Here is a 111,940-nt window from a genome sequence, read left to right as displayed (position 1 = left end):
ATTTTCTCCATTTTACAAGTGAGGCAACTGAGGTGCAGATGCATAACTTATAGAACAAGGATGGGGACCCAGGCAGCCTGAGCACAGAGGTCACTCCCTTCATCACTCTGCTCCCCAATCTCACTTCCAAAAGAGAGCCAAGCTCCAGCTCAGGCCCATCCAGCTGCAAGACCTTAAGCTAATGGCCCTTCTGTGCCTCAGAGGCGTGTGAAGCAAGGCTGATCACAGACACCTGGTCTGCTGTCCACAGGGCAGCCGCTAGTCTCACGTGGCTATGGAACACTTGAGACACCGCTGGTGTGACCAAGAACCTGCTTTGTACGTTGTACTTCATTTTAGTAACCCACTCCAGTATTCTTGCCTGGAGAGTTCCATGGATAGAGGAGCCTGACGGGCTATATAGTCCATGGGGTCACAAAGAGTTGAACACGAATAAGTGACTAGCTTTTAGTTAATTTCAACTTATAGAGTCACATGTGGCTAGTGGCTGCCAGATTGGAAAATCCAACTCTGGCCTCTAAATTCTAGGATACCGGGTGCCATTTCTTTTTGGTCACTGCTATAGTCACAGAGACCAGCAGAGACCCTAGCACAGCCCGTAGTCGGAGCTCAGTAACTATCTGTTGAACAAATCAAAAGCCAAGGGCTTTTCAGGTGCCATAACTTCAGTGCCACACAAGCATCAATTGTTCAGGTTCCCTGCCCACTGGACATCTAGCCTCAGCTTGACCAGGAGCTTGGGCCTCCCAAAGCAGATCAGGAGGGAGAGGCTCTCAAGATGAAAAACTATAGAGGCAAGTCTTCTAAAGGTTCAACAGAAATAAATCTACCTCCCTGAAATTTCCACTTACTCATCCTGGCACTTCAGCTCACAGGTCTGGGAAAACCAAAATAAGTTATGAGACAGCACTTAAACATTTTTAAACACTATATGGGGAGGGAGGTGGGAGGGGGGTTCATGTTTGGGAACGCATGTAAGAATTAAAGATTTTAAAATTTAAAAAATAAAAAAAATAAATAAAATTTTAAAAAAAACATTTTTAAACACTATAAATACAGTATAATACCTCTAATTCATTTTCTTAATTAGTATGAATACAAATCTTAGTTCACTGTGAGGCTGGTTAAACAACTACATGATTGAGATCTGCCTGGGGGAACAATCCCCTGCTGTCAGGGCTATGGCCCAGGACTGTTGTCTCCGCTGACTTAATGCATCCACATCCCCCCTCTCCATGAGCGAGCCAGGGCGTATACAGCTAAACTCCCAACCAGTGAGGCCTCGTTCTGCAAACAAGGTTTGGGGATCCTGGCAGAGCAACTCACATTTTCATATCTCCTTGCTGTACTCTTTCTAAGTGGAAAAATCTAAGTCTGCACACATCTCCTATGAGCTGAGGACTGTAGCAGACACAGGAGGTATTATTACAGCTCCACGCAGCCCGCACCAAGAGCCCACATCTAGAAAGAGTAAGAGGTGAACTCTGTAGACTACTTTCCCCATGCAAGTCACTGAACCAGATCAGGAAAAAGACATATAAACCAAACGTGATCAATTCAGTGTGACACACGCTGTAACAGACACATGTACAAAACACTGAACTAAAGAGATACCCGGAGGGACCCTGCACCGTGGCTCACACACAGCAGGCACTCAGGGCAGTGAACTGAATCAAATTTTGACCAACAGCTCAATTGAAGGCTGAGGAAACCACAATCCAGACAGGTTAAGTGACTGCTCAAGGTGACCCAGGTAGCTAGTGACAGGGCTGGACATGACAGGTGGGCCTCGTCACTTACCCGCCCAACAGTCTATAATCCATCTTACGGTGCTTCTCGTCTGATCCCTCACGGGGAGGGAGGCAGGATCTGGCCACTACTTGTTATCACACCCATCTCAGGATAAACAATGGATACATTTTTGTAAGATGGTATGTTGGGGACTCTCTTGAAATCTGAGGAGTTACTGTGTGCAGGCCATCCTAGAAACATGCATTCAATCACCTAACAAACACTTCTTGGGAATATACTATGTATCAGGCGCCTGTTCAGAGGCTTGGATAAAGAGATGAAACAAACTCTAGTCAGATCAGAACACCCACATTTACCTCTGCTCTCTCCCAGAATCCCATGAAAAGGACAGCAGAGGAATCTGCTTTTTAATGGAAAGGAGACAATGGCTGATGAGATATGTTAACAGAATTCTGAAAGACAGACAGCCAATTGCCAGGCAGTCACTGATTCAGGTTTCTGCTTCATCTGCTCTGCTGAGTACAAGCAGGGTAGAAAACCACTGAACCAATGGTGCTTAGGCCACAAAAACAGGAGAAGGCTCAGGAAGGGAGGGGGGCACCAAGGACTGTGAGGGGAGAAGGGGAGCGGACTAGGAAGAGGGGAGCCTGCTGCAAGTTGGCGCGCGGAGCAATCAGACTCCAGGGTCCCTCTTTCAATCTGCTCAGTCTGGCGACCTCCCTCCCTAGGCCAGCAGGACATGGAGGATCACAGTTTAGGCAAATTACACCAGACACTCTGATTCAGATTCAGACACAGCTGAGGCAGGTAGGGAAAGCAGGGAGCAACTTTCAGAAAACGGACAGAGTGAACGTCTACACACCAACCAGGGCACCCTACCTCCTTCCCCATCAAGGCTCCTAGAAGGAACAACACACAGCCTGTTACACCCCCCAGACACACTCCTCTCCAGGAACACCCAACATTCCCTGGGAAAAGATCTACAGACACCAATATCTAGGCGTCTCCAGTGAAAAAAGGCGAGGCTCTCTACTGAATGACCCTACAGTGAGGTTCACAAGCCCCCTTCCTTGTCCCACAGATCCCCAATCAGCATCTTGGTGGCCACTCTTAAAATATAAACCATCAGGGATCAGCCTGCATGGAAAGATGGTTCCAATGGGAAATACAGTAACCAAAAGAAGCAGGAAAAGGGACTGGACAGAAACAAAGACAACACAGGAGAGGCAGAAAAGCAGCAAAACAAACAAAATACAACGTATATAAGTGAGTTCATTGCACCCATGAAGCAAGAACAAGATGCTATTTCGAAAAAAAGAAAAATGAGTCTTCAGAGAACTAGGAAATTGTAGAAAGTAAAACGTGCAAAAATGTTCCAAGCAAAACCATGAAAGCATAAATTAAAAATTCAAAAGGATTATTAAAGCTGAAGATGTCTCTCAAGAGGTAAAACAAAAGTAAAATGGAAAACAATCAAAGATTTTAAAGTTACAAACTTGACCCAGGATGTCCAACATCTAAGTGATGGGAGTTCCAAAGACAAAACACGAAAAAGGACAAAAGGAAATTAACAGAGAAAAATATAAGAAAATGTCCCCAAAATGAAGAGTGTGAGTCTTCAGATCAAAAGAGCACAACAAGGACCCAGCATAGTAATTTTCAAAACAAGAACAATCCAAATACAGGGAAAGGAAAAGGATTCTAAAACTTTCAGCAAAAATAAAAGGTTATCCATAAATGATCAAGAAACAAAATAGCATCCAAATTTTGACATTAATATTGGAACCTAGGAGACAGTGGAGCCATGCCTTCAAAATTCTAAGGGAAAAGAGCTTTCAACTTAAAGTGACCCCATGGACTGTAGCCCACCAGGCTCCTCCATCCATGGAATTTTCCAGACAAGAGTACTGGAGTGGGTTGCCATTTCCTTCTCCAGGGGATCTTCCTAACCCAGGGATCGAACCCGGGTCTCCCGCATTGCAGGCAGACACTTTACCGTCTGAGCTACCAGGAAAGCCCCAAACAAATCAAACCACCAATCAAATGTGAACGCAGAATAAGAATAGTTCAGACAAGCAAGTTTAAGGCAACTGATTTGTACAGACCCTCTCTCAGAAACTCCTGAGGAATAAATCAAGAAACAGGAAACGGAGGCTCCCACCAGAGTAAAGTGAGGGAATCCCCAGGACGAGTCATGCCCTAGGCCTAGAAGTCAGTCAGCTTGGAATAAAGGGGAGGAACTGAGGCCTCTGGGAGTGAGACCTCCAGCTGAAAACAGACTGCAGTAAAAGGAAAAGGAACACGTGTATAAAACAGAGAGGTTTTCAAAAGCCGCCCAGAAACTCTGGGAATCAGTAATAACCACAAAGGAAACGAAATAAATAGGGAAAAAGCAATTATTAACTCAAAAAAATGTACAAGAAATTTCATTACAGTACAACTATAAGGCTCAGCCAGGAAGTCTATTTACACAGTCAAAATAATGTAAGTATTGACTATCAGTGTAACAAAAAACTGTGATAGACCACACTGGGAGGACATGTAGGAAACCAAGCATGTGGGGAGAAGAGAGAAGAGGGGAATAAGGGCTCCTCTAATCCACAGCAGGACAATAGTACTATCAGCAGAAACAGCTAAAAGGCCTGGAAGTGACTATGGTAGGCAGAGTAATGGCCCCTCCAGGATGAAGATGCCCATATCCTAATCCCCAAACCCACAAACATGGTATCAATACCTGGCAAAAGGGAATTAAGGCTGCAAATGGAAGTAAGGCTGCTAATCAAATGAACTTCAAACGGGGAGATCATCCTAGATTATCCAGGTGAGCCCAAAGTAACCACAGGGTCCTGAAAAGTGGAAAAGGGAAGGGGAAGGCAGTCAGGAAGCTGTGACTATGTTAGAAGGTCAGTGGTGGACGGAAGTACTCAACTGGCCATTGCTGGCTTTGAAGATGCTGAAAGGGGGCCATGAGCCAAGGAATGCAGGTGGCTTCCAGAAAGTGGAAGACACAGCCCTGGCACCATCTTGACTTTCACCCAGTGAGACCCTTTTTGGACTTCTAAGCCAGAGAGCTGTAATTTAAATTTGTGTTGCTTTAAAGCCACTACGTTGGTGGTCATTTGTTCCTGCAGCAACAGAAAATCATGTTCCGTGACTAGCCCTGGGGAGTGGATCATCAGGATGAGGACTGACACAGCCTTCTTCCTAAGCCTTGCAGTGTTATTTGACTTTTAAAGTCACATATATGACTCTGATACAAATTAAATTTTAATTTTAAAAGAGCTGGGACACAAATTCTCTCTTGCCAGAGCTCATAATCCAGTAGAGAAAAACAGGGCCCCGGCTACTGCTGATAGGCAAACACGGGAAGAAAGCACCTCTTTGAGATGTGAGGACATCTGAAAGGAGTAGGCGTTCACCAGGCAAAGGAGAAACAGGCCTGCTGGAGAGGGATCAAAGACCAGGGGGAACATGAAACAGTTCTGAATGATGGCACATCAGTGGGTCTCGCAGAGTCAGCAGGAAAGGCTGGGTGGACAGTTCCCAACACCACAGGTGTGACACCTGCCCCACTGCTGGCTTCTCTGACTGGGGTCTGGGGCTTGCTGCGCATATTTAGGGCTGGTATGGACAAAAGAAGACCCCAAACACAACGTTTTTCTGGAACATCAATTGCACCCAACAGTGAAGTGTTTTAAATGCTTTACACTAAAAATTAGCACAGATGTATTACAGAAGACAAAACTCATGTGAATTTTTAACATAAAAATTGGTGACTTCTTGCTTGAGAGGCCCACTGTAGACACTAAGCTATCTGCTGACCTCTGAGCATCAAGATTCAACCATCTCTATAATTATTACAAGAGTCAGAAGAAAGGTTAAAGGGCCATCTCATGCATCCATCAGAGCACCTGGGACTTCACACCAGCAACCTCTCAAGGGCTGCCTACCCTCCCTGTGTTGGGTCCCAACATGAATGGGAAAGTTGAGAAGCATCTCATTCTTTTCCAAAGTGGTCTGGGTCCTGCTATTGCAGGGTAACTTAGCTCTGCCTGGGGAAACAAACAAAAACTACCACACTGAATGTTTCCTGCATATCTTCTCTTGGTCATAAGCCTGTCCATCTTTCTCCCATCCCCCCTCTAAAGATTACCAGGATCACTGAAAAAACCCCAGCTCGACCATCAGCACCTCCGACCCCTTACAGCACAGGCCTCTGTTAAAAAATACATTGCAGACACTCTTTCCATGGAAGGAAGTCAAGAAATAGGGCACATCTCTTGGGAGAGGGTGTCCCTTGTGTCCACAAACAAGGGTGGAAACTTTTTCTATTGTTGTGGCTGTTTTTGTTATAAAAACAATAATATCCACGTAACAGTGAACTGGGAAATTTTTTTTTCTGTAAAGACCCACTACTGACCACAGAGGAGGATTAGAGAGGGGAAAAAAAAAAAACCATATATAGATCTCAGTGGAAGACCACACAGAATTAAAAAGCAATTTAATTGGGTTTGGTTTGTTTTTTCGTGTGTAAAACCCATACACACATTCAAAACAAGTGAACTCAACTGATTTCAAACAGAGAGGATGAGATGTTAATAACACCTTAAATATATTACACTTAGTTATGTCATTGACAGAAGATAAAAGATGGGAGAGGAGATCAAAGAAAAAGATACAATAGGAAGAGAGAAAAAGAAATGGATAGAGGTGGGTATGGGAGAAAAAGCACGGGAAGACAGCAAGACACAGGGACGGACAGACATGAGTAACCACACACAAAAAGAACAACTAAAGCATTCACAGAGACACTTTCTAGGCCAAAATAAATGACACTGCATATGCCAGGGTAGGCTTGGGCTATAGACTTCAAAGGAGTATCACCTTTTATCCTTGCCTTCGAATGGTTACTAATCTGGCTAACCACTGTTCACAGCTCTTTAATTGCTCATTTAAACATTCTGAGGCTTAGCTCAGGTCAAGGGCTAGAAGCTCCCTTCAGATGAGCCACAGTCAAGCAAATCATTTACCTCCAAGTATCTGCTCTACAAAGGGAGTACGTGAAACACTCTTACACAAATCACATCTCAGAAAATGTACAAAGCACCAATGACAGACAGGACAAAATGCTGTTTGCATTGAAAAGAAACTCCATAGAAAACTTTTTAGTTTTGCATTTAAAAAGCAAAAACAACAACAACAACAAAAACAACCCAGAACTGGTACTTCAGCAGAACGGGTTCCCACCTCAGCATTTTCCAGCATCACTCCCAGCACATTTGACTTTCCACGTGTTCAAGTTCTGCCTGCCCCACTGGCTTCAAAGGCTTGAGTTGGCTCTGAAACCAAACACTGCAAGCTGAGGGTCAACAGAGAGATCTCAGGGGACTGACTCCCAAGTCAGTCTCAGCCCTGCCTGGACTTTCTATCCATCCTCTCCAACGATTATCTAAAGCAATCCCTTACTTCACTCTAAGGGCTGCAGAAACCTGCTATTTCGCAGCTGATAGAGCCTCCCCCTTTCAGCTCCATCTCTTTTTCCTCCAAGTCAGGTGTCTATGTTTTCCCCTTCCTTACCTGACCAGCCCCCAACCTCCTACCTGGTCTATTTCCCCAACCTCTCCCTTCTGCCCCTAATCTCGCCTTGCTCTTCTCTACCCTGTCTTAGTATCATTGCTCTCAGAGGAAAAGGGGGCATAGGAGGTATATTTAGAACACAAAACCTAGAGTCAATCCACCTGAGTTTCTGCCCAGCTCTGTATCTTGCTAGCTGTTTGACCTTGAACAAACAGCCAAGCCACCCAACCCCTCAAATTCCCCAGTGAGGGGGATGAACCTGGCAACCACAGAGGTCTTGTCCAACTCTCAGGTCCCAAATATTCAAACACCCACCTGTATAACCATAAATAAAGCAGTGAATTAAACATACACAGGCAGAGAGAATGAATAGAAATTCCCTTTCCTCAGCATTCTGTCACCCCAGCTAGTGTCCCCAGTCAACCCCCCACACTGAGGGGCTGTACCTCATTCTGAGCTGTTCAAGCTCTAAATTACTTAGATACAGCAAAGCCTCCCCCAATCACACTAATCAAGGAAGATGAATCTGAATATCCAACAGAAGTCTGAGTCCTGGAATGTTTCTTTCATGCCATAGAGCAATACTGTGAATTTAACATCAGCTTAGCAAACAGAAAAGAATCTAGAAATGCCATCAAAAACTGTCTTGTGAATCTAAGAACAGTTATGTGTCGGGAACCCTGGAAAATAATCCACTCCTAAGTCCTCCACTTTCCCAACAAGGGCAGAGGCCCAGAGAGCAGAAGCCACAAACCCAAAGCCCAGCGCAGATCCATGACCGGATCAAAGCCAGAGGTCCTGCTTCTGGCCCAGAGGACTTTCACCAAAGTTTTTGAGACCATCCATTTCCTTTTTCAAAGAGACAGATTAAACCCCAAATTACCAGTGAGTTCTCTCTACAACAAATCTATTTCCAAATCCAGGGAAGCAGACCAGAGCTAAGTTTGGATGGCCAGATGATTACTAATACTGCCTAACAAGCTTTCTTCCCTGAACCCTGCCCATTCATTCTCTGCAGAGAAAACCCCAGACTCTGCTATCTATATGGAACTCTATTTTGGAGAAGTGGGAAGCGAAGACCCGTACAGTTCTTTGTTCTGACACTAAGAAGCATCTGCTTCCCGATAACTCCTACCTCACCTTCCAACATTCCAAGTACCTTCAGAAAAGTTCTTAGAAACTCTCCAACTAGAATAAAAGAAAGCAGGAGGTAACAGGAGGAAAGGTCCAACTGAGGGTGGGTGTGTAACAGACGATGATAATACCCTCCCAGCTCTTCACCCTAGGGGTAGAAAGCATCTCTTTTCAGCTGCTAATACCCTGCACCAGAGACAGTCACCAGAGACAGTGCCACTCAGCGCCCTCCAGCAGAGAAATGAGCTCTCTGCAACCCCCTGAAGAACTAACCCTTTCCTAACCATCCATTCTAACAGTGCCCAGGACAGAGGTACCAATAGACCAATCCTCCCCAGCCCTCCCCTCCCACCAAGAGCCTGAAACATCAGAGCTCTGATGGCAAGGAGCTATTTAAGGCAGCATCAAGAGGGTGGGGCAGAAAATTGCTGGCAATATCCTCCTCCTCCACCCCTCCCTCCCTCACAGCCAACAGACACAGACACAGACACACACAGAGACACACACACACACACACACACACACACACACCCACACCCCCTGTGGCTCCATAGACAGCCATTAACCTCCCCTATGTCTCTAAGGTCTGGACATCTGGAGTCCCCAAACGTTCAGCATGTTTTCTCTCATTGAGGCTGCTCCACCCCTTCTCTTCCACCACCACCAAGCCACCTTTCCAATCAAAAACACAAAATTTAATCTAGAGTTCAACAACCAAGGGGCTTGGAGATAGACAAGCCCTCCCTGGCCTGCACTTAGGAAAGAAAAAGGGCACCCGGGGTAGCGGGGGAGGGGTGGTGTCAGAGGCCTGATAAGCTAGATAGGCTCCATGCTATCTCTAAATGAACCTCCCTCCTATTGATGGTGAAATCAATTCGGGCAATTTCGACAGGTCGGCCCTGTGACAAGAGGGGCATCCCAGCGCTCAGTTTACAACAAAAATCCAAAGGCTCAGCCAGAACATGCTGGGAAAATCCAGGGTCTGGATAAAACGAGCTACACTCAATGGGATCCTTTCTGCTTTTATGTAGCAATGTAATAGCGTAATAAATTCTGTCTGCCAGAGGAAAGCATGCACTGGTGAATTTCAAAGCCATTTTAAGACAGCGGACGCACCGGGATGCAGAATTCAACAGCACATTCCCTCGTGGAAAAGAAAAAAAAAAAAAACGTAATGATTTCAAGCTTGTTTGCCCCTCTATCTTGAATGGCGCTAGCGCTTATCAAGGAAGCCACCTCGGAAAGCAGCCAGAGGAGAGCCGGGGATGCCCGGGGAATCCGGAGAAAGGAGTCGCTTTCTGTTCATCTCGGTGAGGAGCTGGCTAGCACGAAGCTGCCAGTCACTCTGAGGGACGAAGGATGAAGAAGCATGGCCGGATGGGCAGGCTCCGGCGTCCCCGGACACACATACACACGCACCCACTCATTCTGGCGGGTCCTAGGCCAGGCCGATAGTCCTTGCTCTCCTCCCGCCGCCCTCTCCTCCAGAGGGATGCTAATGAATGAACACACCTGAGAAGCCTCCATCCTGCCGCTCGCTCCCTCCTTCTTCCTCTGGCTGCTGCAAAGGAGCCTCTCCTCGGTAGTTTCACTTTGCAGCGTAAACCCACTCGGGCTTTGATGTCTCCTCCACCCACCCATATTGCAGCCAGCCTGAAGCAGGCGGACGTTCTCCTTGCAGAGGCCATGATCGCACGTACCCCCACCCACCAAAAAAAAAAAAAAAAAATCTGGAATATCCCAAACCCCGGCACACTGGGAAACTTTCCCTTAAAAACTGAGGATCCACCAAGCAGGCAGGAAGGAGGGATCGACCGAGGGGGGTCACGGTTTCCCCCGCGACCACGGAGGATGCTCTGGGGGGAGGGGGTCCCCCAAGTCCTTCCAACAGCTGGCCCTTTAAACGCACCTCCTCCGAGCGTGAGACAAAGGCGCCGCCCGCGGGGGCCGGGCTGGCGCACGCCCCCAGCGCCGGTGCTGGCGATCAAGCAAGCGCTGGCCGAGAGGCGGCTGGCGCGGGCTTACCTTGCGGGTCTCCGGGCTGGCGGGCCGGCAGCGCGCGTCCTGCCCCACTCGCACTACACGCTGCAGTTGGCCCCGCTCTGTTTTTCTGGGACTCGGCGCTGACTTCACCGACACTCCGCGGCCGGCCAATGGGCTGCTGCGGCCGCCCCCTTATTAGCATGCGTCTGGAACCGTCCACTCCGGCGGCGCCTGGGAGGCGGGCGGTGCTAGGGGGCGGTGCCGGGCTCCGCAGTGACAGGAAGGGGCGTGTGCGCCAATGGGAGGCGATGAAGCGCCTCCCCGCCCCGCCTCGCTGCATTGTGAGCCGGGCGCGCGGGCCCGCGGATCTCCGGCCGAGAACGTGCCCGCAGTCCCAGTAACCCTTTTTTGTCCTGGGAAGCCTCGGGCTGGGCTGGAAGGTGGCCCGGCGCGCCCTCTGATTCTTCTGAGAGACCATCCCAGGGGAGCTGGAAGGAATCTTAGGCATTAAAAAATAAAAAAATGCTAACCTGTCTTGAGTGCATATAACTTAACCCCTGTACCCCAGTTTGCTCATCTTTAAATGGTCTAATAACCAGTACCTATTTCGTAGGACATAGAGAAGATGAATATAATTAATGTATGTAAAGCTCTTCCCAGGTGGACTCTAGTGGTAAAGAATCTGCCTGCCAATGCAAGAGACAAAAGAGACACAGGTTCAACCCCTGAGCCCGGAAGTTCCCCTGGAGGAACTTCAGTACTGGCAACCCACTCCAGTATTCTTGCCTGGAGACTCTCATGGACAGAGGAACCTGGCGGGCTACACAGTCCATTGGGTCGCAGAGTCCGACACGACTGAAGCAATTTAGCACACACACACTCATTCATGTAAAGCGCTTAGATGGGTGCCTGGCCGTTCGGCCGCATGTTTCTACTATCAATACACCTGACCAGTCAATATGCTTAATACTTCCTAGTTTTTCTCTGTTTTGATCCTCATAGTCTTAGAGGAGAGTCGCTATTACCAATCCATATTTTTCAAGTGAGAAATCTGAAGTGGTTTAAGTGGCTTGGTCAGGGTCACACTGGTGCAATCAGGATTTGAAGCCAGGCTCTGAGACTTCATTCATGTAATATATTATTCAGCTAGGCCCTGGGGTTACTGCCGAAAATAAAACAGACAAGCCTCCTCTGCTCATGAAGCTTCCATTTTAGTGAGGAGAACAGGCAAATAAACAAGTGAATAAATAAACAAGATTGGAGGCAATGTGTCAAGTAGTGTGAATAAAACAAAACAGGGTCATATGCAAGTGGAGAGACAAGGTCTTTGCTAGATGGGTTCAGAGATAACCTCTGTGATATCCTGACCTCTTCCAAGCCTTCTCAGTGTTACAGAAAGAAAACAGGGAATTCAAAGAGGAGAAACCCTCCTGCCCAAGGTCATTGCCGGCAAGTAACCAGCCTGGAAGTTGCTCCTGCCACACCTAGCTTCCTGAATCCCTGGGGCATCCTTGAAGGTGGGGCAACCATCCCTTAGGCTAAACACCACTGATTTTTGTCACTGCCCTTGGCAAGAATCTTCAGTCAAAGCATGTTCCCAGTTAGCAGACTGTGTGTGCACAGGAAGGAAAGACTTTGATGACTGCACAGTCTCATGGGAAACACATCTGCTAAGGTGCTTGGATATCAAGGAACAGTGACAATTGTTTGCTGAGCACCTGCTGTCCTAGGCTGTATAAAGAAAAAAAATTTTTTTGAAGTCTCCTAGCTGCCCGGGAGTTTATTCTACAGTTGAATAAACAAGAAACCACTAGAAAACTTATTAATCTAAGGAGCCCCCAGTCCAAACCTCTCCCAGCTTGCACCTCATCCTGTTGTTGTGCAAAGAACATTAGGCTAGAAGTCCAGCTTCCTAGGCTCTGCTATGAACTTCCTCCACGATCTAGGCGAGACAGTTCCTCCTGGGCCAGTAAAGTAATGAATGAAATAGCTAATACGCTTGTCCCTCTGTATCTCTGGGGGATTTGCTCCAGGATCCCTCTCAGATACCAAAAGCTGCAGATGCCTCAATTCCCTTATCTAAAACGGAGTAATACAAGGAATGTGATTCCCTGGTGGCTCCAGTGGTAAAGAATGCAGGAGATGTGGTTTGGATTCCTGGGTTGGTAAGATCTCTGAAGAAGGAAATTGTAACCCACTCCAGTATTCTTGCCTGGGAAATGCAGTGGACAGAAGAGCCTGGCGGACCACAGTCCGTGGTGTCACAAAGAGTTGGACAGGACTTAGTGACCAAACAACAACAACAAACAATACAAGGAATACAGCTGACCCCCCAGGATCAGTGCGTTTCACATCTGAGGATTCAACCAGCTGTGAAGCAAATTTCATCACATTTGATTTAGCTGAATCTGCAGGCACAAAATCACTGATACCACACTGCAACCCCAGGAGGAACTGTTACTATTATCTTTAGTTTATCCACAGAGGAAAAGAATGACAACCGGAGAAACTAAGTTAATTGCCTACCCAGCAAATTCATGGTAACACTATCTAAAACAGCTTAAAAAAAAAAAAAACAAAGATTCAGTTTGAGAGGTTAAGAAAATTACAGTACAACCAAATGACAGAGTATCACACTGCCATGAAAAATGAAAAAATATAATGATTCATTAACATACAAAGATGCTCATAATATATCACTGAATAGAAAAGTAAGTTGAAAACTCATTTTGTGCTGCAATCTCACTAGAACTATTTCTTATGGGTTATGAATATCTTCTCCTCATCTATATTTTTTCTTTTTTTTTTTCATCACGAACATCTATCAAACCGTTCAATGAAAATAAAACAAAAGCATCTTACAATAAAAGACAAGACTCTACCCATGGAGATCTGATCTCTAGGCAAAGCCTTCCCCTGTAAGTGGGAAACTGCCTGGAGAAATCTTTAATGAGGCCTCAGTCCTTGAGTCATCCCTCAAGTGTTACACTCCTCTGCTAGTTCCAGTATGTAAGTCATTAGGGTTTATGAGATAAATGAGAACATACTGGAAGGACAGATAGGAAGGGGAAAGGGTAGACAAAAAGAAGGAAAAATCTTACTATTCTGCAACACTCATCTAAAATGTCTCCTCCAAAAAGTGTTCAGGTAATGGCGTATATGGGAAAAGAATCTAAAAAAGAGGGGATATGTGTATGTGTGTAATTGATTCCCTCTGCTGCACACCTGAAACTAAGCCAACACTGTGAATCAAATATACCCCAACAAGCTTTTTTTAAAATAACAAGTGTTTAGAATTGTGATCTAATAACATTTTGACACTGAAAGTGACCCAAGAAGTCGTCATGTAAATTTGCTGTTGTCTGCAGTCTTTCACTGATTCTTCTAAGTAACAGGCCCTGTGCTCAATGCTGGTGAGACCTGTCTCCCCACCTACCAAAGGTAACCCCTGAGCAAGCAGAGGCCCAAGGAAGTCTAGCTTCACTGGGGTGCTGAGAAGGTTCCCACACTTGGTTCTTTACTCTCGCCATCCTGAAATTCTCCATTTGTAAACAAGAGACCAGATGTTTTCATTTTGTATTGAGTCCTATAAACTATGTGGCCAGTCCTGGGGAAGAGAAATACCCAGACCTTATTAGTAGCCTATCAGTGATGAAGCCTGGAGTAAGGCTCAAGGCTTTCTACTCTCATCCCAGCCATTCTCATATCATACAGTCTCATTCCTTGGTCCCAAGAGAAATGTGAGCACTCCCTGCTTTCCAGTCCTACAGCACTTCATTTCTTCCTTTCTCATGAAATTTACCATATTTGGCATGAACTTATGTATATATGTGCGTAGTCTTATTCCTCACCCTCTCTTCCCACCAGATTGTAAATGCCATGAGGACCGTAACGTCCTGGCTTGTGTCCGCTCATCTCAGACAGTGCTTAGCACTGTGCTTTACACACTGGTAAAAATGTGCTTACATTTAATTTAATCTTATTAGTAACTCCTCATTTTCTCTTCATGTACATCAGATTATTCCCAGCAGTCATTCTGCTGTTGGAGAGAAATTAAAATATCAGGCAGAAGGGTCGAACACGTAAATCAGGATCATAAATGCGTTGTAGGAAGTATCATTCAAGCAGACCATAGGGTGAGGAATTGGGAGAGGAGCTAACAGGATTTTGAGGAGGGCAGCCCAGAGATGTCAGTCTTTTCTCCATCTTCAGGGTCACACATCCTGGGAGAGGGGGATAGGAAAAAAGTGATCCAGAGATACCAGAAAGCATAGTAAAGCCTGTGGGCAGAATCCCTGCTCCAGTGCCTAATGTGGAACTCTTATGCAAGTTCTTAGGTCCCTCATCTGAAACAGGAGGGAGACATAACCCTCCTAAGATTTACTTGTGAGCTGTAGATGACAGCACGTGTGTAAAATGCTCGGCATATAAGCACTCACTAAGCAGATATTATTACCAATATTACTAGGAGACCAAGTTGAGAAAGATGCTTCTTAAAACATGTTGATTTGGGTAACTTGTTTCTCCAGTTACCTGGAAGATTGATCATAGTCATTTTCAGACATATCAGCTGGAAAACACCAGGAGGGAAGAAGAAAATCAAGTGAGAGAAAAGGAATTATGAATCAAAGAGCTTAGCTGTTAAATCACTAAAATCGCTGGTGGTTGTTGGTACCTAATTTCTTCTGTATCACCTTGAAGAAAATGAAGCAAGTAGTAGAAAGAGTAAAACTTCCTTAAAGAATGGATTTTCTTGCTTCTTCCTAATGAGTTACTAAGAAAAAGCAAATCTACACAGTCATGCCTGAGGGCACAAAACTGATTTGAGTATCATGGCATGCTAGATCCAAGAATTCCACATATTTTGGAGGTCAGGGCTGGCAGATGCTGCATTTGGGGATTTCGGAGAGATGAGTGGAGGCTGGTCAGGAATGGGGCCACGTAGAGAATGAGAGGAGGCAGGGACCAAGGACATCACTGTGGTTAGGAAGCAAGGTCAAGATGAGAATGAATCAGTCACCCCAATGGTCTAGCCACCAGGCCTCTGTTTATCGATCTAAAAACGCTTGCTCCAACATGTCTTATTGTTTGCTGTAGTTGTTCAGTCGCTAAGTTGTGCCTGACTCTTTTCGACCTCATGAACACCATGCCAGGCTTCCCTGTTCGTACTCCACTGTCACCCGGAGTTTGCTCAAACCCATGTCCATTGAGTCGGTGATATCATACAACCATCTCACCCTCTGTCTCTCCCTTCTCCTGCCCTCAATCTTTCCCAGCATCAGGGTCTTTTCCAAAGAGTTGGTTCTTCTAAATGAGGTGGCCAAAGTATTGGAGCTTCAGCTTCAGCATGGGTATATCCAGTGAATATTCAGGGTCGACTTCCTTTAGGATTGACTGGTTTGGTCTCCTCGCTGTCCAGTGTAGAGGGGGTGGGGATGGGGGCAGTGCAATTCCTGCCCTCCAGAAACTCACATGGGTGGAGAAAGAAAGTAACAAAAAAACTGCATTAAATGGTTCAAAGAATGAGATGATTGCCAGGGAGTTTTACGTCACAGGACGGAGGAGCTGAGAGCCACTTTCAGATCCTAGAGTCTTAATGATTAATCTACAGATGGGGAAATAGAGGGATAAAGAAGGAAATTGATTTGATCGTGTGTTGTTGCTTAGATGAAAATATGTGTACATAATAGAATCCCAGTTCTATACACTTGTGTTTTTTTATTTCCAGGGGCATAAAGTTTGAGACTGCTTCATAAGAGGCTTCCCTGGTGGTGCAGAGGCTAAAGCTTCTGCCTGCAATGTGGGAGACCTGGGTTCAATCCCTGGGTTGGGAAGATCCCCTGGAGAAGAAAATGGCAACCCACTCCAGTATTCTTGCCTGGAGAATCCCATGGACGGAAGAGCTTGGTGGGCTACAGTCCACGGGTCGCAAAGAGTCGGACACGACTGAGCGACTTCACTTCATACTATTAGATAGTGGAAATGAGACATTTCAGTGTTGACCTGGGTGGACCTTTGGGAGTAACCAGACGCACAGCACGCACTTCTGACCACTTCCACTGTATTAATGGAAGGGTCTGTCCTAGGTTGGGGGTTTGGACCTGGAACAAGAAGAATAGGCAGTCTGAAGGAAGCTGCTAGGAGATAATTTTTTCCTGACTAGGCAGGGGATTCACTGAATACAATATGCTGTGTTTACTTGAGAAAGACTCACTATTCTAAAGCAATTCAGTTAGTGAAGCGTTTACTTGCGAAAACCATTTTTATAGCTGGTGGATAGAGCTGACCATTCTGAGAGGTGCATTCTGGCTGAGGTTGGAGAGATCGAAAGGGGGAAGCCAGAAAGAGGGAAAAGAAGGTGGCACAGGAGAAGTAGGGGAGAACAAGAGAACCTGAGAGAGATGGCAAGAGAGAGAAATACAGACTGTTTTAAATGGCCTGGGGGAAAATATACAGCGATTGCAGAAATGGGGCAACAAGCCTCAGTAAACTAATGTAGCCTTAACAAGGTTAAAAAATCAACAGCAATGGTGTTAAGGGAATAACTGACATTCTGGAAGCTGTTGGAAGCTTGTCAGAGGTGATTGGAAGAGTTCACTGAGAGAACTCATTACACAAGACCAGATTGAGTCACCTGGGTGCCCCGGGCAGGTTAGCAACATTTTGTCAGCATTCACCAAGAGGAGACACCGAGCCCTGGGGAAAGGGCAGTCGGGAAGATGGCGGGCGTGCCTATCAGGTATCAGCCATTCTCCATTACCTCAGCAAGTCTGACCTGTCTCCAGACTCGCTTGCCCTGTCTCTTAAACCTGTCTTCTAAATCTTCGGTTACCTCGACCCACTTTTGTGAATGGTATTTTAGTGACCATCTCTAGTTACTGGGCCATGCCTCTAAGGGATCTTTCCACCTTGCTGCTCCAACTGGCTAAACTAGGCAACTCTCTCAGATGTGTGTGCCTCTCTGTGAGAGGCGGTCTCAGAGAATTACCCATTTCCAGGGATGTTTGCAACCCTCTTTCAATGGGCAATCTAAGCTGTGCTTGCTTGGGCTACCTGTTTATCTGACTGTGTCTGTAGAAAGGAGATAATCTGAAAGAATCATGTCCTTTGGCTCAGGAAGTGAGGGCAACTGGACTTTATACAAGAAGTGGACAGAGATACATATCTCCTCCCTTAGGCCAAAAGAACCAAGGGCTTCTGCATTTGACATTTATTAGAAATAGGGAAGTCCTAGAAATAGAACCAGAAAGCATGCTAGACTCAGTTTCTCAGGGTCTTTTGCAGCCCATTCTGCCACCTCCAAAGATGGAAAGCACTCTAACAAAAAGGAAGTGAGGACCCCAAGGGGTCAGTAGCAGCCCCTCTGTCTGACCCAGTGTGACCCCTGGACTAGGTTCAATGGGGTTAAACAATGTGATTCCACCAGTTAGTATTTCAACTGTAGGCTGAGGGACTTCCCTGATGGTCCAGTGGCTAAGACCCCCACACTCCCAGTGCAGGGGGCCCAGCTTCCATCCCTCATCAGGGAACTAGATTCCACATCTCACAACTGAAAATTCTACATGCTGCAAGAATCTCAAAGATCCCAGGTGCCACAACTAAGACCTGACACAGCCAAATCAATAAATAGTTTAAAAATAAACTGTAGGCTGCTCCAGTCTTGGGTTCCAGAGAATACTATACCTGGACTAGGGCTTCTAACACTCAGACAGTTCATTGAAGGGGAGAAGAGCCAGCTAGGCAGCCCTGGGATCGTGGGGAGAGAACCCTCAAATCATTCAATTAACAAATCATGTGTCCACTCTGTCCCAGGTCCTCTACTCAGGGCTGGAAAACCAGAGAACAAGGATAGGCCCTCATCTTCTAGATGCTCACAGTGAAGTGAGAGAGACTGATAAAGACATGGATGATTACAAGACGGTGTGATAGACACACTTTTTTTTTTCTAAATTGAGATAAATTCACATATCAGAACATTTACACTTTAAAAGTATACAGTTCAGTGGTTTTTAGTGTATTTGTGAGGTTGTGCAACCATTGCCACAAACTAATCCAGAACATTTTCATCACTGCAGAAAGAAACTTGTATCTATTAGCAGTCACCACCCCTGGTCCCCTGCTTCCCTCTTCCCCTAATCCCTGGTAATTACCAATGTACTTTCTGTCTCTATAGGTTTAGCTGTTCTGGACATCTCATATAAATGGAGTCATACAACACGTGGCCCTTTGTGTCTGGCTTCTCTCACTTATAATAATGTGAAAAAGGTTCATCCTTACTGTAGCATGATCAATACTTTGTTCTTTTTTATGATTAAATAACATTCCACTATGCACATATACTACAATTTGTTTATCCTATCATCAGTTGATAGACATTTGGTTTGTTTCCACTTTTTGGTTATTATGAACAATTCTGTTATGAACATTCACGTACAAATTTTTGTATGAACATGTTTTCAATTCCCTGGGATATATACCTAGAAGTGGAATTGCTGGGTCTTACGGTAACTTTCTATTTAACTTTTTGAGGAACTGCCAAACTAGCTTGAGTTAGTTTTCTGTTATTTTAACTGGCAGAACCAGTACACCTTGCTGAATGAAGAGCATGGGCCAATTTATTATTTTATGTATGTATTATTACTGTATATATTTCAATAAAATTTTTCTGAGGATAAATATATTTGCAACTAATCATTTTAGGCAAGAAGGCATCCATATCCCCAAAGTCCAAAGCTACCACTATCCCCATTTGGCTTGCATTTTTCCTTTTAATCTTTTTTTTCTATGCATATATATTTTGTATATTCTTTACAAAATAATGTCACATTGTATATTCAGTTTTATATTCTGCTTTTCTCTCTAATCATTATATTGTAAGTAGCTTGGCACTCACTGTTTTATAAACTGGTCTTCAGTTTTATTTATTTTGTGTTTTTCTTTTGAAAATGTTATCTTTATTTTCCTTACTTTTGAAGAGGGGGCTAAGATTGAGGATGGGGAGACTTAGGGGAAAGAGGAGAGAGAAGACATGGAGAGCATGTACTTGAGACAGAATGCCAACAGAGTGGAGATGGCCCGAGTTTGCTTTCTTTAGGTGCCTATTTCATCCTACCTGGTTCCGGGAAAGGCCCAAGGCAATGCTGTCCTCCTGGCCGTGGCTCAGCTCCCCAGGCTCTTGCTGGTGGCAGTAGTGCAGGGGCTGCTGCTGCGCCCTGTGCCTGTGCCCTGAGGCTGAGCCAGAGCTGGCTCCTGCAGGCTGCAGTGTAAGACGGCCAATTCGCAATCCTAGCAGAATCAATCTATTGGAAACTAATGAGGCACAAATAGTTCATGCACTTTGAGGCTGATCTGCCAAATGAGATAAACAGGGCTCAATCAGCAGGGAGAATCAATGATGCAAACATGCATTTCAATCTAGCATTATCCCCCCCGAGTTGCCCACGACATCACATTCTATTGTTTTGGTGCTTCTGTGGCAATTCTTGTCTAAGCTCCTGTGGGCCAGGCCAGGATAACTCCCTTACCCAGGGTTTCATGTGCCCAGGGGTTGGTACATGCCAAGATTTGGCAACTGTGACTAAGAGGCCTGGACAGCCAACATGTGTGAGAAGTGGGGACTTTCAGTTGTGCAAGAAAATGCTAAATTCTATGTTTTAAAACCACCCTCTGTAATAGGTGATATAATTAGCAAGGAACAGCATTCTGAACTTTCCAAGAGAACAAATCTCAAAAGCATTGTTCTATTAATTCATTTATAAATGAATTTATATAATTCATTTATAAAACACAATATATAGTGATCTGTTTTAAAGTTCTATTATTTCTTGTGCCACTAAGCTCATTTTCCCTTAAATAATCTACTAGGAAGATGTGATCATTGTGGAAAAAATTGAAAATAATTGATAAGCGAGAAGAAAAAATTTAAATCATCTCTATTAAATTTCATCTTGCAAAATTTTCTCACCATGCAGAATTATTTTGAAAATAATCCATGTAATCCATGTTGTTTTATAGCTTAGTTTTTATTCCAGTCAGGCCTTTTCCACAGTCACAACATTGCTTGGGAAGGTCTGATGACCTTTCTGTTTGGTAACCTACTTGGCCCGTGGGAGGCCTAACTGGAATGGTTTGGCTCAGGTAAGTGTGGAAGGAACTGGTTAACATAAAATCTAACCACTGATGGGAGGTGGGTGTCCTGCAGGAATTGGGGCCCAGGCAAAAGGTGAGCCCCACAGGCCTGGCTAGTCTGCTAGCTCCAAGGCAACCATTAGGAAAAAACAATGGCCAGTGTCTCCTGTTGGAGAAGGGAGTGGCAACCCATTCCAGTATTCTTGCCTGGAGAATTCCAAGGACAGAGGAGCCTGGTGGGCTACAGTCCATGGAATCTCAAAGAGCTGGACATGACTGAGCAACTAACACACACACAATATCTCCTGTGAAGTCAGCAGATTAAACCTAAGAATGGCCAGAAAACCAAGAAGGCCCAGACTGAAGGCCCAGTCTGACCAAGAAGGTCCAGGGTGAGAGCATCCCAAGGTCCTGGAGGGATGGCCTGAAATGGTGAGTCTCACCCTCAGAGGAAGGTGCTGGCCCAGCACCCAGAAGGGTGGAAATTTAGTAAATATTTGTTAAATAGAGGAATGGGGCTTCCCTGGTGGTCCAATGATTAGGACTTCACCTTCCACCGCAGGAGGTGCGAGTTGTTTCCCTGGCCAAGGAACTAAGATCCCACGTGCTGTGTGCAGCATGGGGGAAAAAAAATTTTTTTTTAATTAAAAAAAATTTAAACAGAAGAATAATGGTTTTACTTCATCCTAGTCACACTTCTAGTTTTAGCTCAGATATTACGTACCCTGGAGAACAGATCGAAGTGGGAACATCCCCATTTCCCATAGGGAAATGGCCTGAGGATGGTCTTGGAGATGGTCAAGGGCAAGATGCATGAGAAGAGTAGGGTTTAGAAGTGTGAGTAGTTTCAGGTAAATGGTTAGAGATGTTAATTGAAGCTAGAATGTAGTGGCCTTGAAGCCTAAGATCATGAGTTTGAATTCTATCTGGTAGCCAGTGAGGAGTCACCAAAAGCTTTTCAACAGGGGAGTCGTGTGATGTAAATGGCAGGTGAGCATGACTTGCCTGGTGGCAACAACAGGATGAACTGAAGCCTAGAAAGATGGGAGGCAGAACAATCAGTTGAGAGGTTATAGCAATAGTCCTGGTGTGAGGCAACAAGGGCTGGGAGGTAACCATGGGCGATGGAAAGGAAGAAGTATTTCATTCATCTTTTTGTTCATCGTTTCAAAAAAATACTTAGTAACCATCCAGAGCCAGGAACTGTGCTAGATCCAGGAACTGAATTCATAAAGGAATTCAATGCACGACTTGCCTTCTACTGAGATACAGAGTCCTAAGTAAAAGGAGATAAAAGATGGTTCCTCCCCCTCGCCCCCGCCCCGCTCAGATGGCTAGGATCATAGTGTTGCCATTAAGAGAAATAGAAAAGTCAGGGGGAAGATCTAGTTTGAGCTGTTGAGAAGAAATCGTTCTGAATTTAGTTTGATGAGACAGCAGGACAGGAAGAGGGAGCCATTCAGCAGACAGGTGGAAATGTAGGACTTGAGGTCAGGGCAGAGACCAAGGCAGAAGGTGGGGAGCGTGGGTACCTCTCTGAGGAGGGGGCCTTCAGGTCCACAGGAGTCCTGTGACTTAGGAAGTTCTGAGCAAGCCTGATCAAATTCCGTTCCAAGCTCAGAGCACAGAAGGAAAAACACAGACCTGGTAAAACCTGCTGCCTCTCTCCTGTGATTCCTGACATTCTGGCCCTGTCACACATGTTGAGATGATTTTTTGGATTATTCAAAGCCTCCAATCTGACTCCCATTTCACCTCTGGCTTTGATAGTGCTCTTCCCCCTCTCAGCTAGGAAAGGGTGTACTGCAGCCAGATGGCAAACTGTGAACAGAAATAAACTCTTTTCACATGTAGCAAGTATATTTATATCCGATCCTATAATATCACTGCGAGCATAATTATAACCAATCCCGTAATTGCGTTGCGGGTATCAGGCATCAAAAACCAGCTCAATGTTGGTGATCAGGAAGATGTGACTACTGGAACAGGAGCCGCAGGGCCAGTTGCTGCCTCTCTGTGAGACAACAGGAGTTCATAGGGCAGGGCTGTTTACAGAGTGTCTGGGGACTCTGCCAACAGAGGTGGGGAATAAGGTGACAATTTCATGGGATACATAGCTCAAATTCCTGTGTTAGTAGGGCTGCATGCTTTTAGCCTTACTTTTTAAAAAATTATTAAATGAAGGCTTATTTGCTGTATAAGTTTAGGAAATATGAGAAACTATCTCTAATCCCACATTCCAAAAGTAATATTGTTTATGTTTGTAACATTTTTGTTTGCCATTGCAGCATTTTATTGTGTACCCATGTGCTTTGTGTCATTGTTATTGTTTAGTCACTAAGTTGACTCCGATGTTTTTGAGAGCCCATGGCCTGTAGCCCGCCAGGCTCCTCTGTCCATGGGATTTCCCAGGCAAGAATACTGGAGTGGGTTATCATTTCCTTCTCCTGTGGATATTCTCTGACCCAGGGATCAAACTCGCATCTCCTGCATTAGCAGGTGAAATCTTTACAACTGAGTCACCAGGGAAGTCCCTTTTGTGTCATACTGTAAGTAAGATTTTATATCTCTTTTTTCTCTCAATATCTTGAGCACTTCCCTATATCATCAACATATGTATGTGTGTGTGCTAAATCGCTTCAGTTGTTTCCAACTCTTTGCCACCCTAGACTGTAGCCCATCAGTCTCCTCTATCCATGGGATTCCCCAGGCGTGAATAATAGAGTGTTGCCAGGCCCTTCTCCATGGGATCTTCTTAACCCAGGGATCGCCCCTGCATCTCGTATGTCTCCTGTATTGGCAAGCTGGTTCTTTACCACTAGTGCCACCTAGGAAGCCCCTATCATTAACGTATATCCCCAAACATTATTTTAAACCTTGTCATTATTTTGGTATATTGTGGAATATTATACAGTAGTTAAAGTGAATGAATTGGAGCTTCATGTATCAACACATAATTCTTATGACAAGATTAATAAAAAGGTAAATTTCAAAGTCAAGTATATAATCCCATTTTTGAGAAGTAAAATATAAAATATATATATATTATTAATGTTGACAAGCATGCAAAAAAAAAGGAAAATGGATGGAAGGAATTTTCTCTGGTGAGGGAAGAAAGAAGTTGAAACTAAATGGAAGTGATGTAAAGAGGCTTTGTTTCTGTAATTTCTTTAAAAATTAATCTAAAACAAATATGCCAAAATCTTAAGGCTTATTAAATCTATGTGGTAAATAAATCTGTGTTCACTATATTCTCTGTATTGTTCTGCACATTTGAAATATAGAATAGATTGCTATTTTTTAAAATAATAGACTGAACTTCCCTGGCAGTCCAGTGATTAAGACTCCCCATTTCCACTAGCCAGAGTGGGGATTTGATTCCTGGTCAGGAAACTAAGATACCACAAGCTCCACATGCTGCCAAAAAAAGAAAAGAAATTAATAGACTATTTTTCAGAGCAGTTTTAAGTTTACAGAAAAATTAAGCAGAAAGTACATGAGGTTTCCATATACCTTCTTACCCTCATCCCCAACACTTACATACAGTTTTCCCTAATATTAATATCTTGTCTTAGTATGGTCCATTTGTTACAATGGAGTCAATATTGGTATATTGCTGTTAACTAAAGTCCATAGTTTACATGAGGGTTCATTCTTTGTGTTGTATATTCTATGAATGAATGAGTGAGTGAAGTCGTTCAGTCGTGTCCGACTCTTTGCGACCCCGTGGACTGTAGCCTATCAGGCTCCTCTGTCCATGGGATTTTTCCAGGCAATAGTACTAGAGTGGATTGCCATTTCCTTCTCCAGTGGATCTTCCCAACCCAGGGATCAAACCTGGGTCTCCAGAATTGTAGACAGACGCTTTCCTGTCTGAGCCACCAGGGAAGGTTTTGACAAATGTATAGTGACAGGTATCCATCATTACAATATCACACAGAGTAGTTCCACTGCCCTAAAAATCCCCTGTGCTCCACCTATTCCTCCTTCATTCCTCCCTACCTCCACCCAAACTCCTAGCAACCATTGATCTTTTAGCTATCTCCACAGATTTGCCTTTTCCAGAATGTCATGTAGTCGGGATGGTACAGTATGTAGTCTTTAGTCTTCTAAATACATTATTTTAAAATCAAATCTTTCAAGCCAATCATAAGATGAAAACAAAATCCACCAAAAGTTTCACTATTTCGAGATAATCACTATTAACCATGCATGATATGCTTAGTCACTTCAGTTGTGTCCAACTCTTTGCAACCCCGTGGACCACAGCCCGCCAATCTTCTGTCCGTGGGATTCTCCAGGCAAGAACACTGGAGTGGGTTGCCATCTATTATTCCACCAGAGGATCTTCCCAACCCAAAAATCGAACCTGTGTCTTCTGTGTCTCCTGCATTGCAGGCAGATTCTTTACCCTTGAGTCACCAGTGAAGCCTGGTCACTTAACTATGCATACAATGTATCTTTTTTCCCATGTAAATGGCATCACAATTTGCAAAATGTTATACTACCCCCCTCTACCCCTGCACTTCTCAAAAATATATTATGAAACCCAGGTGATTCAGAATTCTTCTTAAGGACTTTGAGAATGTCTTGTGGTGTGGAGAAGTACAACGTATCAGTGAGTTAACTAATCCTTTATTATCGGACATTTATTATCTTGCCACACATTCTTGTGTGGCAAGAATCTTTTCCGGCTGTCGGTAAAGAATCTGTCTGCATTGCAGGGGACCCGAGATTCGATTCCTGGGTTGGGAAAATCTCCTGGGGAAGGAAATGGCAACCCACTCCAGTATTCTTGCCTGGAGAATCCCATGGACAGAGGCTACAGTCCATGGGGTCACAAGAGTCGGACATAATATAGCGACTCAACCACCACCACCTCCCTTTTTAAACTAGAAAAGGCCCTTCAGGTCTCTACAAAATTGGGAGTATTCAGCCTTCTAGACCTGTGTCACTTGGATGACGTGCTTGACACTTGATTTACTTCCCAAAGACACAGATTGCGTATTTCTTTTCCTACTCTCATTCCCAGCCGCAGAGCCTAGCACAGAGCAGTTACTGGGAATCGTGAGTTGAATGGATCTCAAGGTCCCTAAGCAAGCTATGCTGGGGTCAACTCTAATGAAACTCCTGAAGCCCAGAAGGATGGACTTTTTCAAGAGCGTGTGTTGCTCACTAGAAACCCAAGGAAGAAATCAGAGAAGCCTGTTTTGTAGAGCAGAGCTAGCTGGGCTCCCTGAAGAACTGGGACGATGGGATTGGGCAGGAACAGAGGGCAGTTGGCATGGATGCTGAGTGGCTCTGGTGTGTGGGACAGTGAGAATCAGCTCCAATGCCCTGGGATGACTGAAGTTTTGTGTAGGCAGAGGAAGTGCTCAAGTTTCCCCTAAGAGCATTTTCTTTTCCTCTGTCAGTTTAATCATCATAACTTAACAATTAGAACTTGGGGTGTGGAACAGGGCTTCTGGTTCAGATCCCAACTCAGCCACTCTCAGCTATTTGACTTTGGGCATGTGGCTAAGCCGTGATGGCTTCAGCCCCCAAAGGAGAATCAAATACAAAAGCACCACCTGAAAGAGTCATTGTAAAGGGTAAATGAACCGCTAAGCATAGCGTCATCGATTCAGTGGAGACGCGTTTGAGCAAACTCCGGATAGTGAAGCATAGAGGAGCCTGGGATGCTGTGGTCCATGGGGTTGCAAAGAGTCAGACCTGACTTAGCGACTGGATTCCAGTAGGAACAGGAAATGCAAACCCCTTACATTAGATAATTCAAAAGAAATTTGTTATAATACTTTAATGATTTTTGCAAGCTACCTGCCAGTCTATGTATACTCCCTTTGTTTTTTATGTTTATTCTCAGGTGTTGCCATCTTTAGCTCCCATCTCATTTGGTTGCTAAATCCAGCCATTGCAAATGGATTTTCCAGTGGATACATGGTTTGAATTCATCCAGTTCTACTTCCCACTCAGCGAGGGGGTTTCTATCTGTGTTATCAACACATGGCCTCATTTGATCTAGGAGACATTTTTGATTCCTTTTTTTCCTTCAGTCATTTCCAAGCAAACCTTGTCAATTCTTGTTGAGATCCTAAATCTCTCCTCTTCCCAGTATCACCCCTGGCATCCACCTAGAGCAAGCCTCCCTCATCCCTCGCCTGGATTGCTAGGAGTCTAACTGGTCCCCTCACTTTCAAACTTCCAGTCTCACAGTCTGTTCTCCCCCAGGAACCAAGTTATCTTTTAAAATGTCAATCAGATCATAACTGTGTCCTCAACTTGGGTCAAGTCCCTCAGAAGCAGATCCCAAGACAAGGATTCATAAGCAAGTGTTTTGTTTTAAAAGTGCCCCCAGGAGAAACTGGTTAGGGAGTAGGGGGAGCTGCACAGGTGAACAGAAGACCCCACGGGAAGAAGCCTAGGAGGATATCGTTCCTGGGCTTCCACACTCCACTCTCCCACACTTCACTCTCCACCGAGTCCTGGGCTAAGAGCAGTTCGAAGTCGCTCTCTGCACATACAGGCAAAAAGCTCCAGTGGCCCAAGGGCTTTCCTTGGAACTAAGTACCAAGAGCCGAATCTTACAGCAAAAGTGCACAGAAAAAGCGCCAGGGGACTGGCATGCAGGAACCAGGACGGGATCCGGGAGCACCCACTGAACCGCTGCAGCTTCCTCCCTTATCGCCTGTCTCAGGCCCTGTTTATTTCCTTCATAACACATGTTGTGATTTATAAGCAGTTCATATAATCGTTCATCTCTATATTTTATTTGCTGCCTTTTTTCCCCACTGAAATGCAATCTCCAGGAAAGGAGTGAACCGATTTGCCTCCCTAGAATAGAGATGGCACGTTGTGGATCCCCTGCAGGAATCAAAATGATTGGATGAATGAACAGTGGGCACCCTCAGTATCAGGGAGCTTCCACAGCCTAAAGCAGCTCATCCCGCTTTCAGAAAGTCTTGACCAAAAGTCTGACCCAAGACTGAATTGTAATCCACTTCCCATCATACTCACGGTCTTCTCTCTTGAATGACTCAGGAGACGATTGCCTCTTCCAAGTCAGTCCCTCAAATATCCAGTGTCTCACCTTTCTATCCTCCAGACTAATCAACCAAGCCTCTCCAAAGACTCTTTGATGTGAATATTAGAACACTGGCATCTGTGATTTCACTGGTCTGAGAAAATTCTTCTTAACTGCCTACATGGTGCATAGCAACCCCTCCCATCCTACCCTTTGAATATACCCAATCTTGGGTGGCAAACTAGGTCAAGTCAGATAAGAATTTGGAGAAGCAAAGCTGAACATCACTCAGCCAAGGCTCTGGAATTAGCAGTCTTGGGTTGAATCCCAACCTACTTTTTCTTAAATGACTGATCTTGGGCAAATGACTTAATTTCTCTGAACCCCAGTTTCTTCACCTGTACAAAGGGAAAAACTAAGAGCACCTACCTAACAGAAGTTGGGTAAGGGTTAAATTGAATGACCCAGTGGATGTAAACCACTTAGCAGAGTACCTGGCATATCTCTAAGGACTTGGAGCTTCCACAATCTATACTTAGGATGTAATAGCGCTCTACTTTGCCAACAAAGGTCTGTCTAGTCAAGGCTATGGTTTTCCCAGTGGTCATGTATGGATGTGAGTTGGACTATGAAGAGGCTGAGCACCAAACAATTGATGCTTTTGAAATATGGTGTTGGAAAAGACTCTTGAGAGTCCCTTGGACTGCAAGGAGATCCAACCAGTCCATCCTAAAGATCAGTCCTGAATATTCATTGGAAGGATTGATGTTGAAGCTGAAACTCCAATACTTTGGCCACCTGATGCAAAGAACTGACTCATTTGAAAAGACCCTGATGCTGGGAAAGATTGAATTCAGGAGAAGGGGACGACACAGGATGAGATGGTTGGATGGCATCACTGACTCAATGCACATGAGTTTGAGTAAACTCCAGGAGTTGGTGACGGACATGGAGGCCTGACGTGCTGCAGTCCATGGGGTTGCAAAGAGTCAGACATGACTGAGCAACTGAACTAACAAATAGCACTTTATGCCTCTGCAAGCTACTTTTGTCCCAGTCAAATCTTCCTGCTAACCCAGCTCCAAATCAGACACCGCCAAACTCCTTCAGTCAAGATAACACATTAAGTCCTGCATCCAGGTGTTTTGCTGGCTTTTATTTCTTCCCATTTTCTCCAGCTCAGGCTTCTAGCCCTCTGTCCTACCCCTGGCTACTCATCCATCATCCACGTGTTGATTCGTCTTCTCTTTTTCTTGTCCTTCTTGCTCAATTCTTGCTTTTTGTTTCTCCTCCCAGCTTTATGGTATCTTGGAAACTAACCAGTAAAGTCATTTTTTTCTTTCTCTTTTTAATTTTCCTTTTCTATTTTGTTTCCTCCCTTGGCTCCAGACAGCCAAGAGGAAATGATCAACCTAGTAACAGTAAAGTCAGGAAGTGCTACTAATTGCCTTACCACACAGGCATCTTAAACTATGGGCTGTTTTCCATCTGCTCCTTGCCACAGACTGAGCGGTAAAATCAAGACTGGAGAGGAAGCCATCAGCAGTGAGGAAGGAGGGGAAACAGGAAGCTCTCTTTCCCTCTCTGCTCTGTGTGTGCTTCCTGTTCCTTTCCTTGTCCATTGCATTACTGCACCACAGTGAGTTGCCTGTCTTGTTCCTGACTTTAATGGAAATCCTTCAAATATTTTGCTATTAATTATGATTTTTTTCTAACTCTTGTACCAAATAACTTTTATCCAGTGGAGATAATGGGCTCTTTGATGTCCAGTTTGATAAACTTGTACCATAGGCAGTTGTGAATTTCTAGATTGGAAGTAAAGCAGGAATATCAGGGAGGCAGGGTGTAGGCAAGTAGGTTGACCTGCAAGGTGTCCTGGGAACATCAGAAGGCAGAATTGAAGCCAAGCGTGCAGGCTGTGGGGTGATGGAGCATCCTGTCCTGAGGGATTTTTCCTGGTGCTGATAGTTACTCCTCATATTCAGCTCTTAAACTGTGGTGTTGGGGTTCAAAGACTCTCCTGGACCCTTGAGTGTATGAGGTATAAAACTTGGCTCTACTTATAGCTTGTGTTTCTTCTTTCATTAATTTAAATAAGAAATTCTGGATTTTCGAGAAGCTTTTGGACCCTCTCAAATTGGAGCAGATAACTGAAACTTCATCCCTTTTCACGTGAGAGCTTTTTGGAGGAGGATCTGATCCTGGTTTTCCATTCCAATCAGCTGCTGTGAAAGCCACTTCTTGTTCTGGCTGGGGGCAGATCAAGCCTCTTTTTCTCCTTGATAGAAATTCAGGAAGGAAACCAAGTAATTCCCAGAAGAGACAAGGGCTGACCACAGTACCATCCAAAAGGGCTTTTAAAGATTTCAATCTTGAATATGAGAACATTGGCACTCAAGGTTGATTATTGGCTCTACAGAGTAAGCTACATGGAGGCTTGGGAGGAGGTGTGTGGTCCTGCCATTTTGAGAGGAAAATCTTCAGTGGAGAAGAGGTTGCAACTGAAGCATTGCTAAGGTGCCCTTTAACACCAGAAAACTTCAGTAAAAGTGTTTGTGACAAGCATTCAAAATAAAATACTGAATTCTCATATACAGACATTTCTCAGTATACCAACCTGTACACAGTGGGACTGGTGAAAGGACATTCTAATATTAAAGTTAATCCATGTGGCATCTAGTGATTGCCGTTCTATGCCTATTGTATGGTAGCTCTGGGAGTTTTTTGCTTTGTTTTTACCATGATTGACAGAAAATTGGCCAACCTGCCCCCAGATAACCATGGCTGTGCTTGACATTTTCACTTAGTTCCACTCTTAACTGAAGAGGGGTGAGGAAAATAAGTGCTAAGAAACCTGCCATGGAGGAAAATTTTAAACAAAGTGGCAATGTGTCAGACAGCCTGAAATAGTATGAGAAGGTGGTGAGTAAATAAAATCTACGAAGAAAAGTTGAAAAAACTGGCATAGCTGAGCCTTAAAAAAAAAAAAAAAAAAAAGTGACAGGCTCATATATGACTGTTTCCAGTACAGTAAACTAGATAATATACACACTCCAAAAATACCTCTGATGGTACACTGGAAAAAACAATGGACTTAGGAGCACTAGGCCCCAGTCCCGCTTCTGCCGATCTATGGCCTTAGCAGCCTCTTCGTCTACCTCATTTCCATCTCCTTAAAATTTTAAAGCTGGACAACTTTGTGGTTCCCAGCCAAGGCTTCCTTTCAGGCGCCGTAAGAGCAGAATGTTTGAACATTTCAAGCCATTCAAGACCTACAGTATTTTTATTATTTATTCACTTATTGAAGTAGAGTTGGTTTACAATGTGGTTCTTATCATTTATTTTATACTTAGTAGTGTGTATATTTTAATCCCAAACTCCTAATTTATTCCCCCTTCCCCCTTTGGTAACCATAAGTCTGCTTTCTATGTCTGTGGTCTACTTTTGTTTTGTAAATAAATTCTTTTGTTCATTCATTTGTCATATTTTAGATTCAACATATAAACAATATCATGATATTTGTCTGTATCTGACTTACCTCACTTAGTATGATAATCTCCAGGTCCATCCACCATACAGAGATACAGTAATTTTAAATTATTACATGATAAATAGCTTTATTTACTGATCAGAATCATTTGAACATGGGGCTTGCCAGGATAAAGAATAACAGAAAAGGTGCTTGGTGATAAGAGTTTGGGAACCAGGCTGTAAGATGCTCTAGAGGAGGGATGGTATCTGCTTCATCTCAGAGTCCTCAGTGCTGGCACATACCTCCTTAAATGCTTATTAAGTTTCAAACATATACAGTACAGAGAACACAAAATAAACTCACATACACCCATTAACCAGTTCCAAGAATCATCCCTTACGGCTTATGTAACTTTCCAGTGCTCCTATCCAACAAACCCCTAAATCTTCTCACAGGTTATTTTGAAGCAAGTCTGAGACATTGTATAATTTTACCCATAAATATTCTAGTATGTCACTCTGAAAGATAAGTATTTTATAACTACAACATTATCACATCTAAAAAATGAACAATAATTCCTTAAATATAATCTAGGGACTTCCCTGGTGGTCCAGTGGCTAAGACTGCACTTTAAATGCAAGGGCCCTGGGTTTGATTCCCGGTCAGGGAACTAGATACCACATGCATCAACGAAAATCAAAGATCCCACGGGCCACAATACCCGTCCCAACCAAACAGATAGATACAAAAAAGAAGAAGAAGAACAAGAAGGATCTTAGACATTATCTGGGAAATTGAGTCCACAGAAAGTAAGAGCCCATCAAACTCTACTGGATTTGGACCAAGAGGGATTAGGAACAGATGGGAGGCTCCCACAATCCCACTGGCCAATGATGGGATAGTCAATAAGTATTATAACTTCATTGAACCCAAGCTCCTTAAATATGCTTAAACTTATGAGTTCCTAACAGCACTTAACAAGCAAACAAACAAAAACACCCTCCTGAAACAGTCACACCAATGGCATGAGGCCCATGGATGCTGACCACAGAGGTATCTGGTATCGTCCTAATTCCTTCCTTAACTAAATTTTCTTTGTTCATCTCTTTCTTCATTTAGGTGACATACTCCATAACCTTCAAAAAATCATTTTTTTGTTTGTACTAAATTATGTCAGTTTCTATTGCCTTATGCACACATACCAGCAAAGAAAAACTCTTAACTAAAACCACTGTTAGAAGGACCACTGGATGAGGAGCCAAAGTACCTGGATTCACCTCCCTTCCTCTGACACCTTCATCCCTATCATCACATCTTTAAATCCCAGACTTAGTTTTCTCTGCCTATAACCAGAGCTGAAGCAATAAGTGAAATAAAATAATAATGATACTGATGATGGTGGTGGTATAAAAATAATACCTGTTATTCTTTTGAGTACTTTTGGAAATTTTTATTTATTTACTTGGCTGCATGGGGTCTTAGTTGCGGCGTGTGGGATCTAGCTTCCAGACTAGGGGTCAAACCAGGGCCCCCTGCATTGGGAACACGGAGTGTTAGCCACTGGGCCACCAGGGGAGTCCCTTAGGCACTTTTTATACCAGGAACTATGCTAAGTGCTTTACACAAATTATTTGATTTAATCTAATCTTTAGTAACACAATCCAGAGTTCATTAGGAAGTTTTTGACTCTGCATAAGAGAAATCTCAAACTCACAATAAGGAAATTAGTTATTTCATATGTAATAGAACTTCCCTGGTGGCTAGGTTGTAAAGAATCTACCTGCCAAAGCAGAAGATGTGGGTTTGACCCCTGGGTCAGTAAGATCCCCTGGAGAAGGAAATGGCTACCCACTCTAGTATTCTTGCCTGAGAAATCTCAGGGACAGAGGAGCTTACCAGGCTACAGTCCATGGTGTCACAAAAGAGTCGGACATGACTTAGTGACTAAACAACATATGTAGCAAGAAGTCCATAGCAAGGGCAGCTTGTGATAGTGATAGTGAAGTCGCTCAGTCGTGTCTGACTCTTTGCGACCCCATGGACTGTAGCCTAACCAGGCTCCTCTGTCCGTGGGATTTTCCAGGCAATAGTCCTGGAGTGGATTGCCATTTCCTTCTCCAGGGGATTTTCCCAACCCAGGGATCGAACCTGGATCTCCCGCATTGTAGACAGACGCTTTACTGTCTGAGCCACCAGGGAAAGGCAGCTTTCAGTTCAGTTCAGTTCAGTTCAGTCACTCAGTTGTGTCTGACTCTTTGCGACCCCATGAACCGCAGCATGCCAGGCCTCCTTGTCCGTCACCATCTCCCGGAGTTCACTCAGACTGACGTCCATTGAGTCAGTGATGCCATCCAGCCGTCTCACCCTCTGTCGTCCCCTTCTCCTCCTGCCCCCAATCTCTCCCAACATCAGAGTCTTTTCCAATGAGTCAACTCTTCACATGAGGTGGCCTAAGTACTGGAGTTTCAGCTTTAGCATCATTCCTTCCAAAGAAATCCCAGGCCTGATCTCCTTCAGAATGGACTGGTTGGATCTCCTTGCAGTCCAAGGGACTCTGAAGAGTCTTCTCCAACACCACAGTTCAAAAGCATCAATTCTTCGGCACCCAGCCTTCTTCACCGTCCAACTCTCACATCCATACATGACCACAGGAAAAACCAGAGCCTTGACTAGACGGACCTTAGTTGGCAAAGTAATGTCTCTGCTTTTGAATATACTATCTAGGTTGGTCATAACTTTTCTTCCAAGGAGTAAGTGTCTTTTAATTTCATGGCTGCAGTCACCATCTGCAGTGATTTTGGAGCCCCCCAAAATAAAGTCTGACACTGTTTCCACTGTTCCCCCATCTATTTCCCATGAAGTGATGGGACCAGATGCCATGATCTTCGTTTTCTGAATGTTGAGCTTTAAGCCAACTTTTTCACTCTCCACTTTCACTTTCATCAAGAGGCTTTTTAGTTCCTCTTCACTTTCTGCCATAAGGGTGGTGTCATCTGCATATCGAAGGTTACTGCTATTTCTCCCCATTAGGACTGGTTAAATTGGAGGCTCAGTGATGTCATCAGGGACCCAGGTTCTTTCCGTCTTTTTGTTCAGTTGGCTTCAATATCCAGGACAGCTCCTCTCATGACTGTAAAATTTTTGCTGAATTTCCAGGCATCCAATTGAACAAGACAATGTTTAGCAGAGGCACGGGCTCTTTTAAGTACAAGAAAAGCTTTCTAAGAAGCTTTTGGTTGATCACCCCTCTCATCTCAATGGCTGGAACTGGGTCATCATACACACATGCTTAATTCAAGCACTGACCAGAGTGTAGAATTACTACAGTGGCCTAGACCAAGGATGATTCACCCCTGAGTTGAGGGGGAAGGAGTAAAACACTCTGAAAGAACAATGAGGCCTTTTTCAGCAAAGAAGGGAGGACACGGTTAGGCAGTTAACCAACAGTGCCTTCCACCAGCTTATGAGACAAACAGGAGGCAAAGTGACTTGCCCAAGGTGAAACAACCAGCCGATGGCAGGCGTGGGTTCTGAACCCAGAATTATCTGTTTCTGAAAACTATTCTCTGGCCCTGCATTCTGAAAGGCATTTAGTTCTCACCAGATTCTTTCGCCTTTGAGGAAACCCAAATCTCTGCAGCTCTCCTTAGTGTTCCGTGAGATGAACTGGTGTGTGAGCTGCCACTCGATCAGATTCCAGAGACCAAGCAACATAGCAAACACATCTAGCTAGTCCAACTTGTCGCTCAATCTCTTCTCCACAGCTCATTCCATTCTCCTTGGCCATGGTAGATACGAAATTTAGCACAATGTAAATTCAGCAAATAGCAGCCTTCGGGTCCAGATTTCTGGCTCTGTTAGTGAACCTCATAGTGAACAAACACCCCTTTCTATGTCGTTTCATTTTTCCTTTTATTCTGGTATTGCCCCCTTTGAGAGATTCTTTCTTCCCAACTTCAATCACTTGTTTCTGGTGGGGACTTTCAGTGACCAAGTAACATCAAAGCAGTTGACAAATGGTAAAAGTGCAGACACCAACCAATCAGAAGGGATCCTTGCAGCAGTGGTAATGCAGGGTCCTAGAAGCCCCAGGCTGGGTCAGCAGTAAACATTTCAGTTGTTGGATCATAGGGAAGTCCAGGGCATTCCAGGAAGGGCCAGGTGGCCATGGAGGCTTGGACCAGTAGGTATTTACCAACTAGTAAGGAAGCATCGGCTGGATGGCTTCACCGACTCAATGGATGTGAGTTTGAGTGAACTCCGGGAGTTGGTGATGGACAGGGAGGCCTGGCGTGCTGCAATTCATGGGGTCGCAAAGAGTCGGACATGACTGAGCGACTGAATTGAACTGAACTGAAGGAAGCATTTCATTTAGTGAGTTCTTAATTTTGGATATTGCATTTATCAGTTCCAGAACGTCTATTTGATTCTTTTATATATATATATATAGATAGATAGATAGATAGATATAGATATATATATATATATATTCTAGTTCTATAAATTCTTTCTCTTTTCATATGTTGTGTTCTTTTCCTTTGCTAGATTTTCTCTCACAAGTTTATAACACTTATTACACAGTCCTAGTCTGCTAACTCAAAGGTCAGAATCATTTGTGGGTCTGCTTTTATTCTCTACTTTTTCTTTTAATTATTAGTCACATTTCCCTGCTCTTTGCATGTTTCTTAATGGTATAAAAGACTGATCATCTCAGTCTAGTCAAGGATTCAGCTGAGCCGGGGCTGAATTGCTGTTGTAATAGTCCCAGTACAACTCTGGGTCATCTTGTTCCTTGGATGGAGCCCACTTGAGCTTTTGACTGACAGTCTGGTGGATCTCTATCTTCTCAACTCTGAAAGACTGTGGAAGATTTCGTTCTGTTCTTAGGAGCTCAGGCTCTTTGTTCTGCCCCACACTGTTTCAAAGTTCAGCAACTGTCTTGAGGGGACAGCTGCCATATTTGATGCGGCCCTCATCTCTCTTTGTTTCATTGCTACTGCAAGCCTGTGGGAAATTTCTCTCTGCTGTGAGACACTTATAACCCAATCTCTCCTGATGCATCCCAGAATTCAGCAAGTGCTACATGGGGAACACTGGCCATGTGTTTAGAGCTCCTCTAGATTCCAGCGTTGGCCAGATCACACTGATCATCAAAAGCTCTATGAGTTTTTTTGTCCCAGGAGAGACCTTATGCCTGGGTCAAGCTCTATCCTAGCTTTGGCAAATGTCTCCAAGGAAGAAAATGGTCAGAGATCCCATTTAGAAAAAGCTCTTTCCTCTCCAGAGTCTTATTAGTCTTTGTTGCTGCTACTCCTCTCCAATGTCTTTAAAAATATAATTTTTATAACTTATCCAGTTTTTTCTAGTTGTTTCAGCAGGAGCATTGGATTATTGTTGCATATTATATCCTATCAGAAAAGGAAGTCCTATGAAATGATCTCAAGATTTAACCATGATACAGGTAAACAGGTATGTACGGCTGAATCACCCCAGACCATGCCATAGCCCCTCCTCTACAGAGTCACTACAGTGGGGGGATAAGTGGCCTGAGTAGACCAACCAGAGTCTTTCCACACTGAAGCTGGGAGCTGAGAGTCTTTTTATTTTTGTGGCTAGCCGGGAGAGGGTGGTGAGACAGAGTTCTGAGAGTAAGTCTGCAAGATTTCGCTGGCTATGTCCCATGTTCACGGACATCTCCAGTAGGAGGAAAGGAAGCGCTCGTGCAGAAAGCAGAGGCACGGGAGCATTGAGGGGATGTTGGGACCCCTGATTCTAGTCACTCACCTTCACTATGGTTTGCTTACCTGAGGCACAAATTTCTCTTTTTGGTCTGAGCTAGTTTCAGTCTCTTGAGAGGGTGGGCCAGCTCTAAATTGTTTTTGCTTCTGGGCTTTGTGAGACCACCCGTGTCCATATAATACATTATCCTCTTCGTCAGCAAGGTGGAGCTGGTTTCTGTTACCTGTAACTCAAAGAGTCTTAACTAAGACTGCTTCTTTAATGACAGGCAGGTTTATAAGAGCCTGGTGAAACGTATCTCCCTCACTGCATAGAAGGCAGACAGGGAGGATGCATGGTGAAATCGCTGAGACCTCAGCTTTGGATCACGAATCCTCACCACGAGGGGAAGTGGATGCTTTTAGATTCTGGACATCCAGCCCATCATCGGAGGAATTTTGGACTTACCTAAGAAGTTGGCTGAATCTTTCTGCCAAATCCATGCTGTTTCATTTTAACCAAACAAGGAAACTGAATTCTTACCCTCAACAATAGTCAAAGAGGGAGAGAATGGAAAGAGGGACATTCCTGTGTCTGCACATTTTGCCTACTCCTGGGGCTCTGACTTGCAGACAAGCCTGAAGTTTACACCAGAGGGTAAACAAGATAGCTATTTGGACATCACACACCACTTTGCCAGTTTCCGTTCTCTTGAATTATTTACCATCTAATTGTCTGCATGGAAACAGAATCTGGCAACACAGAGATGTAGTCTTACTTGTGAGTTAGGGAAGGAAAACTTGAGTTCAGTGGAGGACCTGAAGCAGAAACACTTCATGGCTTTTGGACATTTCTTTGCTTTGGGAGGGCTCTGAGCATGGGAGTAAAACCAGCACAGCAACAGGCAAACCAGGAGCCACTGGTTGGAGGTGCCCGAGAGCTGACAATCTCCCTAGCAGGCAGAGGCCCAGTTCCAGGACTTAGTCCCCTGAGTCTTGATTTCTTTTCTCCAAAAGACAGACTACAATGTGGGATGGGATGGGAAAAAAAGCCTGGAGAATCCCAGGGACAGAGGAGCCTGGTGGGCTACCGTCTATGGGGTCGCACAGAGTTGGACACGACTGAAGTGACTTAGCAGCAGCAGCAGCAGAGTTAAAAGACTGTTATCATAAATTTTATTTGCCATCATACCACTAATTTCCCACAGGAATAAATATTAGTAGCTATGAAGACAAGAAAAATGTTCTAAAAATATTTCAAGTAGGAAAATAGAAACTTTGGAAAACCGAAAAGTATAATGATGAGTAAAACTCACTATTAGCCCCAGTGAAGGACAGGGAAGCCTGGCATGCTGCAGTCCATGGGGTTGCAAAGAGTTGGACATGACTGAGTGACTGAACAATGAAAACAGCAACTCAGCAAGAATCACTCACAATAGAGAGTGTGGAGACAAAGGAGCCCTTCTACATTGTTGATGGGAATGTAAATTGGTGCAGCCACTATGGAGAACAGTATGGAGGTTTCTTAAAAAACTAAAGTTACCATATGATCCAGTAATCCCACTCCTGGCCATATATCCAGAGGAAACTCTAATTTGAAAAGATACATGCACCCCAATGTTCACAGAAGCACTATTTACAATAGCTAAAGGCATGAGAACAATCTAAATGTCCATCAACAGATGAATGGATAAAGAAGATGTGGTATATATGCATAGTGGAATATTACTTATCCATCAAAAAGAATGAAATACTGACTGATATTTGCAGCAGCATGGATGGATCTAGAGATTATCATACTAGGTGAAGCAAGTCAGAGAAAGACAAATCAATCATTTATATGTGGAATCTAAAATATGACACAGATGAACTTAAAGAACAGAAATAGACTCACAGACATAAAAAACAAATTTACGGAGAGAAAAAGAGGGGAAAGGGGTAAATTAGGAGTTTGGGATTAAAACACACAGTACTATATGTAAAATAGATAACCAACAAGGACCTACTTTATGGCACAGGGAACTATAGTCAGTACCTTCTAATGACCTATGATGGAAAATAATCTAAAAGACTATATATATATATATATATATAAAGCTGAATCACTTTGCTGTATACCTGAAACTAATATGACACTTTAAATCAACTATATTTCAATAAAAATAAAAAAGAATCATTCATAATATTTTGATACATTTTCTTCCAGCCTTTTTCCTAATTGGGAAATTTTAACTATCCTCTTTAAAGCCAAGTTTTTCTTTTTTTATTTTTTAAAAGGAAATACTTATTATTTACCTACATTATTCCAGACATTATAATAGGGATATCGGAAAATCTGATAAAATAACTGGGTTAAGATGTCAATATGAACAATAAATATCTTTTCACTGTTCTTTTTTAATTGTGAAAGAATTCAGAGAGAGTAATGTAACGGTTATCACTGTTTTATTACTAACCAGCATCAAGACCAAATGTTAACATTTTGCCATATATGCTTCAAATATTTTTTTATCAAAGATAAAATACTATAGATATGGACCTAGAATAACTACAGTCAACCTTCCAGCAACATGGATTTGAATTGTGCAGGATCACTTATACACAGGTGTTTTTCAATAGTAAATACTACAATACTATGTAGTCTATGGTTGGTTGAATCTGTGGATGTGGAGGAACTATGGATATGGAGGTATAGACAAGTTTTTTCTTCAACATTTTATAGTGAGCCTCTTCCCCATGTCAATCAATATTCTTTACAAACAAGGTTTTTAATGGCTAATTGTTTTCAAATAGTTCACTGTAAAGAGATAGAGACTTAAAATATTAAGAGTCAATGGTTTCAGCTTAATTTCACATTAAAATCTAACTGGGTTACTACAAAAGATATCGAAAACAACACAGAGTTACAGATTAGATACAGAGGATCAGGAACAAACTTGGAAGCAATTCTTCACTAGGACAATTTCAGGCTGCACAGTGACCTCACTCCTGGCCTGTGAATAAGAAATGAGAGAACGGAAGCGATAGATGGATGGATAGTCTAGGTAAGAGGTGCATGTGAGGGGTACATAAGGATGTATGAGTGGGGAGCACACCCTATTACCGGAATCATTGAATTCATTAATAACTGCCATCATGTTATCCCATATGCTAATATGGTGTAAAAACTATAGGCCAAGTGCCACTTTATATTTCCTTCCAGTCTTTTTTCTAAGTATAGTTTTTTTTTATGTGATTGAAATCCATAGTATGAATATTTTTGTTACCTGGGTTTTTTTTCCCATTTATTTAAATTCAGTCTTTTGGTTTGACTTGTACAACTTCAGGATAAAGGAAAATGCACTGTGTGTGTATCAGCAGAAAAAGACAACTTATCCATTGACTAGTTAGGGTGCTAGTTACATAAATTTCAACCCAAACCAATAGTAGTTTGAGATTTTCAAGGAAAATAGCCTACTTCTTATGGAAAATTTTCAGGATAGAGAATGAAGGAGGTAGACAAACACAATGTGGGAAGGCTGACGCTTCTTTTTTCCCTCATAGGCAACTAGGGGAGGCGGAGAGGGTCAGTAAAGGCATGTTTGGGGTAAAGTTGGAGAAGCATCCACACCTGCTCATTATATCAAATGTCTAGGGACTTTCTAAATAATTCAGGTGCAGTCGGCTCCCTCCAGGGCCAGGTGTTGAGGAGAGTTTCCAGACAAGCATCTCCTCTTGCAAAACTGGAGCAGACTTAGGATCTGATTACTTGAAAAGGGGTCTAGTTAGTAGCTATGGCAACCCCCTTCTTCCGCCTTACAACCTGCCTTGGGCTAAGGTATAGGAACTTCTAGGAAAACACTACTACTGTAGCCTGCTGTGGTGGTGAAGAGCTTTGAAGCCCACTTATCTGGTTCTAATCTAGGTTCTGCCACTTCCTAACTGTGTGACCTGGGAATTTACTCAGACTATCAAGGGCTTCCCTTGTGGCTCAGCTGGTAAAGAATCTGCCTGCAGTGTGGGGGACCTGGGTTTGATCCCTGGGTTGGGAGGATCCCCTGGAGAAAGAAAAGGCTACCCACTCCAATATTCTGGCCTGGAGAATTCCATGGACTATACATGGATCGGAGGGTTGGACATGGCTAGCGACTTTCACCTCTCTGAGCCTCGGTTTCTGAGCCTAGAAAAGAGAGATAATTCATTCAGATTGCTGTGGAATCATCTGTAAGGCTCTTGCTATAGTGCCTGTTAAGTACTAGACTATCTCCCAAGAGTGTTCCCCACTTCATTTCCTAGGAAGAGATGTTTGGACTTAAAATAGAAATGTCCAGAACTAAGTGAAAGCTAGAACAAAATGAAGAATACAGCTAACAGTATTGACAGTTTACTGTAGGCTGGCCATTGCGCTGAGTGCTTTATATATAATTTCACAAAGCCCACTTACGGATAAGTGTTATCAAAATTCAAAGACACTTTCCCCACCTCAAACAGCTAGCAGGTGGTGCAATCAAGGCTCAAACTCTGTTCTGCTTCTTATCACCTGAAGCCCATGTTCTTATCTTCTAAGTAGACGGATTTCTGGAAGTCACTGGGCTGTGCAGCACTTCTTCTCCAGCTGGATAGTCTGAGGATGCTGGTAGAGTGTAGCTCATCAGACTTGAGGACAGACCTCCTTAGGTCTGTGGACCCTGATTGCCCTCTAGTGTCAGAGCATTCTTGGGGCCAGCTGGAACCCAGAATCAGGTGTCTTTTCTCTGAAGTGGTAGGGAACTCGCTTCCCCTACAGTCCAGAGCAAATCTGTCTAGTCTGGTATCTTCCTATTGGCTAAAGGGTTTCTCCTAGGAATAGGGGTAAGACAGCTTGCAGAGATTGGTAGTTAAGAATTACTGGGGGTAGAGCAGTACGCTGAGGTTAAGCATTGAACCACTGGATGGGGGAATGTCTCTTATACTCAGCAGACAACACACAATTGGTGCTCACTGAATATTGAATGAAGTTTTACCTCTCATTCTCACTAAAGGGTGAGTGCTGCCAAAAGAGCAGTTACAAAGGTCTTCATTGATTTTTGCCAGAAACACCAGCAGAAAAGACACTGTAACATTAACCCCACCTTCCACTTCAGTAGACTCCGAGGCATGTTTATGTCCATGGCTAGGCAAGAATGAAGACGCTGGTTAGGAGAGGAGTTGGAGTCAGCAACGACATATAGTGTTTAGGCTGCTAATGTCCCGAATGATCCATGGATCTCAGAGAAGTCCCCCCTCCACCTCCATAACTCTGCCCAGGTAGTCCACGTCACCAGGTGGTCAGTCAGCACCTAGGCGCACTGTTTATCATGGATAGTAGGGAATCTAAAGACAGGCTCACCAGGTGACTTATCAGGGGCAGATAAGCGCCCCCCTCACCCCCCCCCCCCCCGCCCCACCATGCACCTTGAATCACAGGAACTCAGCAAGGTTACTGCAAAATAAGGGAGAGATGGTTTCATAAAATAAAGGATATAGAGCAAATAGTACCTTTAAGAATCCAGTCTTTGGCTGCCCAATTTTCTTTCCATATGAATATTAATAACTTTGTAAATGCCCCCATAATGTATGACTATATTGTCAGACATTATTTTTATTACTATTATAACTACCTTTGTTATCATTATTTCTAAGTAATAGAAAACCTAAACCCAAGTAAACACATTTGTTGAGGGCTTTTCACCCCTCAGTGGGGAGGTGGGAACTTCAGGATTGGTTTGCTCAGCAGCTTGTGTTGCCAGAAGTTGGTAGCCAAGAAAGGGAAGTAGGAGGGTAGGACCACAGAAAGGATTTTGGAATAGAAAGCTGGCTTCCCAGAGCAAGGACTAGCCAAGGGCTGGAAGACCGTCTGGGTGGGAGAACTGGTGAGGCTCCGGCTGCTCCCTGGTCTTCTTTGGGGAATCGCTTTGCTTCTGAGGGAAGAGGGGAGAATTCTGATGGTCCACAGCCTCTGCAGAAATGGACTAAGGAGGTTCCCTGTGGTTGCACAGGGAGCATGGACTCATGGATGACTGAACTTCAGCTGCACCTCCTGCACTAAACTCAGCCCTGATCCAGGCCCTAAGAAGGGTAAGGTTACACCTCCCAGCTGTCTGGGATGTACTATCATCTTTACCCACATGAACTTCAGCTCCAAATTTGTATATTCATTGCTCTCTGACTTGCATTTCATCCCCTCTCCAGCTTTTGCTTCCCCAGTTCCTGCCTGAACGCTCTGGCCTCTCCTTACCCTACAACTTGTCTTTCTCAGGGCCCAGTTCCAGGCCTGCCTCTTCAGTGGAGTCTTCCCCAAGGGTCTGGCCTTCTTGGGTCACTTTCTATTTTTGATTCCAGGGGCATTTGTTGTCTGGTTGGGAGCTGATTGTGGTACTTGCCATACAGTTTCAGGCAGCTATGTTTATTGCCTTTTCAGGCAAGCTATGCCAGAACTCCCCACTCAGGGGGGGCAGGGCAGGCAGGGTAACGTGGCCGACCATGTAAGGGTCGGGATGAGAGGTAGCATCTGGAGCCAGCCTGGGAACATGCTCCCCATGACACCATAATTCTTGTGCTCATAAAATCTCCTCAGAGGATAAGAAGAAACATGTAAGTGAATGCTTATTTCTTTGGGAGGGCCCCCATGAGAGAAGAAATCTTTCAACTGCAGACTATCAGGCACCAAGGGCGTTAAGAACAGGATGGAAGGAGGGAGAGCTCAGAGCTGTCAAGGAAGCAGGCGACCCTAAGGCTGTGCAGACCCGGCCCAAGGACAGCACGCTCACCCTCAGACCATCTCCATGTTTTCCGTCCCTAGGGTTCTGGGGCTTCATCTCTTGTTGCCCTCCCCTCTCTCAGGCTAAGTCCCCCCCGTGGGGATCTGCCTGTGCCGCTCCCACCAACACCTGACACCGCTGAGGCCAATCAATGTTCAGAGAAGAGGCTGTGTCAGAGCAGGGTGTGAGAGCACAAGGCGGGGAGAGGACGAGGGCAGCACGGAGTGACAGAACTTAAATGGTGCACACAGGCTTTTCATAAGAACTTTATTTCTCAAAAAGGGGGGAAGAATCCAAAGTATTAAAATAATTCTCTGATTTTTTGTTTTGGAGAGAAAGGACAGGATGACAAAATAACTCATTAAAATTTCAAGCATCATGGCGGTAGGTACCTCATCCTCAAACTTGCACCTCCCGTCCACAGCTTTGGCTCCAACTGCGTCACAAGTAGGGCTGAGCTCTGGATCCGGAGAGGCTACCAAGCAGCTAGAAAGCTTTTTATATTCACTCCACAAATAAATACAGAAGGCCAACCTGCCCAGTACAAATGATTCAGTCCATCTCTGTGACTGTTTCTGATGAAAATGCTAGTAAGAACTGCCCCTCTCCAAATTCCAAATGTCTCATTTTTGAAGACCAAGAATGTGAAAGAAATGAAATGTGGAGAGACTTGTCAGGTACGACTGGCTCTTGTAACAACCACATGCCAAGAGAGACTCTACCTCATTGAGGTGATAAAAGGTAAAAAGCGACTGTGATTTTTCCATTGCCTTTTATGTGGGAAAACCGCACCTTTCTATTTTTATCATCAAAAGGAATTGCACTATGTGAAGCAAAGTCCCTCTCTGTAGCAATTATGCAAAATCCCTATCTAGAGCAATTATTTTCTAACTTAAAGAGAAAAGAAAAAAAGAGAAGGGGGGGCTGGAACGCGAGTCCTTAGCCTAGACTGATCTTGCCACACAGCCCAGAAGCATGGAGGTGCACTTTCCAACAGGCAGGTCCTACCAGGAGGTGGGAGACAACCGGGCTCACCCCGAGACGCTTGAGATAAGCTTCACTGTGAAGACCCCTCAGAACACGCCCGGCTTTCCTCTGAAGGCTCTCAGTTGGTGTTTCGCTGAGGAATAGGGAGGTTCTCATGAAGGTACTTTAAACTTCCGTGCTCTGAGAAGTCCGAGACCACGTGGTCCTGCCCTCGCAGCAGCCACTTGGTAGTCAGTAGTCCTTCTAGTCCCACTGGCCCCCGGGCGTGGATCCGAGATGTACTTATTCCCACTTCAGCTCCTGCAGGAAAGCAAGGATTGAGGAAGCAGCTTTGCCCAGACTGCTTCCTGTCTACCCACCAGGCCATTTCTTCCTTCTCCTCATTTGGTACCCTCTCCCTTTCCGCTCCTGACCTACCCTCCCTAGGTTGGCCTGACTTCCACTCTCCCCATAAACATGTTCTCTGCTCACTGTAAATCATGGTCAGGCCCCTTCTTCTAATGAAACAGACTCTATGGGTATCTCTTTCATATTTTATTTGCAGCGTATTTTGACAATTCTACAAGTGCTGTCTCTGACATCTGTCTGGATTGTATACCATTATCTGATATCTGGGCATTGTTTGAAGTGTACAACAATGTACAGAGGTTTTATCTACCCAAGTATCCTTCAAACCCTAGATAGTAAGGGATATGCTCTAGATAGTCCCCAGAATGCTCAGCTGGTAGGTGCTCATAAGACAGTGACTGAATACACGAAAGGATACTGTTCCTTTCCCTCCCTCCTGCTCCAGCCTCAGACATGGGGCATCGAGGCTTTTTCTGAGTCTGGTGTAGTGTTCTGCACTGTGTGCAGTGGAGGCAGAGCTCCCCTGCTCATCCCAACTTTACTGAGCAGGCACTGGGCTAGGCCTTGGTGATAAAGTATGTGAATAATTGATGCAATTCATGGAGCCTGTATTCTTGTAGGCAAGGCAGCCAAGAGAACACCTCAGCAAACAATTGCATGTGGTGATGGGGTGCAGTGGATGCTGGGATAGAGACTGGCAGGGTGGCAGCACCTGGGACAGGGTGGTCAGGGGGAGCCTCCCTGAAGAGTTGTCTTTGGCTGAAACCTGAACAATGAGAAGCAGCCAGCTAGTGGACAGCAGTGGAGCGGTGCTGCAGGCAGCAAAGAGGTGCCTGGGGCAGTGGTTGGCAAGGAGACTAACCACTGGCTTCAAACTCTGGTTTAACAGCATAGAGAACACATGACTTTGGGCATACTGCCTAACCATCTCTTGCTTCAGTTTTTTCTTTTGGAAAAGCAGGAAAATAATAGAATCCATTATGTAGAACTGAGATAATGCATGTGATGTACTTATGCATGGTGCTGGAAGTCTAGTAAATGCTCAGTAAATATTATCTGACACTATTATTCGTGCATTTCACAGGAATTTACTCAACCGGAGTCTGAGCTTTTGCTCTGAGTGACTGATGGGAAGACAAGGCAGCGGTCTCTGCTCCTCCCCCATCTTGGACCTTCATTTGAATGCTGGGAACCTCAGCCCTTACAAGTGTGTTATTTCTTCTTTAAAAACATGGGAATTAAAAATAAAGAGCCCAATGACTAAGAATAACTAAGCAAAATTCCCTTTAACAACGTTTCATAATTCAATGAGAATTATTCCTCTAGGCAGTTCTTTATTCAAATGTTTAGAGGAGTTAAAATGTTTTAAGTAGCTGAAATAATTGTCAGATGTGCCATAAATGCCTTACTGGAGCTTTGTATAAGGGTGCCCCTGAAAATCAGAGACTGTCTGAAAAATCCTTATACTACTGGGGGAATGGAGATTTTACTAGTAATGATGGAAAGGGGGAGGGTGCCTTTCCAAAGCTTTGTATTTCAAAGTCTGTTTTAGAAGTCAACCTCTCTGATGCTGATACTTCAGCCCAGCACAGGTAGTAGTAAGGACTTCCTTTGTCCTATCCTTGGGGGGATTCCTATCTCTAACGCAACCTGGATGTGTCTCTCTGAAGGAGTAAGCCTGCAGCAGCGGTGGCCTCAGGGGACCCTGGATGCACGCCTGTCACAACCCATGCATGCAGACATGTTGCGGTCTGCCAAACGTGGAGGGAGTGAGCCAGGCTCTGAACTCAAGTAGCTCTGGGTCTGAACACCAGCTGCGTGACTTTGGGCAAGTTACTTCATTTCTTTAAATCCTAGCATCCTCATCTATGAAAAAGGAAATACAAGTACCTACCTTCTTAACCTGTGAAATGCGTAGAACACAGGACTTCTACCAGTTCATGGTAGCTGTGACCATTCTCTCTCATAAACCCACTTTCCCTCAGTTTGTCTCCATCATCCTGAACACATCTGTGACTGTAAATGCCAGGTGTCTCCTCCACCCTCACTATGCTCCTTGGGCCACAAAGTGATCCAGAAGGGACTGCTTTCTCTCTGACCAGACTCTTTCTTACCCAGTCCAAAGCGGTAGCCATCAGAGAAGCGAGTGCTGGCATTCCAGAACACACAGGCACTGTCCACATGTTGGAGAAAGAACTCAGCTGTCTTCTCTGCAGCGTAATGAGAAGAAATTGAGTTAGGACGGCCTGGGGAAACTATCCCTGCTTCCAGCCACTCAACAGGGCCTGACTAGGTCAGGGCCCAGGCCCCTGGGGTACTTCCCTGAATATATAACATACAGACTTGTGAATATCTAAAACAGGAAGAAAGCAAACCCACTTCATTAGTCATGTTGCTGAAGCAGTAGGTACATGGGAAAGACTGGGTTAGAATCCAGATCTCCCTGTAGACATACCCTCAGTGTGACAATGGCCTGTCTACACTATCTGTTTCTAGGCTCTGAGCCAAATCCTTAAGTCTCAACTCCAACTTCACACCCATCAGCTGGGTCACTGTGGGCAGGTCTCTGAACCTATGCCTGCAGTCAACGATGACTGACACTATCACCTCGTTCCCAGCTTGTGGAGAGGACATAATGAACTTACAGCTGGGGAGTACTCGTCCCAGACCTAGCAGATGGCAAGCGCTTGGTAAGCACTAGCTGTTCTCACTGGTGGTGCTGTGATTCCTCAGTAAACTAACTGGAAGTTCCCTGAGGGGCCACCCTGGCTTCTCCTTGACCCTAGGTCAGCCTCCCGGGCCTGACACCCAGGCGTGCCTTTCAGGGATCACATGGGGAAGGAACGAGTGACTGCGCAGAGCTGGTTTTGCCCTACGCTAGTTGCTTCTCTGCCTGACCTCTGGAGCCTTGGTTTCCTCACCTGTGTGCATGTGTGCTAAGTCACTTCAGTCGTGTCCAACTCTTTGTGACCCCATGGACTGTAGCCCGTTAGGCTCCTCTGTCCATGGGATTCTCCAGGCAAGAATACTGGAGTAGGTTGCCATGCCTTCCTCCAGGGGATCTTCCCTGACCCAGGGATCAAACCTGCATCTCTTACGTCTCCTGCATCAGGCAGGCAGGTTCTTTACCACTAGTGCCACCTGAGAAGCCCTTCCTCAGCTATAAAATGGGCTTATTTCAGCAATCTGGAAAGACTGCTGCATGGATTAAACGGTGATGACTCTGACACACGGTGAGCCCTGTTTAAAGTGGAGCGAATTACTTCTTCCCTGCTTCCTCCCACAGTGACAACACAGCAGGGTAACAGATATACAAGCACTCAGTGAGCCAGCAAGTGCCGCCAGCCCCGGGCACTATCAGCAGCCCACTGAGGCTGTGTTTTCCTGCAGGCCCAGAGTGGCTGAGCAGAGCAGGGCCAGCCTGCAGATCAAGGCAGACAAGGCAGACGCTGCGTGCTGTTGCCTTTGTGCGCTGACCGTTTTCGGTGACGATGACGTCCGTGTGTGAGCTGCCATACTTGTGGATGTGGTCGATGGCGTCCTGCACGCTGTCCACCACTTCAATGCACAGCTCCAGGTCCCCGTACTCAGTTCGGAGGGACTTCACTTCAGATGGGCTGAAGGTCAGATAAGAAGCGAACTTGGGGCCTGCATGAATCTTCACCTGGGGCAGAGGAAGTTGGGGGCAATGACATAAACACAGGAGAGACAGGCAGTGCATACCCCTCCTTCTGGATCCAACAGCAAGGTGAGTCTAGAGATGATGAGCCTAGGGATCCTGGGGCCTAGACACCAAAACGGCTCCTGCTTCCTTTTAGAGGCAGCCTCCATGCTCCAGAATGCTCTGCTTTGGAAAATGCTGACGGCCACTTGCTACCAACAGCCCCCAGTAAAAGCGGAGCAGGGATTTAAGCAGGAAGTTTCATAAGCCCTTGACTGCTGGCATTTTATGGAAATGAACATGTGGCTAAAGAAATACCAATCCCCTGCATGTGGGATTTAGGTACTGGACTCAGATGGAAAGAGGGAGATGCTCCAAACAGACTTCTCTTCCTCTGCCAGAGAAGTCCTAGGTGTGCTTTAGAGGAAAACAGTACTTGGCTGGGAGCCACTTCAAACTGTGGTGAGTTGTTAGATTTCTGACTTTGTTAGGCTGGGCGCCATATCCAGGTTCAGCTCAGGCCCAGATTTTGGGGCTAATCCCGCTCCTGGCTAGAGAAATTTAAGGATCCTGAGGGCTGGTCACTGAGGACACAGTCACAATTCTTCAAGATCAAGCACTGGCTCAAGTACCAACAAGCCCCATTTGTCTGGTCCCTATTGCTCCCAAGGTCCTGCATGGTTTCCCATCTGGGGGCCCACATCCTCCAGGCCTGGGATCCAACCAGGTTCCCTAGGGGCCGGAACCCTATCCCTGTGCAAGGTGCCCTCTGCTTTACTTCCTGCATTACAAGGTGCTTTGAGAAGTACACACCTGGGCTCATTCTGACTAAGGAAGGTCCAGGCGATGCTGAGAAGGACTGGTGACATTGTGGGTCTGTCTGAATCAGAACTGGAGGTTTGATTCCTGGATACAAGAGAGCTTTCCTCTTGTCCAGTCCAGTCCAACATGGTGTCTGGCACACACCAGTGCTCAAACAGGCCACTAGTGTGAGGTCAGGCCCTAAACATAAGTGGTCATGTGATCTAACTCCCTTGTAATCTGTGGGGTACATCTTCATTTTCTAAGCTGTCCTTGCAGGTTCCCATGCCATATCTGTAAGCTGACTGAAGCCTTCATTTCCAGCAAAATGATGGAAGGGAAGAGACACATGCTCAGGGTCAAAGCAACCAAGGCCAGCAGTCACTCTCTCTACTGCTGTGCCAGTTCCCACAGTTCTGAAAGGACGCCAGGACACCAGATATTAAAGCTTAAAATGCGTCCTGACAGAAAATTTAACATTGTTCATTTTTACCTGGAGAGTGTCTATTTCTTTGCAATTAGGATTTTAGGATGGAACATACATTTTTATTCAAAACTTACTGGCACCGTGGTTGTTTATCATCTTAATGATACGGTAAGAAAATAATCCAGAGCAGACATTATACAAATTGCTCACTCCTAAAAATCACTGTACTAATAAGCACATTAATATTGGCAACTGAAGACATTTGTGGAGGGGAGGATATATGTAAATTTTTGGCTTGAAAGCATTTCTGCATAATCTTTCCAAGTCAAACCCAAACAGGAATGTGTGTTCCGAAACATAAACTTTATGCCAGGAAAGAGTCCATTCAGTGGGCTGCCATGTGATAGGCGTTATCTTTGAACCCTCTTAGCCCTGAACACACTCCACTTTGGAATGAAGCTATTTGTGTACGGGTTTCTTCCAGTCTCTGGAGGCACAGGCGTGTCTCACTCACTCTGTGTTCTCAGCACACAACTTTGTATATGGCAGATGCTCAAAAACGTTGCTTCTCAGATGGCCTTAAATGGAATGGCAGCCGCTCCTGGTCTAATCCCAGAGGCTTCTAAGTCTCGGGAGTGAGGACAGGAAGTGATGGCCTTGTCCTACCTGTTCCACTCTCAGCATGTCAATGATCTGGTCAAACAATGGTGTTCTCAGCAGGTCTCGGTGGATTAACAGAGTCTCTAAAGCATTACAGGCAGCTGGATATTCACATTTAGAGTCTCTAACTGAAAGAGGAGAATATAGAATTGTTTCCATTAACATGAACCAGGACCACTGAGGACATGAGAACTATTCTGTGCATGTAAGATGGGACCTGATCGAGCTCACCTAGCCTGGTGACCTTGTCGACACTGGCCTCTGAATCCACGTACATGTGGCAGATGCCTTCACTGTGCCCCATCACTGGGATGCCCTTAGCAGCTTTCTGGATGTCTCTAACCAGCTGAGAAGAGCCTCGTGGAATGATCAGATCTATCATTTTGTCTAAGCGGCAAAGATCTTCTACTTCTTCTCTGGTATTCACCTGAAGAGGTAGAGAATAAAAAGATGAAGATGACTTTTGATCACACAAACTATGGAAGTAGCAGCATCCCTTTCACAGATAAATGCCTGTACCTCCTGAGAACTAAGTCTGATGCTGTGAGAATTTATTCCAAAAACAAGGAATCATGGGAATTGAAAAGTTGTCCAGCAAATGCTTAAACTCTACACATCAGGTACTGTGCTCCACATTACAAAACATGCCGGATAGGATCCCTGCCCTCAAAGAACTCAGGAGTCTGGTCGGGAAGACAGGCTAGGCCACAACGAGCCAAAACACAGGATGGATACTTTTAAAGATGACAGAAGAGGTACAAAGTGTGATCTCTGGAAGTTCAAGAAGATACAGAGAGTGCCAGGCTGTGAGGGTGACAAAGGGAAGGGGCTGCTCCTCTGGCTCCCTGATCACAGCCTAATGCACGCTGCTGGGTCTTCCTAGGCAGTCATGGTTCTCCATGATTTGGGCTGACAACCTCTACCCCGGGATGCTGGCTGGACTGACTGAAGTGCTTGTGTTAGACCTTGAAGACTATGGGCATTTTTTCCCTTCCCTTGATTTTTAATTTCCCCCCCTATGGTTGTGTTACTAACAACAGAAGTACAAACATATATTTACAAGAAGGTTCACAGCAACTTCAAACTGGAAACAACCCTGATGTTCATCAACAGAAGAAAGGATAAGCTGTAGTACATGCTTATAAATGGAATACTACACAACAGTAAAAAGGAAAACTACTGCTGGATGAAACAATGAGAATGAATCTCGAGGACATAATGAATAAAGAAATACAGATGAAAGAGTGCATTCTGTATGATTTCATTTACATGAAATTCAAGAATAAGCAAAAGAAATGGAATGTGAAAGAAGTAAAAAAAAAAATGGTTTGATGGTGGGAGGGGGGCATGCTGATGGGGAAGGGCACAGGGAATCTTTCAGGTGTCGGCCATGTTCTGTGTCGGGGTAGTTTATACACGTGTGTATATATATATGGACACAATTATATGGGTTTCCCAGGTGGCTCAGTGGTAAAGAAACCACCTGCCAATGGAGGAGACACAAGAGACATGGGTTTGATCCTTGGGTTGGGAAGATCCCCTGGCGTAGGAAATGGCAACCTGCTCCAGTATTCTTGCCTGGATAATTCCACAGACAGAGGAGCCTGGTGGGTTACATACAGTCCACAGGGTCACAAAGAGCAACTAAGCATACATATACATCACATAAGATATACGTTACACTTCTTATATACGTTACGCTTCTTTATATACGTTACACACCAACAGGAAGGAGGAGGAGGAGGAAATCTGTCACATTAAATGAGGATATGGTGCAGCCGAGACCTAAACCCTACAGTCTGTGCTCTTTCCATCCATTATGCTGCTGTAAGAATAGCCCAGCTTCTTGGTGGGGAGCACATAATGAGGCAGGTTTGTAGATACACCAACCCCTCTCCCCACCAGCAGCCAACAGTATTCTAGAATGTACGCACGAGTGGGCCTCAAGGGGAAAAGAGAAGGATCTGGAGTCTGCTTGGGTCCAAATCTCAACTCTGATTCTGGGGTGTTATTTTACCAATAAGCCTATTTTTCTTCCATCTATAAAATAGACCTAATAATTAATGGTATCCTTTTCACAGGGTTGTTGTGGGGATTAAATAAAATGATGGATGAAAGTGCTGTGTCCACAGTAGGTGCTCAATAAAATGATCTAGTAGTTCAAAACCTCCACTGGATGGTTGAAGAGAGTGACACAGCTGTTAAAATAATGGCCATAACAATAACAATGTTAATAGCAGGACCTCATACAAGCTGCATGGTTTCTGACAAACTTTCATAAAACATATCTCATCAGGCCTCGCCTAAATCACTGCCAGTGAGCAGAGCCCAGGCCTCACACTCCAGGTCTGGTATTCCTGCTGCCTATGACCTCAAGAATGATTCCTGTCAATCAGTGGGACCAGAACACAGCTGTGAGAGAGGACCTTCATGAGCCCCCCAACCTCGGCCAAGGCAGCACCAGCACTGTCCAACATCACAGACACACAGGACCTGCTGCTCCTCCAGTCAAGCCTGCCTACACAGTGGCTTGGCCTTTTCTGCAGCCTGAGCTTTGCTTGAAACACCCAAAGACCTGGCCCGGCTCCTCTGAGCCTGACCTAGCTCATTCCCAGGGACCTACCAGCTGTACAGCTTCCTTGACTCCATGGATTGAAAGGGCCTCCTGGGTCAGGAGGTGAAGGATTCGGTTGCTGTGTGAGGCCTCCTTCCCTCCTTTGAGTAACAAGCCATTACCACTTGCTATAGCCAAGGCTGCCACCTGCAGATCAAAGAGGAATACAGTGAAACACTGAGCATATTTTCTGTGCCAAGCACTGTGCTAATCACTTTATAAGGTCTACCGTGTTTAATCTTTATAACGTTCCAGTGAATTAAGTATCTGCTTTATCCACTGCTTTACAGACAAGGACACTGGAGCCCAGAGAGGTTGGTAACTCCTCAAGGACACACAGCTTATAAGTGGCAGGGCTGGGGACTTTACCCCAGAGCCAAAGCACAGATCTTGAGAAACTGTACTATACAGCTTCCTCAGCACCATTACAAAGTAACCCAAGTTAAGTGCCCAGGGTCACACAGGCCCCACCCTCTCCAGCAACAGGTGCTCGGGAGCCTCCTGACTTAGATGTTACTCCACCTGACTCAGCAGCACCTGAGGCTATGCAGCATCTCTGGTCACACCCTACCGTGGCCCTGTCATTGCTCTGAGAGCTCTAATGCCTGGTGCTGAGCCCCTGCACAGCTGTGGCAGAGACTGCTGGCAGGACAAAGCAGGCCATCTAGAAGGAGAGTTAGTTACCCTCTGGGAGTGAAGGGCTAATGACACTGATCTGATGAGGCCTGAAGCTGAATTTTCTGAATGCTCTAGGGATGAATGAAAATCTTCGGGCTCTTGTAATGTATCAAAAGAAACTTTACAAAATAAAACTTGCTTGAACATGTTTATCTCCAGAATAATAATTCTTACTCCTTTTTTGTTTTTGTTGCTCATGAACCGCTTATAAAAACTATGTCAACTTTTCCCAGATAAATGCAGAAAGAGCATTCTGCAAGTAATTTTCAGGATTCATGGATTCCGTGATGCCGTCCAAGGTTAAGATCCCTGGTGAGAAATCTCAGCTGTACTGGATAAGAGGAAACTTTTTCCTAGTGAAGTATTCGTTAGTATGGATAAAAGGTGGCAGAGACTTCATGGACACGGCCTGCACAGCAACTTAGGACCCGTTTCTACCAGCTGACAGTTATCTCTGGGGGTTCTTCACGAGACAGATATGCGCACAGAAGGGACTGTGTGACAGCACCCGCCACAGGCTCAGGACAGACCCCAACGGCATGGCAGTCGCTTAGTGGGCCAGCTGGTTTTAGATAATGTCAGGGAGCAGCCTCGACAAAGCATGTGGGACTCCCAGGGTCGCATAAGCCGTAGAAGAAAAGGTTCTGTTCTCTCTTTGAAACTTTGGGGCTAGTGCAAAGAAAGAGCTGGTATCATCCTGCTGTCAGTCCAGTGGGGAACTGGTTCCAGATTTCTGGGAATTATTTAGGGCCACAAACAAAGCCACCCTCTAATTCCATCTTATACTTCAGAGCATGGCTGCTTGGCAAGATCTTTGCCACATGGTTTCTCCACAATTATAGCCTGTGATTGGTCAGATTTCCTAAAGGGCTCACATGTTAGGCTCCATCAACTACTGAAAGTTCCTCTTCCTAAGAGATGTACCTACAGGAAGCCATCTGTGTCACTGATATTAAATGGTCTTTTTCAAATGTGCAAAACCAGCTATTAGATGAATGAGCCTACAGCAGGGTAGCAGACACTCTGTGGTCAGGGAACAAAGTGCTCCGGTGAACTAAGTTTTTGTCTTTGGGGCTGTACTGCGCAGCATGTGGGATCTTAGTTCCCTGACTAGGGATTGAACCTGTGCCCCCTGCAGCGGAAGCATGGAATCATCACAGAATGGGAGATTCATCTGGGCTCAAGGTTTAGCTCCATCCTTAAAAGTGTGACAGGTGTACTGACTTCTATAAGCTTAAGGTTTTTTCTACTGTAAAATGGACATATGAATTACTATTTTTAGAATTACTGGAAGGATCAAAAATATAAATTGCCTTAAGAGCAACCTGAGAATAAAGTCTCAAAAGCTATCTCTGGGGAAACAAAGGAAGGAAGGAAGGGAAGGAGGGAGGGTGAAGGAGTAGGAGGAAGGGAAACGAAAGGCATCTCTCGGAGATTTATCTCGAGTCCTGAAAAGACGTTCTTCCTCCAATTCCCTACTCCAATGGCCGGCATTAGTCACATACCTGGGGTAGGCAGTCAGGGCGAGATTCGAAGATGACCAATAAAACTCCAATTGGGACAGTGACTTGTTCTAGTTCCAAGTCTTTCGCAATTCGCGTCCGGCGCAAAACCCGCCCCACACTCTCCTGGGAGGAGGCTGCGATCTGCCGCAGACCGATGGCCAGGCTGTTCAATTTAGACGTGGAGAGGCTCAAACGTTTCAGCAGAGGAGTTGCAAGTCTCCCTGAAGAGGTGTGAAGAGTACACGATGAAGCAGTAGACCGGGGTGGGTTACAGCTGTTTTACTGAACACGTGGCACTGTGTTAGGAGCAGACAAGGAACTCAGGGGGTCTCGGGGAGACAAGGATATGTCATTTACACAGCTTTGCTGGGAGGGGCAGTTTGGCAGCTTACATCATCATGAAAAGGTGTGGACACCCATGAGCTTGGTGCCAGCAACTTCAGTTCCAGAAATTTATCATTTTCATGTGCAAATCTGCATGTAGGGTGGATACTTACCACAGCATTTTTATAGTAGTGGGAACTGGATTCTACCTATAGATTCACACAATGGGCTACAATGCAGTTACTATACTGATATGGAAAGCTGTCTAGGATATAGTTTGTGGAAAAGGCAAACCATAAAACATCATGCATGATATGACCCTAATTATCACATATTGCACATACATGTGAACAGACACATGTCAGAAAACTTTAAGAACAGTGATGATCTATCTTTCTGCATTATTTTTTTTATAAACAATTGAATTTGTTTTATAATAGGTAGAAGTAAAGCTGTTTAGTTTTAAAACAAAACAAATAGAATTATGGTAAGTTCATACACAGAATTTTGTTTAAATTTAACAGTATGCATTGTGTGATTCTCTTAACACAAACATATACACATTTACATATATATACATGTATACACATGCAGTCAGGAAAACCATTTGGAATTACATATCACAAATAATCATTGGGCTTCCTTGGTGGCTTAGATGGAAAAGAATCTGCTTGCAATGCAGGAGACCTGGGTTTGATCCCTAGGTTGGGAAGATCCCCTGGAGAAGGGAATGGCAATTCACTCCAGCATTCTTGCCTGGAAAATGCCACAGACAGAGAAGCCTGGGGGGCTAGAGTCCATGGGTTTGCAAAGGGTCATACACGACTAAGCACACACACACATCACAAATCATTATTATGATTAATGTTGAATGATACTATGAAAAATTTCCCCTTCTTTGTTATAGTCATAACCACCAAGACAAAATAATAATAAGACTTTCACTTTGGAGTGGAGGAACCAACCTTTTATTAAGAAAAAAAAAATGAAACCATAATTTCATCAACCAATTATATTAATTTCTTCATTTTCCCCCATGTGCTAAAAATCAAGTTTTAATTGTAGTGCATATTAAATATTATACTCTAGCTCATAATGCATAGACATTTTCCATGTTGCCAAAATAATTTAATTACTACTAAACATCCCATTGACTTGATACAGTTCAATGCACATGACTGTACCAATGTTATTAAACACTCAGGTTGTTTCCAGTTTTCATTGGAATAAATAATCCTGCTCTAAGAATCTTTTTCTTTTAAAGAATTTTTACATGCAGAGCTGTTTTTTCCTCTTGCAATCTTATCTTAGGATAAATTTCCTAAACTGGGCTTGCCGAGAAAAAGGCAATTACTATGCTCATGTATACACTAGACTTTGTTCTTAGGTCATGTGTGTCCTTATGGATTCCTAGAGAGAGATAACTGGGATCAGAAGTCAGAGCTCTGCCAACAACTAGGTGTGTGATCTTAAGCAGCAGCTTTAATCTCTTCGGGTCTTAATTCTTTTAAACTAAAGATTTCAGTAAGATGTCAAAAAAGATTTCTTCCATTTATGAAATTTTTTGTGGTTTTCCAATACTGCAAAAATTCAAAAGACCAGATGTAAAGTCCAAAGAAAGTTCCAAGGTAATGGCTCAAAAATGTTTTAAGGAATGAGAGTAACACTGATGAGCCCTGCAAGGTTTTTTTAAAGGGAATCTACTGATTTGGATGTTTGATTTGAGGCACATTTATTCACAAGGATAAAATCAAGCCCCATTATTTTAGGATGGAAAAGACAGAGAACTAAGAAAAAGAGAGACAGACGAGAGCCTGTCTGACTCAACATGTAATTTAGTTGTCTGTAACATAAGTTCAGCTTACTCTATCATTAGGACCTCCAGGGCATTTCTGGATGGCAGACTACATGCTGGTTAAGGAGATAAAGCTATCTTTCACCACAGGCTGCACCAACTATTTCCACTATTCTTATATACACTGTCCATCTGGGTTTGGCTCCCAAATCTGTCACTGACTGTATGGTTTTAGGCATGTTAACAACTTCTTTCTACTTTAGTTTTCTCCTCTGTATAACAGGGATAATAAATAGTAGCTACTTTATAGGCACCATATTCTAAAGAGAAAATGAGATCCTGCCTGTTAATTCCTTAGCATAATGCCCAGCAATACAAAGGCCTCAGTAAATGTTATCTGCTATTAGCTGAATGTCTAAAATAGTGCAGTCCTCAGTCTTTTTCCTTTCTGACTTGTGATGTGTGGGGAACGCAAAAAGCCCCTCAGCAGGTGAGGGGTGGGTGGGTGTTGTACAGAACATCTAAGAAAGGGGGTGGAGGTAGTAGGTGTACTTCAAAAACTCCCAACGAACACCAGCCACCAACCCTCAATAAAAAATGATGTGTAGTATGTAATTTCTTCCATAACGATCTTATCTTTGGGCAGACTATGATGTAAGAATTACTGATAAAACAAAGACTAAAAACCGAAACAAATCTCTCCATAACACTGACTCAGCTGCCTACTCTTTACCTTCGGCCTCCTCCAAGTCTTTTTTGTTGGCTAACAGGATCTCATCTCGCTGGTCTGTCAACAGATCAGCCAGGTGATGGATAATCTCTGCTCTCTAGGAAGAAAGGTAAAAGATTAACACAAATAAGCAAACATGTTAACTCATGAAGAATGCACATTACACTTTTAGACTTACTCTTCTGAGTGTGCCAGGCCTCACTCCTAAATCAAATCTCCTTACTTCATTCATTCATTCCCTACCACCACTCCCCTCATTCTTCCTTCCCCTCTCAGTAGTAATCTTTCCACTTTTCTTCCTCTTGTTTCATTCCTGATCATGATGATTAACACACCCTGGCCTTGTGTTTGGGGAGAAGGCATGCATTATTTGGCTCACTGATGAGATGGGCCAGCACTTGGAATCAGCATGATATACACACTGCACTTATTTAACAGCATCAGCTGTATACCTGATTTCCCAGGTTAAGTTTTTGCATCTAGTTCTTCTTTTTGGACAATTATTACTGACAATTAATGTAAAAATCCAGTCCTGAATGCTGGAGGAGACCCCAATCCTTACCCACCTAGATAAGAAGACATAGAAAATCAGACTAGTGATTACTAAAGGAGTAAAAGAAGTGACTAAAGAGAAAGAGAAACTAGGGTCCTCTTGGGCTTTCCTTTCTTTACTTGTAGTTATTTCAAATTTTCTTTTCCATTCTCAGGCCAAAGAACTCCTCAGAAGAAACCTATATACATCACTTTCAAATCTAGCCTTAACATCACAACTATCAGGAAGCCAGCCCCCGCTTCCACCTGACTTTCTCACATTTTATTGCATCTGCTACTTCAACTGACTGAATCACTGTGGACAGGGCAGGGCTAAGCTATGGAGCAGACTGAAGCTTCCATCTTGTAGGTAAGCTACATGATTTGGGTGAGTTGGAATAAGTTACTTTCCTACATTTCCCTGCCCAGTATGTGGCAGGATTAGGGAGCCTCTCTAGTCTCATGATTTTCATGATACTTTTGATCAAAACATCATAATTATGCCAAGCTACCTCAGGCTTCAGCCTATTAAAGACAGAGGACAAAATGAAATCAAGAAAAAGGGCAAAACAAATCTGAATCACACTTATTACCCAGATTTAAGTCTATGGGACCTGAGGAATAGATGGAGAAACAGCAGGCTTGACTGTGCACGAAGCCTCACAGCATGACTTGCTCTGAAAACCAACAGAACTATCAGCAAAGATTATTACCTGCTCAGGTTCCAAGGTGGCCAACATCCTTCCTCCTGATCGAGCCATTTCTCCCTGCTGCTCCACAGTAGGGCCTGCAAGAACATGTGCAGACATCAGCTCATGGTCATGATATGCTTGCTTCACATCCAGAGATCACTCTGACCAATAAACTGGCAGATGAGCATACCAGATTAACTCAGGCAGAAACACAAGAACCTGTCTGCACACAATAGGATTTACATCTTTTGGAGTTCTCAATTCCACTTTGGCTTAAATTTTCTCATGTGTTTGCACTCCTGAATGTAGATTCTATGACAATACTGACCTTCTGAATATCTGAGAGCACATACACCATTTCTTATGCATCTTTCCATCTCTAATGTTCCCTAGCACCTGGCATCCAGCGTGGGCCTAGCACATGTTTCTTGGGAAAATGGATACTTATATTCTTTAACTTGATGATTTTAGCAGGTTAGTCAGGTTAGATAAGTTTTACAAAAACATAGGAGAATCCAATTTTGCAAGCAGCATTCAAAACTACACCATATTTCATACTATTAGCACATTAATTTTGTGAGCCCTCCTCCTAGGAGAGCTCTGTCTTCAGCCCCATCTAGGCCATGGAGGCACTAGCCATCACCCACAGACCACGGGACACTATGCAGAACTACCTACCTGCAGGTTTTACTTCGGAAAAGAAGGTGCCAACTTTCTTTCCCTCCACAATGTCTGTGATGACATGCCCGGACACCTTGGGGTGGGTCCCATTGGCAATGACCACAGAAGTACCACCTTGTAAAGCCCAGAGAGCCGCTTTTACCTAATGGGAGAAGTTAGATCCATGGATGAGATTCAGACCTTTATTTATTTAAATTTTTTTTTACCAGTAAGTATAGAAACAGATTTTTATTCCAAATCATATCTAGAAATTTTACTAATATTTAAAAAGAACAATTAAAATGATAATAATACATCCAAATGGCATTTATTCATTACTGACTATGAAAGTCTGGTTAGGTACAAGTATAACATACATGTTGATACAACCATTAATCACACAGGTTCAGGGATATCTGAAAACAGCATTCACTTAAGTATTCAATACTTTGTGATACAGACCTTTGCAGGGTCTAGACCCCTGCACTTTAAACATGTAAAAACAAAGAAAATACAGTGTGATACTAAGCAATTTAAGTATCTTGTAGGAAGGTTTTCAAGGAGCTCAGAAGCTCTGAAGACACACACAGCCCATGTGTTTGTCTCAGCCCAATCCTGGCACGCGTTGTCTAAAGAGGAACCAATCTGCTCTTTGTGCTCAGTGCGTTCTCTGAGACACTGGTACTGAGACATGTGACTTCTACATTTGACTTGTTGTGCCTCAACTCAAGTGTCCAGCTTGCTGCTTGACCAGAATATGATCGAGTACTCTGAGCTACATACATGGGGTTGTGGTCTTCACCTCTGCCATTGCTACAAATGATGCTGTACCTGAAGGGTATAACTTCTTAGAAAAATTAATGGGAGAGAAGAATTTTGTAAAAGATTTTATCAGAAAATATTTGAGCTCTAGTAAAAACACTTAAGAGGATTTATGAATTATAAAAAATACACACTCTGTTCTTTAAGAGGTTACAATATGAACACATTCTTTATACATCACTAATACATACACAGAAAGACATGACTAAATACAGGTACACAATATTCATTAAACCTTTATTTAAATATGCATCTTTGTATATATACATCAGCCCTCAAACAATTACAAAAGCAAGAAGGATAAAATACTGTTTGGTTTTAAAATTGTTATGGGCAGTAAAGGCAACAGAGTCCTACCTTGGCTTCCATGCCACCCATTCCAACTCTGGACTTGGTTCCAAATGTCACAGACTGCTGATCACCAGGATAAAATATATCAATGAGCTTTGCATCATCTGACCCTGGGGGGCTGTCAAAGAGACCTAAAAAGCAAACAAGAGTCAGTAATACTGTTTAGCAGAAGTGAGCAACCCCCAAGAGAGACCTTCCCGGGGACCTGACAACCACTCTGTACTCGACTCATCCAGGTAAATTCTGCTATTTGGCCAGCTCTGATGAGAAAAGAGGTTACGAGGTCCATGGAGCCTACCCACACTGGAAATCAGCTCCAGGAGGACGTATCTTACATACTTTTATTAACTTTGCCTGGTAAATGAATGTTTGCCAGCATCAGAGCACGGCCATATCCCTGGCACAAAATTTACTGGTCCTGCCTATAGTCTACAGTGAAGCTGTCCTCACCTTTGCCATTGCTACCTATGACACTGAACCTTAAGGATGCAACTGAAAAAGGTAAGTGGCTTTTGCACAAGCAGTGCAGCAGCTGGATAATGTTTAATGTGACTATTTCCAAGGGCATGAAATAGACAGGCTTTCATTCACTCTCAGAGTACCCTTTCAAAAAGTCGCACTGTACTCCCCACATTACAGGTAAGCCTGTGAAGGTCAGGCTGAGTTAGCAGAAGAGCGCAGATCTGTCACCACAACGCCAATGTCCTCTTTAAAACTGAGGAGACTGACATAAAATGAGAGTTACACTAAATGTTATACGCATACCATCCAAGATTAAAAATCTTCACAATTTCACTTTGAAAAAAAGTGTATCTGAGCCTTGAAAGGCGAGGTCTAAGGGGAACACAGGCAGAGGGAACTGCTAGTAGTCAGGGGCTGGCTGAAGGACATTTAGGCAGTGATGTTTCTGGTTTCAAGTTACTGCTTTTCTTGTGCTAAAATACACCTCCCTGCTCCAAATCTTTAATACAATCAGGCCATATGCATCCCCTCTAAGAGAGTAAGGGAATCAGAGTGGTGAGAATGGTCAGTGTCCAGGACACAACAAAGCAGTGCAAACCATAAGCAGCAATTACACAGAGAAAGAGAAATAACCTCTCATAACCCCTGTCTGCCTCAACCTAGCAGCTGACAGCTCTGGGGGTTCAGGGCTGGGTTCTTCTCAGAAGGCATTATGCTATGGGATCATAAACAGTATTTGACAATTTAAGCCAAACCTCCAGACACCTTGAGTTCCTAGCATTCTGATATTTCACCTACTTTTCTTTTTCATTATAGCAGCCTCTCAAACCCACTAAGAGTGTACTTAAAATTCTGGCATCTTTTTAAAAATCAATATTCAGTGGATAACTAATCAGAGTTAAGAGCACAAGCCTGCCAATGGCCAGTTTTGGTGTCTGAGGCTACATTAAAACTAAGGTATACTAAAGTCTAGTTCAAACTGGGTTTTATTTTTATTATTATTTTTTAAAAATAATTTTATTTATTTATTTCTGGCTATGCTAGGTCTTCATTGATACATGCTGGCTTTCTCTAAACTGGGAACAAATCCTGCCATATTAACCTGCCATGGGTGTGGGGCAGGGAACTAAATAGGTTTTTTCCTAACTTGCTGAGAATGTAATGAGGGACTTTTGAGATCCTGAGGTTTGGCCTCCTTTAGATACCTCTACCATCTTCTCAGACATCCTGGAATGTGAAGTCACATGGGCCTTAGAAAGCATCACTACAAACAAAGCTACTGGAGGTGATGGAATTTCAGTTCAGCTATTTTAAATCCTGAAAGATGATTCTGTGAAGGTGACGCACTCAATATGCCAGCAGGTATAGAAAACTCAGCAGTGGCCACAGGACTGGAAAAGGTCAGTTTTCATTCCAATCCCAAAGAAAGGCAATGCCAAAGAATGCTCAAACTACCGCACAATTGCACTCATCTCACACGCCAGTAAATTAATGTTCACAATTCTCCAAGCCAGGCTTCAGCAATACGTGAACCGTGAACTTCCAGATGTTCAAGCTGGTTTTAGAAAAGGCAGAGGAACCAGAGATCAAATTGCCAACATCCGCTGGATCATCAAAAAAGCAAGAGAGTTCCAGAAAAATATCTTACTTCTGTTTTATTGACTATGCCAAAGCCTTTGACTGTGTGGATCACAATAAACTGTGGAAAATTCTGAAAGAGATGGGAATACCAGACCACCTGACCTGCCTCTTGAGAAGCCTATATGCAGGTCAGGAAGCAACAGTTAGAACTGGACATGGAACAACAGACTGGTTCCAAATAGGAAAAGGAGTACGTCAGAGCTGTATATTGTCACCCTGCTTATTTAACTTATATGCAGAGTACATCATGAGAAACACTGGGCTGGAAGAAGCACAAGCTGGAATCACGACTGCTGGCAGAAATATCAATAACCTCAGATATGCAGATGACACCACCCTTATGGCAGAAAGTGAAAAGGAACTAAAAAGCCTCTTGATGAAAGTGAAAGCGGAGAGTGAAAAAGTTAGTTTAAAGCTCAACATTCAGAAAACTAAGATCATGGCATCCGGTCCCATCACTTCATGGCAAATAGATGGAGAAACAGTAGAAACAGTGTCAGACTTAATTTTTGGGGGCTCCAAAATCACTGCAGATGGTGACTGCAGCCATAAAATTAAAAGACGCTTACTCCTTGGAAGGAAAGTTATGACCAACCTAGATAGTATACTGAAAAGCAGAGATATTACTTTGCTAACAAAGGTCTGTCTAGTCAAGGCTACGGTTTTTCCAGTAGTCATGTATGGATGTGAGAGTTGGACTGTGAAGAAAGCTGAGTGCCGAAGAATTGATGCTTTTGAACTGTGGTGTTGGAGAAGACTCTTGAGAGTCCCCTGGACTGCAAGGAGATCCAACCAGTCCATCCTAGAGGAGACCAGTCCTGGGTGTTCATTGGAAGGACTAATGCTAAAGCTGAAATTCCAATACTTTGGCCACCTCATGCAAAGAGTTGACTTATTGGAAAAGGCTCTGATGCTGGGAGGGATTAGGGGCAGGAAGAGAAGGGGACGACAGAGGATGAGATGGCTGGATGGCATCACCGACTTGATGGACACGAGTTTGAGTGAACTCCGGGAGTTGGTGATGGACAGGGAGGCCTGGCGTGCTACAATTCATGGGGTCTCAAAGAATCAGACACGACTGAGCGACTGAACTGAACCATATTCTCTATGGATCAAAATGGGAGCAGGTTAAGAAAGTGAACAGAGTGAATGGGAAGCCAAGTTGGAGCTGGGAGGGCCCCTCCATGAAGAGGGGGAATGCAGAGAGGAACAGAGTAACACACAAAAACACAGTGGTCACACAGCCTGGAATTTCCATAGTGGAGCCAATTTAAAATAATGTATCTCATGATTTACATTAAAAACTAAAAGTAATCAAGACCACAAGGCGGTATCACTTCACACTCACCAGCATGGCTATAATCAAAATGGCAGATACCAGGAAGGAAGGGCTGGTGAGGATGGGAGAAGCTAGAACCCTCATACACTGCCGGGAAAATGTAAAATGGCGCAGCTGCTCAGGGAACAAGCCTGGTACTTCTTCAAAAGGCTCAACAAATGATCCAGCAATTCTACCCCTAAGTAAAATAAAAAGTATGTTCACTCCAAAACTTGTGCACAAATGTTCACAGAATCAGTAGTTATAATAGCTTAAATGTCTACCATCCTGACAACTAGGCAAATAAAACTTACAAATAGGTAGTGTATCTACATAGTGGAATATTATTTGGCAATAAAAATAAATGAAGTACTAATATGTTCTATAACATCAACGAACCTTGAGAACATTAAACCAGTCATGAAGGATCACACACACATACTGTATGGTCACACTTATGTCTAGAATAGGCAAATCAATAGACAGAAGGGGGACTTCCCTGGCGGTCCAACCGATAAAACTCTGCGCTCCCAATGCAGCGGGCCCAGGTTCAATCCTTGATTGGGGAACGAAGATCCCATATGCCACAACTAAACCACGCATCTTAACTACTGAGCCTGCGTAATATAGGCCCAGGCAGCACAACTAGAGAAGCCCACGTGCCTCAGTGAAGACCCAGAGCAGTAAAAAAAAAAACAGAGACAGAAGGTAGACTCGAGGGTGCCAAGGGCTGGAGGGTTTCAAAGGATGTGAGGAGTGACTGCTAAAGGGTTTGGGTTTCTTGTTGGGGTGATTAAAAATGTTCTAAGTTGTGGGGAGGGTTGAACAACTGTATGAATATACTAAAAATCATTGAACTGTAAATTTTAAAAGGTAAATTATATGTTTTGTGAATTAAAGTGCCTGGAAATGACAACATTTCACAGCATTCAACTTCATCTCCCCAGGTGCCTCCCCTCCACCGTCACCTTTTTTGAATCACAAAACCCTCTTCAGACTATATGGCTCAGAAAATAATGGTCTACAGTGAAAAGATCAGGGGAACTCATGCTCACATATACAGTACTTAAAACAAAGACTGGATATAAAGTAAAGCATTTCTTTGTACCTTCTACATCTGAAAGAACAATTAAGAGGTCAGTCTTCATTTCCACAGCCAGACGGGCAGCCAGGCTATCATTATCTTTAACACTAATAACCTAAAATACAGGTATAAAAAGTTGTGAGTAAGGGACCTATGCAGTTCAAACAGAAGTTCATAGAAGTACTCAGCTAGGCTCTGGCAGGCAAAATGAATGAATCTGGGCATGCGCATGATAGCTCTTAAAGGCCCTTTCAGTCTGCAAAACACCATAACTGGCAACCCCCTCTCCAAACATGCCCCCTTCTCTCCACTGACACACACAAGCCATGCTCATAGCACCACCTTAAATCCATATTGCACCTCACCAGTTGAATGAAACCCCCTGATTTTATAAGAGCTTATGCAGCCTTCCAGGAGGCCAGCTTCTCTCCCATTTCTCCATCTTGTTTATGCCCAACATCTGGTGTTAGTACATGCAACACAGCATGGCATTAGTGTCTACAGCATGCTAACCCTCATGAATACTTTACCCACATTTACCCCCTGGAGATCACTATTGGGCTCTGCTGGAGGGACAACAGCATCGTTTGTGTTGACAATGGGTACGATGTTCATTCGGAGAAGCTCATGAAGAGTCCCATTGAGGTTCCGGCGCTTCTGTTCATCATGGAAATCCAAATTGGTCACCAAAATCTAAACGGATTAAAGAAATTGAAAATGTGGGAGACAGGAAAATAGGGAACTTCCCAGGAATAGCATTCATACAAAGGATGCTAAGAGTATAGGAGTTAAACTTTAGGTTTCTTGGATCCTGAAAAGTTCAAAATGGAACACATCTTTGGAGACTTATCTAATTCTTCTAGAAATGAGAGAAAAGAATCACCTGGAAGATTTTAGGATGCTCAAGCCATCTTGCAAAAGTACTTTAATCCTTAGCTATTAAATCTCATCCATTTATAAAATTAAGAAAATGAATGTACCTACTTTAGAGAGATCTGGGGACAGTAATAACTGTCATTTCTAAACAATCTTTGCATCCCAGCATTTGATTCAAAGTCTGGCCATACACACAGTAGGTGCTGAAACATGTGAGTGAGTGAATGAACTGTTACTCTGCCTTGAACATGTACTGAATGAAATGGAACAGGGTTGTACTATCCCTATTTTTGCTCTGTGGCTGACCACTGCTGGAGTTAGCAAAGACTGTATCTGGGCAAGCAGGATGAGTCTGAGAGGCTTATGGAGATGAGTCTTTACACAAACTGAAAGAAGGGCTCAGCATAACTAGTTCAGGGACAGATTTACTCAAGCTGCTCAAAGGCAAGAGTGGAGAGCTGGGTGTGGGGGCTGGCTAACAGCTCCCCCTTGCTGGAATCAAAATATTAGGCAATGTTTAGCAGCAGAGATGGAGAAGGTGATGGCATCCCACTCCAGTACTCTTGCTTGGAAAATCCCATGGACGGAGGAGCCTGGTAGGCTCCAGTCCATGGGGTTGCGAAGAGTCGGACACAACTGAGCAACCTCACTTTCATGCTTTGGAGAAGGAAATGGCAACCCACTCCAGTGTTCTTGCCTGGAGAATCCCAGGGACGGCAGAGCCTGGTGGGCTGCTGTCTATGGGGTCACACAGAGTCGAACACAACTGTAGCGACTTAGCAGCAGCAGCAGCAGCAGCAGGAGAGAAAGATAAACGGGTATGACAGCAGGAAACAAAATGGTCACAAACTCCTAAGCTCATGAATTAAACGTTTCAATGAAATCCCTCTGATGTTCATGGAAGAAGGCTCCTGTGATACAGGACAGAGCTGAGGTAGGAAAAGCTAGAGGCAAACGGTCAATAAGGAAGGTATTGAAAGAGTACAAGTGGGAATGGTTAAGTCCTGAACTAGGGTCTGCTATGGTAACTGAGAAGATAACAGCAACCTTAATGATATGTGAGATTTGGGCGATGAAGACAAAAATGGTAACATCACCAAGGGAAGTAATTTACTCACTCATCTGATAACCTGTTTGTGTACTTCTGAAATGCCAGACCCTGTACTAGCTGTTGGGATGGAGAATAAATAAGCTGATGATTTGCGGAAGATGGAATAGGTTAGATCATGAATGTCTTTTCAGAAAGTTTAGTCCTGTAGGAAACAGGTCTGGGTCAAAGGTGAACATATAGATTCTGGTCCTGGTGGTGGAAGGTCAAACAATAAAAGTAAACACATGTGTAAATAGGAGAGGCAAGCAGGAGGTATAAAGGTCCAGTGAAAATATCTGTTGCTCAAACAGTTTAGCAAATAAGAGATGAAGACAAGAAATCAGAAAGAAAAGTATGTGTTTGGACAAAGTTGATCTGTTAGGATGAAAATCAGGTTCATTTCTATGAAGAAAAAATAGCTGCTGTTCTTGTTTAAGTCTTTAACCTGACAACTTATGGGAAACTTTCAAAAGCCCCCAGTAATGGTCTTAAGAACAGGATTACTAAAGAAAACAAGGAACCACGTGATAAGGTGCAAAGAGCAAAGATTTCCTATAGAACAGATCTTGGGCAAGGCAAAGGTGTTGGGAGTGAAGGGGCCCCTAGATGAAGGCAAACAAAAGCTAAGTTCCTGGACTTTACTTTCCTCACCTGGTTCCAGGCACTTAAAAAAAAAAGAAAATTAAAGACTGAAACTGTCATTGGACTATGGAGGAAAAAAGAACTGATAATAAGAGGTGCCCAAAATTGAGATTTCCACTGCATTTATGTGACTGAAAAGAAATCTGAGACTTCAGAGTGGGGTCCCAGACACAAGCAAAAGTGAACAAGTCCATGCTTTTCTGTTTTAGCTCCCTTACTCAATGACACTCTGAACATCATTACGGATAACAACTGGGAAAATAATGGAAAAACAGAAAAAGTGATAGGAAATGCAAGAGCCAAACCTGAAAGGATGTATAATAACATCATCTGTATATAAAAACATCTGTGTAAATGATAGGATCAGAGACAGCAAATCTGAAAATAACTTGGGAAGTTAGGTTTTTTGTTGTTGTTGTTTGGTGATATTTAAATGTTTCTATTTGGTGTACAGTTGTATAGTTGATTAAAAAATACAACTGACAAGAATTCTGTAAATTAAGGTAAAAATGAAATAATGTAGAAAGAAGATTCTAGAACATTCAGGCGGTAACCTCACGTTCCATGAGAACTGGAACATGGCTGATTTGTTTGCTGCAGTATCCCCGATGTCTAACAGACTCCTCAGTACAAAATGGTGCACAATAAACATTTGCTAAATGAATTAAAAACCAACGAACCAACAGCATTATCCTTCAGTGGTTAGTAGATATGTATTATATAAGGCAACCAGATGCAAAGAGAAACAAGCCACCCGAAGTCGAAGAAGTCAATGAAATAAAGACATCTAACCTATCTTCAGAGGAAGTATCGGTTCTTGGAGCAGTCCTAAGAGTTACAAGTATAGCAACAAGAGCTAACATTACTGAGAAAAGTATGTGTTGTACCAAACACATTAAATGCTTTTAAGAAATTTTCTCATTGAGCCCTTCTGAAAACCCTCTGCAAGGGGCACTGATGACATCCTCATTTTTCAATACGGAAACTGAGGCACAAAAAGGCTAGAGACTTTCTCCAGATCTTCCATCTAGCAAGTGTTGAAGCTGAGACTGCATCCTGTCAGTCTGGCTCCAGAGCCCGGCTGGCAATCACCTTATTCCGCGGGAATCACCCTCACAGGTCCCATCCCCTTGCAAAGGTCACTCTCTCACCTGGGCAGCACAGATGCTGTACTGGGTAAACATGGCTTCATACAAGGCCATCAGCCCACTCTGTCCAGCAGCTGCACAGGCTCGGGCTTCTAAGACTGGAATTGCCTGTAACATGCCAACAGACAAGGTGTGGTTGGGAGGGTGGGGAGGAGGCCTAAGGGACCCTGTTATAGGGGGTGGGGAAGCCACACTCACCATCTCTTTCAGGTGGTTCTGCCCTGAGTGTAGGGCCTGCCTTACGCTCTGAGACAGAAGGATTTCATGGCGCAAGCGTTGCTTCCCAAAGGCTACAGCTCCACTTGTCACCAGCATCATCTCTCGGCCTTGATTCTGCAGCACTGACACCTGACGATGACAAAGGAAAAGGCACAAGTCCCTGTAATATCTCTTTCCTCTCGTCACAACAGATTCAGGCAGGGTAGACTAATGAGTGGATCCCAAGTGCCAGCTTACAGATCAGCACTGGGCTGGCTCTGGAAGAAATCACCAAGGTTGTGTGATAAAAATACAGAGTTCTACACATTTCCTCAAATCTGATAAGTAGATGGCAGACAGAAATGACAAGTTTTAATAACGGGATTCTGGCATGCATCCAGCTTTGGTACCGACAGGACTTGAAGAAACATAGAACCATCTGTAATGTGGAAGGCCTAGCTGTTTGAGGAAATGAAGCCCAGAACACAAGTTTGGAGCCAGGAAATGCAACATAAACTTGGCAGATGGCTTCTCAAATTCTAAGGCATGCCCTGGGGAGATGGCACGTCTGACTCTCGTGGGCCGCCTCTGGCTAGACCAGGGACAGATGCTGCTGCTCTTCAGCCCGGTCTGCCTGAAACAGTGCTGGTTACTTTGTTTCCCACCTAGGAGGGATCCACATGAGAGAATCAAAGAGTCGATATTCCTAACCTGTCCACTCCTCCTGATGCTTGAACACTAAAACCTGGATCAGGAACTTATGAGACAGCTACGATAAATCATAATCTAAAAAATTTATTTCTTACACAACATAGTAAATCAACTGTACTTTAATAAATTTTTTTGAAATGAGAAAAAACTTTTTATCATAGAAAATTTCATACTTAGGCAAAGTGGTAAGAATCAAATAATAAATTTCTGTGGACTCATGACCCAGTTTCAGCAGTTGTCTCTCATGACCAATTTCTCACTCTCCAATATTCCTTTTATAGCTCCATTGTTATTTTAATATGAATCCCAGACTCCAGACACATTATTTGCTGGTTTGCAAATATTTCTGAAAGTAATTGCTAAAACACAGGGTAAATGCATATATCCACAAAACTAAACTTATTATCTAAAATATTTCAATAATTCTCTAATATCAAATATCCAGTCAGTGTTTTTCATTTCCCCACTGTTTTAAGCTTGCTCAAATTGAGATGCAAATTAAGCCCACACACTGCAGTTAGTTGAAGGGTCTCTTAATTCATTTGTAATCCATAGGTTCCCCTCTATCATTTTCTTCCCTTGTAATTGTTCGTTAAAGAAACTGGGTTGTCCTTCAAGGTTTCTCAACCTTGACTTTCCTGCTTCTATCCCTGTGATACAGTTTAATGCTGTATTCTCTTTGCTGCCAACTGCTGTTAGGTATGGAGGTTTGATCTTTTTTGTCAAGAATTCTTTACATGTCATGGTGTCCATCAAGGGGATATAGAAGGCCTGCACATCTTTCTGTGATGTTAGTTACTGTTGATGACCATCATCAAGAGTGTTAATTCATTATGGGCTACACTGATATTCTAATCCACTCATTTCTCCCCTATTTAAAGGCCGGAATACTTCCATAAAGGGAAACTTTCCTTCATCAACTATTTGGCTACCTTGAGGTATGATTTATATGTGAAAGGCAGCATAGATGTGTCTTTCCCTTTATTCACCAGTTTCCTAAATGAGTAGGCTCTCCGGAATCCTTCAAAAGTAACCAATGAATATTTTTTAAAGTATCATTGTCATTCATAGATTTAAATATATTTCACGTGCTTAAATTCAGTGCAATAATTATCGATATTCAGATAGTCTCATCTGTGGCCAATGAAATCCACTTTAAGTTGGCTCCTGAGTCTACCTAACATGATCAGATCCTTGGACAAGACAGTGGACTCCATATGTCAGGACTGCCCTGGCCTAGAAAACTGTTCCTTAAGGTCCATGCTCTCCTAGAAGGAGAGCTGGCAATCTAAGCAAACCATTACCAGGTTCTCCCCACTGCATCAAGTTTCTCCTTTGCTCAAAATCTTCAATCTTCCTTTTAGGCACAAACCCAATTCGTCCACCCAGTGTCAAAGCCTTAACTAATGGAATTAGACACATTCTCCCTGAGGAAATCACCTCCACTGCCTTCAAGCTCAGCTCCCTCCCTGGCCCATCAGCCAAACTCATTCCTGCTTTTGTTTCCTGTCTGGAGACCACTCCTGGAGCCTCCCTGTTCCCAGGACCACCAGGCTACACAATTCCAGGGGCACCATTCACAATGTGCACTTAGCAGCATGGAACACTTCTCTTTGCTGCTTCAAATCCTGTCAGTCACAAAGGCTCACCCTGAGGCTCATCCCTCTGAGGAAGTTCCAGCAGTGACCACACTTTCATCCGACCTTCCCACCTCCAGACCTGTCAGTACCTCTCATTTGGGTCCTCTCATTTGGATATGGTCTGCCTTGAACAATCACCTAATTATTTGGGGAGTCCCAGTTTATTCTGGTTTCCCAAGGGGAGAGACTACAGTTAGAGGCAGCCCTCTATTTACACTGGGACCAAACTCTGTCTCCAGATTGAATTACCAAGAGATTTGTGCAAGGAATCTTGGCTGTGGAAGGCCTCAAAGCAGAAGTAGCCCTTTGATAAACATTTGTTAAACTGAACTGAACTGAGGGATTCAATCTGAAAGGCAGATCTCATGATAAATGCTTAGAACAGAAAACATATGATGAAAATTCCATCCAGTTTTAGCAGTATTCTAATACCCACTTCAGTAAAAATGTTTTTTAAAACTAAAAACATAGCTATGGAAGACAGAGCTGAGTTACAGCTAGGACAGAAAAACTCCAGCTTTATCTCAAGGATATTTGGATGTCTGGGTTTTTGACTCTTGGTCAAGAGTTGACAAACTATGACCTGCAGGTCAACTCTGACCTGCGCCTGTTTTTGGAAACAAAGGTTTATCAGAACACAGCCACACTTGTTGTTCACTTACATACTGTCTAAGGTTGCTTCTGTGGTACAATGGTATGTGAGTAGTTGAGACGGACACTGAACGGCTTACAGTGAGTAACACATTCAGTACTGGTCTTTTACAGGAAAACTTTGCTGATCCCTGCACTCCCAGAAAAAGATACGGGTAGTGGGATTTGTGATGTGATGTTTAAAGTCCAAAACTCACATGTTGACCCCTTAAGGTCAGTTTCTTTACTGATAAACTATCAGCAGTCAGTCTGATAAAAAATTCCCACTGAAAATTCTGCTTTGAGGCCTTGCAAAGCCAAGATTCCTTGCACAGATCTCCTGGTGATTCAATCTGGAAATAGTATGTCCTGTGGAGATAAGGACCCTGGGGGGCTTGTGCACAGGATTTCTCTCAGCCCCTCAATGCTTGCTTACCTTCCCTTCTGTGGCCTTGCATCCCTCTGCCTTTAAATGAAAGTCTTATATGGGTATTCTCTGTGGAGTCTGGTGAGTCTTTTCAAATATTTGAACTTCAGAAATATTTGCAATGACAGCTCCTACTTATTTCAAAATTACTGGGCTAATTTAAAAAGATAAAGCCTAGCAAAAAGTGGTGGGAAGCTCAATATTCACACAAATCCAGAGTTGGATACTCAACTCTGACTACGACTACGACTAACCCTAATTTAAAAACTTTAAAAACACTAGAGGGGTGAGAGCCATCCCATCTTCACTTATTAAGCAGCTGAGTGTGAAGCCCAGGCATCGCCAAGCCCCTCGGTGATTTTAATGTGCAGCCAGGATTAAGAACTACTGACATACACAGCTCCTTCTCCCCAAGAAGCCTGAGGGATGAACTGCACGAAATCAGCTCCGCTCCTTGACATTCCCTCTGCTTGCCCTGGGATGCTGTCTCCTGGTGGCACCTTCTTCAGGAAAGGGAGTTTTCAGATTGGGTTAAATCTACTGTAGTCAAATGAGGATCATTTTTATAAGCTAAGAAATCTGAAATGACAGCTTAAAAAATGGACTTTGTTTTAGTTCAGCTGAATTTTCCATCTTGGGAATTACCTGCTCAACAATAGATGCCAGGCGGCCCAGGGCCAGGCCACATTCATCCCCTCGGGTCACCACGGCACTTCCGAGTTTCACCACAATTCTCTTTGCATGCTTCAGCTCACTGCGGTGGGCAAAAGACTTGCCATGTGTACGACTGAGGGGCACAGTGATAAAGGGGATGTTGCTCCAAGAACGGACATGTCTGATGGCTGAGGGCTGAATACGACCTGCAGAATCCAAAGTCAAATGCAAGAAAAAAAGAGAGAAATACGCGATATAATTTCTCATTGAAAATATGCATGCAAAATAGTAACCAGTTCAGCCACCAAAAAATAGTTTTACCATTCTCAACTGAAGAAAACCAGTATATCAAAAGCCACATCAAGCATGTTTTAGTCCAATATTGTGTGGAGTTTGTATCCAGTACACAGGTACACGCCAATATTGTTGGTCAAGAATTTAAACAATCTTTCCTGAAGACATGCTGGCAAAATGTATTAAAAACCTTAAAAATATTCACATCTTTGATTCAGCAATTTCACGTTCAGGAAATTTATTCTAAGGAACTAATTAGAGATAGAGACAAAGAAATTTATCAGCAGGCTATTCATCAGTATTATTTATAATAGGAAAAATCAGAAGCAGAGTAAATGTTCAAAAACAGGCAGAAAGATTTAACATTTTTAGAATTTTTAATAATATGGGAAAATGGTCATGATATGTTGTTTCACATACATTTTTAAATGCATACAAAAAGGTAAATAAATAAAAATATTAATCTCACTTTATCTCATGATGATATTATGGGTGACTTATTTTTCTTTATTCTTATCTATGTTTTCCAAACTTATGCAGCAAAAATGTATTGCTTTCATAACCAGAAAAATATGTGTGCTTTTAAAGAAACCACACTGCTATAAGTCTGATTAGCTAAGACAATATAAAGTAACTGGTATAAGTAATAAAGAATCATAACTAATCTCCCTCTAAATTTTCTCTCAAATATGGCAGCAAGAATTCAGATGTCTGTAACAAGGATACAAGAAACTGGATAGCTTTCTGAAGTAAAAGTAATGTTGGAGTCAGATCCTTCTTTGTATCCCTGTGGACATCTGCCCCTAATCAAGTCTTTCCTGATTCTTCTTGTAACACTGAACAAGATTTCTAAGAAACTAAACAAAAACAAACAAACAACCCCAAAAAGAATCCTCACCACAACAAGAACAAAAAACCTGATTAAAATGCTGAAAATAAGTCACACCTGAACGTCAGGCATGACGTTCCTGACCCTCCTTATCACTTCTCGTGAATCCAACTTCCTGCTGACTGCCTTCCCTCACAGAGTTCTCTACGTATCACCACAGACCTTAATAAATACTGGAATGAGTTACCACTTTTCAGACTATTCTTCTATAATTCTATTATTACAGAGTAACCTCCTTCACTTGAATCAACTACTCTTACCTCCCTTTATATTTACAGACAGATTTCTCAGAATTTCTCTACCCAGTGCCTCTATCTCCCAACTACTGACTCCTCTAACTGTAACTGAGCATCAGCTGTCTCTGTCTACACTACAAAAATTAGGGTAAAGCAGGCAGATCCCTATCCTCATGGACTGGAAGATCACTGTGTTTCTCTTCCCTCTCTACCTCCTTCACACACAAACATGAGAAAGAATATTTTAAATGAAGTCATGAAGAGTCCTTTCTCTCCTCTCTTAACCATTTCTTTAAGTGACAATGTTTCAGATCTGTGGCGATTAAAGAAAGACAATATGGTCTTTTTTCACAACAGACTTGCAGTCTGGTTTCCAGCAGACAGCTGCACAGTAAGCCCATCAGCTGGGACAGAACTGGAGCTTGACACTCTTGCTGGATCTGTTCCTGGTGAGGGAGTCCTAGGACCCAAAGGACCGGTGTGTTGCAGGGGCTGTTCCCTGGACAGCTTTCTTTCTTCATCAGGTTGGTCGATATAAGTACCCGGGCCTAGTCTTCAAGGATACTATCCTAAGCCATACACACACCTGAGTCTAAGCATAAAAGCTGTATACCTGATAGTCTTGGCCCCACTGACCTGATGGAGGAAGGGGTGTAGAGGGAGAGACTTACTCTCCTGGAGTTTGGACCTGTGATCGTCAGTGGCTGTATGCAGCGCTCAGAGCTGTACCATGTCGCATGCATCTCTCTTGACAGCTCTCAAGGCCTGGTGGCCACTTTTCTCTCCTGTGCATTGTAGGACATGTCCTGGCCTAGAGAAGAGCTGCGCATGGGTGGGGCAACCTGAGAGGGCACCTCAGGGACACAGGTAGTGGCAAGCAGGTAAGTCCTAGCAAGCCAGGTTAGCATAAATGAAACTCCTGATCCACAGTCTGTATCAGCATGGCTGAGGAGGGTGGCATGGCTTGGTGCCAGGCAGTCAAGGGTCACTCTGGCGACAGGCAACTGGATCACAGCACATCAGGTTTAAGGAAAGGTTCAAGAAGAGGCCACATCTATGAACCAGGTTTTTAGCAAATAAAAGCTCGGTCACATCCAGCGGGCTCCGCACCAAGGAGCATTCTATGGGGCCCAGGGCTTTCCCAGGTTTCCTATTCTGTGACAATGCAGTCACCCTTCTAGATTGATCCCATCTTCCTTGAGGACATTTTTTATGTTCTGCAGTGTATTATACTTTTTGGGGTTCATATGAAGGACTGAGAAGGCCTTGATTAGTTAGCAAAAATCCACAGCTTCTGAACAGGTAATCTCTTCCCATCTTCTAAGGACCTTTAGGCCCCAAGTCTCAAAGAAAAGCCATCTACTCCTGTTAAGGATGAAGGGATACCAAGGTACATATGTATACACATGTGCTGGGGGGAGGGGTTGCCTATATTTATCAGAAGTGCCACGAGTCACACTTCAAGGGAGAAGCCCTTTAGCTTTTCAGCATCAGAGTCCTAATACTCAGTAATGAGGCTGTGTTTCAGGCCTGAACAGGAAGGGACCTGGAGATGGTTTCTATCTCCCTTCCTGCCCTTCTACTTTCCTCTGTTTGTATCTATATGCTTTCTCATTTGCCTTTTCTCTTTTTTGCTCTTATGCTCATCATGGTCAGTGAACATGGGGCTCCAGAAATAACTGAATACAAAGAAAAATCTAGGGATAAGATCACAAAGTGTCTCCTGTGAATGAGTCTAATAAGAATAAACAATAATATCAACAATAAAAACCCTAAAGTGAATACTTACTATATACCAGGAACTGTGTTAAAACTATTCCTACACCTTATACAGAGGAACAGGAAATATGAAGGGAGTGTCTGACTCTGGAGTCAGACTTCCTGGGTTGGAATCTCAACTCCTTCACTTACTTGCTATTACTTCATTTTCCTCATAAGGTTTTTGTGGAGGATGAACAGGGACTGGCACAAAGTAAACACTTAATAAATATTAGGTGATATATAAAAATGTGTTAGCTATGACTATCATCATCATCATCTTTCTGAATTCTCATGAGTTAAGACTCAGGAGTTAGGTATTACTACGCGTGAGTTTTTATTATTCAGTTCAGTTCAGTCGCTCAGTGTGTACAACTCTTTGCGATCCCACGGACTGCAGCACGCCAGTCCATCACCAACTCCCGGAGTTTACTCAAACTCATGCCCATTGAATCGGTGATGCCATCCAACCATATCATCCTCTGTTGTCCCTTTCTCCTCCCGCCTTCAATCTTAGCCTCATTTTATACATAAGGAAGCTGCAGCTCAGAGAAGCTGAGTAACTTATCAGCATTATCAGACTGCAAAAACAGCCACAATACATGAAGCTGTTCCCATCCACAGGTGGAATCTATTTTCTCCTCTCCTGGCCCTATGACTTGCTTTGACCAATACAGTCAGCAGAGCCTAGCTGTTTGCAACACTGTTTATAGCCCTGTTTTAACTTTGGCGAGATCCAATTTATCAGTTTTCACTTTATGGGCTGTACATGCGTGCTAAGTCTCTCTAGTCGTGACCTACTGTTTTCTACAAGCCTGTTTAAAACACGCCTGGCTCTGTATAAACTCTGAGCTTAGGTCGCAGAGACCTTGGCACTCCCAAGCTTGCTGTTCTTGGGAAGCACCATGTGAAGAAGCCATGGATGGCCTGCTGTAGGATGGGAGACCATGTGGAACAGAGACGATCCGTCACCCCAGCAGATTCCCCCCAGCCTTCAACAATCAACCCTGACCTGAGCCAAAGTTGAGAGCTGACAAGGACATGGAACCACTGTGTAGCTGAGCCTGATCCAAAATGCCAGCTCATGGAATTATGACCTAAATCCATAGCTGTGGTCACTAAGTAAGTAGCAAAGGTAGTTTTCAAACACAGGGAGCCTAGTTTCAGACCCACAGCTTTTAAACTTTACACTCTTCTTTGCATGAAAGCTTCTCTTGTGGCTCAGACAGTAAAGAATCTGCCTGCAATGTGGGAGATACAGGTTTGATCCCTGGGTCAGGAAGATCCCTTGGAGAAAGAAATAGCAAACCACTCCAGTGTTCCTGGAGAATTTTATGGACAGAGGAGCCTGGTGGGCTACAGCCCATGGGGTCGCAAAGAGTTAGACATGACTGAACAACTATACTTGCATGAATGGGAAACAGATTTTTCCAATGGTGATAAGCTTGATTAGCTGGTAAGCAAGTCCTCTTGCAGAAAGGTCTTGAGATTTGTTGATAACATTTAGGTGTTATCAAGGAGACAAGTAATTCAAAATATCATAAACAGCCTTTGTAACTAGAACTCTGTAAGCAAAAAAAAAAAAAAGAATCTTGACCTAACTATCACACCTTATACAAATATTAATTCAAAATGGATCATGGGACTTCAATGTAACCACAAAACTTTTAGGAAAAAAAACACAGAAGAAAATCTTCAAGATCTAAGGCTATGAAAGAGTTCTCAGATTTGACCTCACAGGTACAATCCATGGGCTTCCCAGGTGGCGCAAGTGGTAAAGAAAGAATCTGCCTACCAACGCAGGAGATGCCAGTGACTCGGGTTCGATCCCTGGGTCAGGAAGATCCCCTGGAGGAGGGTATGGCAACCCACTCCAGTATTCTTGGGTGGAGAATCCTACGGACAGAGGAACCTGGTGGGCTACAGTCCATGGGGTAGAAAACAGTAGCTCATGAATATAGGGACTCAGTACACACATGCAATCCATTAAGTGAAAAACTGATAAATTGGGTCTCATCAAAGTTAAAAACACAAAGATCACTTCCCTCTATGAAAGACCCTGTTAAGGGACTGAAATGGCAAGCTACAAACTGGGAGAAAATATTTTCAAGGCACAAATCCAACCAAGGACTAGTATCTAGCAGACATTAAAAAACTCAAAGTTCAACAGTACAAAACCAAACAATCCAATTAAAAATGACATTTCACTGATGAGGATATTCAGATGGCAAATAAGCATGTGAAAAGATGCTCAATCTCATCAGCCAACAGGGAAAAGGAAAACCACAGTGAGATATCATTATATATCTATTAAAATGGATAACATAAAAAAGAGCGGCAACATCAGATGCTGTTGAGGATGAAGAGAAAGTAGATCACTCACACACTGCTGGTGTGAATGTAAAATGGTACAGCCACTGCAAAAACAGTTTGCCAATTTCTTATGAAACTACCTACCACACTGCATTGAGCAGCTTCACCTGCAAGCAACAAATTCTGGTGAATTCTCTTTTCATTTCCATTCTGTTATGAATATTTTCTAGTTTTCCTTCTTATGGTTAGATATACCCATCATTTAAAAGTGGACATTTAATTTCCAAATACATGGGGTTTTTTAAGTATCTTTAATATTAATTTCTCATTTTGATACTAATTTCTCATTTAAATGTTTTCTTCTCTGCAATTATCCTCTGTGTTTTTTCAGTCTTCTAACTTTATTGAGGCTTTCAATGGCTTTCAGGGTGATCTCTTTTGTCACACTACCCTTGAAAACATGTGAGTTATTTTCAAATATCTTTTGATATTGATTTCTAACAGAATTCCATAGAGATAAGAGAACAGACTCTGTATGATTTAAATACCTTTAGACTATGAACTTTTTGCACCTTGTTTTATATCCCTGGATATCTTTCAGTGTCTCCTAGTTATAGTCTATGGGAACTTGAACAGGATTTGTATCCTACTATTCTGTGGAAAGTGTGTAAATCTTAAGTATGTTGAATTCATTCATGGTGCTTTTCAGGCGTACCATATCCTTCTACTTTTCTGTATATTCACTCTATTAATTTTTAAGAGTGATATTGAAACTCCAACTAAAAATTTATCTACTTAAAAAGTTTTTAAATATAATGGAACTACAAGTAACTTTGTTCTATATTTTCCAAGTCTCCTGTAAATGTGTTAAGCATACTTTCATAATTTAAAAAATAAAAAAGAGAGAGAAAAAAACTACCTACCACAGGCAACCAACATACAACCCGGAAACTGAACTACTGGACATTTATCCCAAATAACCACAACTATATTCACACAAAATCCTGTACACAAATGTTCACAGCAGTCTTATTCACCACAGACAAAGAAAGTAACCAGATGTCCTTCAGTGATGAATGGTTACACTAACTGCGGTACCCCCATACCACTAAATACTGTTCAGTCATAAAAATGAACAAAGTGATACAGACAACAAGAATCTCCAGAGATTTATGCTGAGTAAAAAAAGTCACCCCCAAAGGTCAGATACTGTATGATTTTATTTACATAACATTTAAAAATTATAAAAATGGAGAACAGATTATAGGCTGCCAAGGGTTAGGGACAGGAAGGGGGATGGCTAGATAAGAGAAACTGAAGGATTCCGTAGTGATGGAAATCTTAACCTATTCTGTCCACATTGATACCCTGGTTGAGATACCGGGTAACTAGGTCTAAGTGCTCTCTTTGTATTCATTCTTAAAGCTGCAAGTGAATCTATAATTATCTCAAAATTAAACACTTCATTACAAAAAAAGGGAATGAACAAAAATAGCCTGCAAAAAATCTTGCGAGATTAAATAAAAGTAATATTTTATCTTTAAAAATCTTTTTAAATTTTGAGGTTATTTTTATATGCCAGAAGCTATAAAATTAATGTACACAACTTCATGAGTTTGCAGCTAAGTATACACTTGTGAAACCACTGCCATAATCTATGCCATAACCCATCTATCCCCTCCAAAAACTTTACTTTATTGATAAATACAAACACAGCATTTCAGCAGTATGTTGCTTCCCTGCTTACTGTCTTTGTCCAATTCTGCCAAATAACAGTTTTTTTCCTTTTTAAAACTTTGTTTTCAAACACTCTTGGACCAAACCTCCCACATACTTATGTTTCCTAGGATACCTACGAGATCTGGAGAGTACTGTGGACTGGACCCAGGGCAGGAGACGCTGAGGGAAGGACTGGAACCCAGAGCGGCAGACTTGACTCAACATGCTGTGAGGTGGTCACTGACCAAGGTATCTGCAGAATTCATTTTTTAAAAATAAATTATCAAAATACTAGACAGTTCATTTTACTTTCATCCACCTCCCCACACCAAGAGTAAAAGCTTGACTCTCCTGATCCAAATTCTGTATTAGAGGAACTCCTACCTCTTCTACATACAGAAAAGAGAGAAAAACAAACGGCGCCCCAAGCTCTGACTCTATTCTTCCTTGTTTAGGACCATCTTAAGTTTTTTTTTTCTGTTTGTTTTTAATAAATTTATTTCTATTTTTTGGCCGCAGTAGGTCTTCACTACTGTGCATGGGCTTTCTCTGGTTGTGGCGAGTGGGGGTTACTCTTCATTGCAGTGCATGGACTACTCATTCTGGTGGCTTCTCTTGTTGGGAAGAGTGGGTTCTAGGCACGCAGGATGCATTACTTGTGGCATGCAGGCTCAGCAGTTGTGGAGCACAGACTTAGCTGCTTCGAGGCAGGAGGGATCTTCTTGGACCAGGGATCAAACCCATGTTCCCTGCATTGACAGGTGGATTCTTAACTACAAGACCAACAGGGAAGTCCCAGGACCATCTTAGTTTTTATGGAAAAAAATGGGAACTAAGTATTATGAATACTTTGAGTGACAAAAAACATCTTCAAGGTATAATGTTTATCTACTGATATTAATCTTCACTACAATTTCTACACCATTAGGGAGTCTTCAACCAATCAAAACACAGATTCCATATTCCATAAGCAGCCACCTTTACCTTCCTTCTCTCATCTCCCAAAAGAACTCTGAAAACCACATATTTGAAATATCAGCTTGATCTCTGCTGACAAAAGGAGAGGGAGGAAAGGTCGGAGATGGCGGCTTTGTCTTTCTTCTTGCTGTCCAGAGGAATCCAAAGCATACTCTTCAATCCCTGGAGGGAGTGGCGACACCTGTAAATGGCTGGCATCTAGAACGACCCTGGGCACACCTCATGGAGGATGAACACACAGCTAGTTTTCAGAGCTGGGTTGTGGGTATTTTCCCACTGCAGGTCAAACTTAAGATTTTATATAAAGAATAGTTTATTTCATAAAAAGGCAGGAGGCTTCTTCCTATGTGTGTGTATATTAATATATAAATATACTCACACAGAGACTATGCCATTCATTATTTCAGCTCTTACACTACAGGGACATGGTTGTTTTCAGGAGATAAGAAAATCCTTCATCTTGCTTCTGGGCCTCCTTTTAACTTCTGCTCTACATGTTAACAGATATATTCCAACTCTCTTAAACATGCCTCAGGGTGTTTAAACATGCTTAAAAAGACTAGCATTTTGCCCAAAAGTGAAGAGAAACAAGGAATGGTTAATGTTCTTCAACTTATACTGCACAAAGGTACAGAAAGAAGAGAGAAGAGACTGGCAGGATACATCTGTCATACAAAATATGCATCTATATAAGCAAGAGAAAGTGTTAAGTGCTGTCTTTGTTGACTTCAGTGTTTGTGACAGTAAGGAAGGTTCCAAGAGAAAATTATTTGCATAATACTGAAGCATGCTATGAGGCCATGATCTATGTTTGCTGCTTATACAAATTCCTTCTGAAATTGCTGCTAAACAATTATTTATACATGAATTCACCAAAATAATTCTAGTAGAGCCAAAAGGGTAAAACAATCAAATAATGACCCTAAAATTCTAATTCCATCATATTCACAAACTTTCCCCAGCAACCCTAGCATTCAAAGTTGGATATATTCCTACAGGTTAGTTTCCGACTGGTTCATGCTATTGCTGACTTTCTCAAAAGGATTATAAACTTCCCACCGAAGGCATGGGAAACATGGGAAACAATCAGGCTTTGTGCTTGCTAGCTGTGTGCCTTCCAATCTTTTAAAGTCTCAGTCTCCTCATCTGTAATCCAGGGACAATAACAATAGGACCTCCTGGAATTATTGTGAGAGATGTAGTAACTGAGTTCCAAGAATGGAATGCCTGGATACAGGAGATGCTCAATAAACATCTACTCTCCTCCATCTGTCTTTTAGGCACTAATGTTATTATATCTTACAACCACTTTCTTCCTTACTTCTTTCAGGACCTGTCACTGGAACAAAGAATTTCATAGTCTCTGATGGGCAGACATAGTCACAAATTATACTTATTGACTATTTATCTCTCTCTTATCTATGAAAAACCGAAAGCTCTGAATGTTTAAGGTCAGTCAGTTTGGCCTCTCCCATCACCTCTGCCTGATCCCGCCCTCACTGCAAAGGATAGTTTATCCTGCCATAATTTATTATGCCCTCGTAAGATAGCTAGCTAATCCCAGGGAGCAAAGGGTATGTGTGTCTGTCTAGACCCCATGTCATCAAATGAAAAGTTCCCATGTTTTGACTCAGGACATTTCTCAAGTACTTCTTTACAGGTTCTGAACAGATAGTCCTTATCTTACTTACTTGAATAGAGAACTGAACTTTAGTCTGAACAAACGTCGCCCAGAAATACAGGCTTGCTATATGGTTCACCAGTTAAAGACAAAGCCCCAATGATAAACCTCACCTCCTCTAGAGAGAGGAACGGAGATGGGGGAGGGGGGGGGTGGATCTGGGTCCGCCCAGCCCTGATGAGCCACGGAAAGAATTATCCACAGACCTCCTGCCACACTGCAAAAGGCGGTCGTGAGCGAGCTCTCCTGCTGCGGGCTCGGGGGTGGTTATCGAGAGGGGATCACGAAGGCCCAGGCAGGCCGCGCGGGACTGCAATGTGTGCAGGCCCCTGACAGCTGTGTGGGCAGTTACAAGCAGGGTGAAACCCCATCACGCATGCAGGTGCACTTGAAGCTGGTTCCGGGATCCCGGGCCGAGAAGGCATCAGGCGCTGGGTCTTCAAGCTTCCATATGGATCAGTTTCTGCATCTGGGTGTATCCGAGGGGGTCGGGGAGTTCGAGTGCCCACAGCCCCCGCAGCCCTCCAGCCTCCGCGCGCCGGCGTGTGGCGATGCAGCGCGCTCTGGGAGGCCCAGCCCGCCGCCATCCCTCGGCGCGCCCACACCCACTTACGGGTCCGACCCCTTCACTCTGCTCCCGCTCAGGCCGCGCGCCCCCGCAGTCGCCACGGTAGCCCGTGACCCGGCGCGCACACCTTCCCTGGGCTCAGCCCGGGTGCCCCCTCAGCCCTCACGCAGGCGCCGGCACCTCGCCATCCCCGCCACGGTCCCCGCCTTCTTTGTGGCCCGCTCGTACCTGCCTCGCCTCAGCCGCTGGGCCCCACCACCCGGCCCGCACTCCACGCCACGCGTCTCTCGCGCCGGCTTACTCCCCTTTTTCTTCCGTCCACGTCCCGCAAGATGACGTTACGCCAGCAGCGCTGGAGTAAACCCAGGCCGCAAGGCCTCCGCTGTTGACGCGAGGCGGCTGGCAGACCCCGAGCTGCGCTGCGGCAATGGCGTAGGTGCGTTTGGAGAATCGGGCCCGCGCTCCACGTGGCGAGCCCCGCCCGCTGAGGCCCGCAGACGCCAGGGGGCGGAGCCCGAGTGTTCTGTGTGAACGTCCACGTCCCAGCGGCAGACCCGGACAGGGGCCACGGAGAGTCGCCCCTCGGACCTTCCCCGGGAAGCAGAAAGGACGCCTGGATTCCTCAGCTGCTGGTAGATCCCATACGATGTGTTTGCCAGTATTGATCGTTGTATCTCAGCCACATCTTGGAAATAGATTGGATCAATTTGCACGTATTTGAGGATCTCGCACTCCAGGCAAACTAATGCTGTTTAAATGGAAATAGTTTGACAGAGATTAAATGATTTGCCCCCTAGTCGCCTGGAGCTTTCCCCAAGGGTCCCAGCCCAACTGTCGTTTAGCAAGGGCATTGGTGAGGCTACTGTATTTTAAAATAGTAGTATTTAATCCCTGACAGTTGGATTCACCCTTAAAATTAGAGTTCGGACTCTCTCCTTTTCTACTTGCAGTGTTTTCCTCAAAGGGCATATTTCTGCATAGATAGGCCTAGACGTAGCGCTGGGCATGTAGGTGATTGGGGTTGGCAGAACACTTTGGTGGAGGTTTGTTAGGAAGGCATCTTGCCGGTTTGGGGTAGTTTCTGAGAACAATGCTGAGCCTATTCCTCATTCATTAAACTTTGGCTACTTTGTGGCAGGCATTCCCTAGGTTCGGAGGAAAACATGGTTACCTTATGGTAGAGACAGACGTGAGCAAATGATTACACTATTTGATTAATGTTAGAGGAGGGGTGTCTGGGGATTCAGGCAAGTCTTTGGAAAGAGTAGACATTCGAATTGGGGGAAGCGGGGAGCAGGATCGCAGGAGGAAGAGGGAATGGACTATCTGGAGGCAGGAGACGCCCTGTGAGGAGAGGCTACATGTGGGACGTGACAGGAGAGGTGTTTGGGGGAGGGGGAGGGGGGCTTGTAAAATTTCTGTGACACGCCAAAGAATTTGAATCTTTTCATCCTCAAAGTTAGAGAACCCTGCCTTTCAAAGTACTGGAGTGACATGATCAGCTCTGTGTGTCTGAAATGAGTAGAGAGGGGTTTAAGCTGGGAGCTCACTTAGCCTATTGCAAAGGCTCAAGTGAGAACTGATGGCTGGGGAAAGGGCTCCAGCAGCAGACAGGGAGCATAAAGGAGGGAGAGCTGACTTTGTTCACTACTTGGAAGAGGGAGAATGAGAGACAAGGAGGTGGTTGTTGCTGTTCAGTCGCTGAGTTGTGTCTGACTCTTTGTGATCCCGGGCTTCCTTGTCCTTCATCATCTCCCTGAGTTTGCTCAAACTCACGTCCATTGAGTCGGTGATGCCATCCAACCATCTCATTCTCTGTCATCTCCTTCTCCTCCTGCCTTCAATCTTCCCAGCAAGGGGGTCTTTTCCAATGAGTTGGCTCTTTGCCTCAGGTGTCCAAAGTATCAGAGCTTCAGCTTCAGTCCTTCCAATGAATATTCAGGGTTTATTTCCTCTAGGATTGACTGGTTGGATCTCCTTGCTGTCCAAGGGACTCTTAAGAATCTTCTCCAACACCACAGTTCAAAAGGATCAATTCTTCAGCACTTCTTTATGGTCCATCTCTCACATCTGTACATGACTACTGGAAAAACCATAGCTTTGACTATACGGACCTTTGTTGGCAAAGTGACATCTCTGTCTATGTTTGTCATAGCTTTTCTTCCAAGAGCAAGTGTCTTTTAATTTTATGGCTGCAGTCACCATCTGCAGTGATTCTGGACCCCAAGAAAATAGTCTGTCATTGTTTCCACTTTTTCCCCCATTTATTTGCCATGAAGTAAGAAAAGTTATGACCAACCTAGATAGCATATTCAAAAGCAGAGACATTACTTTGCCGACTAAGGTCTGTCTAGTCAAGGCTATGGTTTTTCCTGTGGTCATGTATGGATGTGAGAGTTGGACTGTGAAGAAGGCTGGGCGCCGAAGAATTGATGCTTTTGAACTGTGGTGTTGGAGAAGACTCTTGAGAGTCCCTTGGACTGCAAGGAGATCCAACCAGTCCATTCTGAAGGAGATCAACCCTGGGATTTCTTTGGAAGGAATGATGCTAAAGCTGAAACTCCAGTACTTTGGCCACCTCATGCGAAGAGTTGACTCATTGGAAGACTCTGATGCTGGGAGGGATTGGGGGCAGGAGGAGAAGGGGACAACCGAGGATGAGATGGCTGGATGGCATCACTGACTCGATGGACGTGAGTCTGAGTGAAATCCGGGAGTTGGTGATGGACAGGGTGTCCTGGCGTGCTGCGATTCATGGGGTTGCAGAGTTGGACACGACTGAGCGACTGAACTGAACTGAATGACTGTATGCCATGATCTTTTTGAATGTTGAGTTTCAGGCCAGTTTTTTCACTCTCCTCTTTTACCTTCATCAAGAGGCTCTTTAGTTTCTCTTCACTTTCTGCCATAAGGGTGGTGTCATCTGCCTATCTGAGGTTGTTGATTGCAAATCAAATCTGGTGGTGCTACAGCATTTAGGAAATAGATGAGGGGAATAGTTATTTTGGGTGAAGGATGAGAACACCAAACGTGTTAAGTTTTGAGCATTTTGGATTTAAAGTAGAAGACACAAAAGAAATAAAACTGCCCTCCAGAAGTTTCAGTGGGTACTTCAGCTTTTAAGAGTCTCACTATTAACTTAGAACAAAATAGGTATCTGCTGGTATAGCTAAAGCCATTAGCTATAGCTTTGGCTATAGCTTTCTCCACTATAGAAAGAGTGGGACAGAGGCTTTCTCCACTCAGGAAGTTCTGTTCTTAATGTGTCATGGTGGTTCAGACAGTAAAGAATCTGCTTGCAATGCAGGAGACCAGGGTTGGATCGCTGGGTCGGGAAGACCCCCTGAAGAAGGGGATGGCTACCCACTCCAGTAATCTTACATGGAGAATCCCATGGACAGAGGAGCCTGGTAGGCTGAAGTCCATGGGGTCGCAAAGAGTTAGGCACAACTGAGTGACTAACATTTTCACTTCAAACCACACATCACCTTAAACAGTAATGGCTTGTCTGCTTTTCCTGCTAGAATATAAGCTCCTAAGAGCAGGAAAGTATATTCCTGGCACATAATAGCCAATAAATACTTAATAAATGAATGAATTTAATTTCTTTGGGCTTAGTAATACTGTCCTTGTCTACTTTCTATACTTGCCTATATTCTATATAGTATATTCTACATATACTAGCCTATAGCATTGCTAAGATCAAATATGAAAATTCTTTAACATGGCCCAAACATTTTGTTTGTTTTCATTACTATGTTACTGTTAATATTCTACTCCACCAATAAAGATGAGTGGGATACATGACTGTGGATTGGGAAAAATCAAATACCAGAATTATAATCATTTGCCTCTTAAAAGAAAGAAAGGAAATAAAAATAGTGAATATAAGTAAAAAAAAAAAAATCAAGGAAAATATTTTAGCCATGGTATCTCCTGAATGTGACTTAAATTAAAAAAAGATTCTCTTTTGATTGGAGGGATTTTTGTCTCAGCAAGTGGAAATAGGGCTAGATATGACCAGAAAGTTACATAGGAAGTGGCTTATTTAGAACCCAAGTATAAGGCAGGGTTGAGGACTGCTTCTTCACATGCCAGAGAGTACTGCTGCTGCTGCTGCTGCTAAGTCGCTTCAGTCGTGTCCGACTCTGTGCGACCCCATAGACGGCAGCCCACCAGGCTCCCCTGTTCCTGGGATTCTCCAGGCAAGAACACTGGAGTGGGTTGCCATTTCCTTCTCCAAGGCATGAAAGTGAAAAGTGAAAGTGAAGTCATTCAGTAGTGTGCGACCCTCAGCAACCCCATGGACTGCAGCCCACCAGGGTCCTCTGCCCATAGGATTTTCCAGGCAAGAGTGCTGGAGTGGGGTGCCGTCGCCTTCTCTGCCAGAGAGTACCAGGTTAAAGCTATCTTAGTCCCATGCTCTTTACTTGTAACAGAAGCTTATTCAAACAAAAAAATTTACTGGAAAGTAGTTTTCAAAAGCAGGAGGTAAAATTGGATCTCTTAAGAGGTGGATACAAGGAACTAGAAGCTGGGAACCAAGACTCTCCCCTATCTCTGGGTTTCCTATTTACACTTACATCTGCACATCTGCTTCTCTTTTTCTCTTTTTCAGATACACTCTTCATTAGTGAACATTGGTAAAAAAAATGGCTTCCTCGGCCCTAAAATATCTTCAGTGCCTATTCCCCACTGACTTTTAGACTTGGTCCTAGTTTCATATTCCTAGAGAGAAAATCTTACTGGCCTAATTTGCCCCAGGTCTCCATTTTGGTCTAGTCAGCTGTGGCAGGGAGAGGAGGGGTCACGCAGACCCCTCTCTGTCAAACACAGCAGAGCTCTACGTGATGGGAGATTCTCAGAGAAAGGGGAGTAGGCTAGGCCAGTAGACATGTTATATGAGCTGGCAATGTTAGGACAAACACCTAAACCAGTTTCGGCCACACTATGGAATATCCTTTATAGTTTCACAAACCAGGCTGAACATCAGAAGCACCAGAAAGGCTTTTAAAAAGATACAGATTCTTCTAGCAGGTGAATTAGAATCTCTAGATGCAGGGCCTAGGAATCAACATTTTTAAAGAACCCCAGATTATGATGTGACTACTTTTGGGAACTCCTTCTTTAAAAGACAAGCTTAAATGTCAAGCAAACAAATACATGAACAGAAACGGGAAGTTATTCATAAATAAGAAACATCCCTATATATGATAAACAGGGAGGGTTTTTTTCTGAAGAGCAAATTATTTCATTTAAAATAGTTTTATTTTCTGATCATAAAAATCAGAAATGCTTATCAAGAGAAAGAGTCCCATTTTAGACATGCTAGTCTTTCAGACTTTTGTCTGTCTCTTGCCTGGAAAATCCCATGGATGGCGGAGCCTGGTAGGCTGCAGTCCGCGGGGTCACGAAAAGTCGGACACGACTGAGTGACTTCATTTTCACTTTTCACTTTCATGCATTGGAGAAGGAAATGGCAACCCACTCCAGTGTTCTTGCCTGGAGAATTCCAGGCATGAGGGAGCCTGGTGGGCTGCCGTCTATGTGGTCGCACAGAGTCGGACATGACTGAAGCGACTTAGCAGCAGCAGCAGTCTTTCAGACTTTTGTTTGCCTAAGTACATATGTATAAATATTTTTGTTTTACAAAATTAGGACTGTAAAGTATATGTACTATTTCATGGCCTATTTTATTCACTAAAAATAGATCATGAGTATTTTCATATGGCAATAAGGACTGGTGTAGTCAATTTTCAGTGGTTGTAGGACATTTCAATCTATGGTTGCATCATAGTTGATTTAACTAATCCCCTATTGTTGGGACATTCCCCCACCCCATAATATTTAATAAATGGAATTGTTGGGTTAAAGTTTATGAACATTTTTAAGGCTTTTGATACATATTAAATAATTATTTGCCCCTCTCTCCAAGTGTCTACTAGTTTACATTCTGTCTAAAAGTATTTGAGAGTACCTGTTTTTCTACATCTACAATGGACTACCTGGGATTTTAGTTTCATTCTATCCAGATTGTACATACCCCTTTACAGTAAAACTTGGTCCTTAAATTGAATACAAGATTACAGCAGAGGACTTGTGCAGTGAGAGATGTCATGTATAAATAAAGGGAGGCAAGAAGACTGCATTATTCTTTAGACGAGAATAAAGTTTCACATAGGTCTGTTATAAATAAGAGTGACTGAAGATCACCATAAAATCTTACCTATGTTAATTAAGCAGCTTTCTAATTGGAATCTTGGCTTATAAACTAAACTTGGCTTATAAATCAAATTAGCAGAGAGGTAGAGAGGAAAAGAATACTTGGGGGCATTCCTGCCTTAGAAAAGCAGATGTGCTCGCTTCTGGTATAAGATCTATCAACTACAAATTGGCACTTACCAAGAGCATTGCCAGTGACTGAACAACAGAGGCGTGTGCCATCTGCCTGTGCGGAGACTGAACCCCATGCTGCTGTAGCTGATGACCTTCAACAACCCCCGAGGGAGTTCAGGGTGGAGGGGGGCACTCTGTGCTCCAGGGAATCTGGTGGCACAGGTCTTTAGATAGTTGGATGTTTTTAGGAATAGATTTTATGATCTCAATCTCCTCATACCTAGAGAAGCCCTAAATCCCTTCATGGTGACATCAGACCCTCATGACTAACAAAAAGCCTTTTGTAAAATGAGTGCTTCATGGTATTGAACTCCCCCTTCACCAAAACCTTATATATTTCTTTCTCCCACTGCTGCTTTGGAGCAGTCTCTTAGAGCTATCTGAGATGCTGCCTCTTGGGCTGCAGTCCTCATTTTGCCCCAAATAAAACTTAACTCACAACTCTAAAGTTGTAAATCTTTTTTTTGTCGACAGATCTCATATACTATAGTTTAAAAAGGTATGGTAGATCACAATGAGACCATTTTACACCCATTATCCAGGATGGCTAAAATAAAAACAATAGCAAAGGATGTGGAGAAGCTGGAACCCTCATATATTGCTGGTGGCACAGCCACTCTGGAAAGTAGTGTGGCAGTTTCTCAGTAAATTAAACATAAAGTTGCCATATGGCCTAGCAATTCCACTCCTTCAGATAGGTCCTCTGTTTTCCCAAATGCTGCCCTCTGGTCATGAGTAGGTGAGGATCTGTTTAGCCAAAATAAGCAGGCTGCTTCAGAACTTCCCATGGGGAAAACTGAAATCTGATTCTTCTCCTTTCTTCAGTCAGTCTCTAGGTTGAGAACTCCAAGCAGTAAGAGACACAAGATAATAATGGCAAAGATGGAGCCTTTCTGAGAGCCTTCTCCTCTGCTAAATGCCATTTTGAAGGGAAAAAAGAAGTCAAATGGATATTTCCAGTCCATTCTGGGTTGGCCTCTTGGAGGCTCTGGCTTCTGGGTAATGTCCACAAAGGTCACCACAGTTTTCAAAGGTACTTCTGTTTCAGGCTGGGAATCCTGCAGGAAGAATGCCCATGACAGGTCAGTGCTTGGCACCCATTCAAATAGCCCTCCAATTTGAATGTTATTATTACTTCCCTGAATAAAGACCCAAAACAAACTGCTATGCAGTTCTCTTTCTGAGACACAGGAAATTACTTACTTAGCAACAGTTGCACCACAATTATGAACACTTACACCTACCAAAAGACTAACTCCAGCTTCCCCTGGCTGGGGAGCTGGCCTGATAACAGAGAAGCCACTGCTTCTGTTACATGTTTAGCAGCTCTACCTTATCATGTCCCAAACAGCTCCAGGCTCTGAAACAGTACACGTGTACTAGTGCATGCAGTAGTAGCAATTTTCTTCCTTCTTCAGTTGTAGAAAGAAACATGAAACTTCATGGAAAAGGTAAAGAGCTTCAGCAATGTAGATTTTTTTTAAAAAAAATCAAGATTCACAGAATCTCAGAGTTAGAAAGGATCCTCCTAATCAATTCAAGTCAAATGAAAACGATGCTCCCAGGAAAAGGGACCTTGTCAAGCTGACTCAAGTATCTAATCTAGCAGGTGTAGCTTTGGGTAGATATGGTTGCAGCCTGATGACTGGAATCATGTTTATCTAAACTGAATTCATTCCCTTTGTTCCAACTCTGTTCACCAGGCAGACTTTTGATTATAATTTGACAGTAAGTAACTATCTTGTTTCTGTCTTCACTCTGATGCCACATATTATCTCAGCTTTGGCCTTTGGCAACAGTAAATGTCAGGTTCTAGGAACATAATTTTGCTTGGTATAACCCTTCTATAGATATTTTTAAAATGAATGTGGGGCCAGTGCTGTGATAATTTTGCATGTCATACTAACTCTTTGGACTTTTTTTTTTAAAACAGTGACATTCATGCAGGGCTTGGTATACAATTAATGTAACTTCTGTGGCTTCCCAGAATGTAACTTGGTGGCTCAGAGGTTAAAGTGTCTGCCTGCAATTCAGGAGACCTGGGTTCGATCCCTGGGTCGGGAAGATCACCTGGAGAAGGAAATGGCAACCCACTCCAGTATTCTTGCCTGGAGAATCCCGTGGACAGAGGAGCCTGAAGGGCTACAGTCCACGGGGTCTCAAAGAGTCGGACGCGACTGAGCTACTTCACTTTCACTTTCTGTGGCTCTGAAAGCCCCCACATGCATTCTAAGTACAGCCAGCTTAGGCTGAAGATGCCAAGGGTTTCCTGATTCCAGCCACTGAAGACTGGCTGAGACTAACCAGATTTAAAAAAACGGGGAGGAGTTTATTACTGAAAGTGAAAGAGAGACTGGAAAATTTAAACCAGAGAAATTCTGGATTTCAGGATATATAGAAAGGACAGAGTGAAGTAAGGAACCAAAAATAGGGAAATTACTCTGCATAATGAAATACCTTGCCCCAGTCTGGCTTCAAAATGCTAAGAGATGCTCTTATCCACATACCCTTTAGTTGGGAGCCAGCAGGGTTGTTTTTTTTTTTTTTCTTGAGAAAAGTAGCATTCCCAACAAAAAGACAAAAAGACAAAAAGATACTGATATCTGGCAGTCCTATAATCTTGTAAAGGCCCAATTAGTACAAAAACATAAATAGCAGAGTATCATGTAAATAAACTGTATTTACTTAATGAGTTTGTTGTGAGAATTCAATACTTATTTAAAAAATACTTACAAAAAATATTACCAGTGCCTGTCATATAGTAAATGTTCAATAAATGTTTTTCAATTATTATTATCATACAAGAAGATGTAAGTCTACACAATGTTTTGCTTAAATTCTTCTTTATTTTGTAGTTTGTTCTTGGGAACATTCCAAACATGCTCCTATTTTACTTTTTGTAGTGAGAGGAATTTAAAGTGTTTCCAAAGCTACATTTATACAATGAAAAGTCATTTTGACAGTTCAGTTCAAACTTCAGAGAGCCTTCACTTCAAGGTGTAGAAACATAAATACCTACCAGCCTAAACAGATAACCTAAATGAGAGAAGTGGGGCACGTAAGGGTGGGTAGCTGCAGGCTGTGTGAAGGAAGTATTTTATTAGTGGCAATCACATTCAGTATGACTTCCCTGATAGCTCAGTTGGTAAAGAATCTACCCGCAGTGCAGGAGCCCCTGGTTCAATTCCTGGGTTAGGAAGATCACTGGAGAAGGGATAGGTTACCCACTCCAATATTCTTGCTTCCCTTGTGGCTCAGCTGGTAAAGCATCTACCTGCAATGTGGGAGACCTGGGTTCGATCCCTGGGTTGGGAAGATCTCCAGGAGAAGGGAAAGGCTACCCTCTCCAGTATTCTGGCCTGGAGAATTCCATGGACTGTAGAGTCCATGGTGTTGCAAAGAATCAGACACGACTGAGTGACCTTCACTTTCACCATGTGGTGGCAGATTTTATGCCATGAAGGAGTGTAGGATCTCTTATCACCAGATTTTCAAGACAAGTCAGAGATCTGGATGTCAAGGTAAAATTTCTTGATTTTTAAATGCTGACACAAATTTAAAAAAACAAAATGCTTTGCAGATCAAACAAAACAAGTCTACAGGCTAAACAGGCTACAGGCTGCTTGTCTGCTACTCAGCTTTAGTTTTATGCCATCATTCAGACACACTGAGCTGACTGACACAGCCTAGGTGAGACCACTGTCAACTACAAACTTTAAAAGGATGGCCCGTGGGGTAAGGAGAAGAACTGCAGAAGATACACCTTCAGCAAAATATCTCCTTAATTAGCTCTTCCTCTGATTACTTTAGACACTTTGGAACATGTATACTAGTTTTCTTTGAATAGGCTCTTGCTATGATGAGAAAAATTTGCACAGAAAGTCCTGAGAGACAGGCCTGTGCAGATAAAGCAAAGTGATTTAAAATTAAGGACAAATAATCAGTATAAACACATAAAGAAAAAATGAGTGCTTATGTGACTTCAGGAGAAAATTTCCATTCAAGACTGTAGTAAAAAAATTTCAATACAGATGATAAAACTGTCTATTATAGAATTATTTGCATTTGCTATTGGAAGGACTGAAACTCCAATACTTTGGCCACCTCATGCGAAGAGTTGACTCATTGGAAAAGACCCTGATGCTGAGAGGGATTGGGGGCAGGAGGAGAAGGGGACGACAGAGGATGAGATGGCTGGATTCGATCCACATGAGTCTGGGTGAACTCCGGGAGTTGGTGATGGACAGGGAGGCCTGGCGTGCTGCGATTCATGGAGTCGCAAAGAGTCAGACATGACTGAGCGACTGAACTGAACTGAACTTTCTCTGATATGACACTATTGATTCCTAACTCCTTTTATTTTTACAAGGGCATAGTATCATCTTTCATGGAAGCAAGCTTCTCGAGTGAACATTTTTGTATAATCAAAATTACCTTTGCAAATCATTTAAATCACACTAAGTAAAGCCACATGATTTGGCATATCCCAAATCACCCCTCAATAAATTCAGCAGGGTTAAATTTTGCTCCATCACTGGCAATAGAAATTGTGTCTTCAGTTATGCACAAATGAAGCACCACTGAAATTCTCAGCTGTCAACCACTTAGGACAGTTAGATGTGAAAGACTGTAAGTGTGGTTTTGTAGAGGGGACAGACTAACCTGAAAAGCTAACCTCTATTAAATACTAGAAAAATACAGTGATTAAAAATACCTGGAAAAGACAGAGGCACTGGGTAATGTCAAGGCCTAAGAAAACCAGAGATTCAAGAAAATAAAAAGAACAATCCTGTAGGTGTATTCCCAAACTACACAGGTATTCATGAATAAAGATACAGTTCATAAATATAAAACAATAGATTCAGTGCCATATCTGTAACAGGTTAAATGAATCTTACAGAAAGAGTTCTGTTTTATTCAGTAAGCCAACACAGAAAGAATGGAATGTTCCCATTAACACAGTTTCTGATAACGAGTTTTAACACATTTATAGGCATAAAGAGCTAAGGTGCTCAACTGTGTAAGGGAAGAGCTAAAGGTATTTTACTTCTGACTTAAATGTAGTCTCTAGTTTCTCTTCTGGGAGGTAAAATCAATGACTTACAGGTAACAATTTCAATTAGTTTTAATTTCCATTAAAAAATAATAATCTGGTATACCAGTTCATACATGAAGTTCACCAGGACCTAATCATTTTATTTTTGAACTTCCCTTAGCTGTAGGCAGTTGCTAAACTGTCCTAAGGCACATCGTAAACAGCAGGTATATGTTTACTACATATTAAAATTATTTATTTTAATGGAGTACAATCAGCCAAGAATTGATGATTACAAACTAGCCACAGTAGTAACTTTAACAGCAACCAACAGGCTGGAGACTAACAAATGTGTGACTGTCACTGAATATATAGAAAGAATATCTTTTCTGTGGTTGAATCAAGCAGTATATAGTAACTATAGTATGATAATTTAAAACAAAGTAACCTATACTGTGGTCATGAAATTTAAAAAAAACAGGGGGCAAAAATATAGATTGTATTTACCATGAAAACATGTTAATTTCAGTAACCAGGCAGGGAGGATCTACTTGAAAGTTAATTGTTCCAGCTCATTCTGACCAAACATTAGATTTTGGCTGATAGCATAAATTGACTCTCAGGAAGTTAAAAAATTAACTGGTCATCAAATGACTGATATAATAATCTAGGCTTTGCAAGGCTTACCTGTATGGACTGGAATTGGTATAGAAATCGGGCTCCTGACACATGAGCTTGTGGGTTGGACTGGAGGCCTATATATGCCCACAGTATCTGGATCTCCAGGGAAACTGGTACGACACAGCAGGAAGTACAGTGCATAGCCTGCAGGAGAGTAAAGAAGCATTTGATGTAATTGCTCATGGTTGCCTATAGTTATTAATATTTATCATGCATTAAGTAGCTGTTGTTTCTTAAACATTACACAATAACAGAGAAGACAGTGTGGCTTAGGGAAAGGACACAAAAGTTCATAAGAGGTCATGTTATTGTTCAGTTCAGTTGTTCAGTCATGTCTGACTCTTTGCGACATCATGGACTATAGCTCACCAGGCCTCCCTGTCCATCACCATCTCCTGGAGCTTGCTCAAATTCATGTCCATCAAGTCAATAATACCATCCAACCATCTCATCCTCTGTTGTCCCCTTCTCCTCCCACCTTCAATCTTTCCCAGTATCAGGGTCTTTTCCAATGAGTCAGTTCTTTGCATCAGGTGGCCAAAGTATTGGTGTTTCAGCTTCAGCATCAGTCCTTCCAATGAATATTCAGGACTGATTTCCTTTAGGATGGACTGGTTGGATCTCCTTGAGTCCAAGGGACTCTCAAGAGTCCTCTCCAACACCACAGTTCAAAAGCATCAATTCTTCGGCACTCAGGTTCTTTATGGCCCAAGTCTCATATCCATACATGACTACCATGGAAAAACCATAGCTTTGACTAGACAGACCTTTGTTGATAAAGTAATGTCTCTGCTTTTTAATATGCTGATTAGGTTGGTCATGGCTTTTCTTCCAAGGAGCAAGTGTCTTTTAATTTCATGGCTGCAGTCACCATCTGCAGTGATTTTGGAGCCCAAAAAATAGTCTATCACTGTTGCCATTGTTTCCTCATCTATTTACCATGAAGTGATGGGACCAGATACCACGATCTTAGTTTTTTGAATGTTGAGTTTTAAGTCAGCTTTTTCACTCTCCTCTTTCACTTTCATCAAGAACCTCTTTAGTTCCTCTTCACTTTCTGCCAAAAGGGTGGTGTCACCTGCATATCCAAGGTTATTATTGTCCATGATCTTAAAAAAGATAATATTCTAAAATGGAAATACTAAAATAGAAAATAAAATGGAAATACTAACATAGAGATAAATAAAACACAAATAAGCCTATGTACAGTAGTTATAAGAAGTGCTCAGTGAGTGGTGGAGTCACTATTGTGGAATGCCAGAAGCAGCAGCCATTGCCGGTTGAGGATGGCTTTACAGAACCGGGATGAGTAATACGTGATGGAGGAAATGGTGTCTAAAGGAAAATTTAGGTAGAGAGATGGCACATAAAATGGTACGCAACTAGAATAGCACATGCCATGAAGGGGCAGTTACTGATTAAGTACAGTTGTTATGTCTCCTACGTGCCAGGCATGTGTGAGGCACTGGCCCTGGGCAGACCACTTGACTGAAGCAATGGATCTGAACGCAGGAACAGTGGAAAGATTAAGGAAGGATGTTTCAGGGTTACATTATGAAGCCCAACTAAGCAGTCTGACTCCAGGACAATTAATTCTAAGATGCAGGAAGGACTGGTGGAAGTGAGGACATAAATCAGGAAGTTAACTTAGCAAAACCAATCATCCTCAAATATGCCTTGTTTTTCTAACATAACACTTTTTATTTATAGTAAGACTTAGACATAGGCAATAACACGTCTAAACTAGGAAGAGGGGAAGAGTCTGTGTTTATGTTCAATTTATTCAGGAACTGTCAAACTCTTTTCAAATTGGCTCTACTATTTTGTAGTCCCACCAGCAATGTCTGAGGGTTCCAATTTCTCCACATTGCTGCCAACTCTTGTTATTATCCATTTTTAAAATTATAGCCATCCCAGTGGGTATGAATTGGTATGTCTTTGTGGTTTTGCATTCCCTTAATGGCTAATGATGTTGACTAATGACCTTTTCATGTGTTTTTTCCAAATATTTTAGAACACTTTTCCTTTCATTTATTCTATCTATATTAGGAAAATTTTTCCATGTTATCAAATATTCTACAAAAATGTGATTTAAAAATGTAAATAGTAGGTTTAAGAACCATAGAGTAAATTCCGCTATAATCTCAGTCCTGTTCACTAACCATTTCTTAATACTCAGCTATGTATCACCCCAAACCATGCTCCCTAGGTATGGCCTTATGAGGTTTAAGAAAACTTAATTTGACTACAGTTGTCCAAGGGCTGCATCAAGTACATGCATCTACTTATCCCCCAAGTCTCACTAAAAGGAAAGAAGTATACAAGGCATAAAGTCATAATAGTGCTGAGAAAGGGAAAGGGGGCACTTTAAAAATAAAATCTAAGAGGAAAGGCCTTCCAAGTCTGAACCAAAATTCAAAAGTTGAAAAAAAAGACTGATAAATCTCACAATATAAAAATCAACTTCTGTGTGGCATAAAAACCATAAACAAAGTCATAAGACAAATGACAAACTGGGAAATAATATCTATAAATCACATAACAGAAAAGAGACAATTTCTCACATACTCAAAGATCTTCTACAAGTCATAAGGCTAGTAATTCAATAAAAATGGCTAGTAATAAAAAGATATTAATAAATCATAGTGAAGAAAATAAGAATTATTCAAGTGTATGTCAAGATACTCAACCTTACTCAGAGTAGGAGAAAAAGAAAACTACAATGGGATATTAATTTTCACTTATCAGATAAGCAAAGCTTAAAAGCTTGATAACCCAGTATTGAGGGTATGGGTAACAAGCCATCCCATAGATGGATAGTGGGGCTGTAAATAGGTACAACCTGTATGGGAAATAAATTTGCAATATATATTAAAAATGTAAATGCATATACCTTTGGATCTAGCAATTCTACTTCTAAGATTTTTCATATAGGCTTACTTTCACATGTACAAAATTGTGCCTGAACCAGGTTATAAAATGCCACACTGTATATAATAGCAAAAGGCTGAAAACAACCTGAATGTTCTGCCTAAATAATTTATGGTTTATCCATATAATGGAATAAAATGCAACTATACCATGCAAAGGATGAGGAAGCTTATTATATACTGATATGGAATAAACTCTCAAGATCAAGTGAAAAAAGCAAAGTGCAGAGCAGTATTTATGATCTTACATCATTTGGATTAAAAAAAAAAAGATGAGTATTTTCTTGTGTAAGCATGTAATATCTCTGGAAGGAAAGAAAGTAATAACTCTGCCTCTGTGGAAGGGAAGAGCTATCTTGAGAAAGAGTTTTATTTTTGTACTTTTGGAATTTTGAGCCAAGCATATGTATTACTTACACAAGAAATAAAAAGCTTAAGTGAAAGGAAATAAAATTAAAGATACAGTTGATTAAAGCCAGGAGGGAAAGTGAAAGTACAGTCCATGGAATTCTCCAGGCTAGAGGGGGCAAAAGAGGAAGTAGATTTCTTTCTTTTGCTCTGACACACAGATTTCGCTATTTTACTTAGACTGGAATCAAGAGGTACACCGGCCGAGCGCTGATGTGGCCACCGGAAAGAATAAAAACAGAAAAGAGCTGAATGAGATTTCGTCAGGGGTAGTGGATATTGAGGCTTTTATTTTTCATTAATACTATTCTCTAGACCTTCTACCTTGAGATTTTTCTCTAAGTAAGGAAAGTTTTACACACACACACACACACACACACAGACACACACACAGACACACACACAGACACACAGACACACACAGACACACAGACACACAGACACACACAGACACAGACACACACAGACACACACAGACACACACACACACAGACACACAGACACACACACACACAGACACACAGACACACACACACACAGACACACAGACACACACACACACACAGACACACACACAGACACACACACAGACACACACACAGACACACAGACACACAGACACACACACACACAGACACACACACAGACACACAGACACACACACAGACACACACACACAGACACACACACAGACACACACACACAGACACACACACAGACACACACACACAGACACACACAGACACACACACACAGACACACACACAGACACACACACACACACACACACACACACAGACACACACACACACACACAGACACACACACACACACACACACACACACACACACACACACACACACACACACACACACACACACACACACACACACACACACACACACACACACACACACACACACACCCTGACCTGACCTGAAATGATGACTTCAGATGGCCATGATTTCTTACAGTCTTTCTTTTAGGACAACCACATTATCTTTCTTCTGTGGCAACCAAACCAACTATGGAAACAGGTCTGGTTTTAATCTTAATAAATAAAGGAGGAAAGTAAGCTTTTGTCAGAATGTGTATTTCTTTCCTTACTGAAACATTGTAGTTCCTGCTGAGGATCTCGGTCCACTCTCCCTTCTGGGCTGGGTCAGCATTTCCAAAGATGGCAATGTGCTCTGGTCTGAGACTTCCATGAAGAGCCTGATAAATCTCCTGCTGCAAGTGGCTGCAGTCCACCCTTTTCAGCCTAAAATCAAACACCTCGGAGTCTGGAGTCCAGTGCTAACATCATAATGTAATTCATTCAAACATTAGAAATAATACCAAAAAATAAACTATGGGAAATAATCCTTCATAGGTATATAAGACTCAAAAAAAAAAAAAAAAAACCTCTTAGCAACATTAATATTATTTAAAGACTATTCCTAACATTCTCTGAACTCTAATTCAAAATATAAAAGTTGCCACATCACATATTCCCTACAGGTAGAGACAAATTTGCTAGAAATGATGTGGAAGCAAAGAATTACCTGAGCTTGCATCCAGATATTGCATTCACTCCAAATTGTACTTCGTGTCTCTTAACAGAGCAAGTGCCATCACCCTGGCTCTGTAAGAGGGTCATCTGAGGTGGAAAGGGATGGTCAAGATCATAAAAGAAAAAGTAGGCTGATTGGAAAATGTATGCTTCTTAATATTTGCTTAACACTTTGGTACTTTACTAATATCATGATATTATTCAAGTAACATTTTTGTTTCCCTCTGGCAGTGAAAACATGGGGAATTATTGTTTTTCCAAAAATGACCATATACCTTAAATATATCATTAAACACAATTCAGTCAGGATCCTCACCTTCAGCCAGTCTAATATAAGTTCTAAAGCCTTTGATAGCATCTGCGTTTGAGAACATAATATATTAATAGTTCAGTAAAGGAAGTCCTTGGGGCTTCCCTGGTGGCTCAGTGGTAAAGAATCTGCCTGCCAATGCAGGAGACATGGGTTTGATCCCTGGGTCAGAAAGATCCCCTGGAGAAGAAAATGGCAACCCACTCAAGTATTCTTGCCTGGAAAATCCCATGGACAGAGGAGCTTAGCGGGCTATAGTCCATGGGGTCTCAAGAATCAGATACAGCAAGTAAACAACAAAGGAAATCCTCAATACCTAAAAAATGGAGGAATCACAGAATTGGAGAAAGGTCAGTAACTAAAGCTTTTCTCATTAGGCTGTAGTAGGCCACCCAGATACCCAAAAAGGATACTGAGTGTCTTATATCACCAGTTAGAACCAGGAGTGGCTTTCCGACAATATAGCCAGGATTCCCACTTCTAGACCCAGTAAGAGAAGCAGCTGTGCTCTGCTGGAAAGCCTGCAGAAAGAGTGAAGGAAAGTCAGAATGAAGAAAGATGCTCACTCACTTTTCCGGTGTGGCCTCATACTCTTCCTTAAGGCAATGCTGCAGGTTAGCTGCACTGAACAATCTCGCCTCCTTCCAAAGTGTAGCATTTTGCAAAAATTGCTCCTCCAGCATCTTTTACTTTTTTTAATTCACTAAAATAAATCCTTATTCACATCCATCTGAACACTCCTTCTACCAAGGATTGCAACTAAAGATCTATCAAAGATCTCTCAATCCTGTTTGTCAAAATTACAATTAACTCAGGGCTATGTTCAGTGTAGCTAGAATCAGAGGAGTTTAAATGTAATTTAGAACTATATTTTAATTAACTATATTTGTTCCACAGATGAACTCTGAGTGACATGGGATTTAGTGAATCACTTGAGGGTAGAGTTGAGAAGAAACTGGATTCTGCTATGTTCACAAGGAAAGAAAGTAGAAGAAAGTCAAAAGGTGGTGATCAAGACTAGAAACTTAAGCACGACATGAATAAAATGCCAAATGCCCAGAAACATGAAAAAAGCTAGTTAAAGAATTTGTGTGGGATTTTAGCTGAGTTTATGATTCAAAATGACTATTTAAAAAGTGTTTGGATTTGTGAGTAAAGTCCTGCTTTGCTGGGGGAATATGCTAATGAATAAACATTGCTGAATCCTTATCACTCGAAGTTAAATTATAGAATATTAAATTTTGAGACTTCAGTTGACAGACTGAACTAGGCCTTCATATTCTTATTCTATCTTACGTGTATTACAGAAGCAGGGGAACTATTCCTAACCCAATACTTCTTTCTTCTTGGTCCTCTATAAGAGAAGAACCCTAACCCTGAAGTGAATGATGAAATCTTGCTGTAATGAAGTGCCTGGCTCAACAGTCAGGTTCGTTTGTCCAAAACTGACAGAGACTTTCTGGATTCCAAAAGTCCCATTGGTCTCTATTTCATAGATGACCTGAAATACAAAAGTAAAATCAATTAATTAAAAATATTTTGTGGGTCAATTATGTTTAGGACAGATTTCTTGTCTTTAAGGGTTTTCCTGTAACTGAATAAGGGAACAGAATGGTGACTATAGTTAACAATACTGCATTGTGTATTTGCAAGCTGCTAAGATGGCAGATTTTAAAAGTCTTCATCACAAGAAAAAAATTGTAACTATGTGTGGTGATGAATGCTAATTTATCGTGGTAATTGTTTCACAGTATATACACGTATCAAATCATTATGCTGTATACCTAAAACTGATATAATTTATATATCAATTTTATCTAAATTAAAAAAATAACCGGATGAGGGAGACTAAAAGTGTTATCTTAAAAATGCCACATACAAATATTATGAAAAGATAAAAGTTGACTTCATATTGTATCTACACATGAAAAAAGAAATTGAATAGAGCTCTTTGAAAGAGTTCATGGGAGAGGTGAATTTATGGTAAGAATTGAAAGGGAAGAAACATAAATTTTGATTGCATGCAGAGAAAGTGAGTAGGAGCACAGGCAGAAGTGAACATGGAACGGAAATCTGGTTACTTCGCTTTCACCATGTCTGAGGATAAGTTAAGACAGTAGCTGGAGATGAAAGTCATAAAAAGGTAAAGGTAACCTTAGATTTCTGAGCACAGGTTTTAAAATGATGCTTTCCAATAATTCTTACTTTTGTTTGTTGATTAGAAGAGAGAGGAAAAGAAGTTGACGAGTCTATTTCAGACTTTCAGATGATACTGATTTTGTCAACAAAACAAACTGTGGTCAGTAAAAACTGGAACAGACTGCACATGGGCAAAGAAAGAAGAATGATAAAGAATCTTAATATTCTGGACATGAAATGACAGAGGACAGTAACAATGGAAACGACTGAAATACGTTGGGCTCAGTTTTTGACATGTTAAGTTTCAGATAATGCACACAAATTCACGTGGGGTTGGTCTGGTACTTAATGGAAGATGAAGCACCTCGGTAATGCTGATCAACATACATTAGTCCAGAATCTGACGTCAGCGTCCCTACCTGGGAAACAACATTCTGACAAGTGTTTCCGGCCAACACAGGAGAGCCAGCCTGTGAGACAGGTGTTACAGGTACCTGGAACTGGAAAGGGAAAGAGGCAGAAGAAAGCATTTCCTCTTCTAGCTTATGTATTATGCTGAAATGAGTATTTTTCCTTTTTTGACAATCACCTTCCTTTCTCCTTCCGTTGCCAGTCTACCACTTCAGGTCAAAAGTCACTGTTATTCAACACTTTCCAAAACTATTTTTGGGAACATTACTAGTATTAGATATAAAACAAAGGCTCCTTGGTCAAATAAGTTTTAGAAATACTATATCTAACACATCCCTCTTAGAGATTGAGAAGGCTTTCTAGTATATTAAAAACTTTAAGAACTACATCCTAAATATAAGGTTTAAATTTATTTAACCCAAAGTTTCTCAAACTTAGCTAATACCTTATGAACTCTTACTTCATATGATACTTATTAACACACAGATACTGTTTCAGACTCATTCTTGAACACTTAATACATCACATATAATTCTCTTTTACCATTACAATCTAGAGTGAAACTGCCTCAGATGCAAAGGAATCAAATATTCTCTTTTTCTTTTTCCTGATAAAAAGCATCATACCTCCATGTTCTGTAGATCACTCATACCTCTGGGAACCTAGTATAAGAGAACAGCAAGGACATGAGTGTGTGTATATCTTACATAAAATCTCCAGGAGCTTGTGGTTTCACATTTGTGGGAGAAAAAAAAAAATCAACTTTTTTTTCCTACCTGATTCTTCCTTACACTCAAATGCCAGGAGTAGACTGAGGGGAGGCTAGATGGACTACGATGCCCACCTCCTCTGAGCAGAGGTCTAACAAACAGCAAAAGCAGGACGTTTTGGTGAAACAGTGATGTCCCCCTCTCCTACCTCCCCTAGTGAATTCCATTAGCTGGGAGGGTGAGAATCTTTCATCCTGGCTACCTAACCCTAATTCTTTCATCTTTCTTCAGATAATAGGGCTTCTTGGCCTTCTGCCTTTTATGTAGCTCAGGCATTCTGACTTCCAGTTCAGTGCTTTCCCAACAACCCGAAAGTGGGAAGCATGGTGACTTTTAAGTCCACAGTGGTGACAGTGGGGAAAGAAGGGATACCCACCTTCAAGACTGTGAAGTTATAGTAAGAGGCAGCGTCGAGGGCAGGATCCGAGGTACAGCTATCTGCCAGATTCTTGAAGAAACGAGCACAGGTTGTACTTTTACTCTCCAGGAAACCTTAGAATTAAGGTAGTGGTAAATAACAAAGCCTATTTTTAAGTTTAACAAAAAGGGTAGCACTGGTGTTCTGGACTCACCTGCAGGATTGCTCTTAGCACAGAGCCCCCCAGCTCCGACTCCTGCAGGCTGCCGCAGTAAGCTTATTACGGACCACTTGGGGAAGTAAGTCACAATGGGGTCGCCAGCCTAAACAAAGGAGAGCAGAAATTTATTCACAGTGAGATTGGACTGAACTCCACCAGAAAAGAATAAGAAACAAAAGTTAACTCAGTTAAAGTGGACAATACTTCCCTCCAAGAGAGCTGACAATGGCTTACCTAGGTAATGGCTAGGTAAAGGTCATGGCTTACCTTAACTTTGAAGTGGGCACCTCTAAGATACTAGGTCAGTTGTCAGTATGAGGAGAAAAACCAACCAAACAACCCCTCCCCTTCCCCAGGCTCACCCTGTAGAAAGGTGGTGGAGATTGGGTTTGGGATGTTGAAGTGAATGATTCACCTCCAAACTCTGTAGCCAGGGCCTGGAAGTTGGTTGCATTGACCTTTTGGAGCTTCTGGAGATAGTTTAATCTTGCTAAAATATTTTTTAAAAGAAAGGTGGGTTAGATAAAAGAAAATCGTTCATTTTTATGTAACTGGAATACCAAGAAACTAATCTTTAAAAATATTTTTATTCAGGCATAAGATATGCACAGTAAAGTATGCAAGTGCACTAATCTTAAGCATAAACTCAAGAATTTTTAAACATTTATACACTTTTTTTATTACCACTCAGATTAAGTTATAGATTTTCCCCAGAAGTTTCCCAATCAATGTGCCATCTTCAGAGACAATAATGATTTTGATTTCTATTACCTTATAGTTTATTTATAATCTGTTAATTGAATTACTCTTTAAGTATTAAGATCTGAGACAAGAATATGACCAATGAGTGCCAGTCAGTTCCAAGTCTCTGATGTCAGGAATATGAGGGTTAGCAATCTGTGATGAAAATAGGAGTCTCGGTAATGTGCGCATCTGTCCCATTCTAGGTGAGTCTCTAGAACCACAAAATGGTACTGTCTCCACAGGAATATGGCAGAGTTGGAGACAATATCTGACTTGTCCTCTCCAAGTCTTCCGGTTTCCTCTAAACTTCAGCTGACTAGTCCTCATAATAAAGTTTCCATCTTTCAAATATATGGATTTGTCATCTTTTATTCTTTTCACATTATAATTTCTACATTCAAGATTTTTCAAGTACCCACCCAAAGGTTATTTTGGTAACAATTGTATAATTTATATTATAGCAATATATAAATCTTTCCAAACTCCTGCAGCCATCTTCTTATGGCACTTCAGAACCAGGAAAGAGATGCAGATAAAGGCCTCTGACATTGTCCCCTGCCCAGAGTGTGGCTTGTGATAAACAACACTCTGCTTTACCATCCAAGTTTTCTCCTAACTTGAAAAAAGAATGTAGCATACAATGGCCCATACTAGTTTCTTTCATTCTTCAGAATTATGGTCATCTGCAGATGACACCACCCTTATGGCAGAAAGTGAAGAGGAACTAAAAAGCCTCTTGCTGAAAGTGAAAAAGGAGAGTGAAAAAGTTGGCTTAAAGCTCAACATTCAGAAAAACGAAGATCATGGCATCCGGTCCCATCACTTCATGGCAAATAGATGGGGAAACAGTGGAAACAGTGTCAGACTTTATTTTTGGGGGCTCCAAAATCACTGCAGATGGTGACTGCAGCCATGAAATTAAAAGACACTCCTTGGAAGGAAAGTTATGACCAACCTAGATAGCATATTGAAAAGCAGAGACATTACTTTGCCAACAAAGGTCCGTCTAGTCAAGGCTATGGTTTTTCCAGTGGTCATGTATGGATGTGAGAGTTGGACCGTGAAGAAGGCTGAGAGCCGAAGAATTGATGCTTTTGAACTGTGGTGTTGAAGAAGACTCTTGAGAGTCCCTTGGACTGCACGGAGATCCAACCAGTCCATTCTGAAGGAGATCAACCCTGGGATTTCTTTGGAGGGAATGATGCTGAAGCTGAAACTCCAGTACTTTGGCCACCTCATGCGAAGAGTTGACTCATCGGAAAAGACTCTGATGCTGGGAGGGATTGGGGGCAGGACAAGAAGGGGACAACAGAGGATGAGATGGCTGGATGGCATCACTGACTCAATGGATATGAGTCTGAGTGAACTCCAGGAGTTGGTGATGGACAGGGAGGCCTGGCGTGCTGTGATTCATGGGGTCACAAAGAGTCAGACACGACTGAGCAACTGAACTGAACTGAACAGATTCAAAAGGAAATCAAGATCTGCATCCCCAAAAGCTAATGAAGATGCCAATATTACATAAGCCTGACCTTTATCCTCTGTGATCATAAGGTCCTAATCATTTGACTTTTCAGCTTTCTAATGGAACAGGAAATGAAGAAAACTCTCAATTGTGGGGCCTTTCACACTACTCACTTTCTGTGTATCTCCTAGGTCTGTGTTACTTAAAGTCCGGTACACAGACTAGCAGCCCCAGCAGAACCTGGAAGAGTGTCAGAAATTCAGAATCTTAAGACACACTCCAGACCTACTGAATCAGAACGTGCGTGTTAGCAAAGAGATCTCCCAGGTGATGTGTGTGCATATTAGAGATCAAAAAATCGTTGCTCTGTAACAGGTGATGCTAAAGTTCCTGGTCTGTAGACTACCATCTTCCATCTCTGATCTGAAATCTTCACATTTTGAAGCTTCCAGAAGCTGTTTAATATACTATTTCTTTCAGAACTCATACCCTGAAAACCACATGGAAGAAATACTTACCTCACTTAAAAAAAAAAAAAATGTAGTTATATCTATCTTTACAAATGAAAGAAGAAAAGTTAGAGTTAAGCTAAAAAAGAAGTTGAAATAGAAAATATCCATCTGGACATTTTTTCATGGCTTAACTGAGTAAGAGAAAGTTAACCTTTTGTCTCTCACTTCACTGCAGGGATATTGGAGGTAGTGATGGTAAGCAGGAATCATGCACGTAAGGAGCATGCGTAAGGATAGAAATAGAATTTTTGCCTAAAATTTCCAACATTATATATGGAATATTATACATAACAGGGCTTAAAGGTATTTAGACTTAGATTGACACAATTTCAGGTGTGGAAGGAGGCTAGAGGTCCTGTGGCCCAATCCCATTAGGAAATTCGGATCCTGACAGGTAAATGAGTTGCAAAAGGCCACAAAGCCATCTGGCAGAGCCAGGAGTAGATCAGAGATCTTCTGATTCCTGGTCTAGGGTTTTCCCCACTTGGTCAATGTTGTACAGTCTCTGACTAATAATGTCTGTTACTGATGGTCATTATCAGCAAATATTAAGCACTGTGGACAAATTCATGGTCCATCCTTTCTATGTGCTGACAATTTACCTGGGGAGACACAACATTCATATAAAATGACAGCAATGGAAAGTATTCTATATGTCCTAAGGGACTGGCTCTCAGGTGGTGGTGGGGAAAGAAAGTACAGAAACATTGGTCTGGAAACTGTGCAATATAGCATGGAATGCAGGAGGGGATTAAAAGCAGGAAGCACCAGTTTGGATATTATTGTGATATCCCTGGAGTGTTTTCACAAGGCTGGAAGTAAAACGTAATAGGAAATTTGGGAAGTATGGTGTAGCTGCAGCCTTATTTTATACCTTAATTTTTTTGGTCGCATCTCAAGACAGGCAGGATCTTAATTTTCTCACCAGGGAATGAATCTGGGTCCCTGCATTGGAAGCACAGACTTTTTACCACTGGACCACCAGGGAAGTCCTGCAAACTTATTTTAAAATGGACCATTTGCCTTGCTCCCTTTATCTTCTCACAACCTGAATGGCAGCAAGGCTCCTGATAACTGCTTCCAAATTCAAGTCCCCCAAATCCCAAACTAGTTGTTTTAGGAAACAAATACAGTTTTGCAGTTTATTTTCTAACAGTCAGATGAAACCAGGATAAGCTGACTTCAGAGTATGAGGGACATTTAAGTCTTTTATGTGAGAACATTATTTTTCTTCTTAGACAATAAATTTTAAAAATATATATCAGATGTATATCTTTAGAAATGTTATCATTATCACTAGCAAATTTCTAAGTCTATTTAAAAACTTTAATACCAACCACTTTTCATGTTTATTACACTCTGCAGTTGCTGAGCACTTTCACATTTAGGATTAGTGATATTTCTCATTTTCCTGCTGAAGAAATAAGCCTGGAAATGCTAAGGGATTTGCCCAAGTGTGCATGTGTGCTAAGTTGCTTCAGTCATGTCCAACTCTTCGTGACCCTATGGACTGTAGCCCTCCAGGCTCCTCTGTCCGTGGGATTCTCTGGGCAAGAACACTGCAGTGGGTTGCCATGCCCTCCTCCAGAGGATCTTCCTGACCCAGGGATCAAACCTGGGTCTCTTGCAGCTCCTGTATCACAGGCAGATTCTTTATTGCTCAGCCACCAGGAAAGCCCACCAAGTCTGTGCAGCAGTAAGTAGATGGAGGGCTGAGACCAAAGTCGAATGTTCTTTCCCCTGTGCTGTTGCCTCATGAAATAAAAACAAGGTTGATATAGACTCATCTGTCAAAGACATTCATCCAAATATTAATTGTTGCCTCCTATGTCAGGCACTGGGAATTCAGTGAGTGTCTTCATAGAGGTTGTAGCAAGTCAGGGATATAGTTGATCTGTAATTATCTGAGCTAAGAGGGTGGACAGAAATTAAAGTTCTCTATGGGTTTTCTGATCCACAGCCAGTAGGGCAAAAGAGATTGCCAATGTTCACCAATAAGAGAAAAAAGAGAGGGTGGGGGGACAGGTAGAGGATAGGGAGGATGATAGACATCCAAGGGGGGGGGGGAGGGGAGGTTTAAAAAACAAAGAAAAGGAAAAAAGTCAGAAACTAAGCTAACTCTCAAAAAATGTCAGGCAATACAAAGCCAACACATTTCTACTCACAATTGTTCACATGGACACAAAACTGCTTAATTCCATTTGAATCCATGAAAACTCTCGAAGGAAATGGGGAATTACTCCTGAAGATAAGAGAGTTGTCTACACACACCCAACTTGCAGACCTATCAGGAAACCGGAGGAAGAACAGGTACATTTAGAAGGAAGATTGTATCCAAAAAAGGGTGCCCCACCGCTGTCAGATGCCAAAAAGAGGACTCATTGGGCAGCCACGGGACAACACGAAGGTTCTGTTCTATTGGGCAGCCCTGCTTTAGAGCATCAGAAGAGGGACAGCGCTCCTGGGAAAAACCAAGGGAGTTCCATTCCTTGGAGTGGACGTGGGGGTGGGAGGCAGGAAGGCAAAACTCTTCCTACGTCCAAATATTACTTAATCCCCTTTAGGATTCAACCTGAACATCGCAGCTCACCTCACGCTGCCTGGAAGGCAGAAGGAGAAAACTGTCCTCGGATGGAGAAGATAGCAGTCACTGTCGCAGCAGCAATTTATATCGCAGGCACCGGGAGTCAAGTCACAGACACAGATCGGTAGGACTATGAGCGCACAACATAAAACACAGTGAGTGCGGTGAGGATCCCTAAACTCTTCCAAGGCTCTTTCGACAGCCCCACTCCTTACTTTATGGGAATTCACTTGGATCTAAGTCGGTAGTTTCCATCCCCCCATCCTCTCCCCTCACCTGGGAAGAGGTCCGCGGTCTTATTCCCCGGTGTCGAAGAGGTCACGACAGTAGGACCCACCGTAGAGATCCCAGGCACCTCCGAGGATTGAAGGGTCCCGCCCTGCGTCCTTGGCCCCAGGTCCGAATGGGTGGGCACTGCCCTAGACGGAGACGGAGAGGGCTGAGAGAGGACCCTCTCGGGGACCATCAGGAAGAACACCTGCAGTAGAGAGAGCTGCAAGCCAAACATGGGGCAATACAGATCACCCCCACCCGGCCCCAAAGGGTTTGAGGTAGGTTTCGGCGGTCGCTAGACGCGTCGCTAGAACGTGTGTGGAAGGAGTCGCATGGCGTCTAACGTCATCCGTATGCGCCTACCCATTGGCTCATGGCGATGGCCGGGAGCTCTTCAGCCAATGGAAGCCGGCGCTGTTACAAATCCTCAGCATCTTTCAGTCGGTGCCCTCCTCCTGCGACCAGGCTCTGCTAGGTCTCCGTCGCTTGGCAACCGACCGACGTGCAAAGGCGTCCTTGCCTCTTCTCTCCGCTGAGTGGCAGTAGGAGTTCAGCCAAATGCCCCGTGCAGCTCTGACTTCCCTCCAAGAGGGCCGAGTCCTTCCTTGATAGAGGGAACCCTAGAGGCTGCAACTAGAATTTCATCTTTTTCACTCCGGATTCTAACGCTGAGAATCCTTTTCTAAAGGATATTCTCAAGGAAGAAGGTACACTGAAGGTCACATACCTTAAAAAAAAAAAAAGTCTCATCTAACTGTAATATTTTGGCGAAAAACATTAGAAAGATTCAGCTCCTTCAGTTTTAACATTGAGAACATTTTCTTTAAATTTAAAAAATAGCCAACGGACAGATAAGACTTTTTTTTTGCTGTTATTATAAATCGCAACTTTTTTTTTTTTTTGATTGCGCCGTGGCTTGAGGTTCTCCGACCAAGGATGGAACCCAGGCCTATTTGATAGTCAAGGCCCACTGGACTGTCAAGAAATTCCCTAAATTGCCGCTTTTTGTAGCCCTCTTTAGAAAATTTTGTTTCTTTCCCAGGAGTGCTGTGCCTCTTCTGACTCC

General features: G+C 43.0%; 2 protein-coding genes across 4 annotated transcripts; both read right to left on the bottom strand.

Annotated features, from left to right (window-relative positions):
- Positions 43,793 to 84,554, bottom strand: ALDH18A1 (aldehyde dehydrogenase 18 family member A1). Of its 2 annotated transcripts, none has more exons than XM_018041531.1 (18): positions 84,314 to 84,554; positions 80,996 to 81,111; positions 73,641 to 73,855; positions 69,588 to 69,737; positions 69,393 to 69,497; positions 66,168 to 66,326; positions 65,658 to 65,748; positions 61,135 to 61,259; positions 59,974 to 60,118; positions 59,317 to 59,390; positions 58,076 to 58,169; positions 55,224 to 55,444; positions 53,050 to 53,187; positions 50,658 to 50,853; positions 50,433 to 50,554; positions 48,355 to 48,541; positions 46,992 to 47,087; positions 43,793 to 44,829 (listed from the first exon to the last, which is right to left on the bottom strand). In XM_018041531.1, the coding sequence occupies exons 2-18, from the start codon at positions 81,081 to 81,083 to the stop codon at positions 44,648 to 44,650; spliced, it is 2,388 nt and encodes a 795-aa protein (XP_017897020.1). In that variant the 5' UTR covers positions 81,084 to 81,111; positions 84,314 to 84,554; the 3' UTR covers positions 43,793 to 44,647. The 2 variants fall into 2 exon arrangements, with proteins under 2 accessions (XP_017897020.1, XP_017897021.1); XM_018041532.1 differs by having other exon boundaries at positions 66,174 to 66,326.
- Positions 90,926 to 111,212, bottom strand: TCTN3 (tectonic family member 3). 2 transcript variants are annotated; one of them, XM_005698262.3, is made up of 14 exons: positions 110,878 to 111,109; positions 110,608 to 110,731; positions 110,183 to 110,301; positions 105,659 to 105,786; positions 105,291 to 105,399; positions 105,095 to 105,210; positions 104,575 to 104,610; positions 103,957 to 104,037; positions 102,774 to 102,899; positions 101,812 to 101,919; positions 101,081 to 101,175; positions 100,644 to 100,797; positions 96,204 to 96,341; positions 90,926 to 91,539 (listed from the first exon to the last, which is right to left on the bottom strand). In XM_005698262.3, the coding sequence occupies exons 1-14, from the start codon at positions 111,107 to 111,109 to the stop codon at positions 91,303 to 91,305; spliced, it is 1,803 nt and encodes a 600-aa protein (XP_005698319.2). In that variant the 3' UTR covers positions 90,926 to 91,302. The 2 variants fall into 2 exon arrangements, with proteins under 2 accessions (XP_005698319.2, XP_013830613.2); XM_013975159.2 differs by lacking the exon at positions 104,575 to 104,610 and having other exon boundaries at positions 110,878 to 111,212.

The sequence above is a fragment of the Capra hircus genome, chromosome 26 (genome assembly GCF_001704415.2).
Source record: "Capra hircus breed San Clemente chromosome 26, ASM170441v1, whole genome shotgun sequence".
Taxonomy (NCBI): domain Eukaryota; kingdom Metazoa; phylum Chordata; class Mammalia; order Artiodactyla; family Bovidae; genus Capra; species Capra hircus.
Note: the sequence above shows the minus strand (reverse complement) of the source record. Positions and strands in the feature narration are given on the sequence as shown.

Excerpts from the sequence above, each read along its gene's own strand:
- ALDH18A1 (XM_018041531.1), bottom strand. The coding sequence starts at position 81,083 with ATGTTGAGTCAAGTCTGCCGCTCTGGGTTCCAGTCCTTCCCTCAGCGT. Across the intron at positions 50,854-53,049 it reads TCAAGGAAGCTGTACAGCTG|GTGAATACCAGAGAAGAAGT; the intron begins GTAGGTCCCTGG and ends CTACCTCTTCAG. Across the intron at positions 50,555-50,657 it reads CGACAAGGTCACCAGGCTAG|TTAGAGACTCTAAATGTGAA; the intron begins GTGAGCTCGATC and ends CTCCTCTTTCAG.
- TCTN3 (XM_005698262.3), bottom strand. The coding sequence starts at position 111,109 with ATGTTTGGCTTGCAGCTCTCTCTACTGCAGGTGTTCTTCCTGATGGTC. Across the intron at positions 110,732-110,877 it reads GACCGCGGACCTCTTCCCAG|TCCTACCGATCTGTGTCTGT; the intron begins GTGAGGGGAGAG and ends GTGCGCTCATAG. Across the intron at positions 110,302-110,607 it reads TGCCTTCCAGGCAGCGTGAG|GTCTGCAAGTTGGGTGTGTG; the intron begins GTGAGCTGCGAT and ends GTTTCCTGATAG.